General features: G+C 53.9%; 2 protein-coding genes and 2 long non-coding RNA genes across 6 annotated transcripts; 1 reads left to right on the forward strand and 3 right to left on the reverse strand.

Annotated features, from left to right (window-relative positions):
* Positions 1–2,306: 2,306 nt before the first annotated feature.
* On the reverse strand, positions 2,307–11,058 carry LOC125173382 (uncharacterized). Its single transcript, XR_007155010.1, has 3 exons — positions 10,611–11,058; positions 8,178–8,278; positions 2,307–2,612 (listed from the first exon to the last, which is right to left on the reverse strand). It is a non-coding gene; the product is annotated as an uncharacterized LOC125173382 (long non-coding RNA).
* A 24,548-nt stretch (positions 11,059–35,606) lies between these two features.
* LOC125172773 (uncharacterized) lies at positions 35,607–47,197 on the reverse strand. Its single transcript, XR_007154829.1, has 3 exons — positions 47,103–47,197; positions 40,071–40,202; positions 35,607–35,698 (listed from the first exon to the last, which is right to left on the reverse strand). It is a non-coding gene; the product is annotated as an uncharacterized LOC125172773 (long non-coding RNA).
* On the forward strand, positions 45,763–47,102 carry CITED4 (Cbp/p300 interacting transactivator with Glu/Asp rich carboxy-terminal domain 4). The gene has a single exon (XM_047871275.1). It carries the CDS (start codon positions 46,021–46,023, stop codon positions 46,573–46,575), a length of 555 nt encoding a protein of 184 aa, XP_047727231.1. The 5' UTR covers positions 45,763–46,020; the 3' UTR covers positions 46,576–47,102.
* Positions 47,198–66,344: 19,147 nt separating the features above from the next.
* Positions 66,345–119,661, reverse strand: KCNQ4 (potassium voltage-gated channel subfamily Q member 4). Of its 3 annotated transcripts, none has more exons than XM_047872204.1 (14): positions 119,348–119,661; positions 89,607–89,697; positions 88,807–88,933; positions 88,344–88,519; positions 87,597–87,722; positions 87,098–87,208; positions 86,812–86,907; positions 83,844–83,932; positions 82,011–82,172; positions 74,919–75,139; positions 73,941–74,040; positions 71,517–71,648; positions 69,127–69,256; positions 66,345–68,537 (listed from the first exon to the last, which is right to left on the reverse strand). In XM_047872204.1, the coding sequence occupies exons 1-14, from the start codon at positions 119,659–119,661 to the stop codon at positions 68,325–68,327; spliced, it is 2,088 nt and encodes a 695-aa protein (XP_047728160.1). In that variant the 3' UTR covers positions 66,345–68,324. The 3 variants fall into 3 exon arrangements, with proteins under 3 accessions (XP_047728160.1, XP_047728162.1, XP_047728161.1); XM_047872206.1 differs by lacking the exon at positions 119,348–119,661 and adding an exon at positions 114,411–114,496 and having other exon boundaries at positions 86,812–86,877; positions 88,344–88,591; XM_047872205.1 differs by lacking the exon at positions 119,348–119,661 and adding an exon at positions 114,411–114,496 and having other exon boundaries at positions 88,344–88,591.
* Between the last annotated feature and the right edge of the window lie 2,235 nt (positions 119,662–121,896).

Consider the following 121,896-nt stretch of genomic DNA (forward strand, 5'->3'; position numbering starts at 1 on the left):
GCAAGCCATTCACCTGCCTCCGTCTACACAGAAAAGGCTCAGTCCAGCACTTTCCTCTCCCCCTTCCCCCAGTGCTGCTCCAGCCTCTCCCCCCTGTTCACTCATCCTGGAAGTGTGGGGAGTGGGTAGTAAGACACTGAGCTTCGTGGCCTCAAAACACGATCACGAACATCATCGTGCTTCCTTCCCACTGCAGATGGAAAGGGAGGGCTTACTATCATCCCATTTCACAGGGGAGGAAATGAATGCACAGAGAAGGTAACAACATGAGCAAGGACACACAGTGGGCAGGACGCAGAGCCAGGATGTGCCTGGCACCGAGACCTGTGTTTTCACGGGGTCCTGAGCAGCCCGGTCGCCGTCTCCTCTCTCAGGAGCCCCAGTAACTACACCTGCCCCCCTCCACCCCCACCCCGATCCCCACCTGTGATGCGTCTCCCAAACACCAGTGGCAGGATGGGCTGCAGAGCTTGAGATCAAAGACCTCGAGGTCCACCAGACCAGGGTTGGAGCTGCGGTTTGAACTTCAGCATTTATCAACTCTGTGACCTCAGGCAAGCTGCTTTCCCTCTCTGGGATTCAGTTCCTGTATCTGTAAGATGAGAATAATAATCACACCCGCGTGCTGGGGTTGTTAGGAGGGTTGAACGAGGTAGTGTATGTCAGGTGGCCAGCAGGCTCCTCGCATCTTGCACAACCTTGACAAAGTAGCTATTGTTATTATTTACTATTATCACATCTTTTTTTTTAAGTTTATTTATTTGTTTTGAGAGAGAGAAAGAGAGGGAGAGGAAGAGAGAGAAGCCCAAGCAGGCTCTGCGCTGGCAGCTCGATCCCACAAACTTCAAGATCACCACCTGAGCCGAAAACAAGAGTCTGATGCTCAACCGATTGAGCCACCCAGACGCCCTGGCATCTTGAATTTAACCAAAAAAAAAAAAAAAAAAAGGAAAAATTTAAGACTGGTCAGTGCCAGTAAAGAGTACATAGCAAAGGACTTTATGATTTTCCCCGCATCATCAGGCCTGGGAAAAATAGTTGCATTTACGATAACACAACCCTAGCATATGGCAACTTTTCCAAAGTCATGGGCCTGGTTCTCCGGATGACTGAGTGGCCCTGGGGTGAGGGTGTTGGTTAGAGCGAGGCCTTTCCCTGACTTGGGGGAGAGAGAAGTGGTGGCAGGGCCCATCCTTGGATGCCCCTGTCCCAGGTGGTCACCTGTGGGTGTGCTCACTATGCCACGAGTGGCATATCACACAGGCAAGAAATGCACAGAAGGGCAGGGTGCCTGTCCCGGTGGTCCCTGGGAGCAGAGAGTCCCTGTGGAAGAGAAGGTGGGGAAGGAGATCAGGGGCAGGCCTGGAGGGCCCTGAATACCATTACCAAGTTACCTAAGGGGAGGAGCAGCTTGGGGCCGGTGAGAATAGAGTTGGACTTGTGGGGTCAGATACCGTCCCTTCAAACCCTGCCTCCCCCACTCCTTAAATATGAGGTCACAGATCAGTTGCTGACCCTCTCTGAGCCTCATCTTACCTGTCTGTAAAGATTGGGCATGATAGGAACCTCATAGGAAAGGGGAGGTGACAGGGATTGGGTGAGCCACCCGCCACATAGCGGGTGCCGAGTAAATGTTTGAGAACCTGAACTGGATACGTCGAGGCACTTAAGCCCCAAGACCAGAGGGGCATCCTGGGAATCTGGCAGGAGAGATGACCGCACTCCGGCGGAAAAAGGCGAGGCTTCGGAATGCTGGCGAGACCGGCATTGCGTCCCGGAATCCTAGCGCGACAGAGGCAGCTGGAGAGGCTTGGTGAGGGCATTTCAGTGGGACAAAGCCCGGAGTTAGGAACGCACACGACGCACTGGCAGAACAGCAGCTTCCCATGGCGCCCCGAGGAAGATGCAAACTCTTCCCTGCTGCTGGTCATTCCTCGGTGACCCCCACCCGCACACCTTCCGACGCCGCCCCTGCTCAGCCTCAGTCGCTGCCTCCTGGCTACACACACCCTGTCGTCACTCCCCATCCCCTTACCCCGCGTGCTTTTCCCCAGAGCACTTATCCCACTGTTCGATGCTGTGTTATTGTCATTTGCACACCGATTTATTGTCCATCTACCCCCAAGAGACTGTGTGAGCCTTGAGGGAGAGGACTCAGTCTGCCTGTCCCCTGCATCCCCAGCCCCTGGAGCAATGGCAGGGCTCAGTATGGGCTCAGTAAATAGCGTGGAGGTGGGTGGATGAGTGAGCAGTGGAGAGTCCAGGCCGCCAGAAGGAGGGGACCCCCGGGACGCAGTTGGCTAGGTTGGTGCCAGCCTGGGGAGGGCTGTGAAGCCCAGACTGAGAAGTCGGGTTGGCTTTTCAGGGAGAATCAGCAGAGCTTGTGACCAGCCAGGTATTGGGCTGGTCAGGTTTCAGGCCTGGGTGATTGGGAGTGGTAGAGCCACCGACAGAAGTCAGTTCATTTGTTCCTTGAGACTCTGAAGTGTCGCTTCAAGGCCAAGCTCCGGGTTGGGCACAGGGGTAGACAGAGGAACAGCCCATGCTTCCTCCTTTTGACAAGCTTCCCGTTCTGGTGGGGATTCATGGAGCAGCAGGCGTGCGAGCAGGACCTTGAAAGGTGGGGAGAATTTGAACATTGAGAGATCTGGGACTGGACCCCGCCCCCTCAACCCGCCCCCCCCACTCCCCACCTCCCACCACCAAGTAATGCCAGGGTGACAGGAAAGGGTGGAGAGAGCTCGGGAAATGACGGAGAGGATTCGAGAGAAGAGAAGGCAGGACAGGCAGGCCTCCTCCGGGACCTGGGATGGTATTCTGTCCTTTGCTTCCCTCTGGGGTCCCTGCAGGAGGAACCGTGGCAAAGCTGCTTCCTACCTGAATGCCTCTCCTGTGGGCAAAGACACACAGGAGGAGGGGGAAGTGCTCAACAAAGGGGCATTCTTCTAGCCATGATGCAGAATCAATGGAGGCTTGTTCGTCCTGCTGTCTGGGGAGTAGCCAGGCGTGCTGGCGAGGGGACCTGGACAGCAGGGTGGGAGCGCGGAGCACTGAGCTGCGCCCGCCGGGGCCTTGTTCTGGCCCCACAGCAGCCACACCCAAGTCTTCCAGAAGCTTCAAAACAAAAACAAAAACAAAAACAAAACCCTGGGTGTGTTGAGGGGAGTGGAGTGGGTGCTTCCAGAGGACATCCGGGCCCATCTTCCCCTGCAGGGGGTGCCCTTGGACTCTCCCACGGTCATGGGGCGAATTTGCCCAAGGGCCTCGATTATCCAGAGCAGCAGCAACTTGGCTTCATGAAGCAGAAGACAGGAGCCTAAGTCCCAGCTCTGTGATCTCTCCCAGCCTCAGTTTCCTTATCTGAAAGATGGGACTAATAACACCTTCATCGCAGGTAGGAATTACTGGGTGGATCCAAAGAGATCGTGTGTGCAAAGTGCTTTGAAAACTGCATAGTGTCTGCACCGGTAAGGATGCTGGAAGGAGGGTTGTCAGTGGAGGACGCGGCAGAGAGGGTGGAAAACACACACCTTCGGACTCCAAGGTCAACGAAGGCAGCTCCTCCCCAGTCCAAAATTTTCCCCCTTTCCCCCTCCCAGCTGCCACCTCCAGGGAGAGGGGCAGGCCACCTCCCGGAGGCAGCCTGTTTCACTGTCGGGGCACCAAAATCCACCCCTAGAGAGCAGCCTTGTCTCAGACTCGGGGTGTGACACCGGATGGATGAGGCGACAGGAGGAGGGGGAAGGTCTGTGGCACAGGCCAGCAGGGTCCAAGGAAGGCGCTGGGAGGGTGAGCTGAAGGTGGCCAAGGTGACCTCTACTTGCTACAGATGCACCTGCCCAAGTGGCTTCCGCTTCTGCCTTGCCAGAGGATGGGGCCCTTCTGAGGAAACCAAAACGGAGACCGCAGGACGCGAGGCTAGATTCAGCCACGCTGACACGCCTCCCTTTAACTCACGTCTGCTTTTCACCCCAACCTTGAGAAGTAGACAGGGAAAGAGACTATTGTCCTCCTTTTCCAAATGAGGAAACTGAGGCTGGAAAATGAGGTGGCATGCCCAAGAGCATTCGTCCAGCGAACATTTGTTGACACCCGATCAGGTGCCAGTCCTGGGACACAGCGGAACGAGGCCCAGCCCGAGGCTGAAGCCAGGCCACCAGACCAGAGCCGGGAGCCTGCCCCACGGAAGCAGATTATCACTTCATTCTCCAGCCTTGCCTCTATCACCATTGTCTTCTGTCTTCAAATGCTAGAGACTGAGTTCGTGTTTGCTGATCTGGGGGAGGGAAAAATGGCATTTGTGTCGACTAATGTCAAAGGGAATAGAAAAAAACCTCCACGAGAGAGGAAAAGTATTTCTTTACATCCCCCACAACCCAGACCAAGGAGAGTAAATGCTGAGGCTCCTAGAGGGGCTTCTGTTGGGCAGGAGGGGTGATGGGGAGACATGGACCAGGGAGTTGGGTGCAGGCAGGGGTGAGGGGGCAACAGGAGATGGGGAGCCAGCAGCGAAGAAGGAAATACTGGGGTAGGAAGGAGGAGTCTGATCAGCATTTGTGTAAGTTGTGTTCCGGGATGCACAATGTCAGCCCGTGTTCCAAATCTTCAGTAACACTGGCTCTGCCTTTATGGGGTACCTGGATTGGCCTTGGGGGTCTTGGCCAAAAAGCTAGGCCCTCCTTAAGGGTGGCTGCAAGTTGCCAACAGAGGCTGCTCCTATAGGGCTCTCAAAAATGGTTTCCATCTCCAGGTAGTTGAAAAATGATTCAGTACGAAGCCGAACAGAAAGATCTTTTGTCTCGAAACACAATGAATAATGAAAAGTCCTGTTGTGTCGCATGAGTGATCGTCCAATGTGATACTCCTCTTCCATAAGACTGGCTTTTTGGTGGCAGGTTATTTTTCCTCCTGGACCTGTTTTTCCTGGCTTGAGCCTCATCGCTAGAGGTACCTCTCTCTGCAAACTCCAAGGACAGTGCCAGCCCCGGCCCTTCCGACTGCCCGGGCTCCTGCTGGCCACACACAAAGGGGCTTTGTGGACGCCCGCGAATCAAGCACGGATGCGTGATGGGGACAAGAAAAACTTGGTGACCAGGAGAGCTGAGTCTTGCCAATTCCTCATTCCAGCAGACATCGTCCCCCGGAGGGGGGATGTGGCAGAAGGCCATGGTTATACTTCTGTAACTGGGGGAAACCCTCGCAGGGTGTTAAAATTGTTTATCCGAATTGAATTTAAACTGTCTTGAGCATCTGCTGGCCGGATCAGCAGAAAGCCCAGGATCACCTTTTGCGGGTGGTGCCTTCCCTCTCTCCTGCTACTCTGACCACTTTGGGTCATTCGAGAATAGCCAGGGCTTCTAAAATCCAAGAGAAGTGAACGTGCTTGACTCTCACTCCCAAGTGGGGACGAGAGTCTCAAAGTCCAGAGGCAGTCGTGAGATGCCACTGTCACTGTTGCCCTGGTGTGGCACTCTCGCTGTGGTGGCTCTCCTGTCCTTGCTCCAAACAGTGAGAGTCCGTGGGCACCGCCGTCCCTGCACTAGGCAGGGCCTGGTCACGTCCTGGGCTTGCCTGTCAGTGTCCCGGGTCATCCGCTGTCAGGGCCAGCACTTCTGATCTCGGTCCCAGGCCCCAAATGTTCAGGTAATTCCTTGTAAAGGAGATTCCGGAGGCACCTGGGTGGCTCAGCCAGTCAAGCATCCAACTCCTGGTTTCTGCTTCAGGTCCTGACCTCGCAGTTCATGAGTCCGAGCCCCGTGTTGGGCTCTCTGCTGGTGGCACAGAGCCTGCTTGCGATTCTCTCTCTCCTTCTCTCTCTGCCCCTCCCCTGCTCATTCTCTCCCTCCCCTCCTCTCTCTCAAAAGTAAACAAATTTATTTATTTATTTATTTATTTATGCATTCATTCATTCCTTCCTTCATTCATTCAGAGATTCTGAATTGCCCCTAAGCAGGGCCAGAACTTGGAAACTCAAGTTCACTAGTGGGGGTGGGCTAGGGGTGAGTCCTGAACGAAAGGCCTTCCATCGTCCACCCCTTTCTTTGCAGGAAAGACAAGAGGGAGTTTTGGGCATCTTTTATACTACAACAGAAAACAAGTTTTCAGCAGATCACCCCCACTTCTATTTCCATTAAAGAGAAGACCTGTTTTGTTGTTTGGTAGGTTTTTTTGTTTTTGTTTTTGTTTTTGTTTTTGCACATGGTTAGTTGCCTTCAGATTTCTAGGAAGTTTTGTGAGATCTAAGAAAATGGATGACTGGACAGTCGTTCTCTAATAGGCATCCTGAGACAGGGCTTTGGAGGGGGGGAGTGCTGTCCAATGACTGTTTCTGGAAAGTTGCACTCTGCCTGCCAGGTATCTCAGGATATTCTGTTTGTTTCTGGGTAACTGCGTGAATCTCCGTTCCTTTTTATCTGTCTTCCTCTTGCTGTAAAGTTATAAAAATAAGTACCAAAGCCTGCGGATGTCAGAAATATTTTGTAAGAAGCCAAAGGTCTCTGTGCAGTGTATAGAGCAGGAGCTCCCAACCTGAGGGCTATGTAATTCTGGAAGGCTTTTGAGTTATTGCCAGGGATTAATGGACACCCATGCGTGTCCACATCACAGAGGCATCGATGCCAGGCTGCCTGGGTTTGAATCAGTTCCACCAGCGTTCTGTGTGAACTTAAGATGTGTTACTTGAGGGGCGCCTGGGTGGCTCAGTCGGTTAAGCGTCCGACTTCAGCTCAGGTCACGATCTCACGGTCCATGAGTTCGAGCCCCGCGTCAGGCTCTGGGCTGACGGCTCAGAGCCTGGAGCCTGCTTCTGATTCTGTGTCTCCCTCTCTCTCTGCCCCTCCCCCGTTCATGCTCCGTCTCTCTCTGTCTCAAAAATAAATAAACGTTAAAAAAAAATTTTAAATAAGATGTGTTACTTGAATTCTCAGAGTCTGGATTCCCGTCTTCTGTGAAGTAGGGGTGATGCTAAAAGCCCCTAACTCAGTTATTATGAGGATTAAAATAACTAATGCATGTAAAGGGTTGAGCTGCGTGCCTGACATAGTAACTGGTCAATAAATGTTTTTCGTTATTATTAATAGCATCACCGTTTATCAAATTCTTTTCCAGGCACTGGGCTGAACACTTCCCCTCCGTGATCTCAAATCCGCAAAACACCCCTGATTTACAAAAAGTGAGGTTCGGCAACCTGCCCGACGCCAGACTGCCCCAGAACTTGTATCTTATGCTGGTTTTCAAAACTAGCTCTATTTGGCTCGAAAGCCTGCTTCCTCGGAGTTCTGTGCCTGAACCAAACCGCAGACTGATGATTAACACGTCTTGTGTGCACAGGTAACAGTTGCATACTCTTCAAAGTATTTCACCGCCAGCCCAGCACAGGGCTGATTAGCAGAATGGGAGTTGCCTAGCCTGAGCTGGGGATGAAGGATAAAGAGGGCTCCGGTCCTGTGCCAAAGACGAAGGCTTTCGTTGCCGGACAGTGTCAAATCCGCAAAATTGTCCCCAGATCCACTTCCGGAGCCCATGCTCCCACCTTCCCCACAATCAGGCCGTGGTCTCTTTTTCTAGCGAATCCAGCAAAAACTACTCCAGGCATTCTCTTTTCCCATAAAATGTCGCTCCCAGGGGTGAATCTTTGAATTACCCTGCTGGATACTTCTTCCCTTGCAGCGAGGTGATCACAAACTTCGGTCTATACTCGCAAGTGAAATGTCTAGAGAGTGTGGCTTTTTTTTTTTTTTTTTTTAATTTGTGGAGACATGAGGAGAAATTTCCCAAGACTTGAGGAGGGTGGGACTCAGCGCGGGGTGTAGGCAGTCACTATTTACCAACGAGGGCAGAAGTATTTCAATAATCCCAAGCCAATGTGGCCTCAGCGGTGGGTCCCAGCACTGAGTCAGCCCTGAATACAACGTGTGTTAAATCCAGCTAGACCGTGTCGATTCTAATGTGGTTTATACAGTATAAAAACGGATTTCACAAGGGCTTATTGACATTACGAATTTTCACAAACAATGGATACCATGGTATTTTTGTTGTTGTTAAAAGTATTCTTCTCTAGCACGTCACTAACTGCTGCAGGCAAGGTCACTGGTGAATGTGAAAAGAGGGGGGAAAATTTGAAGGAGAAATAAAATATCTGCCTCGCCTCAAAGTGTCTTCTTCAGAACATTAATTACCATAGTGGTTTGAACAGATGTCCACGGATTCTCTGATACTTCTCCCTCCGGGAAGTGGAGCTTAATTTTCTTCCTCCAGGACTGGACTTAGTGACTCACTTCTAAAGTATGGAAAAGAAAAAAAAAACAAAACATCAATTTTACCGCGGAGAAACCTAGCAGACATGACACTAACCAAATGATTAAGGTCAACATCACCAGTAACAAGACACGATGCTATTATATATCCCCAGGTAGCACGCAAGGAGAAGGCCACCTCACTTCTGGGACATTCTCCCGCCCCCCCCCCCACCTAATCCCCAACCCCAGTCTAATCGTGAGAAACATCGAACAAAGCCTCAGGTAGGCATACCTGACCAATGCTCTTCAAAAGCCAATGCCATAAAAACAACAACAACAACAAAAACCAACAACAAGGGAAGACTGAGAAACTGTCACAGATTGAAGGAACCTAAGGACACATTATGACCAAATGCAACGTGGGACCCTAGATGGGATCCTGGAACAGAGAGGGGACATTAGTGGGAAAACAGGTGAAATCCAAATACAATTGGTAGTTAATAGTGTTGTCCAACGTCAGTTTCTTAGTTTCGAAGAACGTGCCATGGGTATGAAACATCACGTCACGTTAAGGGAAGCTGGTGAATTCTCCCTACCGTTCTCGTAACTCTTGGGTAAATCCGACATAATAATGTAAAAAAATAACAAAGAGAATAACAACATCACAAAGCCTTCACGTTCCTCAATTACACAACAAAAGCGTTCACTCTCACCAAGATTGGGAGCTGCAGTTCGCACAACCCTCCGCGGAATGAAAGAAAACCACGCCGCTAACGAAATGCGATGGGCTGTGTAGATGTTTCCAGCCCTCCCGATGGATGCACAGTCCGGAGCAATGGATGTCCTCCTGTGGCTGGCGTTATTCACACTCAGAGCTGTGACCTCAGGGTGGGGCGCCGCATGAACGAGACCAGTGAGGTTTCCCAGTGGGGCGGGGTGAGTATCCCAGCATGAAACAGAGGGAGATTGCGGGCTTTCGCACAGTTAACACACACAAAGTTCTCAGCCCTGTGCCCGACATAAAAGCCCGTCCGTAAACATTGTTTATTATTGTTTTTATTAGGAGCTATAGTAATAATATTACCATTTATCAAATACCTGTTGTTTTGCAAGCACTGTGCCCCAAACTTCCCATGCATTACCTTCAATCCTTACAACATCCCCACTTTATAGGAGGGGAGGTTCAGTTACTTGCCCAGTGCTAGACTGCTCTGGAACTCAGTACTCATTGCTGGTTTGCGTAACCGCCGCCAGGCCTCAGTTTTCTGAAAGGTGAAAGGATAGAGGTGGCCCCAGAAGGGTGGCGCGGCGCAGTGGGGAAAAGCTGAGGCTCTAAAGTCATGGAAACCTTTGTACTTTCCTCGCAGCGTTGTTCAAAAGACAAAATGGGAGGGGCGCCTGGGTGGCGCAGTCGGTGAAGCGTCCGGCTTCAGCCAGGTCACGATCTCGCGGTCCGGGAGTTCGAGCCCCGCGTCGGGCTCTGGGCTGATGGCCCGGAGCCTGGAGCCTGTTTCCGATTCTGTGTCTCCCTCTCTCTCTGCCCCTCCCCCGTTCATGCTCTGTCTCTCTCTGTCCCAAAAATAAATAAACGTTGAGAAAAAAAAAAAAAAAAAACAAAAGACAAAATGGGATGAAGGTGGCCGTGCCCAGCAGGGCACCGAGTACACAGCGTGTACTCAGTTCGTGTTACTGGAGCAGGAAAATATTGGGAATTTTTACATGGAGGGTTTTTTTTCTTCGCCCAAATGTTTCTTGCTGTTTAATGGCCCTCCACTCATTGTCTGAGGGGGCGGTGGAGAACAGCCTTGGAGAAAGAAGTCATTGTTCCCCCCTGAATGTCAGATTGGACTCCTAAAAGGATCCGAAGCAAAATTGCTTTGAAGAGCCGGGCATTCACTTGCAAGAGTCCACATATACCGGGGAGAAAAAAAATTTTTTCCAGAATTGTAAAATCTTCTCTTTCACTAAACGTTCATATGACACTTTAAATGAAACTCGGACGACGGAGAATAAAAGGTTTACTGAAGTGAGAGAGCAGGCAAGTTTCTCGTGTCGGACGAGGAGCTCTTCCTGTCTGGGTTGAGAAGGGATTCGAGTCTGGAGCCTGCCTCTGGAATCTTCTGCCCAGGGAGGGTGAACAGCCAGTGGATGTGGATAGAAGACCCCGGAGCAAAGACGCTTGTGCCTCACTATTGCTGGAGAGGACATCACCTCACAGAGGGCCGGGGGCCCACATGGAAGCCATACTGGTGCAATGGCCGTAAGGCTTATTTAGGAAAAGAACCTCACATTCACTCTGCCCAGGTCCACCCCACTTCCCACCCCTCTCCCAGTGCCAGTTATTAAGCTGTTGGCTCTTAACCCCAAACCCACCTCTCTGTTCTGTCTTGTGACACTTGTTTCTCCAGCTGTTTCCACGGCAGGCTCTGTCCATAGGGGGCGCTAGAGAGCACAAGATGGCCACCGGAAAAGGACTTGAGGCTTCCTGCTGGCCCTTCCTTTGTGGCAACGTCACCTCACAATAGCTCTTCGCCCCGGCAGTGGCAACTGGTTCCAGTTTCCAACTGTTTCTCACATCCCCAGAACCGGCCTCCCTGCCGATGTATCAACACCAGCCACAGGCGTGCCCTCGTCAAGGGTCGGGGTTCCAGTTTCTAGATTGTAATAATCTCAGCTTCTCCCTCTGTCCCCCCATCCCGAGGGATGGTATCTGTTTCCTGCAGTCATACCTCTGATATCTCATTGTTTGCTTTTCCACTTGTCCAATACTGTTGAGCCAATTCCTTACATTAAGATTTCTCTCTTAAAACAGCCAGTGTGACTTCCGTTTTCCTGATGGGACTGACTCATACGAGAGCGTGACTCCCCCAAGGCCTTTGTGGGTCATGGTAAGCGTCAGAAGTTTCCAGTGGGGTGTATCCAAGCACTGGTAAGACACTGATTGTGAGAGACTTGGGGTCAGGATGAGAAGGGCTCCCAGGGCACAGCACTGACAACAGAGGCCATGACTGGAGCGCACTCTGGAGCGACACACGCTCGGGCCCAGCACCAGGCTGGACCAGTCATGCCAGCCGAGAAATGATGGGGAGTGAAGCTGACACCAGCAGGGCCAGCCCGCCCAGGAGCCCAGGCCGAAGGCCCCGGATGTCATCCTGAGGGGTGGCAGTTGGACACCATCAGATTTTGGATCCTGATGTGACTTTTTGCCCAAACAAGAATACATTTTTGAATTCAAATCTTTTGCTTGTGACATCGTTTCAGATTTACAGAAAAGTCACAAGAATAGTGCAAAGACTTCCAAGATACCCTTCACCCCAACTCCCCAGATGTTAACATTTTACCGCATTTGCTTTCCCCTTCTGTGTGTTTTTCTGCAGTGCGTGTATCCTGTTTTTCTGAAATATTTAAAAGCTACAGACACACTACCTCTTTACCCCTAAGTACTTCAGCACGTATTTTTAAAAAAATATTTATTTGTTCTGGGGGAGAGCACAAGCAGAGGAGGGGCAGAGAGAGGGGGGCACAGGATCTGAAGCAGGCTCTGAGCTGACAGGCTGACAGCAGCGAGCCTGATGTGGGGCTCGAACTCATGAACCTGGAGATCATGACCTGAGCCAAAGTCGGACGCTCAACTGGCTGAGCCACCCTGGTGCCTCCTTCAACATGTATTTCTTAAAAACAAGGACATCCTCGGGGCACCTGGGTGGCTCAGTCAGTTAAGCATCCGTCTCTTGATGTGGGCTCAGGTCATGATCTCACAGTTTGTGAGTTCAAACCCGGAGTCGGGCTCTGTGCTGATAGCACTGAACTTCTTGGGATTCTCTCTCTCTCCATCTCTCTCAGCCCCTCCCCTGCTCATACGTGCTCTCTCTCTCATTCAATATAATAAATAAACATTAAAAAAAAAAGGACATCCTCTTATATACTCACAGAACAATTATTAAGATTAGAGAGTCACCACTATACAGCACCCTTATCTAAACTATAGACTTCAGATTTTACTGGTTGTCCTCAAATGTCCTTTATAACAAAAGAAAACGCAGGATCATGCATTTTATTCAGTTGCTGTGCAGAGAATAAACTTTCACTCAGAAATAAAACTGGGGGGGGAGGGAAGCTGTGATCAAGTCAGGTTCAGTTGCAAAAGAAAACAAGTCTTATTTCTGCCCGTCTGAGCCATACGGTGTAAATGCTGACCCTGCGATGAAGAACAGCGTTCACGACAACAGTAATAAGGTTCATGGCCCTTTCGGTCTTTCTGTCTCTGAGTCATTTGTGGTGATTTGGTATCAGTCAGTTGCTCCACAAAAGAAGTTATTGAGACCATGCAGCTTTGCGGGAAATGCAGAAGTTCTGGAGTTAGACCTGGGTGGAAAACGACGTTTGCCACTTGCTAGCGGCTGGCGTGACCCTGGCCCAGCTTGAACCTTTCTGAGTCTCTGCTTCCTCCTAGCCTTTGCCATGGAGAGAGCATTGAGCACAGCAGGACCAGGAGCCCGGTGGATCTCCGCTCACATCTTGGCTCTGGGCTTCCTAGTTGTGGGACCCCGGGCAAGTGTGTTCACCAAGTTGGGTTTGGGGCAGCTCATCTGCAGAGTGGGGAAAACCTGAACAAGGCGTCTTGCTGGGCTGTTGAAAGGAGGCACGGTTCTCGCGTATGGAACGGGCCTGGCTTGTGGCATGTTCTCGATGAAATGTTGATTCCTTCCCATCAGCCCATCTGAGTTTGGACATGTGACTCTTCCTCTCGAGGCCTCAGTTTCCTCATCTGTAAAACAGAGCCAGTGGGACCCATCTCTCACGTTGTGGAGAGCAGGAATTACGAACAGAAGGGGCTCCGTGCTCTGAAAAGCTTGGTGCGCTGTGGCCTTGGCAGAGTAAGCGACTGGCAGTCGGTGACAAAAACAGAAAGTGCTTTGCAATCCTGGGACCTGCCAAGAATGCGGGTGAACCTGTCCTTCCACTGCTGCCCCACGCTCCCACCCTCCCCCTGCCAGCAGCTTCCTCCTGCCTCCCTTGGGTGCGTCTGACGCTGGGCCTGTCCTGAAGCCTTCTTCTAGGAAGCCAGTCAGTCCTGCCTCTGAGAAGGGAGGAAGGATGTCACCTTGTCCTCAGCAAGTTGTTGGGCAGGAGGAGGGAGCTCCAGCAGTGCCCCGCTGCTGGGGAGAGAGGAAGGAATCCGCAGCCTACCCCGGCTTTCCCCAGAGGAGTCCCTCCCGTGGCTTCAGCACGTACCAAGTTCACAGTCAGATCAGGAAGGCAGAGGGGCATGGTGGAAAGGACTCTAGCCTGGAAGGAGGAAAGCCCACCGTAGCATTTATGGGACCAAGAAAGGGCCAGGCAAGGGCGCCTGGGTGGCTCAGTCGGTTAAGTGTCCATCTTCGGCTCAGGTCATGATCTCACGGTTCATGGGTTCAAGCCCCACATCGGGCTGTGCTGACAGCTCAGAGCCTGGAGCCTGCTTCGGATTCTGTGTCTCTGCCCCTCCCACACTCCATCTCTCAATAATAAATAAACATTAAAAAAAAATTTTTTTTTTAAAGGAAGAGCTAGGCCGAGTCCTCTTGGGGCCAGAGGCCGTTAGCAAGAAAGTCTGCCCTGGGGAGGCCAGCCAGGGAGGCAAAGTGCGGGTGTGTCCCAGAATGGGGGGGAGGGGGGGGCATGCAGCTCCGCCCCCTCGTGTCCAGACGGTGGAAACACACACTACGCGCCAGCCTCTGTGCCACACTTCTGTCACCTTATGGAACGTCCAAAGTCCCAGGGAGCTTGGGGGCATCCTCCTTTGACAACAGGAACAATTTGAGATCCAGAGAACTACACTGCTGCCTCTGGTCGGTGTCTGCTCTGGAGTGAAACCTGGATCTGCCGGATTCCAAAGCCCCCGTTCACCAGCTTTGCTCTCCGAAGCTGGGCCAGGGCTTTCCTGACCTTCAAGGGCCAACGCCTCTCTGGGTGCAGCCCTGTAATCTTGCCAAGTCAATCACGTATTCCTGTCCCTGGACTGACACACTCTGGGGATCCCAGATCTGGCGGGGACTGTCCACGTCCCCTAGCACCGACCAAGAGTATCTGTAATTATATGTTATATGTGCCTTCTCTCCCACCCCACCTGACTGTGGGTTCTTCCAGGCACTGAGTCTAATTCCTCTATTTATCTGCCCACATGCCAAGCAAATGCCAGGAACGTAGTAGGAGTTCAGTAGACGTTTATTGGGTGGACAGAAAAATGAGGTGGGGTCAAACTCTCTGTTTATCAGAGGAAGCATCTGAGACCAGTGCAGGAGGGCAGGGACTTGCCCAAGGTCACTTGGGCCTGTCCCATTCCATCCAGGGTGGTTTCCCCTCTATTACTCAGTCCTGGCTCAGGCCCAGGGTTTTGCCAAGAAAGAGAGATGGCATTTAGGGATTCCCAGGGGAAGCCAAAGACCCCCATCTGTTTCCTCAAGACCCTCCCTTCTGTAAGATTAGGGATAAGTCCCCAAAGGCAGCCGGGCAACCAGACCTTAAGACACTCACCTTAAAAGGTAGACTCAGTCGCCACTGAGGCCAGAGTTTGCTGACCTGAACAATGAAAACAGTATAGTAAACAGATTTTGTTCCATATGGTAAGTGAGGCTAGCTTTGTGTCTTGTGGGCCCTGATGAATCTGACTTGAAAACCAAGAACTGGGAAGTAATTTTGAGTCTGTAAGGAAATAAAACCCAAAGATTCCACTGTTGCCCATTATCTATTCATTCATTCATTCATTCATTCATCTGTTCATTCTTTCACTTATTCATCAATGTAGTGTTTCCTAAACTCCATTCATACCATATTACTTTCGTCACTTTGCCTTATCCAATATAACTTTACAAGCTTATTTACTTCCTGTTTTTCTTTATTTGATTATTTTACTTAAGTGAATTTAGCCACAGCTTAGGCAATAGTATAGTTTATTTAAATGCAACTGGGAGGGGCGCCTGGGTGGCTCCGTCAGTTGAGTGTCCAACTCTTGATTTCAGCTCACGTCATGATCTCACGGTCTATGGGACACGATTTGTGTCACGTAGGGCTCTGCGATGACAGTTCAGAGCTGGCTTGAGATTCCTCTCTCCCTCTCTCTCCGCCCCTCCTCCCCCTGTGCTCTCGTGGGCGCACGTGTGCACTCTCTCTCTCTCTCTCTCTCAAAATAAATAAACTTAAACAAACAAACAAACAAACAAACGAGACGACTGTGAGACCAACATCATATCTGTCCACATACTATCTGAAATCGCTTCCCATATCACCCTTGGTTATCTTTGTACTCATTCATTTCTCCTCTCTGTCTGTTTCCCCACTTGAGAGGTGGATGGCATTTGAATGCAAGAGAGTCACACCCAGCAAAGGAAAACACAGAGACTAGATGGAATCAGTGGGAGAAGTAAGCGGTCAAAGGCAACAGGTTTATCTGCCATGTTTCTCAGCCATGACTCAGGAGACAACACAGGAAATCCCTTAGGATCGGTCTGTAAACCACCCTTAAAGAAACTAAGAAAAACAAGTAGGCAAGTCCCAGGAGCTTTAAACAGCCCCCAAAACGCAAACTACACACACTTCACTAGACTCTCCCAGAATCTTCTGTAGTTTCCAGTGGTGCAGGGATCCCTGATAGAGAAAATGTACCGTTGAAGATGCTTGGCACTGAGGAATGACTAGGCAGAAAAATGACCCAGCTGGCCTCCTTCCTCCTGGTCCCCAAAGGGAAGTAGGTTCCCTTTTGGGTACCTGCTCTGCCTGTGTCTATTTGACCCCAACGTGGACAGGGAAGGAGAATGAGGCCCATCTTTGTTCTATGCAGCCAGCCCCTCCTTGTCTAGCTGACTGGCCAGAGGTAGGCACCTGCCTCAGAGAGAACCACTCCAGAGGCCAGGCTGGGTCAGTCAGATTCCCAGATTTTAGAATTAGGATGAGGAGAGCCCAGACAGTTAGGTACAGGTACAGGTCAGGTAAGGTAACATATACTCACTGAGGAGGCTTGCTCAGAACGCTCATTTGAGACAGAGGCCGGAAACCAGTGTTCTGGAAGAAGCATGGGGGCAGAGGAGGGGGGAGGGGTTGCTGGGCACTCCCAGAGAGCCTTCCGTCCGGATGGCTTGCCAGTCCCAGGAGCGAGGTCCTTGTGTGACTTGCCTGCCCTTGAGATCTGTGAGATAGCCCTGACTCCTCATATTGAATTACACTTCGTGCTTAAACTAGCTGGAGTGGGCTTCTGTTTCATGTAACCAAATCAATCACGGATACAGTGAAACCAGTCTTTCAGCCTCCCAATTTAGACTTGGCAAGCCAGGCACTAGCAGTCATGATAGTAATGACCCCCACCCTTACATTTGATTGGTGCGTTATAACTTTAAAAGTCCCTAGCGGGGCGCCTGGGTGGCGCAGTCGGTTGGGCGTCCGACTTCAGCCAGGTCACGATCTCGCAGTCCGTGAGTTCGAGCCCCGAGTCAGGCTCTGGGCTGATGGCTCGGAGCCTGGAGCCTGTTTCTGATTCTGTGTCTCCCTCTCTCTCTGCCCCTCCCCCGTTCATGCTCTGTCTCTCTCTGTCCCAAAAATAAATAAACGTTGAAAAAAAAAAATTTTTAAAGTCCCTAGCGTAGGGGTCACCACTTCTAGCCTGGGAGGACTGGCCCCAGACTACTCATGCAAAAAACTTCTCTCCCAAGAGCACAGTGGGAAATACAGAGCCAGGCAGACCTGGGGGTCCCAATCCTCTGTCCACTTAACCTATATGACCTATTGAACTTCTCTTAGCCTCACTTCCTCATTTCTACAAACTGGAAAGCAGAAGAGTGTAGATCCTGGAGTTACCTCCTCCGGACTCTGCCGCCTCCTGGCTGATGATGACCTTGGGAAAGTGATGTCACTTCTAAAAGCCTCAATGTCTTCAACAATAAAGTGGGGCTAATAAAGTAGTTGTTGTAAGGCTTGAATGAAGTATGCAAATGTCTAGTGTGTGAAGCCTGATCAAACTGTGCCTGAAGCCTCACAATCCCTAGACATTTGAGTAACATTAGCCAATAAATTCCCACAGCATTAAAAACAAATGTTTGGCATAATATCTGGCACATAGTAAAAGTGTTCAGTATATGGTAGCCATAATAATAACTTATTATAATAATAAATTATAGCATGAGGCTGGACACATAATTATTAATCAAAAATCATGTAGTATAAAATACACATTGCTCAGTGCAGAGGGTTTGACTTGACTTGGATTAGTAGGATCACTTTTTAACAGAAAAAGAAGTCTTAACTGATAGCAAGCTTTAAGTGAATCGACAGTAATCACCACCAAGCTAAATGTGATCTTGAGTCATACTAAAAAAATATTGTCTCTAGAAGATGGGAGGTGTTAGATCTGTCTCCCTCAGCCCTGATCAGACAGCACCTAGAAATGGGAAGGGGGTGGGGCTTGGGAAAGCGTCACGTAAGCTCTCACTTTCCAAGGAAAATAAAAGTTCTTTCTTGGCAGGTGTGTCTATTTGAAAAAATACACACACGCGTACACACACACACACACACACACACACACAGATTTCCCCCTTTTTCCCCCTTATCAGTTGTGTCTTTGTTTTAGAGTAAGCTACAGTAATCAAGATAGTGTGGTGTAAATCAAGACAAATACATTAATAGAGCAGAACTTAGAGTCCGGAAATACACATATAAGTACAACTGATTTTCGAGAAAGGTACACAGTATATCCATGGAGAAAAGATAGTCTTTTCTACAAATGGTACAAGAACAAGTACTCACCCATCCTTTAAAACGCACACACACACACACACACACACACTCACACACACACACTCACACACACACACCCCAATCTAATATTTTCATCATATGTAAAAAGTAACTCAGAGTGGATTCATACACCTAAACGTACATAAATGTATGTAAGTATATAAATGTATATAAAACATATAGAAGACACACAGGAGAAAATGTTTGTGGCCCTGGTTTAAGCAAAGATTTCATAGCTACAACACCAAAAGCATACTCCATAAAAGAAAAAAAAAATCAATGAATTGGACTTCATAAACCATAAAAATGTCCGCTCTTTGAAAGACACTGCTAAGAGAATGAAAAAGAAAGTCTACAGCCTGGGAGAAGAATATTTGCAAATGATACAGTCAATAAAGCACTTGTATTCAAAATAGATAAAGAATTCAAAACTTAATAATTAGAAAGCACACAACTCAATTTAAAAATGGGCAAGCTATTTGAGCAGACACTTCACCAAACAAGGTATATGGATACCCAACATTATTATCATTAGGGAAATGCAAACTAAAGCCACAGTGAGATGCCAGGACATGTCAATCACAGTGGTTAAAGCTAAAAAGACTGACCCATAGCAAGTATTGGCAAGGTGAGGAGGGACTAGAACTCTCCTATACTGCTGGAGGGGATATAAAATGGTACAACCACTTTGGAAAAGTTTAGCAGTTTCTTAAAAATGTAAATATGTACCCACCATAAAGGGGGCGCCTGGGTGGCTCAGTTGGTTAAGCATCCAACTCTTGATTTTGGCTTAGGTCATGGTCTCATGGTTTGTGAGTTTGAGTCCCGTGTCAGGCTCTGTGCTGACAGCTCAGAGCCTGCTTGGGATTCTCACTCTCCCTCTTTCTCTGCCCCTCCCTCCATCCCTCCTTCTCTCTCTGTCTCTAAATAAATAAATAAACTTAAATATATATACACATGACCTGGTCATTCCAGTTCTAGGGACCACGTCCATACCATGACTTATACATGAATGTTCTCAACAGCTTTATCTGTAATAGCCAAAAGCTGGAAACCAACTGCCCATCAACAGATGAGTGGATAAACAAACTGTGGTATATCCACACAAAAGATACTATTCAGCAATAAAAAAAGAACCAACTAGTGATAGGCGGAACAACATGGGGAAATCTACGTATAATTACACTGAGTGAAAGAAGCCAGACATAAAGAGTACTTACTCTGTGATCCCATTTATACAAAAGTCTCAAAATCGGAAAATGGATAGATGGTTGCCTGGATACAGGGGAAAAGGCCGCAGGGAGGGATTACAGAAGGGCATGAGGAATCTTTTGGGGGTAATGGTCATTACCTTGATGATGATGATGGTGTCAGAGTATGTACATATATCAAAACTTACCAAATTCCATACTTTGAATACGTGCATTTTATTCAGTGTGGATATAATACCTCGATAAAGCTGTTTGAAACAACAACACAGGGGGGCGCCTGGGTGGCTCAGTCGGTTGTGTGTCCGACATCGGCTCAGGTCATGATCTCATGCTCAGTGAGTTCGAGCCCGGCATTGGGCTCTGTGCTGACAGCTCAGAGCCCAGAGCCTGCTTTAGATTCTGTCTCCCTCTCTCTCTGCCCCTCCCCGGCTCATGCTCTGTTCTCTCCATCTCTCAAAAATGAATAAACGTTAAAAAAAAAATTTTTTTAAAGAAAAAGAAGAAACAGCAACACAGGGGCAGCTGGGTGGCTCAGTTGGTTAAGCGTCCGACTTCAGCTCAGGTCATGATCTCACAGTTCGTGAGTTTGAGCCCCGCAGAGGGCTCTGCATTGACACTGTGGAGCCTGCTTTGGACCCTCTCCCCCCCCCCCCAAAAAAATAAACATTTTTTTAAAAAATAAAAAAACAAAACAACAACACAACACAACAACCAAGGGCCTTCCCTGTGATTCTTCTATCCAAGGCTTTGCCACGGGGTCTGTACAACGTCCTGATACATGCATCTCTTTGAGCACCGTCGTGAGTGCAGAGTCAAAAGATCCAACTGCCTCAGTGGCCTGCTCTGCAGCCGGCACCACCTGGAAACTTCTCTTCCTCTGGGACTTACTCCAAGGGGAAGCCTTGTGGATCACTTGGTCAACGGGTTGGGATAAATTACCCCAATATGGAGCGCCAGGCCTCCACATTCCACAGGCCCACCAAAAACAATGTTCTTTTGAGGTGGTCCCACTTCGGGGGGAGCAAACATGACATGCCCAGACCTCTAGGCCTCCAGGAACATCACGAGGTACCAGTCTGAATTTTTGTGGTCTGGACCTCCTACCAAGGCACACATATATCTTACCAGGGGACTTCGAGTTTCTGCTACTTCCCGCCCACCAGGTCTCATCCGCACAGTGTCATCAAGGAGATGGACCCACCTGGTGGTGGTGGTGGGGACAAGGCCAGGCTCCCTCACACTGACTTGGGGCACCGTGTCTCCAGGGACTATATTTAAACCCAGGGTGAAGATACCCCAAAGATTTGGATTTTTTTCCTCTCCCCCAGGTACACTCACCCTGGTAAATTGTCACAGTTTCTTTGGGGGCGGCGGAGGGGCTGGGGAGAAATAGAATAGGTGTTTGTGATGTTATTGCAGGGTCCAATCTCAAGGGCACCTGGCCTCCCTTGAATTCAAGGAACTCTCCATCTGTGATTGATTTAATTCGAAAAATCGAGCGAGGGGCTCTGGTTCTTATCAAGGCGGCTCAGAATTACATACAGCTTAACAAACAGAATACTCTAGAATCTGCTTAACAGCCGTCACCTACATGACACCTGCCGCGTTCTAAGCCCTTCGCATGCATTGGCTCATTTGGGCCTCACGTACCTCTATGCAGGTGTGCTTAGAATCCTGATGTTTTCCTACGGACGAGGAAAGAGAATGGACTGGAACAGAGAGGCGTGGAATAGACCGCAGCAGAAGCAAATAGCAGCGGAGAACTGGCTGGCGCCCACAGGACAACTCATTGTCCTGCTTCAGAGTCAGCCCAGGTTCAGGCCTTTGCCAGGCCACTGTTAGGTGGAGGGAGGGTAACCTTGACCAGGAGGGGCATGGGCAGGGCGCGGGCATCAGGCCAGTGGTAGAGAAGCTCATCTCACTTGGACCCAGCCCTGGAAACACTCAGTCCCTAAACCTCCTGTTGGCAGGGTGGGGCCCCCAGGAGGACAAAGGTATGTCCCTGAAGGCCACCCAACTGGAGAAAATGGAGGGTGAGGAGAGATAGGTAGTAGTGGAATGAGGGAAGGAGGGACAGAAGCTGAGGGCTGGGGTGGGAGAAGAGGACAGATAATGGGGGAGGAGGAGAGAGGGAGGTCCAGGGGCCAGTCTTTGAGCCTCCTCACTGGCTCTGATCAAGAAAGCTCCAGGGGCGCCTGGGTGGTGCAGTCGGTTGAGCGTCCGACTTCAGCCAGGTCACGATCTCGCGGTCCGTGAGTTCGAGCCCCGCGTCAGGCTCTGGGCTGATGGCTCAGAGCCCGGAGCCTGTTTCCGATTCTGTGTCTCCCTCTCTCTCTGCCCCTCCCCCGTTCATGCTCTGTCTCTCTCTGTCCCAAAAATAAATAAAAAACGTTGAAAAAAAAATTTTTTTTAAATAAAAAAAAAAAAAAAAAGAAAACTCTAGACTGCATCCCCTCCAGCCCAGGGCTTGGGAGCCACTGTCCTCAGCACTTGGTGGATGTTCTCATCCCTCACAGCTGCCCTGTGACGAGCAGGGATTGCTCTCCCATTTTACCATTGAGGAATCTGAGGCTCACGGAAGGAAGGAGACCTGTGTGGGTCCCAGGGCTGGGGAGAGCAGGGGGTTTCCTCTGTTAAAGCCCCGAGCGCCTCCAGCTGCGTTCTCGGGTTCCACCCTCCCACTACACACCCTCTGGAATCCGGAACTGGGATCCTGGCTTCAGAAAGGCTTGCAGTTCCCAGAGGTGAGCGGTCACCAGAATGCCAAGGCCGGGTGCCATTGGAAACCTCCTACCAGAGAAGTTCCCCAACCACGGAGGAATTTCCCCCATCTTAGATTTGCTAAGGTCCTGAGCTCTCACGCAAGAGCTTTGTAAATAAAACCGGGTGAGTTGAACTTGGGTTACACATCCAGAGGAGCCAGCGTTCCAAGAGATCAAGGCAGAAGCCACAAGGCTTCTTTGGACCCGGCCTCTGAGGTCTTGCAGCTGGAAGCCAGGAATCACCCTAAGACACATTTCCTTTCTCTGAACTGAAATTTACTGGGCGCTCACTGTGTGCCAGAGCTCCGTTTGGGGTTCTCCAGGCCCCATCTCTTTACCTCTTCCCAATGGTCCTGTAATGCCCAGAAAGCAATAAAATCCACAGGACCCGGATGTAAAACTCAGAAGCCACTTTCCCTAACCTGGAGCCCTTTTTTTTCTGGGATCGAGGGACTTGGGAAAGGAAATCTGAGAGTCTGTGATGATAGTGGATCATGGAATCACAGCGATGGGAGAGGTCATCATGAAGGAGATATGCCCCACTCTTTCTCATGAGGCAGGTCCTATAGACCCACAGCCCTGCAGCCCCTGGGGACTTTTCTGAGCTACTTGTATCCTCCCTGCCCCCACGGGCCTCTTCCCCCAAAGCTTCTTAGTCGAGATCTGGCCCTGGTATATTAAATATTGGGCAAGCACAGAAAAAATTTTTATAATATACATGTATGTTCTAAAGGTGAGAGAACTGAGGTGACTCCTGCATCCCTCCCCTCCCCCCAGCCACCTTTGTGCCACTCGTGTGTCCTTCCTGCCCTGGCTCCTTCCCTCCTTCAGGACAGAGGAAACCACCCTTCTGAACTGTGTGTCTATCATTCCCTTACTTTAAAATGTATTTTCCAGGGTGCCTGGGTGGCAATCATCTGACTATGGCTCAAGCCGTGATATCATGGTTCGTGAGTTTGAGCCCTGGCTCCGGCACTTTGCTGTCAGCGTGGAGCCCGCTTCAGATTCTCTGCCACTGCTCTGCTTGCTTGCTCTCTCTCTCTCAAAAATAAAATAAACGTTAAAAAAAAATATGGGGCACCTGGGTGGCTCAGTCAGTTAAGCCTCCCACCTTGGCTCAGGTCATGATCTCATGCTTCGTGGGTTTGAGTCCCGCATCAGACTCTGTGCTGACAGCATGGAGCCTGGACCCCACTTCCAGTTCTGTGTCTCCTTCTCTCTGCCCCTCCCCTGCTCACGCTCTCTCTCTCTCAAAAATAAACATTTAAATAATAATAAAATTTATTTTCCCAAATGTGTTCATATCACTAAAAAAAAAAAAAACACTTAGTTTTGCATATTTGTGAACTATACATAGGAATCGCAGTGAATGGATTCTGCTGTGACTTGCTTTATTTGTTCGACACGATCGTCCTGAGGTTCCTGGACGTCAGGAGCTGTCAGTCGTGTGTTCCCACCGCTGTGTACCATCCCACTGTAGAATGGACCATGATCATTTATACATTCTGCTGCTGATGGATATTTGGGGTGTTCCCGCTTTTCGCTGTTATAGACATGCTGCTGTGAACCTTTATGTACATGCCTCCCAATGGCAGGGTTTCTCTAAATATCAAGGAGGGGAATACCTGTGTTATAAGGCAGGTGGTCTTCAGCCTTACTGATGATGCCAAATGTTTTCCAAAGTGGATTCGCTAAACAGCTTGAATCAGACCCTGTCCCCACGCAGCACCCAGGCTGGTGGGGAACACAGATGATCATCAGCTCATTGAGATCCAGAATGCCAAGCGACAGGCTGGCTTTGGGTGGAAAGTGGAGAGAAAACAGCCCTGATCCACCTTCCTGCCCTGAACTTGGAGTTAATGAGTAAACAAACACGCCAGGTGCTTTGCAGAGTCAGCCTCCTTTAATTCAAACGGCAGACCCAGGTATCAAGCAGATATCTTTAGTCTCTTCTTGCAGATAAGGAAAACTGAGGCTCAGAGAGGTTAAGTAACTAGCCCAAGGTCACACATTTTGTTAAACCTCAGAATCTGGATTCTAGGTCATTTCTACCTGATTCCAAAGATGACCATCCTCTCCTGCCCCCCATTATAAACTGTTGTACCTGAGAATTATATTTCTGAACCCCGACTAAGGGAGAAATTTTATCATTTTTACTCTCCCTTCCCAAGTATCTTTAAAAAAAAAAAATCTTCTTTTGACTTGTTACCAGCTTCTACAAAGCCAGCTGTGTAAGCAATCCATCCCATCTTCCAGGAAGCCTTCTCTGATTCCCCCAGTCTCCTGGGCATACCCCAACACAGTAACAGCCCATGGTCGGTAACCCCCTGACCTGTCTGATTCCTCCCTGTAGGGCAAAATCTAGCTCAGAGCCTAGTAGGTGCCTGCAAGTGTTTGAGGAAGGAGGAAGAGAGAAGGAAAAATGAGAGGGAAAGAATTTTTTAAACCCAGAATAACGATAACTACCATTTACTGCATGTTAGCTCCGTGCCGAGCACTGGTCCTGCATGTTCTCCTACTGCGCGGTCCCGTGAAGTGGGGGAGATTTTCGTCTTCAGCTTGCACTTGGAGAGGGTCTCCCGCTCAGGGTTGTGTCACCGGTAAATGACTCCACAGCCTGGGTTCTTAACCACTGTGATGCAGCTGTGGGGCCACAAGCTCTCACAGGAGCAGAAGGATTGATCAATAGAGTTTTGGCAAGACATTCTCAAGTGCGCTCCTCCGGGTCCACTTGAGTTCTTGAGGGTAAAATGCTCGCTCTTTCAGGATTTTTCACCCGCTCTTTTCCTTCTCTTGGGTAACATCGGAGAGGGGAGGTGGAGGCGAGGGCCTGGGTAACTCAGGGTCTGTGGTCCCGGGGTTGCCTCCAGCCTCGTCTCTTCCCTTGGGTGCACTGATGTATGCATCTCACCTGTCCTCCGGAGAGGTCCCCATGCATCCACCGCCTGTGACTGCTCCTGGCCACAGCTGCCACACCCTCTCCTCTGACCCCAGCTCTCTCTGGCCCACAGTCCTCCTGAGCATTTCTACATCCCTATTTCCTGGGATCCCGGAAACCTATGTTGCCTTTCCCCCTCCATACCTCCATCCCGGAAGGGGTGGGCTCCACAAAGGTGTGTGGCTAAGAACATCCCTGACATCAGGGCCATTCAAAGCGTGCTCAACATCACCTGGGAACTTGTTAGAAATGCACATTCTCAGGCCTCACCCAATATGGGAGTTACTGAATCAGAAACTCCGGGGTTGGGAGCAGCCAGTCAGCCGTGTTGGAATAAGCCCATTAGGTGACTTGGTTGTGCACTCAAATTTGAGAATCACTGCCATACCTCGTACCTTCCCTCCTTCCAGGGCTCAGAGTGAAAAGTCCATGGTCCATTTGGCCAGACTCCAGGTCTTGACATGTAAAAGGAAGTTGGAGGTTGGGGGTGGGAGGGTGCGTTCAGAAAAACTCTCTATCCCTCCGGAGTGCACAGGTCTTTAAATCTGAAATTCTGGATTCCGAAACGGTCTGTCTGTTCTACTCGTTCAAAATATCCACTTAGAAAGTCAAGGCCAAGGATTAGCTTCTCGTCGGCTGCCAAATCTGCCTCCCCTAGAAGCAGTAGACGCCTCAGTGTCAAGGGTGACGAAGGACAGGAAAATTGCCGGGAATTAAAAATTCATGGGATAGCTTTGCAAAAATCCTTTTTCGTTACATATACAATGTGTTTTCAATTCCAGACTAATGTAACCTTCATGTCAACCCTGAGAGGTCCTACAATATCAGGTTCCCCTGCTGGTGCAGCAGTCAGTTCGTGGACTCTGGACCCAGTCACCTGAGCCCGTCCGGAGAGCCCTTGTTTTCACCCAGCCCTCCCCTCCCCCGCTCACTGCGGTCACTGCCCATATTCTGGTTCCATCATCCCAGCCCGGCCACTTACTAGTATGTGATCTTGGGCAAAGTACTTAACCTCTTTGTGCCTCAGTTTCCTCATCTGTAAAGTGAAGATTCCGTATTGGAGGTTCAAAACAATTTGGGGCACCTGGGTGGCTAGTTGGTTAAGCATCCAGCTGAGGTCATGATCTCACGGTTTGTGAGTTTGAAGCCCACATCGGCCTCCGTGCTGACAGTTCGGAGCCTGCTTTGGGGTCCTCTCTCTCTGCCCCTCCCCTGCTCATGATCTCTCTCTGTCTCTCTCTCTCTCTCTCTCAAAAAATAAATAAAGTTTAAACAAATACAATTTATTTGGGCACCTATAATATTCTAGGCACTGGGAATGTGGCAATGAAGCAAATAAACAAAAATCCCTGTCCTCGTGAGACTTCTAGTGTGGTGGGGGGCAGAGGGAGAGAAAGACAGTAACCAAAAAAATAGAATATAAAATGTTTCAGATGGTGATATGTGCTATAAACACATAGGGAAGGGGATAGAGAGCCCCTGGGTAGGGAGAGAAAAAGCATTGTTACTTTAAATAGGGTGGCTCAGTCAGTTAAGTGTCTGGCTTTGGCTCAGGTCATGATCTCACAGTCTGTGAGTTTCAGCCCTGCATCGGGCTCAGATCCTGGAGCCTGCTTCAGATTGTGTCTCCCTCTCTCTCTGCCCTTTCCCTGCGTGCGCACGCTCTCTCTCTCTCAAAAATAAATAAACATTAAAAAAAAAAAAAAAAGGAGAAGGAAATACTCAGCTCAGGTCATGATCTCACAGTTTGTGAGTTTGAGCCCAGCATCAGGCTCTGCACTGACAGCATGGAACCTGCTTGGGATTTTCTCTCTCTCCCTCTCTCTTTCCCTCCACCACTTGTGCTCTCTTTCTCTCTCAAAATAAATAAATAGACTTAAAAAAAAAAATAAGGTGGCTAATGTCCCACAATAGGTCCCACTAAGAAGGTCACATTTGAGCAGAAACTTGAAGGAGCAAGCAAGTGTAGGAATTCTGAGGCTGAGGGGCACGTGGAGTGTTGGAGGATGGCAAAGAAGTCAGTGTGGCTAGAGTAGATTAACAGTGGCCTAGTACAGAAGTCTGATAAGAAGCTGGGGAAAGAGGGACTAGATTATGGAGGGATCTAGATGCTGTTGCATCGACCTTGACTTTGATGTTAGGGAGATGGGGTCAGATCTGAGCAGAGAAGGAACCCGATCTGACTTTGTATTTTAAGGTCCCACTGGCTGCTGTGTGAAGAATTGACTGGAGAGGCCAGGGCAAGGGGCGGAGGCAGGGAGGCCAGTCACAAATGGGGCCACTGCAGTAATCCAGGTTAAGAATCGGGGCTCAGCCCAACTGGCTGCAGCAGGGAAGTAATCAGACTGAGGACGTGGGCTGAAGTCAGAACCAACCAGATCCCCGGATGGATTGGATATAAGGACTGAGGGAAAAGGTGGGGACAGGGTAGGCAAGGAAGACTCCTAAGTTTTTATTTAGCCTGAGCAACTTCAAGGATGAAATTGTCATTTTACTAAGATGGGGAAGGCTGAGAGGAGCAGGTTTGGGAAGACGTTTTTCAGACATCTGATGGCGAGGAATCCTAGTTAGAGGTGCAACAGAGAAGCCTGTGTGCTGTTAGGCATATAGGTCCAACAGAGGGGAGGTGCAGGCTAAAGATGGAAACATGGGAGACTTTAGTGTCCAGATGGTATTTCTAGAAGATTCCGAGGCACCTTCTGTGTATGGGTGTTGGGGGAATTAAGTGACTTAAAACCGATAAGCATTTAGAATATCGCCCAGCACACAGTAGGCACTCCGTGCCTCCCTGCTTCCTGCCATGACCACCTTCATGCTGTCCACACTACTGATCAGTGTGATCTTTCTAAAGCCCAGATCTGACATCCCTCCCTGCTCACATCTGCAATGGCTCCCTATTGCCTCTGAGATATAGTTCAACAGCCAAAGGCCCCTCAAAGCTTTTCCTGATCCAGACACTACCACCCTCACCAGCCCCAATTTCTGCCACCACCCCCCACCTCCCACTTTGTCCTCCAGCAATAATAGAGCAACCTTTGTTCCCAGCTTGGTGTCTTTGAACATGCAGCTGCCTCTGCCAGGACTTGCCCAGCAGCAAACTGACTGATTCTCACATCCTCTGTGAAGCCTCCCTCCCCACCCAAGGGGGCTGTCTCCCTTCCTTGTGGCCCTGCCTTCTACCCTCCTTGGTGTTCCTTGGCCTCAAGAAAGACTGGGTTCCTGTCGCACCAAACACTGACCCTGCCGCAGGCAAAGGGCTAGGGGGTGGGGGGCAGGGGCAATTCTCCACAATAGGTTTTATTATGGTTTCTATATTTTAGATCAGCAAATGGAGACCCAGAGACATGAAGTCGCTTGCCCAGGTCACTCAGCTGGGAAGCACCACTATGGCTGGAGTAGACCCCAGGCTTGTCTGATTCAAAGTCCTGGGCTCAAATGCATACGCACACATGGGCACACATACACAGAATTAATCATCTCAAGGCACTTGGAGAGTGAGGGACATTCTCTTGATCTTTCAATTGTTCCCTACTCGGGAAGGGATCCAGGGCTAGGGAGAGAGTTAAGGATTTAGGTTCAGAATAGCTCTTCATTTGCTTATCCATTCATTCATTCTCTCATTCATTCACTCACTCATTCACAATTAATTGTTTCTACTCCCAATTTCTACTTCCGGCAGGCTTGAACCCCATCCTCTAAGAGCTCAGAGTCTATGGAGAGCCTGGCCAGGGTACAAGGTGGCACAGGTGGAGAGTGGAACTCAAAGGGTTTACCATTAATTTTAAAAGGTGAAACCAAGTGGCCCCGAATAAAGGATGTCCCAGCCAGAGGCCACAGCATGTACAAAGGTCCAGAGGCTTTGAAACAAGCCTTGGGAGACCTTAAGCAGACCTTCAAGAAGGAGGGTACCTGGAGGTGGGAGGGTGGGAACAGTGGCAGGGGAGGGGGCCAAGGTCAAGATTAATTTGGGAGTTAGGTGTGGGCCAGGGTTAAGGTTTGGGCTGGGTTTAGGATTACAGAGTAGAGCTTGAAATTGGATTATTTCTTTTTAACGTGCCTTTTCCAGAAGGATTCCACGTGGCTTGTATCAGTGGTAAGAAGCCGGGGTGATGAGTAGGGTGGCCAAAGATCAAAGGATCAGGGATGGGCTTTAGGGTTGGAGTAACACCGAAGTACTCGAAGAAGCCAAACCAACATTTGCTGCGCGTGGGGTTTTCACTTTCCTCCTCTCTGAAGCACAGATGTCCTGGCTGTGGAAGCTCGGGCACAGTCGCTTAGCCCCTCGGGGCCTCTGAGCGCCCACCTGTGAAACTGACGGGCGGATCACGATACCGTGTGAAGCTTTAAGCACCTTCCCGGGGCCGGACCCCAGAAGTTCTCGTCCGCTCGGGACACCACCCGCTTGTGGAGCAGCATCGAAAGGCCTGGCCAACGAGCCCTCAAGGCTAGCTCTCTCCCCCCCCCGCAGAGCCCCGGCAGGAGCCCCTTCCTCCTCTGCTGGGAGAGCAGGTGCGCTGACTCACGGCAGCAGGACCGGGCCGCGCCGCGGGTGGGGGCGCCCCCGGCCCCCTGCCCTCCTCCCCCCCCCCCACCTCCGGCCAGCGCGGCACAGCGGGGTCCGGAGCTGCCGCCCGCGGGGAGCCGCGCAATTACCCTAATTACAGCCCGGCCTCCGCGGCCGAGGCCCGCGCGGCCAAGCCGGCCCGAGAACGCCCCCGGCCCCGGCCGAGCGTGGGAACAGCCCGGCCCTCCGCCCGGGGCGGGGGCGGGGACGGCGGCGTCGCGAGCCCTCCCGCCCGAGAGGCCGCGGCGGCCGATAAGCCCGCCCCGCCGCTCGCCCCGAGGCTAATTTCTGGGCGGCGCTCGCGGCCCCTTTCATCTGCCACCTGCCAGCGCCCCGCGCCCATTAACCCCCACCCCCCACCCCACCCCCCCCCCGGCGGTGAGAGCGCAGGGCCCGCAGCCCCCTTCCCTGCAGGAAGCCGAGGGGGCCGAGAGCGCGGGGAGGTGCCCACGCGCCAACCATTCATTCATTCATTCATCCGCGCGCCCTCTCCCTCCACTCCTCCGTTCGTTTGTTCCCTAAACAAAAATGACAATAATAACAATATGAACTCCACAGGATCGTTCGCAGGGTTAAGGTCGGGGGGCGTGGGGGGGAAGAAAGGCATGGCTCGTCACCAAGTCCCCGCTCTGTGCTGGACCCATCCCAAATACACACGCGCTCGCGTAGTGCCCGCGGCAACCCTGAAGGCGGGTGAACCCCCATTTCACGGACGTGGTGACTGAGGCACAGAGAGGCGATGGGATTTGCGGGGGTCACACACGCAGGCACTGGAGTGTCAGACAGACTTCTGTCCTCCAGAGCCGCTCCCGCGGCGCCACCACACAGGGACCGCGCCGTTTGTGCCTGCAACACCGAACAAGAAACATAGTAACAGCTGACATTTCCTGAGCGCTTACTGTATCTATGCCGGGCCCTGTGCTGAGTGCTTTCTGTGTAGTATCTCATTTAATCCTTTCAACGAAAACCTCAGGAGCCGAGCGTCTGTATTTTATTCCCACTTTACAGATGAGGAAACTGAAGCTGAGGAAATAGGTCGGTCAGTCGCTCAAGGCCACAGAGCTGAGGTGGCTGGAAGGAGGTTTGAGGCCGCCGAGCCCAGCACGGGCATTGAGGCCCTGGAAGGTTGTGCAGCTCAAATGGTAGCCTCCCCTTCCTCCCCCTCCCCTCTTCTCAGCGTTTTTTCCAGCCTCAAGCTTAGGAGGGCATAATTTACCAAATGCCTTTTCTTTGCCCAGCTGCCTCCCACCCCAGTGACCAACTGAAAATACTCAGGGGACAGTTTGAAGGAAATTTGGTGCAGGTGAAAAGGCATGAGATAGAGATGAGCCACCTGAAAGTTGAAACTCTCTGGGCCTCAGTTCCTCATCTGTAAGATGGGGACAGCAGTCACCATTCAGCCTCCTTCCCAGCACTGTTGCTCATTTGTTCATTGATTGTATTCACGCAGAACATTTTTGAGTGCTGTGAACTTGCATTTGGTGCCAGGGCTGGGGTGACCAAGTGTCCCAGTTTGGCCGGGACCAAGGGGTTCCCAGGATGCAGGACTTCTAAGATGGAGGTGGTCTTGGCCAAATCGGGCAGACGGTCACCCTGCCTGTGCTGGGTGCTAGGGATTTGAGCCACGTCAGAGCCTGGCCTGGTCCCTCTGAGAACCGGAGAGGCTCCTGCCCACGGGCAGGGATGCCCCATGTGAACTGTTGGCACTGGAACAGGGCGAGGCACGTTGGTGATGTGCTGTGCTCAGCTCTTTCCCAGTCCCCTGGCTCTAGGCCCAAGCAGATATGCCAGACCATCCTACCCATTGCCTGACTGGGAAACCCAAGGCTGTAAGACTGGCAGGGGCTTTCCCACACCGGCTGCCATGAGTCAGCGCCCAGGGGCAGGAGTGGTCAATCCCACCTCTCCTACCCCCTCACTGTATGACCCTGAGCCAGCCACCTTAGCTCCCATCCTTACCTGGGGGCGGTGGAGGGGGGCTGCCTGGGTGATCCCCAAGTCCAGTAGGGTAGTGAGTGCCTGTTACAGGAGGCCTTTCCAGGAACCCTCCATTTGACCAGGAGCTCCCAGTGAAGCAGTCCTCTCCAAAGGCAGGGGTGCCTGCCAAGAACCTGGTCACTGCTGGGTTCTTGGCAGTAGCCAGGTGAGGACATGCCAGGAAGAACCTAGAAAGATTGGCCTTTGAAGTCAGCCTTAACCCCTCATGGGCCTTCTCTGAGCCTCGCTTTCCTTCCCTGTCGAATGAGGGCAATACTACCTCCAACTACTGGGGTAGCACCTCCCTGCCCCTCTCCTGCTCCCCGTGTCCCCCGTGCCCAGCTGGCTTGACCTCACCCTAATGTCTTCTTTGTCAGCTTGCCTCTTTCCCCTCTGTTCACTGAGTACCCATCAGGTGTTGGTCTTCTTAGGACCTCAGGTAGGGCAGACATGTAAAAAAATGGAATCTTCCTTCTTTCACGGGAAGCCATGGTGGCTACGGAGACCCCAGAGTTGGAGGAGGAGAAAGCCTTCACCTCTGGGAAATTAGGAGTCCTACTCCTTCACATTTCCCCTCGCTCTTTCTCTCTGTCACCTTCTGCCTGGATGCCCTCTCCCTTCATTTCCTGCCCCCTACCCTCCCTCCCCCACCCCCAACACCCACAGTTCCCCTGCTCCTCTCTGTCCAGCAAGGAAGCCTGCCCCGGTTGCCCCAGGCAGAGTTAATTGCTCCCTTCCCCCAGGAATTCTGGCCAGTCTTTTATCTGCAACCAAGCACAGGATCTAGCTCATTGTAGACAGCAATAAAGAGAAGGGAGGAGGATCAGAAGGGAGGGGGTTGGGCCTGAGTCAGGTTTAGGGATTCATCAAAGGAACTCCTGCCCACTCTGTGCCCAGACTGTGATGTTCCTTCCAGAAAGGGAGAAGGTGGCAGAGAAGAGGAGGTCTACTGGGGGAGGGCACATCCTTTCTCCTTCCAGTGTCTTCCTGCCTCACCTGTCCGTCCTGTGTTACACCTTACTGGTGGCATCAGCAGCCCATCTCCACCGGCAGGGGGTTGCTGGGATAGAGCAGTTATCTGAGACTTCGACACAGACATCAGCTTCACTGACAGCAGGGGGGCAGTGGGTCTCCATAAAGGAAAGTTTTTTCCCTGCGTGTGATGGACCAGACCAGACGACCTTGAAGTCCTTCCAAAGACAATCTCACGAGGCAGAAATTCTGCGGCCTTCCTGGTCTTCCTAGAATCCGTGGTGTAAAGCTTCCAGAACCCACGGGGTAAAGCCGCTCTGTCCGATATGGTAGCTGTTAGCCACCTGTGGCTACTGAGCACTGGATATGTGGCTCCTCCAAATTATGCTGTAAATGTAAAACACATGCCAGATTTCAAAGATTTAATATGAAAAGGGGAAATAGCTCATTAATCTTTATATCGATTATATGATGCAGTGATATAATACTGGATATACCGGGTTAAATAAAATATGCTATTAAAATTCATTTCACTGGTTTCCTTTTTATTTATTTTTTTAAGTGACCACTGGAACATGTACAATTTCATGTGTGACTCACGTTCTATTACACAGCACTGGTTAAATTGCTAGTGGTCACCCGGCTAAGCCGAGACTCTCCTCTGGGTACCCATCAGCTCTGGGGGGTGGGGTGGGGTGGGGTCTCTTCCCAGGAGGGAAAAACCAGACCCTGATACCTTAGGAGAAAGTGTTGCTTCCTCCCCGGGAAGGAAGGTGTCCCAAGTCCCCGCTTTCCCCCTTGAGCATCTGGTTTCTGAGCAATTGAAGAGCAGAGCCCGTCCTCCAATGCTCTGCTCCCTCTCCCATAAAGACAGAATTAAGACACGCCTGGGAAATTCCTTTTCAGGCTGGCTTCCAGCCCAGCAAGAGCCAGCCGGCCCACCTAGAGGAAACCCCGCACTACTCCTTGGTGGCTGACCCGATCCTGCCCCCTAAGTCTGAGCCAGGCCCCCAGGGGCACTCCCATCCCATAGTCCCCAGCCAGGACAGCACCAGGCTGGGCATCGAAGGAGCACAGGACTCCCCCACCCCTGGGGAATGTATGCATCAGAGTCTAGAAGGCAGGTCACACCCACAGTAACTGGAGATGATCACACAGCAGTCCCCATCTGCTGGGAAACAGCAGATCTTAAAGGAGATATGGGAAGCTATGGGCCCGGTTTCTCCATGCCCCAACCTACCCCTCTCTCTCTCCACGTTTTAGAAGGAAATAAAGAACAGGGCACAGTCGTCAATAGCGAAACCCTAGCACACCTTCAGACGCTAGTTTGGCCAGCTGCTTGCCGGGTGACCTCAAGCATTAACCTCTGTCTCCTTCTCTGCAGGGTTATTGTAAGAATTCAGCGAGGTGATGCGCGAACACCGCCCACCGCCCGCCGGAGGAAAGGCTCACCAAATGTCAGCTACTGTTACTGTTATTAATGATAACAATCCGTCTTCATTCACATGCTTCTTTTTGTGACGAAAATCAGCCTAGCCAAGGCTGTCACAGGGGGGTTCTCTGAGACTCTGAGAACCAGTCATTGGAATGTAATTAGACTGGAAAGGGGTTTTGCAGGATGTCTGGTCTAGTGGTTCATAAAGACCAGCCACACGTCTCTGTGGCAGTTTGAACTGGCCCCCTCTGGTGAGGGTTGGCTGGTCAGGTGCTTGAACAGCATAGATGGGTGGGGAAGGCGGCAGGGTGGGAGGCCCCAGCTGGGGGGGGGGGGTGGCAAGGAGGACCCGCTCCTCGGGCAGCCCCTTCTTGGGCTCCCCTCCCCCTACACACCAGACAGCAGGTCCAGAAGGGTGGCATAATGTTCAAGAAAACGTGGCTGGAGAACCCAGAAGCTGTTTTTTTTTGTTGTTGTTGTTTTTTTTTTTCTTAACTCCCCACAGTCTGTAAAAGAAATAAAACAGCTGGAAGAGTATGGCTTCCATTTCCTTAAAACAGGATTCTTAACAGTAAGTGGCACATTTTCCAAGTCCCAGAAATTCCAGATCCCCAAATGGACGAGCTCGTATCATACTCACATCAGCATGGAGGACAAAGGGTTGTGCCCTAATTTTTCTACCTTCAATTGGTTTTTAATATATCCTTTTTTTTTGTTATGTTCATGTACCTTTATCAAGTGCTCTTCCTTAAGAGAAAGCAAATGGCTTATTCTGAGCTTATTGCCATTCGGATATTTTGGTGTTAAAATGGCCTTCCTCTCGCGCAGGAGAGAAACGGCTGGTAGTTGGTTTTGGTTTGTTGGGCCAACTCGTTAGGCTATTTTATGTGTCTTAGCTTGGTGGGGGAAAAAAAAAAAGTCCCCTTACATCAGTTCCTAAAATGTGGAAGGGGGTGGTTTACTGATCCAAAGATCTGGGACCCACTGATCGACTCCAGTCACCTACCCCCTGAGGATCTTCCACTCGTCCTGCATGAACTGTACCTTTGGAGATGGGCTGCAGAAATTCTCACAACCCTGGCAAGAGGCTCCTCCAACCTCTGGCAACAAGGCTCTGGTGTTTCTAGGGGCTACCCTCCCATCCTCAGACACCATGACTCTAAAAACTCCTTCAATTGAACTGAAACCTACTCCCTGGTGATGTCTACTCACTGGTCCTAGGCTCGTTTTCAGAACCTTCCACTCTCCCTATCTCTTGACAGCCATTTAGTGATGTGAAAGCATGTGATTAAGGAACCCTAGATGCTTCTCTTCTCTGAGCTAAGTACTCCACTTGCTTCCTAGGAGGGTCTCCACCCTGCCTACCCTGCTATACATGGGATCCCCCAGGAGCTCAATAGGAGAGGCAGAGTAGTGCAGTTGGTTGCTCTGGAGTCAAGACAGTCTTGCTGTGATTCCTGGCTCCACCTCTTTCTGGCTGTATGATCGTGGACAAGTTACTTCAGCTCTCTGTGCCTCAGTTTCCTCACTTCAAAGCAGAGATTGATGTCACAGTTCCAATAGGATTGTTGTGTTATGAGGATAAAGTCAGTAAACACACGTTAATCTCAGAACAGGGCTTGGCACGTCTTGTGCTCAGCATGCATCACCAAGGGTGTGTTTTGTGATCCTATTCTCCCCCCCCCCCCCATCACCAGGTGATTGTCCCAGAGGGTGCTTGACCCAAACTGATCCAAGGAGTCTTTTGCCAGAAAGGATTCAGTTTTTTCTCCAGTAGCTAAAAGTGCAAGGTATAAAACTCAGCCATGTTTTCTACACGATGAAGAAAACCAGCGTGCTGTGAAAGAGAAAAAAAGATGATGTTCAGAAAAAATCCAAGACAAGAGACACAGAGAGGAAGTTCTGGTTCCAGTTGGTCCCAAAGACCTGCTCCATCCCAGCCCTTCCTATAACTTCACTGTTTGTCTCAGTCAGCTTTTGCTGTGTAACAACTACCTCAAAACACAGGGCTTAAAACAGCAACCATTTATCGGCTCCTGGTTCTCTTTTGCTACACTTGGCCGGGCTCAGCTGATACTCTTCTTCTGCTAATGGTATCTCCCAGGCCCATTCATGCACTTGCAGTATGCTGGCAGTTTGACCAGGGCTGGATGGTCCTGGATGGCCCGAAGGTGACCTAGCCCTACTGAATGTCTGCCATATGCCAGGCACCGTGGGAAATACCAGAGTGGAGACAACTAATACTACCGAGCTCCTACTTTGTGTTAGGCCAGTGATGTAAATGTTAGGTATATTATCTCATTTAACCCTCCTGATGACACGATCAGATAGTTATTCTTATCACTCTCATTTTACAGATGGGGAAACTGAGGTTCCGAGAGATGGAATAACTTGTACAAGATTTGAAGACCCAGAGAAGCAGAGCCAAGCAGAATTCAAGTCATGGACTCCTGAGTGTCTGCAGAGCCCACATTTTTGCCCTGCACTAACCTGGCCCTTCCCACACCAAAGAATAAAACGTGGCCCTACCCTCAGGCCGCCTTAAGTATCGCCAAGGGGACTGAGTGGACACAACATCCAACAGTGCAAGATAAAATGCCATTCATTCAGCAAAGGTGCCTCTATGCCTATTTTGTGGTAGGCACTATGTGAGGTATAGGGATACGGAAATGACTCACACAGGATGCAGTAGCAGAAGCGTGGAGAAGGAAATGATTAATCATGCCTGGTTTGGGCTCAGCATTAATTCGTTTATCAGCCTGATTTCTAAAGGGATGGCCGATGCTGGTGAAGAAATGCAGTTCAGGCCAACCCCCCTTCCCCCAGATGTGTGGGGTCTCGGGGTCCCAGTTACACAGACTTTCCTTTCTCATGTTCTCGGTCAGCTCAGGAGTTTCTGAGTCCAAGGATGCAATTTCTGCCAGTCCAGAGTAGGGGTGCTCAGAGACGCTGCATTCACGGGCCCAGAGCCCTGTCCCCCATGGGCAGGCATGAACACTGGGGAGGCAGGGCCAGCAGTGGGATGAGCCTGACCTTGGACCGAGCCAGACCCTGCTGTGAATCTTAGCTGCGTCAGTTTCTGGCTCTGTTCCCATCGGCTGGTGATGCGCCCTTCCTGACACCCTTCTCAACACCTGTAAACTGGGGATAAAACTCCTCATCTTGGTCAACACTCTGTTTTTTTAACTAGCTTAAGCAACTTCAGGTCTGTGTCAGGAGGAGACCAGGGCGCTCCTGGAACTCCAGAGCAGAGGGCCACGTGAGCCTGGCACGATGCCTGCAAAGCCATCAGGAATTCAGACAGGACTCCCTCTCCATCTCCCCTCTTGTCTCTTTTCCCTCCATGCTGGCTTTGTCTCTCTCCCTCTGCAGATGGGCTTTCTCCGCTCACCTGCTACCTGTGGCAAAAGCTGGCTGTCCCCACAGTTTACACATAGGTTTGTGTGTGACCGTCCTAGAGTCACTCCGTCTGGCTTCTGTCTTTCAGGCCCAATTCCAGACTCCTGGGAGAAAGAATCCAGCCCCGCTCGGGCTAAGGTCCACCGCTGTGGTCTCTGGCACAGGGGGCAACGTCCGGGAAATGTGGGATCACAGAGCATTACTGGGGATTCCCATGGGTAAGTGAAGAGAGGATACTTCTCAGAGAAGGAGTGTCGCCATGAGCTAGGCAGATCCCCCTGAGTTATTGTGAGGAGTACATAAGACAATGAATGAACGTCAACCGTTAGCACCTAATAGATGAGAAAGTCTTAGGTCGGATTCCCCTAGAAGCACAGCTCTGGGGAGAGAGGAGCGAGGAAGAGAAAGAGGGGAAGGGATAGAAAGATACAGGCCCAGCCTGGGCCATAGCAAGCTCTGGAGCCCCACAGGCCAATCTCACATGGAGGCTAGGGGCCTAGTCTTTTGTGCCCCTCCCCAGTCTGTCCCCAGGACAGGCAGGGGCTGGGGTGGGGGAAGAGGAGGCTTCCATTTGGCAATTTGCAAGAGAAGGAGGCAGCTATGATGGCAGACATCAGGGCAGCTGGGAGGCGGTGAGACAGATGGGAAAGGGGATTGGGGGGGCACCAACAGCATCCGTTATGGGGAGCCTTATGTAAACATACATGGGCACTAGCTGACTCCTGCCTTTATCTCTCTCTTTTATGTGTTGAAGAGTAATATTTAAAAAAAAATTTTTTAAACATTTATTTATTTTTGAGAGAGGGCGTGCGCATGATTGGGGGAGGGGCAGAGAGAGAGGGAGACACAGAATCCAAAGCAGGCTCCAGGCTCCAAGCCGTCAGCACAGAACCCAATGCGGGGCTCGAACCCACGAACCATGAGATCATGACCTGAGCTGAAGATGGATGCTTAACCGACTGAGACACTCAGGGGCCCCAACTCCCCACCCTTATTAAATATGACTCCACTACACGTGGTTGAGCACCTCCCCCCATCCCTCCCTAATCTCCCTCTTCCTCGGGCTCACAGGGTTTGGTCCTGATGGGGGCACCAAGGGGAGCCTCCTGGCTCCAGTGGCTTCCTATCCCACTTGAAACACATGTAACCCCTTGCCTCAGCTCCACAGTGCCCGCACGACCTGACCCTCGCCTGCCTGTCTGACCACCGACCCTCGGCTCACCACCCTCCAGCCTAAGCGCCTTCATTCAGTTCCTCAAACCCACCAGCTTTTTTCCACCTGAGCCTTTGCATGTGGTGCTCCTTTGCCCAGAACTTCTTTCCTCTGTCCTTGGCAGGGTTGGCTCCTTCTCTCTATCAATTTCAATTTAATGTCACCTGTCCAAGAGGCCAGCAGCCCTGATCCCTCTTTCTGAAATGAGTTCAAATCACCCTGCCTGCTTGTTTCCTTCTTAGCCCTTGACAGTTTGTAATTGTTTGGTTTTTTTCACTTGGTTCTCATGTCTCTTGTCACTCAATTATAAGCTCCACGATGTCAGGAAGTGCCTGGCACACAACAGAGGCTCAAAAAGTATTTGTTGAATGCATGCATGAACGCATGAACGAATGAACGAATGAACGAGTCTGTTGCTATGCCCCAACAGTTTGCCTCAAATTCATCCTGTCCTTCCCATTGGCAGGAGAGAAAGTTCCAGTAAGAGGATCAGCACTCTCCTGCTCAGAAGTCTTCCATGGCCCTTTCCTACCCAAGGAGTCACTGACCATAGCTTGCTTGAGCAGGCCAGTGTAGGATGTGAAATGAAAAGACCCAGGTTCAAGTCCTGCCCTTGCACTTGCTAGCAATCCAACATCACCCAAATGGATTCACCTCTCTCTTTCTTAATTCCTTTCTGTAAAATGGGTGTAATACCACCTGCCCTTTCTCCTTCTTGGGTTGTTGAGAGAAGATGTAGAAAACCCTTCACAATGATTTTCAGTGTTAGGAGCACTGACTTTCAAGGGCCTTCACCGTCCAAGCCTGATCTCCTTCCCAGACACAAATGGCCATTATTCTGGCCCCACCCAGCTACCTGATACTTCCTGAACTTCATCCTGTACATTCATGCCTTGCTGCTTTCATTCAAAAGCTATGCTTTTCTTGAGAAGGTTCATTTCCCTGCCATCTTCATTTGTCCAGATCCTGCCTATCCCGGAAGACTCCCTCCTCCATGACGTCTCCCCCACCCACCCTTCACCCCCACATCCCCAGGGCTCACTGCATCTTTGACGTCTATGTTATGCTGGGGAATGTCTCCCTCCTGCACTCCACCCTCCTTTCCTGGATCCAGGCGGCTAATCCCAACCTCACACCACACTCTGGTACAGACCAGGCCCTGTGTCAGGCAATGGGGCTTCTGAGAGGAGAGAGACCCCATCTCTACCCACAAGAGGACCACCATCCTGTGGGATCTCAGGTACCAAAAAGCACTTGATAACTGATTTGCAGATGAGGGGAGCACAGTGGTGAGGTGCACTTGCACACTAAAGTCAGACACACCTGGCTTTGAACCTCAGGATGCATGGACAGAAACGTAACTACAATGACGTGACTAATTTTTTTTTTTTCTTCAAATAGTAAGAAGGCCAAAGTAGGTCTTCCAGGACTGGCTACAGAGGCTCCATGGCACGGGGGGTCTCAGGCCTCTCCTAGATTCCTTTCTGCTGTCTTTAGCAACATTTTTCTTCTTTGTACCAGATTTTTCATCTATAAAATGGGAATAGTACCTTCCTTATAGGATTGTTGTAATTATTAAGTGAATTAATATACATACAGAGCTTGGAACAGTATCTGGCACACATTAAGCACTCTATAAGTGTTAGCTCTTCTCTTCTTCCTCCTCTTCTTCCTCTGCCCTCATGCTGAAAAAATGGCTGCTGCCCCTCTAGGCCTCACATCCTCATCCCTGGAAGGAAGGAAGGAAAGGCAAAGCACATAAAGTGAGTGATGGCTGAATCCACCTGTGGTGGGTTTTTTTTGTTTGTTTGTTTGTTTTTTGAGATGAAATTCATATCACATAAAACAAACCATTTTAAAGTGAACAAATCAGTGGCATTTAATGGAGTCGCCATGTTGTGTAATCACCAACTATATAATTCCGAAATATTTTTATCACCCCAAAAGGAATCCTTAACTTTTTGGTTTTTGTTTTTTATTTGTGAGAGACAGAGCATGAGTGAGGGAGGGGCTGAGAGAGAGGAAAACACAGAATCAGAAGCAGGCTGGGGGCATGGGAGGGCTCAAACCCACCAACCATGAGATCATGACCTGAGCCCAAGTTGGACGTTTAACTGACTGAGCCACCAGCCCCAAAAGGAGTCATTAAGCAGTTGTTCCCGTTCTCCCTTCCTTCCAGCTCCTGGTAACCCCCAATCCTCATCCGGTCTCTGTGGATTCACCTCTTCTGCATAATTCATCGGTTTGAAAGAGCTTTCCAGGAAGCCCCGCCCAACCTCCTCTGCTCACATCTCATTGGCCAGGAATGTGTCTGAGTGGGGCGGGGCATATTGCCGCCCTCGCACAAAGTCAGCCGTTCTGTCATTCAACATTCTGATACTTATTGAGCACCTACATCCCTATTTTACTAATTCTCACATCCATGAATTCTTTTTCCATTCTATTTTTTTCCAAAATAAGAATTGTCTTTCATTGATAATATCTCATTTTTAGTGAAAAATAAATATATAGTATGTGCCAGGTGCCGTTCTAGGTACCGGAGATAAATCAATAAATGAAACAGACAATGTTCCCCGCCGTGCAGAGCTGACATTCTAGTGGTAGGGAGATAAACAATTAAACATGATAAATATGTGAATTATTTAATGTGTTAAAACATGATAAATGCTTAGGGGAAAAAAAAAAGTAGAGCAAAGTAAGGCCCATGTGGGGGATGGACCAGGGATGGTTGATATATTCATGTATTAATTATCTATTGCTGTGGCACAAAATTACCCCCCAAATTGAGTAGTTTAAGGCAACAAACATTGGGGCGCCTGGGTGGCTCAGTGGGTTAGGCGTCCGACTTCGGCTCAGGTCATGACCTCCCGGTTTGTGAGCTCGAGCCTCGCATCAGGCTCTGTGCTGACAGCTCAGCGCCTGGAACCTGCTTCGGATTCTGTGTGTCCTTCTCTTTCGGCCCCTCCCATGCTCATGCTCTGTCTCTCTCTATCTCTTAATAATAAATAGATGTTTAAAAACGTTTTTAAAAAAATAAAACAGACATTTATTATCTCAGTTTCTGTGGTTCGGGAATCCAAGAATGGCTTGGCTAGCTCATTCCGGCTCAAGGTCTCTCAAGGTCTCTCATCTGGCAAACTAAGATGTCAGGTGGAGCTGTGGACATCTAAAAGCTTGACTTGCACTGGGGGTCCGCTTCTGAGAGAGTTCACACACACGGCTGTTGGCCAAAGGCCTTGGTTCCTCAGGGGCTGTTGACAGAAAGCCTCTCTGTTCCCTGCCAGGTGGGCCTCTCCATAGGGCTGCTGGATGTCAGCTAATGTTCCCATGACGTGTCAGCTAATGTCCCCAGAGCAAGTGATTCAAGAGAGCAAGGAGAAACCCACACTATCTTTTATGATCTAATCTTGGAAACGGCACCATCAATTCTGCTATACTCTTTTTGTTAGAAGTGAGTCACTGCGTCCAGCCCACATTCAAGGAGAGGGAAATTTAAGGAGGTGTACCAAAAAATTCTGGACATCTGGGGGAACCACCACAATTAACCAGGTTTCTCGCTCCCAACGCCAGCTCCCCCCACACACACACCTTGTGACCTCGGCCAACCTCCTGAGTGGTTTTCTGGGCCTCAGTTTCCTTCTTTGTCAAGAAGGACAATAATGTCCGCTCTGCCTCATCACTCAACAAATATTTAAGTCTTTTCTAAGTACTGCTCTGGGGCCTCAGAAGTACTGTGCAGAACAAGCGAATCAAGGGCTCTCAGGGAGCTGACCTGCTTGCGGGGAGGCATTCTTTGGCATAAAGCCAAGTGGTAGGAGGCACTGAGCGGCAAAGCAGAACAGGGTGAGGGGATAGAGAGGGACAGAGGGTGACCTGGGAAGGTCTCTATGAGGGGCCGATCTTTATTTTTATTTTAAAATCTTTAAAAATGTTTATTTTGAGGGCAGAGGGGCAGAGAGAGGGAGAGAGAGGATCCCAAGCAGGCTCCGTGCTGACGTGGGGCTCCATCTCACGAACCACGAGATCATGACCTTAGCTGAAATCAAGAGTCGGTCCCTTAACAGACCGAGTGAGCCACCCAGGCACATGAGGGGCTGACTCTTAGATGGAGATCCAAAAACAGCAAAGGAGTGACTCATGTGGGTGTCTCGGGGAAGAGAATTCCAGGCAGCAGGATTAGCAGGAGCCCCGAGAAATGAAGGTGCCTGGGCAGTCCGAGGCAGAGCGAGGAAGCAGTTCACGGAAATGCCGGGAACAAATGAGATCCACCGAGAGCAGTGCTTCTCAGGCCAAGTTAGATCATGTTACTCATCTGCAAAGTCCTTATGAGACCTAACAAAGCCCTTACAAGCCCCATGTCATCTTCCTCCCTCCTCCCTCTGACCTCCTCCAACCCCAAGCTCCCTCTGCTGCAGCCACACGCCCTCCTGACTGTCACTCACTCCTACCGTGAGGCTTTACCCTAACATAGGGGCTCAGAACCACCCACAGGGCTTATGAAAATGCCGCTGTCTGCCGCTGTCTGAGCCCCAGCCCAGTTTCTGATTCAGAAACTGATTCTGGTCTGGGACAGGTCCTGGGTGGCAGTAATGCCTCTGTCCCTGGCACATTGCATTTGTCCCCTCTGTTGGTATGGCTCTTGTCCCAGATCCCACAAGTCTTTGCCCAAATGTCACAGTGAGACCTACCATCACCGTCCTGTTCAATACTACAAGCTGCCCCTGTACCCCAATCTCTTCTCAACTCTATTTTTCTTTCTTTTTCCCACTTTTTTCCCCCACTTTCTAACATCTGGATGATTATTTTCCTTATTTACACTTTCCTACATGTCCCCAAGTAACCAAACTCCACGAACCCCTGATGACCTCATGGATGCCCCCAGAGATCTGCTGGCCTGAACATTCATACACAACAGTTTGTGGCCATGATGTCTGGACCTTTCGTTAGATGCTCAAAGAATTACTTGAGGGGCACCAGGGTGGCTCAGTCGGTTAAGCATCCGACATAGGCTCAGGTCATGATCTCGCGGTTCGTGAGTTCGAGCCCCGCTTGAGGCTCTATGCTGACAGCTCACAGCCTGGAGCCTGCTTCGGATTCTGTGTCTCCCTCTCTCTCTACCCCTGTCCTGCGCACGCTGTCTCTCTCTCAAAAATAAATCCAAAAAATAAAAAGAATTACTTGATCCCCAAAGCTTCAATACCACTAGGCGATCAATGTCTGGCACAGAGTGGGTGCCCAATAAATATTTGTTGACCACATTAAAGGGCTTTTTAACATTATTCACACACACACTTTATTTATTTGCTTTTTTTTTGAGAAAACTGTTTAGTGGCACAATGGCTCCCAAATGTTAGCATCCTTGGATCAGCTAGGCCAGAATGACAGGATCGCTCTTTGAAAACACAAATTCTTGTGACTCAAAAATACCCTCACAGAGTCTGAGTCAGGAGGTTTAGGTGGGGGCAGAGGTTTAGTATTTTTCAAAAGCCCTCCCACCTTCCCCCACTTGATACACATGTCCAGGTGAGTCCCAGGTGCAGCCAGCCTTAGGAATTTCTATGCGAAGCATTAATTGGAGAGTTTCAGGAGAATCCACTCCACTGTGCACCTTTTATACTTGGCATAAAACGTGATCACACCCATCGTCACTAGTGACCTTGCCACAAGCTCTCAGGGTGACCAGGCAGGGATTAGAATCTCCCTTTCACTGAGCAGAAAACCGAGGCCCTGGGAATCAAGGGACAACCCCCTCATAACCCCCAGCTGTCACAGTGCTTCCCAGTGGTGGGGATATGACTAAAACTTGGGCTTCTGAGGTTCTCCCCTCTGCATCAGCTGGATAAACCCAAGTTCCAGGAAGTCCCAAGGACACTACCAGGGAAGAAGAGCCAAAGAAGGGAGGGGCAGAGTGGCAAAGAAGTGAGGGGCAAGGTTCAGGTGGCTCTCTCCTGGCCACCTGGAGAGACTCCAGCTGCTTTAAGGACACAGGCATTCACATGCTAGCTCTGGTTGTGCAGGACCCCAGGACGCCCACTTCTCTGTGTGCCTCAGTCTCCTTATCTGCAAAATGGAGCTGCTCATCCATGCCCTGCCCCCATTAAGATGATTGTCGGGGGGCGCCTGGGTGGCTCAGTCAGTAAAGCGTCCAACTCTTGATATCAGCTCAGTCGTGATCTCACAAACTGTCATGATCAAGCCCTGCGTTGGAGTCTGCACTCACAGTGTGGAGTCTGCTTGAGATTCTCACTCTCCTGTCTCTCTGCCCCTCCTGCTTCCTCTCTCTCTCTCAAAATAAATTAAAAAAAAAAAAAAAAAAGATGCTTGTGGAATGCAAAGCACTCTAAACATCCCAGTTGTTACCAGTCAGGGGAAGGTGCAAGATCCCCGACTCTGAAGATCTCTAGGGACAGAACTAAATCCAGCCTTTCATTCATTTGAGATACATTTTTGAGCACCTACTATGTGCCAGGCACTATACATGCCCTGCTTTATTTAACCCTCACGACAACTCAGTAGGGTCAGTGCTGCCATTGCTCCCATTTTGCAGATGAAGAAACTGAAGCTCAGGTGAATGAGTTTCAATTCATTTGATCATTTGTTCTTTCACCCAACATTTACTAAAAGCCTGTTCTGAGCCAGGCTCTGGGCCAAATGCTGAGGATACAAGTCCTTCAGGGGACGTGCCTATAAATTACTTTAATAACAAACAACCCAGTACATGCTTCCACCGACAAGTAAGTGGGAGCCCGTGAGGGAGCCTCTGGCTCCCCTGGGGTCATGGGGACAAGCAGTTAACTTTCCGGGGGACCCTGCACCGCTAAAGTGCATGTGTCCTGTGTAGAGATGGCAATCACAAAGCCATGTCTCGATTCTGTTAAGACTTTGGTGTGTATTCCCAGAAAATCCTTTCCACCGCTGAGCTTCGGTTTCCATCTGGAAAATTAAGAAGTTGAGCTTGTGATCCTACAGCTCTGGGGACCCAAACCTCTGGCCCTTCCCAACCCACCTTCCGGTCAATTCGAGCTTGGCCCCAACCAGTCCCAGGCTGAGCAGGAGAGTCGGCCCAAACCCCTTGAAAAGTGCAAAACACCCCTCCCCAGGACAGCTCTCTAACCCTGAAGGCACAGCCTCGGGCCCAAAGGGCGGAGCTCCGGGAGAGGCGGGGCTGAAACCTGGAGGAGGGGGACAGGCCGGCCCAGGAGCGTCCCATTCAGCCAATGAGCGCCTGGGGGCGGGGAAGCTCCGCCTCTGGTATAAGAAGATACTGACTCTGGGGGCGCGGCGCGGAGGTCTCAGAGCCCGAACCCGTGGGTGTGCGGTGTTCTAGCTGCCGAGAGCTGAGACCACGGGGCGCGCGGGACCTCTGAGTTCGGTGCGCCCTGGGCTGGACAGTAGCACGGGTCGAGTGCCGTTTTCCTTGGCCTGGCTGGGCTGCGGTGAAGGCACGGGACGCGGATCCCTCGCCGCGGAGGAAGAGCTGGCCGGGACCGAGGGACGCCCGCGCTGACCATCCGACCCCCGCCCCTGCAGGCATCCGGCCCGCCGTCATGGCCGACCACCTGATGCTCGCCGAGGGCTACCGCCTGGTGCAGAGGCCGCCGCCCGGCGCGCCCTCCCACGGCCCCCACGCGCTCCGGACGCTGCAGCCGTACGCGGGCCCGGGCCTGGACAGCGGCTTGCGGCCGCGGGGGACTCCGCTGGGCCCGCCGCCGCCGCCCCCACCCGGGGCCCTGGCGTACGGGCCCTTCGGGCCGCCGCCTGCCTTCCAGCCCTTTCCGGCCGTGCCACCGCCGGCCGCCGGCAGCGCGCACTTGCAGCCGGTGGCGACGCTGTACCCGGGCCGCGCGACCGCGCCCCCCGGCGTCCCGGGAGGGCCCCAGTGCCTGCAGCCGGCGCCCGGTGCCCCGGCCCCACCGCCGCCCGCGCACGCCCTGGGCTGCATGGACGCCGAACTCATCGACGAGGAAGCGCTGACGTCGCTGGAGCTGGAGCTCGGGCTGCACCGCGTGCGCGAGCTGCCGGAGCTCTTCCTGGGCCAGAGCGAGTTTGACTGCTTCTCGGACTTGGGGTCGGCGCCACCCGCCGGCTCGGTGAGCTGCTGAATGCGGTCGGGCGCCTGCCTGGCGCGCCCGAGAGGAGAAGGGGATCTGACTGCCCGCCGGAGTCCGCACCCTGCGCCTGGGCCCCGCGCGCACCCTCCGTGAGGGTGGAGGCAGCGGGTTAGCGCACAGAGCCTGACGCCGGGCTGGGACGCCTGGCCTCACTCCCGGCCCTGCCTCCTGCAGGATGACAGTTTAGCTCCCCCTCTCTGTCCCGGAGCCTCGGCGGTAAAGTGAAGGGGACCGGACCCCCTTTCGGACTCCCGGTTCTTGGATCCTCTGTCCTCTCGGATTCTCCTCTACCCCACCCCCCAATCTGAGCCATTCCAGGCTGCTTGCCTGATGCCCCTTCTCTCCTTGTGCAACCTACTGCGGTCACTGGGTCCCTGGAGCCGCCAACCCACCGGGCCTCCACCCTGCTGCCTGGGCCCCCGCCTTGGGGAGGAGAAGATTGTACAGCCCTGATCCCTGCACAGTGGGGCAATGCCCCCCCTGGCCTCCAAAACCAAAATAAAACTGGGTCACTTTACCGTCTTGCGTTTTCGTTTCTTTATCACTTCAACAACCCTGCACTATATTTGGGTTCTAGAGTCCTGAGGCTGTTGGGGACTCTGGGTGGGATGGAGGCCACAGCCCCCGGCAGTGCCCAGGAGAGGAAATTGACAGTTTCTTTCAAAAATATCTGTGAGTTGTGCAACTGTTACATCATAATCTGGAAGGCAGAGGCTGCCTGGCGGTGGAGTAACCCACAGGCACTTAGGTTGGACTTCTCAGCTCAGAGAAAGGGTGGGAGAGCTTGGTGGTGCTGCCCTCACCTGTTTGTTCAGGCTGCACAGAGGCCAGAGGGAAGCTGGGTGGGACCTGACAATTCAGACAGTTCTCGCTTTGAATCCTGGCTCTCTTCCTTGGCCAAGACACCATCCATTCAAGAGGAAGGAGTGGTTTCAGCTGCTTGGAGGTGTGTCAGTTCAGGCTTCAGGGAGGCAGCGACATTTGATGTGAACAGAGCCTTGAAGGATGATCTTTAGGAGCTGGAGAAGGTGGCGTGTAAGTGAAGAGCCTGTTCAAAGGCAGGAAGCATACAAGTACAGGGCACGCACTAGGGCATGGGGTCTCTAGAAGGGACAACAAAGGTCTTTCCAGCCACTTTGTGAAGCAGGCACAGTCCCCACTCTACAGAGGAGAGATGTGAGAGCTTTCCCAGGCCCGGCAGGGTTGTTCCTCAGTCCTGATCACCATTGTGAGCTCCTGGCCACCCTCTGCTATTGGCTCTCTGGAAAGATCCCTAGGTGTTTCGTGGGGGTGGGTGAAAGGCCAGGACAGAAGCTCTGAAGGCAAGGAGGAGGTCAGAGATGCTGAGGACCAGCTAGGACAGGGCAGTGGGGCTGGAGAAGAGAGAATGAATTCCAGAGACTCTGGAGAGGAACACTGGTTGGGCTTCGCTCTGAGGAACTTGTTTGTTAACATGACTCTTCTCTCTAGCTGTGAGTTCACTCAGGGTATACCGTGTCACCATAGGCTCTGGAGCCACCAGAAGGCATGGAGTGGACGACAGGAAGTCTTAGGCAAGTGAATAAAGGTCTCCCCTAAGATAATGGGGCTTTCTGGGACAGGATGGGAAGGACAGATAGGCTTCTGGAAAGGGACTGCCCTGAGCTCTGGGCTCAGAATGGCCTATGTTTGCCCCAGCTCTGCGCAAGACCTAGAGATAAAAACAAAAACAAACAGGAGGCTGGGGGCACCTGGGTGGCTCAATCGTTAAGCATCTGACTTTGGCCCAGGTCATGATCTCACCATTCTTGAGTTCAAGTTCCACATCAGGTGAGTTCGAGCCCCACTTCGGGTAAACATGAGCCCCTCTTTGGGTAAGCCCCGTTTCTCTCTCACTCTCTTTGGCATGCACGCACTCTCTCTGCCCCTCGTTCACTTGCGCGCTCTCCCTCTCTTAAAAACAAAATCAGGAGGCTGGATTGGGATGGGAGGCTCTGGCACTCTCCTGGACACTATCATGATTCCCTTCTCTATGAGCCTCAGTTTTCCCGCTAGTAAAATGGGGCTAATATACTGGCCCTGCTATTTCATAAGGCAATAAGCCTCACAAGAAATGAGGAGCAAATTCAGGGATGGGTTAACAAGCAGCTGGTAAAACACCCAAGTGCTCTCCATATGGAAGGGATTACAATGCAAACCCAACCCCTGCCTCTTTGTAGAGGTAAGGCAGGGTGGAGGGAGGTGTAGAAGGAGTCCAGCTGCTGAGCTATTTCCAGCCCCCCCATCCTTCCCAGCGGGGCTGCTGACAAATTGGACAACAAACAGGTGGACGGAATAGAAGGTAAGGCTGGGGCAGTCCATCACCTGGATCTCCAAATCCCTGCTACCCTTTGGAGGATTCTTTGGAGGATGGAGTGTCCTTGCCAGCACATAGAGGCTTGTGTTCTGACGGCCTCGGGATCCAGTTCCGGAAGCGACTCTTACTAGCTGCCTAACCTCAATAAGTCACCTTGCCTTCTGAGTCTTTGGTGGTGGTCACCACCTCCCTGTGGATCCAGTGCATACCTTTCACCTCTTCTCTGGGGTTACTTCCTAAAGCGACCCACCTGTTGCCCTTGGGCTTGTGGATTTTACTCTTATACCCGGCCTGGGTCTTTGGGGTTGGGAGTCAGGCTCCCTCAAGGTTGGGAACTGAGTTGTGGCCCAGACGAGACATTTTCCCATCTTTTTTTTTTTTTTTTTTTCCTTTCTTTTCAGACGAAAAGTTTCCCTGGGGCTGAAGCCCATTATTGTGACTCATCTTTTCAACGATGATTGGATTTCATCACAAAGTAGTTTTATTTTTTTTTTTCAAGGCTTCTCTTGAACTCATCTATAAAATGGAAACGCTAATAGTTCCTCCTCGCAGGGCTGCAGTGGAAATGAATTAAATCAATTCACATAAGGTGTTTAGAACAGTGTAGTGTGTAGTTTAGTATCCCCGAACCTGGGCTTTTCGGGGGTACCCTTATACTAGTCTTTCGAAAGGCTGTGTTTTAACCAGCTAGTGAGGGGTTTACTCCAGCAGGACCACTGGTGCAGGTTGGGGCCCCCATGAAGCAGAGTCTGATGTGGTTTAGCTTGCAAGGAGTTTATTAGGGAGAGCCCTAAAGGTCAGCAGCTGTGGAAGGGAAGGGCCGGAGCAGATGTGAGCAGAGAAAGCTACAGAGCAGACCCAACCAGAGCCTTGGCCAGCCCCATGGGGAGCTCCGGTGGCAGCTGACCTTGGGCAAGGCAGCTCTTTGCTGCTGAGCAGTCCCTCTGGGAGCTGGCAGGGGACGGCTGTCTGCAGGGCCAGCGGCCCCAGCAGCCAGGACAACTCATGGAAGGGGGTCTGGGCAGCACGTCACAGAGTCCACCACAAGCACAGGTGGGGACACGGTGAGGCCAATGTCGTAAGAGCTATGACAGCAAGAGCCTCCTTAAATTTGTGCTCTGGGTGTCTCGTTTGCCTCTCCTTCATCCCAGGCCTGATTAGTACCTGCCCTGTGAGAGGGAAGAAAAAAAAAAAAAAACCTTTGCACAGAATAGCAACCTTACAGGGTTGATGTGATGAGACCGCATTAATACCTGGGACATGGCAGAAATAATTGAGAGCCGCTGTCACCATCCTCATCATCGCTGTGCCAGCTCAGCTAAGTGTTCAACAGTCATTGACGAATAAATTAAATGAACAGTCTGATCCCAGTGTTTCCCAGGCAGCTTAGGCCGTTCGGTTCAGCTGATTGCAAAGTAATCCTCTTGAATTCCTAATCCGTCCTTCCCTCACTCGTAACGCCACCCCGCTGCTGGCCGTGCTGGGTCAGGATCACTGAGTCCCAATTTGTTGACTGCCTCCTGTGTGCAGGCACGATGGACCTAACGGCACCCAGTAGGTGCTCTTTCTTTTCCAGCCTCTCCTTTAACCTCCACTCAACCCTGCGAATAACACCGCTAGGTACCTTTACCCCCATTTCAGAAGTCAGGGGATTGGGGCTCAGAGTGATCCCAGAATTGCTCAGAATGAGCTCAGGATTGTTCTTCAGGTCACATCCCGCTAAGTGCTGGCGTGGGCATGCCCACTTTGGTACTCCAGGGCCCTCCCCCTCCCCCAGGCTGGGGCTGGCCAAGGACCTGAGCCTGAGCGGAACAAGAGCAGCGTCCCAGACCTGGTCCTGCCACTTTGTGGCCGTGGGATACGGGAGTCACTGAGCCTCTTTGGGCCTCAGTTTCTGTAAAGTGGGGAGCGTAGTCCCTTTGGTGTGCGTGCAGGGATTCGGTTAAGACTAGGTTTCTGTGAGCACATTGCAAATGGTGCAGCGCTGCTTGGTTGGGGTGAGTTGGGGGTGAACAGCCACGCATTCGACCCCAGGCGGCTGATCTGGAGAGGGATCCGTGCACCCTGGCACTTGAGATGTGGGCCAGCCCGGAGCGCACAACATAGAGTCACATGGGGGGGGGGGGTTCCAGGCAGGTTTTGCCAAGCAGCGCAGGGTCTGGGAAGTCCTGGGAGCTGATGGTGATAAACGGGTAGGGGTGGGTCAACCCGAGGAGGACACCCAGGTAAAAAGCCCAACGTCCAACGTGTGCCAGGGCAGACAGAGGAAATGAAGCTACTCTGAATTCAGTGTTTCTCATGGGCCAGTTGGAGATCCCACAGGGTTCTTGTGAGGATGAACAAAGGTGATGTCAAGTCTCTGCCCCTGTGAGCTGCTCGGATGTCAGGGAGCGTCTCCACAGGGATGGGGAGACAGCCTCATCCCAACCAGCTTCCAGGCCCCCTCCACCCTCCACTGCAGGCTCCTCGGGCTCCTGATGCCTCTACCCCTCGCCTGTGCTGTTTTCTTGGCCTGAAAGGCCCTCTCTGGCGCCTCCACCTTCACCACGTATCAGGGTTGATGAGGAGTCTTTCCCCCAGGCTGGGCAGCTGAGGACGGAACCTGATTCATCGCTGTCCTGGCTTCCACCCCACGTGTGGCTCCAAGTGGGTGTTAGAAAGTGCTGGAAGGGCTGCTTCCTGGGCCTGGGCTGGGAGCCGAGACCAGAAGAGGGTCCAGGCCAGAGCCTGAGCTGGAGTTGGCAGCATTACTGACAGCCCAACCATGAATCTGTGACCTGAGGCGCATTATTTGAGTGCTCTAAACTCAGGGCACCCGGGTGGCTCAGTCGGTTAAGTGTCCAACTCTTGATTTTGGCTTAGGTCATGATCTCACGTGAGTTTGTGAGTTCAGACCTGGCATCGGGCTCTGTGGTGATGCTGTGGAGCCTGTTTGAGATTCTCTCCCCCCCCCCACCCCCACCCTCCCTCTCTCAAAAAATAAACAGACTTAAAAAAGAAGCGAGTACTCTAAACTCAGTACCTGGAGGACCACATTCCACATTCCCCACCCCTCCTGCCTCACAGGTGCTAGAACGCAGGGAGGCTAGACTGAGGGAGGCGGGAAATGCAATGCTTCCCCCGCATGTGTGGCCGCAGGCTTGATGTGCATGTCCCCCCCTCCCACAGCAGCTCCCAGAGGCGGCTGTCGTTACCGGCCTCATCCCAGCCTATTGGCCTCCTTCCAGGCAGCTGAGGCTCAGAGAGGTCAAGCAACCTACTCAACAATACACAGGACTCTAGGGAAGAGGCTGTTCTCATCAGCAGGATGAGGGCTGTTGAACATCAATCAGCATCAAGTCCAGATCTCCCCCAGGGAACGGGTGTGGCAGGGACGGGACAGAGAGTCGCCTACAGCTCATCAGGGGGTGCGCTCCAGGAGGACTTGCACCTTTGCCGCTTCCTCGTGAAAAGTTCCTGCGGTGGGCGGTGCCATAAAGTCGGCACTTCCGGTCAATTGGCACATCCTGGCAGCAAGCCCCCCGCCCTGGCACCCAGCCCCTGCTCTGGTCTGGCAGAGAACATGAGTCAAGTATTGTTTGCTCTTAAAACAAACACACTGTGTTCAGTCAAAAGTAATATACACTTGAGGCAAAATCATTTCAAACAATTTCGAAGGTATAAAGTGAAAATTCCAAGACCCTCCGGGTTTTTCCACACGCGTACATGCGGTGTGTACATTATGTTACCTGTGTTATACACACGTACACAATACGCATCTCTTTTTTACATGCCTAGGGTTATACGGTTGTATAAGATTGGGTTTCTTTCTTTCGCTTAATGTAGTCTAGGAATCTTCCCTTGTCAGTAAACACGGCTCTCCCTCACTCTTTTTAATGACCGCATCGTGCATAATCTGCTTAAACCGGTCTCTTGTCGATGGAAATTGAACTTGCTTCCTGAATTTCGCTGTTAGTAAACAATGCTACCAGGAGCATCCTTGTGTATTTACCTTTGCACCCTCGTGGAAACATCTCTGTATAATGCACTCCTAGAAGGGGACTTACTGGGTCAGAAGATATGAGCAAATAAAACCGTGAGAGCCACTGCCAAATGGTTCTCGAACTAGCTGTTCCCATTCACCTTCCTGCCAGCGCTGTGACAGAGCGCCCGCTGGCTCAGACCCTGGGCCACACGGGACGTTAGCAATGTCTTTAATTGTTACCTCCCTAAATTTCTTTTTTTTTTTTTTTAATTTTTTTGTAACGTTTATTTATTTTTGAGACAGAGAGAGACAGAGCATGAACGGGGGAGGGTCACAGAGAGAGGGAGACACAGAATCTGAAACAGGCTCCAAGCTCTGAGCTGTCAGCACAGAGCCGGACACGGGGCTCGAACCCATGGACCATGAGATCATGACCTGAGCCGAAGTCGGACGCTTAACCGACCGAGCCACCCAGGCGCCCCCTAAATTTCTTTTTTAAAAAAGGTTGTTTCATTTCTGTTTCTTTGATTATCAAGAAAGATGTTGTTTATTTGTGTTTCTTGTCCTAAGAATTTCTTGTGCATACTCTTGCCCGTGTTCCTACCGGGCCGTTTGTCTTTTTGTCATCGCGGTATAAGAGTTCATTATATATTACAAATAGTAAACCTTTGTCTCTGGTAAATGTTGCAAATATTCTCTCCCCCATCTGTGGCCGGTCGTCTGACTTTGTTTATGGTATCTTTTGCCTTTGGGGGCATTTAACGTTCGTGTCATTCGTGTCAAAAAAAAATCTCTCCATTCCCCCCCCCCCCCCCCAATAGCTTCTGGGTTTAAATTCAGGACAGGAATGCTCTGGCCCTCCTCGGAGACAGCAGGAGACACCGGCCCCGTTGTGCTTCTGCCCCGAGTTCTGTATGCAGAGAGCAAGGTCAACAGTCTGGCCACAGGGGCTGAGAAACAAGCCCAGGTCTTGGTGTAATACGGACCCGGATTAAAATTCTGGCCTCCAGCTACATATACGACATTGGGCAAAGTCACCTTACCACTCTGAGCCTCTGGTTTGGTTTTTCTTTCTAGTCTAAAATATGTATCGATACACACACACCCAACTGGTCAGATCAAATGAGCAAGGCTGACATGTGTGTGTGTGTGTGTGTGTGTGTGACCAGCACAGTGCCTGGCCCACGGTAAGTTCCCAATAAGTGATGGTGTTTCCAACATTAGTACAGTAGGTGCTGAGTAAGAAGCAGCAGGTGGTTAACAGTGTCCAGACAGGAGGCCAGAGTGGGGATGGTGACTTCAAACAATGTCCCACGTAAACGGTGGAAGGATGGGCCTCTTCAGCCTGCAGAGGGAGACCCAGAGGCATTTGTCGTTGACGCCTTCTAGAATCCAGTCATCCCTCCTCCCCCCCCCAAAAAAAAGGTTTCCTCAAATTCTGTTTGGGCAATCACCTCTCCTTCATGTAGTTTGGATAAGTTTGCCTGTTCCTCTCTAGGTGATTCAAAATAAGATAATACTAAATGGCAAAATGGGTATAGAAATCCCAAAAAGTTCTTCGGTTTTCCATAACTAGTCTAAATGGCAATGTTTTTTTAATGTTTATTTATTTATGTTCGAGAGGGAGAAAGAGAGAGAGAGGGAGAGATCGTGGGTGGGGGAGGGGCAGAGAGAGAGGGAGACGGAGTCCTAAGCAGGCTCCACACTGTCAGTGCAGAGCCTGACGCGGGGCTCAAACCCGGGAACCGCGAGATCGTGACCGGAGTAGAAATCAAGAGTTGGACGCTTAACTGACTGAGCCACCCAGGTGCCCTCAAATCACAATGTTTTCTCTCTTCCTCTTCTTCCTCCTTCTCCTCCCCTTCTTCTTCATATCAAACCCTTTCAAGTTTCCAGCTGGTGCCCTAAACACGTGAGCTGTCTGCTTACGCATTATTATTCCAAGATACATAGAGGCAGGGAAACTGAGGCACATGGAGGGGAAGTGACATGCCTACTACCACACAGCTAGTAATTTATTGAATTTAATGTACTTAGCCTAGTACATATAATGAGAGATATTTAAGTGTCAACCCAGCTGCTGTACAAAGGGAACCAGAAAAGGTTTCAAGTGGCTTCAAGAGTAGAAAATATTTCTGTCTAGTTTTACTCAGTCACTCCAACCCAGATTGCTTCCTTCTTGCCCTGCTATCGATGACCCCAACCTCATGAGCCAGGTAGGCTGCTCGAAATCCACTTTGGCTTTTTTGTTTTGAGGGGTTGGGGTTGTTGTTTTTTTTTTTTTAATGTTTTATCTATTTTTGAGAGAGAGAGACAGAGACCGAGAGGGGGAGGGGCAGAGAGAGAGGGAGACACAGAATCGGAAGCAGGCTCCAGGCTCTGAGCTGTCAGCACAGAACCCGACACGGGGCTCGAACTCATGAACTGTGAGATCATGATCTGAGCCGAAGGCAGACGGTGCTTAACCGACTGAGCCACCCAAGGGCTACTGGGATTGGGTTTTTGTTGTTGTTTTGTCTTGTTTGTCTTTGTGGAGTGGAAGCTGGGTCAGCTCTCAGGAAGAGGACAGCAAAGAGGTAAAGTACAATGTTTTAAGGCCCAGATACGTACATTACTTCCGCCCAGATTCTCTTGACAAGAATTTGTTCACATGACCCCATTTAGCTGCAAAAAAGACAAGAGAATGTGCTTTCAATCAGTACAGAAAATGGGAGGGGTGGATTTGGGTGGACAACCAGCTGTCTCTACCACAGCAGGTGGTAGTAATAAGTGGCTCAATGGAGATTAGAACTCAAGTCTCCCGTGCCCCAGAATACTTGGTGGGGGCGGGGAAGGTGTCAGAGGTGTCTCTATATAAAGAGAATGGCTGGTTGGGGCGCCTGGGTGGCTCAGTCAGTTAAGCGTCCTGCTCTTTATCTCCACTCAGGTCATGATCTCATGGTTCGTGGGATCGAGCCCTGCATTGAGCCTACTTGGGATACTCTCTCTCCCTCTCTCTCTCTGCCCCTCCACCACTCACACTTACTACTCTTCTCTCTCTCTCTCTCTCTCTCTCTCTCCCCCGAAATAAATGAACAGAGGTTGCTGGAACTGGGAAGAGTTGATGTCCACACTGTGAATGTGCACCCTGGGTAATTCACTTCCTTTCTCCGAGTTCCAGTTTTCCTACATGTAAACTAGGGGTGATAATGGTACTTGCCAAAGTTTATAACACATGCTAGGTGCTCACATGGTGGGATGGATGGAGTAGACTGGGACATGAGCACATGAAAGAAGAAAATGCCAGGGGAGGTAACAGTGTGTCCTCTGACCAAGTGGCATGAATGAATAAGGCTTGACTGGGAAGGACAACATGCCAGTGTGTCAGCGTGTAGGGCGGCGGTCAGAGGAGCGAGTGATCTACTCGAGTAGATCAAGGGTCAGAGAAGGGATGGCCCTTGAGTGGCAGGCTGGGGAGCTTGAACTTGATCCTGTAAGTAATGGGGGTAGGGGCATGCGGTCTTTGTGCAGGATGGAAAAAGAGCTAGGTTTGTGTTTTGCAAGGATCACTCTGACTGCTCTGAGTAGCACGAATTCAAGAGGGGCCCAGTGGAGAACTGGAGACGCTGATCCAGGTACAGACGAGCACCCCAGGACACGTGGTGGCAAGGTGGGTTATGTGGCAGAGACCGTAAACACAGAAGGAATAAGATTTAAGAGAGATTTGCTCTGAAAAAGCCTGGCACACGACGTCTGGGGTAGATGGACCCTCTTGCTGAATGAACTGTAGATTTAGGATTATTTAGGATTAGGTGTGTGGCTTTAAGCGGCAGCTTGAACAGAAGAAACCAGGGAGGTGGTCCAGGATTGGTGTGGTTATCACAGCGTCACAGGATCTAGGCTTCTCCACCTTATTGCTTTGTCACTCATGGGTTAGACCTCGTGGTCCCAAAAGGCTGCTCGGGCCGCTCTATCAACATTCCAGCCAGAAAAAAGGAGGAAAGAGAAGGAGAAGGGCACTTTCTGGAAGTTGCCCGCACGGAACCACAAAAAAGAGTCAGAAATGTTGCCTTTATTCTTGGTGGCCAGAATTGGGGGGGGGGGGGGTTCTACTACTACAGAGGAAGTGGGAATGAATATTGGGGGTGACCGCAGTCTTAGTAATGGGCTACTAAAGTAGAGGCTATAGGAAAGAGAGGAGCCAAAACGATTCCCAGGAGTGTGGCTTAGAGGATGAGATGGGCTCTTGCCCAAGGTGGGAGCCAGAAGAGCAGGTTGGATAGCAGAGAGTAGGATAAGACCAGAAGGAACCCACCGGGACATCCAGGGTTCATGGCCAACTGGAGGAAGTCTGGATACATGGGCCAAGGGCTCAGTAGTGAGCTCTGGGCTGAGAATAAGCATGTTTTGGAGTTATTAGCGTATCAGCGATCGCCATAGGAATGGTCATGCCGAGTAATAAGAGAAAGTGGCCAAGGACATAACCTTGGGGAACACAGACATTAAAGAGAAGGGAGGGACGTGGGGCGCCCGGGTGGCTCAGTCAGTTGAACCTCCGACTTCGGCTCAGGTCATGGCCTCGCCCACAGTTCGTGAGTTCAAGCCCTGGGTCAGGCTCTGTGCTGACAGCTCAGAGCCTGGAGACTGCTTTGGATTCTGTGCGTCTCTCTCTATCTCTCTCTCTGACCCTCCTCTGCTCTCTCTCTCTGGAAACTAAATAAACATTAAGAAAAGAGAGAGAGAAGGGAGCAACAGACTGAGAAGCAGCCGGGGAGGTCGGAGAAGAACCAGAGGAGATGTCATGAAAGCCACCGAAGAAGATGTGGTCAGCAGCGTCTAATGCTGTTGAAATATCAGACAAATGAGGGCTGAAAACAGGCTGTTGAGTTTGGCAATCAGGAAGAGAAAACCAACTTTACCAAAGCAGTTTCAGGGGAATAGCGGGGCATTAGTCAGCGGTTCAGCAGAAGGTAAGAAAGAGGAAGGGTAAAGGATCAGCAAAGGTAAGTGGCTTGGTCAGGTCATGTTTGGGACCTCAGCGTATTTATGGGTCAAGTGACCCATGCCTGGGGCTTCTTGGTTGGGTTTTTCCCAGGGTTTGACCCAGATAGTGCAGACTGGAGATGGAATGCAATGCCCCATTTTGCTCAAGAGGTGGCAGCACCACACCAAGCGACACAGCCAGGATCGCCACATTGCACATGAATGTATTTTCAGGGAAATGAAGCCTATTTCCCAGAACAGCAAAGCTTTGGGGGGTTTTGCCATTTTGGATGAGAGCCTTGAGCAAAGAAAACTTCACGGAACTTTGGGTCAAACCCTGTCATTTACTGGCTGTGTGGCCTTGAGTAAGTCCTGCTTCCTAGTTGACAAACTGGGGATGATAACACTCCCAAACTTGTATTAGGGATCATTGGGAATCTTAAATGAGTGTGGTTATGTCTGATGGTCTTATAGACAGATTCAGGGCAGGGATGGACAGTGGGCACAGGCTCAGAAGCAGAGGGAGGGGGCCCCGGCCAGACGTGGCCAGGGGGATGCCTGTGGTCATACAAGGACTGGATGGAGCAGTGGTTTGGGAGTCAGGAAAGCTGGGCTCAGATTTTGCAGAGGAGGGAACTGAGGCTCACAGAGTGGGAAAATGACTTTTCCAGGTCCGTGCCCCTCACACAGGCAAAGGCATCAATACCAATATTTGAAAAAGAATTTTATTTTTAAAATAGTTTTTAAAGCATTGAAATTGTATCACGGGAAAATCAAAACTCTGTGGAATTTCTTTGCCACTGTGGTGTGGTTTCACGTTTTCTGCACTTAGGGCTTTGGAAGGCATGCCTCTCCTCTGGTCCCTGTTTAACCAAAACATTCTGAGAGAGCCCCTACATCTACTCTTTCCCCAGGTCAAGGATGTGAGAGGAGGAAGACCACCCAAGGGAAAAACTGGGGGTCAAGAAACTTGGGCTCAGCTCTCTAGACTCCTCCCTGGATTATTGGGCCTCAGTTTCCCCATCTGCAAAATATGGCGGTTGGACCGGCCAGCCCTGGGAGCCTTGGAAGCCCTGACTTTTTCTGAAGGCTCTTGTTTCTCCTTGAGCTTCCTGATACCCTTCCTAAAATTGCCTCCCCTCAATGCTGTCACTTTCCTATTTCCAGTTTCTTGTCTTCACAGCGCTTAACACTCTCTGGAATTATCTTGTTCAGCTTTTGTTGTTTAATTTCTTTCTTTTCTTTTTTAAAGTAGGCTCCATGCCAAATGTGGGGCTTGAACTTGCAACCCTGAGATCAAGTGTCACATGCCATACCGACTGAGCCAGCCAGGTGCCCCGTCTAGCTTATTTTCTGTCGAGACAGTAATCTGCTGTCTGCTCCATGTGATCAGGGACTTTGTGAGTTTGGGAGAGCCACTATGACCTTGGCACCTTAAAGAGTGCTTGGCACATGGTTGAGATGAACAAACAGTTGTGAAACAAATGAATGAAGGGCAGAGAACAGAGCCCCTTACTCTCTGAGGCAAGTCCTACAGTCCCCATTTCTCAACAGGTGACGTGCTCAGCTCTGCCACACCTCTCTCTCTTCAGACATGTTGGTCCTAACTAATGGGCCTTCATGGTAGGGCATCCTGCCCCCAAAGTCCAGCCTCCTTCTTGGCTCCAGGCTGGAGCTACAACACCAAGTCAAGGTCTTTACTGACGCCTTGTGGCCATGGAGACATATAACAGGGACTGGGAGTCTTCCCAGGTAGGGGACGGTCAATCCCAGGTGGCCCTGCTTCCCCCCCCTGCAAACCAGCATTTATCTATCACCTGTGTTCCCCGGCTGATGTGAGGGATAGTTATGACTACAGATCAGAAGCAGATGTGCTTCTTGCCTTCCAGGAGCTGAAGTGACACCTGGGGAAAGAGCGGAAGGGTATGGGTCATTAGGTCCAGGAGAGGAGCCAAGGGAGAGTCTAGTGGGAGGGAAGGCAAGAGGTAACGGCTGAACCCACCCAGGCGAGCAGGCAGGGTAGCTTGGGTCTTGGGCCTCAGGATTCTCCTCCCAGGGTATCTGTTTTCCAGCAATCTTCCCTCTTTCTTCCAAGAAGTCCTCCTTGTCTCCCACCCACTTTAGAGTCTATGTGGGAAATTAGAAGAGAACGAGAAGAAGAAGGAGGAGGAGGAGGAGGAGGAGGAGAAAGGGGGGAGGGGAGGAGAGGAGGAAGTGTTTGATGCCCACAGAAGTAAATGGTACAAAAATAAAGGCGTGTAAGGAGAGTTTAAAGAATGTTCTGTTTCGGGCAGCTCTTTCTGCCCAAGGGTCCTGGCCCTGTGCTCTCATAAAATCACCTTTTTTGCACACACACAAATAAAGAATGTTCTGCTTCTTAAAAAATATCCATATTTATGTTTAAATTTACATCCAAGTTGGTTAGCATATAGTGAAATAATGATTTTAGGAGTAGATTCCAGTGATTCATCCCCTGTGTATAATACCCAGTGTTCACCCACACAAGTGTCTTCCTTAATGCCCCTTCCCCATTTAGCCCATCCCCCTACCCACAGCTCCTCCGGCAAACCTGTTTGTTCTCTGTATTTAAGACTCTCTTATGTTTTGTCCCCCTCCTTGTTTTATCTTATTTTTGTTTCCCTTCTCTTATGTTCATCTGTTTTGTATCTTAAATTCCTCATATGAGCGAAGTCATATGATATTTGTCTTTCTCTAATTTTGCTTAGCATAATACCCTCTAGTTCCATCCACGTAGTTGCAAATGGCAAGATTTCAAGGAATGTTCTGCTTTGTGATGTGCATTGGTAGACCTTTGACCTCACTGCTTCCTGTAAAATCCACCTCACTAGCTGTATTAGTCAGGTCTTACTGTGATAATGTTGTGAAACAAACAAATCCAAAATCTCAGTGGCCTAGAAAATCAAATATGATTCCATACTCCTGAGTCTGTATGTCAAGCATGGTATTCAGCTGATATTGGCTGGATCAGGCTGGACTCCTGACTTTGAATCTGGTTCAGGTCTGCTCATGCTCATTCTGGACCCAGGATGAAGGAACAATAGTCTCTCGTGGTGGAGGAAGAATGCACCAAGAGGTTTGACAGAATTCATTCTGCCTCTTATGGCCTTACCTTAGAATAAACATGCTGTCCTTCCCCACACCCCCCTCCCCCCACTGACATTCCAATGGCCAAAGTAAATCCCATGGCCAAGCCCAACGTCTTTGGAGTGGTGGAGTGGAAGCTGAGGTGCTCAGATACCTTTAGGGCCTGTGCACCCATTCTCCAGCTGCTGGCCCACAACCATCACTCACTGGGAATTGCCCCTGGCCATAGGAAACTGCCTTACCCAAAGTCACGCCCTCCCCCGGGGGCAGCTCACGGCAGGTGATTGACTGAAGCAGGGAAACCAAGACCTGCCTCCTTTCCTCAATTTGGCAAAACCCTGAAGGGCTGCCTGAGTTCCAGAGCTCCTGAAGGTCAGCAGATGCCTCAGTTGAAATTGCATTTGCAGATCAAATTCTCCCTCTGCCCAGTCCTGACATCCCAACAGAAGAATCTGCTGAGAGCACTCCCCAGTGAACCTCTGCCCACCACTCTGTCTCAGAATCTGAAGGAAAGCCATTGTAAGACAGGTGGGGAAGCTTACGCCACCCAAAGGTAGCCATGGCAACAAGGAAAGGAGAAAGACTTTTCAGACGAATAATACTGTCTACTACAACTGTTAAAGAAAGCCTCCTGGAGACAGATCCGATTTATTTTTGCTTGCAACAAAATGCTGGGCACATGCTCAGTGTGTATGCATCGATTTTATCTTTTATACTGGGGTTCCAAATAGGCTATGCTGTAACAAAGGTTCTGGAGCTAAAAAAAAAAAAAAAAAAAAAAAAGATTCTGGGGCTTAAAAAAAAAAAAAAAGGCACTCAGTCTGTAGCATTTGTTATGGCAGCAAACTAAGACACCAGTATAGCAGCTTTCACAATCTTGTTGCACGCAAGAGGTGGGTGTGGAAGGGGAAAATGTGTCCGTCAACTTCTCAGAGGGAAAACAAAGAAGTTGTTGCGGCAACTGGAACTGTTCAAAGTACATCGCATAAGCTCTCTAAAGTGGGAAAGATGCAGCATGGGGTTTTTTGACCTGCAAGAGTGTAAAAATTGCAAGAGTCAGAGCACCCCATATGAGCTGAGCCCCTGCGGCACGGCAGTCCCAAGCTGCTAGGTAAGGCTTCTGAGCCACAGCCTTTAAGAGGCCCGAGCTTCCACGTTTGCCCTCTGGTCATGTAACGAAGCCCAGTCGAATCTACCGGAAGATGATAAGCCACATGGAGCAAAGACAAGCCATCCATCCTGTCGGACCAACCACGGTGCTGACAGCCGGTCAGTGAGGTCATCTTAGACCATCCCGCCCCAGTCAAGAAGCCAGGTGATGGCAACCACATTAGTGATCCCAGGTGAGACCAGCAGAGCTGCTCAGCTGAGCCCCCCCTCAAATTGCTGACCCACAGAATCAAGAGTAAAATGGTTGTTGTTTTAAGCTATTAAGGTGTAAGGTGAGTTGTTACATAGCAATACATAAAGACACACCAAGCTAAAATCGTATCTGCTCTCGAGGCCATATTTGATGACTGTTTGGGGACTCCCATAGCCACCTGCAAACACTCCTTGCTGAGCCAGACAAACTCGGAAGATAAAGAGCGGCGTGTGCACCGGGTAACTGTGCATCTGTTTCCCCCAGGGGTTGGATGACCTCAGGCCCAGACCTGGGTCTCCCGCAGCGGTTCATCTTGTGTATTGTGCTGAGCCAGGACCTGACATACAGCAGGTGCTCCATAGACATTTACTCAATTAGTGAAATGCCATGGGACTTGTCTAGGTTAACAACATCTCCTGCTCGGATTACTGCAGCAGTCTCCGAACTGGGAACAGCCAGACTTGCTCCCTCAAATCCCTCTTCCAACCTAGGAAGAAAACTTTGTAAAATGGAAATCTGGCCCGGTTTCATCCCTGGTCAACATCTTTAGTTGGCTCCCAAATCCCCTCACAGTTAAGTCCCATCTCTTTGGAATAAATGACTTATGGAATCCTGAAGACCTTGATCTCTAATTCCTAAGCCCCATCTTGTACCATTCTCTCCTTCGCTCCCTGGGCCCAGCCACAGGGATTTCTTTCTATTCCTTTGTGCCATATGCTCTCTGGTGCCTCTGGACCTTTATGCATGCTAGACACTCTAGCCGGAACATTCACCACCACCCAGTTCCTAAAACTGGCTGAATCCTACTCATCCTTCAGTCTATTCGGTACTGCATCAACACCGGTTTGGGGTGATGGCTAATGGTTTGGCTGCACGGTCAGGGACTTAGGAAGCACAGAATTGGAGGATTGGTGACAAGGAGGACTTGGGATGAGGTATTTAGATGGACTTTCAGCAATGGGCACAGAGTGTAAAGATATTTCTATCCCAAGTGAAATCTCACCAAAGAGCATCCACGGCAGACAAGGCTCTTGATAATCAGATGGCTAAGATGGCACATCCCATGGACACCAGTTGGCCTCTTCCTGCAACTCCTCCAGGACTCGTTCAACATGCTCTCGCACCACGTGGTCATGGTGGCAAGAAGGGAGACTATTTACAGGTTCAACAATATGGACTCACACACCCCCCTCCCAAAGCTCACCTGCTTAATGCCACTACTGTCTGTCCAATCTACCATCAGGAGAGACAGATGTTGAATACCCAACATGCCACAATTCTGCAGGGGTTCATCTAACCACCTGGTGCCAGGTTGATTCCCTGGGCCCTTCCCATCATGGAGAGGACAGTGACTTAGCCTCATTAACGCAGCTCCAATATACAGTTCCAGGCATCAGTGAGCGGTAGTGAGAATAGCTTCTCCCACTATGACACCAAATAACTTACAGTATTAGTTTCTTGTAGTTGCCATAACAAGTCACTACAAATTGGGCGACTTGAAACAACAGAATTTATTCTCTCACAGTTCTGGAGGCCAAAAATTCACCACCAGCCTCACAGGGCCCAAACCAAAGTGTCAACCAGAGCTGTCCTCCCTCTAGAACTCTAGGAGAGAATCGTTCCTGGACTTTTCCTGCTTCTGGCTGCTGTAGGCATACCTTTGCTCTGGCCGCACTACTCCACTCTCTGCTTCTGTCTCTAATTGCCTCCTCCTTTCCTGTGTAAGATTTCCCTCTGCCTTTCTCTCTTAAAAGGACATTTATAATTGGATTCAGGGCCCACCGGATAATCCAGGATTATCTCCCCCGAGGCAAGATCATTAACTTAATCACATCTGCAAAGATTCCTTTTCCTTACAAGGTAACATTTACAGATTCCAGAGATTAGGATCTGTTATCTTTGGGTGGCGATTATTCAGCCTACTGCACCCACTCACAAAACTTTTGCTTCTTGTCCCTGCAGTGTTGGGCTCCACCAGTCTGGAGGTCTTAGTTCTCAAAGGAAGGGAAGAAACCGTCTTCATTGCATTGGATTTGGAAACTTCTAACTGGTCATTTTGGATTTCTCATGCCACTACACCAGCAGACAAAGAAAGAGTTACTGTGCTGCCTGCCTAACTGGTCCTCGTCACCAAAGGGAAATTGGGATATTGCTACCCAATAAGAATGAGAACTACGTCTAGAACCCAGGGATCCTTCAGGGCCCCTCTTGGTACTTCCACGGACAATAGTAAAAGTTAGCAAAGAGCTTTGGCACCCCAAACTGCGCAGGCCCATGGAAGATCCAGACCATTCGGGAATGATTATTTGGGTCTCTCCATCACACAAAGAACCCCAACTAGCTGATGTCCTGGCTAAGGGCAATTACATATAAGAGAATTGCAAATATATACACACTCACACACATATTTACCCAATTAGCCATATATATATATATACACACACACACACACACTCAATTAATAAACAAATATCTATCAACTATGGCACTGTGACCAGTGACCCAAAGGAGGTCCCTCACAGGCATGCATATCTTCTTCTGTGTCTGGTGTGTGCATTGTATATTAAGTACTTAATTTTTTCCTCCCTCCTTCTTCTCCCCTATTATTTTATATAAAGACTGTAAGTGGTTGCTAACTTTACAGTTCACTGTTTAGTTGTAGGTGGGCTTGTGACTTAATTAGAGGAGAAATTAACATCATCCAAATATGGATTCAATGACTAACTCCTGGAGATGGAGACATCTATCGGACGGTGGGACTTTGTGCTTTTCCTATTTGGGGGAAGAGGGTTATTATCCTCATTTGCAAGGTAGTTTCATCTTATTAGGTGGAAGCTACTGTTGTTATATATGGATGTTCAAGTACGTGTGGATTGATGCGTATGGGGACCAAGTGCCCAAAAGGGTGGATTGTGCCAGTTACGAAGCTATTGTCTTAGAGTTCCAAACACAGCCTTCTATACTCAGCTCTGTGATCCTGGGGCTGGGACTCTGCAAACCACAGTACCTTTGTGAGCTGGCCTTGACAATAAGAGGCATTAGGGAAAGATTGGAAGGCAGGAGGAGTGGAGACTTCTTTCTTCCTTTGCTTAATAACCTTAACAGCGATAGCCTAACAGTTGGTGCCAGCCCTTAGCTGTTTTTCCGCACTCCCAGGAAAGCTTCACTGTATCCCCTAAAAGGTGCTGGCACTAGCCAGACAACACCCTCCCTTCAGATTTCTGAGCCCTAGCAAGACAGGACTCCCCCAGTCAAGCCTGTGGGTTCTGAGAACCCCAACCTCTCCCCTCCATTCCTGCAGCCTTAGGAGAGGTAGCTGCTTCCTGCAGGAATTTCCTCTCAGTTACCTTAGTATTCTTTCTGTTCTTTCAAGCCCACCTATATCAATGTAATCTGTTCCCTATTGAAAATTCTCTTTGTTACAACCTAGCGTAGGGGCGCCTGGGCGGCTCAGTCGGATGAGCATCCAACTTTGGCTCCGGTCAGGATCTGGAGGTTTGTGAGTTTGAGCCTCGCATCGGGCTCTGTGCTGACAGCTCTCTCTCTGTCCCTCCCCCTGCTTGTGATCTGGCTCTGTCTCTCTCAAAATAAATAAACATTAAAAAAAAAAAAAAAGTGTAGTTTCTGTTTTCCTAATTGGACCCTGACTGACACAAATGATTAGGAAGCTGGTACTCACTTTTCACTGGGGCCCTAAGCCAAGAGGAAGTAAATTTGTAAGCGCCAGGGGTCATCATGAGAGGTCAGCCTGCCTGGGAGGGAGGCTGAGACAGAAGACAGATCCCTGACACGTTAAAGCGCCTAGATCTAGCTGTGCCTACAACTATTCTGTCCTTTGGACAGTTTAGTTATCTGGGCCAATAAGTTTCATTTTCTTTTTTTTTTTTTTCTTAAGGTATAACGGGTTAGATTTTTGTTGTTTACAAGCAAAAGGGTGCTGACTAATTCAAATTTCTTCATCCCCACCCCCAGACGAGGTGCCCCACCCCACAGCCACTGAACAGCCAAAAGCAACCACCTCCTACTGAAAATTTTAATGAAACCAATAAGTTAATAAGTTAACAAAGTGAGGTACTTGCATATCCGAGAACTGGGTTGGTGGGGGAACCTTGATCGTGGAAGGAGAGAAGGCTTCATCCCAAGTCTCCTTTGGTCAGAGGGTAATCCCGTTCTCCTGCCCCTCTCCACAGCTCTGTCTCTGAGGGGATGGAGGGTAGCTGTCTGGGGACAGTGCAGGTGAGGTGAGCCAGGACGGGCTCCATCCAGGACATGATGGTCACATGCAGAGGGTATGTTGGGGCAGAGGCTGGGCACCATGGGGCTGAGAAGACCCAGCCCCAGCCCTGGCGCTGGTGCATGCAGGTCCCCAGTTGTGAGATGCAGGCAGCTGGGCCTGAGCCCCTGTTCCCTGGCACCCCACAGAGGGTCACCATTGGTCCACTACCCATCACCCTCCTGCTACCTGCATTGGCTTCACAAAAGAGGGACAGGAGGATAGGGAGTACCAAAGAGGTGCTGGGGGCCTGGAGTGGAGGGGGGGGGTACTTATGCCAGTATGGGGGGGCTGCCAACTGAAGTGGAGAGCTGGGTGTGGAACGAGGGGAAACAGTGCGTGTGAGTGCCAGGTACGCAGCTGGTGCCCGACAAATACTTGCTAAATGCATCATTATTGTCCCAGAGAGCGAGAGAGACTAGGAAGCCTAGGTGGAAGCAGGCCTGGTACCCACGCTGGGGAAGGGCCTGGGGTCTTTCTAGTGCTGTCCAGGCCCCCGAGGTCAAGGCCTGAGTTGTGCTGTACGGACACCAAGGAGGGCCCTTGGGAGCAGCAGAAGCAGCAGATAGGGCTCCTGGACCGGTGAGAAGTAGATCTTGAGAAAGGGGAGCTGGTAAAACTCTGGGGTGAGGCCTGGAGAGGCCTGGGGCCACTTCAGAGCTCCCTCCCCTACCCAGATGGAGTGGCAGGCTCCCTCTTGGTGGACATCACCCTGCAAGGCCTGCCCACTGGCATCAGTGGCAGAGGCCCAAGAGAGGCTGAGGGGCGGTGTGCTCGTGTCTGTCTCCAAGCGTGTGTGGTTGTGTGCATCACTGTGAGTGTGAGAGACTCTCTGCATGTCTGGGGAAACTGTGTGTGACCATGGGAGCACTGTGCATGAGAGATGTGGGGGCAAATACAGAAACTTGTGCTGTCAAAGGTGTCTGGAGGGCCAAGGAGGGAAGTGGACATCCAGCAGGAAGAAGGAGCCTCTGGGCGAGGGTCCCTGCAAAATGGAAGAAAGGCCCAAGCACTGCCCTTGGGGAGGAAAGGGAGAAACAAACAGGCCCCATGCGGGGTGAGGAGGGGGTGATAAGCCAAAGAACAGGGATGAGGGTCATGGCCAAGCAGCCTGAGACCAGCTACTGCTGGAGGCCCATCTCCCAAGGAGGGAGGGGCAGAGGGACCCCATGGGGGTCCCCAAAGTTGCATATTTAACATAGTTTGCATATATGGTGCCCAACTGCCTCGTGGCAGGGTCCTTTGTTAGTCGGTACCTATGGGCACCTTGGGCCCACCCCCAAGTGGGGCGGGGACTTGGCGGGAGGGTTTCCCTGCTCTGTCCGAAGGGCGGGCCAGAGACCTCACCTTGCATAGCTGGAAGCTGGGTCAGGGCCCAGGACCCCAGCGCCCCACTCTCACTCCCGGGACAGTGCCCCTGCCAGGCGGGCTGTGTCGGGCCTTGATGGAACGGGCAGGGCACTGGGGGAGGGGGGGGGGGGGGTGCGGAGGAGGCCGCGGGGCAGCTGCGGCGGCTGCCCTCGGTGCGGCCTGGCATCTCACGCTCCTGAGGTGGGGTGGGTCGCTGGCACCCCCACGGCGGGTATCTCGCCCACTCAGGCAGCTCAATACTGCGTGTGGCCTCTCTCCCCACAAGGGAGCAAGTTCAAGTAAGAGAGGAGTCCGGAGGCCTCAGAGGGCGGGTCCGAGCCCCAGGCCCAGGGGCTGGCCGTGTGCTGCCCCGCCCCTGAGAAGCCCCTCAGTCCATGTTGGTGCTGACCGAGCGGGAGATGCTGAGCGTCTGTGCGGAGACGGAGATGTCCTCGTGGTCCACAGGGCTATGGTAGTCGGAGGTGATGTCGGGGTCGAAGAGCGGCACTTGCACGGTGCCCAGGCTGGCCGAGGTGCCAGAGCGCAGGCAGCGCGAGTAGAAGCCCAACAGCAGGTCCAGCTTGTGCTCGATGGACTGCACCTGGGGGCGGGGCGCGGTTGGAGGCGGGGCTGGGGCTGGGGCGGGGTTTGGGGCGGAGCGCGGGGCCAGGACGCGGGGCTTGGCCGGGAAGGGGCGCTTCTGGGAGACGCGGCTCCTCCCGCGGGAGGTGAGACAGGAAAGGCGGAGCTTGGCCGGCGGGCGGGACGAAGGAGGGAAGCGGGGGAGGGGGGGGCGGTATTCCCGGAGGGAAACTTAGTTGTGATTGGTTGGAATAGTCCGGGAGCTAGAGACAGACAACTGAGGCGGGGTTACATGGAAACAGGTGAAATTTAGACGGGTTTATCTGAGACGTTAGCGACTTGAAGGCGCGGCTTGGCAGGAGAGGGTGGGTTTATCGGGGTCGTCAGGTAGGAGTGGGCGGACTTCCTAGGAGGCGCGGCTTCTCTGTGGGGCGGGGATCGTGGGGCCCGGGACGCGTCTGCCCTGCCTGCTTGGGGCCTCCCCGGAGGGTGTTCAGGATTGCGGCTGAGAAGTGCACCCTCCCCTTGTGCTGGACCTCGCGGCCTTCCGGAGCTTCTTGGTCAACGACCAGCTCCGCCATACGAGCGAAACTCCATCCCATACTCACCTGCTTCTCCACCTTGACCACGCGTCCCATCATACTGATCTCATCCACTGCCTCCGTGTCACAGGGCCCCTTGTCTCCCTTCTCTCGGGCCTTCCGGTCCCCCGGCCCCCGGCCCACAATCTGGTCCACCCTGTGGAAGAAGGTAACCTTCTGGGCGTCGAAGCACCTAGTCACACGCGCCCCACCCCCACCCCCCGCCCCCGTCCCTCACTCGAGAACCCTAGATTGCCTGCTGAACGGGGAGACACAGCCCGCAATAGGGAGAAGGGACCATTTTGCCCCTGACAAATGGAGACAGCTGGATGGAGGGCCCTGGGCCCCTGCTTTGAGTGTTTTCAGACTAGCCGAGCAAAGGCACCACACACGAACACATGACAAGTAAATCCACTGCCTGGTGGGAGGACAGGTAAAAGAGAGAGAGACACAAGCGGGGATGTGGGTTATAAGGTGGACAAGCCTGGAGCTGGTCCCACCTGATTTTTCTGCTCTCCTTTACAAGCATGACTCTTGAAAATGTTATCTCTGTCCGCTTCTCCAACTGCTCTCCTCCCTTTCTCTCTTATACCTACTCCGGTCACGCTTTCATTCCCCCCATCTCACCAAAACTGCTGTTGTCAAAATCCAAATGACCTCCATGTTGCTAAATTCCATGATCAGTTCTGAGGCCTCATTAAACTTGACCTTTTAGCAGCCTCCGGACACATCTGATCACCCTTCCTCCTCCACTTCATTTGGGGTGGAAACCACCACCTTCTCCCGGTTCTCCTTCCTCACCGACTTCTCCTTCTCACTTTTCTTTGCTGGTTCCTCCTCCTTTCCCGCCACAAAACATTGTAGGCCCCAAGGCTCACTCCTGGGACCTCTTTTCTCTATTCACTCGAAGCGACGTCTTCAGTTCCAGATTTGCAATTCCTCTGTACATTGTTGGTACCAAAGCTGTATCTCCAGCCCACACCTCTCCCTGGAAGTCCACACTCCTCTGTCTGGCTGCCAGAGCAATACTCCACTTAGATGTCCGATGGGCATCATAACCCAACACTCCCCAACTCTCCCGAGCGAGACGTGCCACAGTCATTGCCTCCTCCATGTCGACAAACAGCAACTTTTTCCCGTTGCTCAAGCCAAAACCCTTGGCTTCAGGCCTTGACTCTTTTTTTCTCCTATACCCCATCAGAAAACGCTGTCACCTCTACCTTCAAAATATATCTGGAGTCGGCATATTTCTCCCCACCTCCATTGCTGCCACCCTGGTCCAAGTCCCCATCATCTCTGGACATCTGGACATCTGAAGTAGCCTCCTTACTGATCGCCCTGCTTCCACCCTAGCCCCCTCGTAGGTCATTCTCAGCACAGCACTTAGGGTGCTCCTTTTAAAATGTAACTCAGATCTTGTCAGTCCTTTGCTCAGAGCTCTCCAAGGCTTACATCTCCCCCTGGATGAATGCAAGCGTGTTTGCAGTGGCCTACAGGGCTTTAAACAGTCCAAATGCCATTCGCCTTCTAATCTTGCCTACTTCTCTCGGGCTAGAGAACAGACACACTGGGCTCCTTCCTGTTCCTGAAACAATACCCCAGACACCTGCCCAAGTCTTTGCTCTTGCTATTACCTCTGAAAACTCTTTATTTAAACAGCCACAGGGCTGGTTGCCCCTCCTCCAGTTTTTTTTTTTTTTCAAATGTCAGCTTCTTGCCTATTTAAAATCACAATCCCCAACACCCTAACCCTTAGTTTTCTCCTGAGCCTTTATCATCATCTGACATTGTCTAGTTTCACTTATTTTATCATCTGCTCTCCTTCCACTAGAATCAAAGCTCCACGGGGGCTGGGAATTTTGCTTTCCACCAGAGCCTCACTATCTGGCAAGTAACAAAAGCCCAACGATTATTTAAGGAAACAAGTGAATGAATGGGCAGTGATAATTCAGGCCACAAGAGGAGAAGGGAAAGGTGTAGGTGATTAGGGTCCTGGTGCAAGAATTCTTCCTATACGCTAGGTGGAGAGAAGAGGTGCCAGTGGGTCCCAGAGGCCAGAGGTGGGTCCCACTGAGGACAATCTGCCTATCCCCTTGGGAGATGGGAGATCACTGATTATTTTCATCCTATTCTTTTAGGACCAGGAAACAGTCATCTAAAGACGTCCCCCGAGGAGTGCAGGTCAGTAGGGTTCGCACAGAGGACCTGCGCCTGGGTCCTTCAGGCTTGGAACAGGTGCAGGGTGGAGCCTCGGTGGCGAGCTGCAAGCCAGAGGCCTTGCCCAGGCCAAAAACTCCAGCTCCCTCCGCGGTCCCTAGGGGGCGCTCGGGGCTCTGTTCGGGCGCGAGCGGAGGGGCTCCCACGAGCAGTCCTTGGGTGGGGGGCTGGGGCCACGGCCTCACTGCCGGAGCACCCACCGAGCCTGCAGGCTCTTGATCCGGCCCAGCATGTCCAGGTGCCCGGCAGAGTACTGCTCGATGACGTCCTTCACGTCATACGGTCGCAGCGTCTCCTTGAATTTCCTTTTGGCCACCAGGAATTTCAGGATCCTGTCGGGAGAGGGGGGTCTCAGCGGGAGGGGATTCCTTCCCAGCCCCTTTTCCATCCCTTTGCTAACCATTTGTCTACCATGAGGGCATCTTCTGCTTGGGTCACCGCAAACAGCTTCTGCTGGGTCAGGCTCCCAGCCTCCTTCCCTACCCACCACGTTCCACCCTCAGCCCTCATAGGTTGGTTGGTTGGTTGGTTGGTTTTTAATGTGCCTGTATCTGCCTGGGAGGTCAGGGACTGGGCCTGGTTTCTCTCTGCTAGCTTGGACACAGGGCAGGCATCTGTGAACACTGATGATCAAGACCACTTGGGGGAAGACATTTTTGCTTTCACTCCACACATGCTTGTTAGTGCCACTGTGCTGGACCCTGGGTACCCAAGGGGCATCAGATCCAACCCCAGGTCTCAGGAGCCCTGCTCTGGGGTGGGAGACAGGACACACAATTATGGGGAGACAAGGGCTGTGTCGAGGAATGGAGAGACCTCTCATAGTCTGGGACCAGGAGAAGGGGGACCTCAGCTGGGGAGGTCAGAGGACAAGTCTTGAGAGTGATACTTTCCATCCCCAAGGCAAGAGGAGGATGAAGGGAGGCTTTCTGGACACAGAGAGACATGGAGGCATATGAGCAAGATTCCATTCAAAGTAGCTGGAACAGAATGTGAAGATAAGGGGTCAGTTCCACCCCCCCCCCACCCCCTGGGGAGGTAGGGTGGCACAGAAGACAGGGAAAGAGATTGGCCTTGCAAAGGAGGCTGGTGGGTAGGAGGAAGAGGTACTCCGAAGAGCCCTGAATCCCTGGCAGAGATCAGGCAATGAGCAATTGGGGTGCTGAGGAAGGGGCCCTGTGGTTTCCTCTATGTTAGCATGATGGTTCTGCCAGCCTATGCGGAGAATGCCCTGGAGGGGCAGAGTCTTGGGCAGGAAGACTAGACCTAGGGGCTGGGCTTAAGCCAGGAGCTGGCAGTTTTAGAGCAATTCAGGACAAAAAGGGACATCAAGGCTTCTGAGTCTGAGTGCAGAATGATGCCCATGGCTTAGGCAACAGGATGGATGGTGGTGCCCCTGCCTGAAATGGGGACACGGGAGGAGGAGCAGGTTTGGGGTATGCTGGGTGTGAGTTGCTCTGTGGGGTGGCCAAGGAGAGCTGACCCAGGCTATGTGGCAGCTCAGGCGATGTGTTCCAGAAGCCTCACTTGGAGGGGGAGAGACAGCATGTATGAAAAGGGGGTGGGGAGAGGCCTCAGACTCTCTGGGGAGTAGAGGGGGATCCAGCTGACTCTGATTTTACAAAGAACACAAAGGAAAGAGCCTGTGGGTGGATGCATCAGACAGAGAAGAGAGGAGGTGAGTCTGGAAGGCCTGGGGGTGAAGGAGGTCTCTGGAGCTAGAGCTGCAGGCCGGAGACAGAGTCTAGGCCAGGACTCCACGCCAAGAAGCTTGGGGGCTAGATGATGGCTGAGCCATGGCTAAAGGGCTCGGGGGACTCTGGCCCACTCTTGTCAAGGCAGGGAGACAGCCGATAGAGTCAGCAGGGCAGGGGCATTCAAACTCGTTTAACCAAGACCCACCATAAGAAATACATTTTACATCAGAAACCAGGATACACACACACACACACACACACACACACACACACACACACACACACACAACCTCAATGTAGGTTTCATAAACATTATTTATCCTTCCTACAGGGGATGCACTCTGCTATTTTCTATTCTTTTTTTTCTTTAAATGCTGACCGTGACCCACTAAGTTGATTTCACTAAGTTGATTTCAAACTGTTGGGACCTGTGGTTTGAAAAAGCACTGCTCTAGAGGAAGCCCTGGGGGAGACCGACAAGCTGAGGTCAAAACACCCAAGGAGAGAGAGAGGAACTTTGAGACACAGAAGCAAAAGGAAGATGGAGTGAGACACAGAGATGGGGGGAAAGAGCACACAGGACAGACGCAGGGAGAGTAGGTAGCTGGTACACAGCTAGCGGGGAGAGAAAGGGGTGAGGAGAGGGACCGTGGTGGGCAGCCGAGCCTACCGCCCTACCCAGCCGGCCCTCCAGATGTGAAGGGGATGAGCAAACCCTGCTGGGAGCCATATGCCCCTCCCACCCCACCCACACTCCAGGGCCCCCGCCAGCCAGCACCGCCAAGGGTGCCAGGCGGGCAGCAGCTGGTGTGCCCGGGAGCTAGGCCAGGCCTGGCCATGAGGGCAGGCCCCAGACGGGGAGCCACAATGGGTGGCAGACGGATTGGGGGGCCGGGGGGGGTGGGGCACCTCGGGCCTCAGTCTCACCTGACAGAGCGGATGACCGTCTTCACGGCAGGCATGACATCGTCCACTGTGAGCTCACACTGGTAGCTCTTCTCCTCTGCCACTTCCTCCGAGGGGCCCTCTGCAAAGTCAGGGGGCCCGAGTGGTAGCAGCAGAAGGGGGCCACTCCCAACCCCGACCACCACTTGCCGAGCCACCCTTAGAGATACCGATAAAGAGAGGCTCAGTAAGGGTGCAGAACCTTCCTGGGGGCACGAGGCAGACCAGGCTCCTGCCTCCCTAGCTGCCTTACCCAGGGTGGAAAACCCTGGTTTACTGCGTGCCCCTCTGCCCTGCGACCAGTCAGAGTAAGAATCTGCCCAGTGGCCAGGTGAGCGGAAGCTGCTTTAGGGCACTTCTGGTTTGGCCTGAGGCAAATTACACACAGCCCCGGAGGAAGGCCTATGGTCCCACCAGGACAGTTAGCCCCGGAGACAAGGGGGAAGGGCCCTGGAAAGCAAGTCATTCTCTCCCCAGGGAAGAGAAATGCTTCTTCCCAGGCCAGTACGCTGCATGGAGAGGGGATACTATCCTTGTTCCATGGGGGGGCAGGAGTGGGGGAAGGCCAGGCAGCTTCTTGGGCAGGGAAGAAGAGGCCCTGGGCACTAGCCATGCCCAGATTCCCATAGGTCAGCACCCTCTCCCCAAAGACTGGTTTGTGGGATTCTGTAACTTTCCAATAAGTGGCAAAGGCCAGGATTCAAACCCAGGCAGCCGGGCTCCAAAGCCTGTACTCTTAACCACTACCAAGTGCCACCCTCTGAATTCTCATCTGATTCCAGAGGCCAGCAAAGCAGGTGTCACGACACCCATTTCACAGACCAGAAGACCAGAGCCCAAAGATGGTCCATCAGCTATAGAGCTGGGACTAGAACCGTCTTTCTGCCCCCAGCCCGGACTGTGTCCCCACCCTGCCCCCCATGCAGGTAGGTCCCGGGTCCCAGACCCCCAGGGGCTCACCCTCAGCAGAGGTGCGGGGTTTGAGTCTCAGGGAGGCCCGGAAGCGGGTGCGGTCATTGAAGCTCCAGCTCTTCTGTACCTTGGTGGGGCTGGTGGCCTCACCCACCTGCTCGCTGCTCGGGGAGGTGGGCATCGGTGGAGGCGCCAGGTGCTGCTTGGAGGGGCCCGTCCGTCGCTGGGAGCTGCCCATGCGGATGCGGTCCTTGATGGCCATCCGGCTGCTGGCAGGGCAGGTCGGGTGGGGGAGAGAGCCGAGTTAGCTGGAGCTGGGGGCGGGTGTGCGTGGGGACACCGCTGACTTAGGACTTGGGCGTGGCTACTGGCTTTTGATTCTCCACCAAGTGGAGACTCTGGGGATGGAACAAGGGTGTGGTGAGGGGGACCCTGACTCCTACAAGAAGCTGCTGCAGGGTCAGTCTGAGTCGATCCCCTCCCTACCCCCATCTCCCACCCCTCATTGCACGGACAGATAAGGGGTGCACAGGAGACAGATGTCAGGACAGAAGGAGTGAGAGACCCAAGAAAGGAGTCAGAGACAGACAGGAGGATGGGAGAGCTGGGTCTGGCTCAGGTGGGTGGGTGGAGGTGGAGATGGCCACCCTCTGGGCACAGACAGGCTGCTGAGGGGTGGAGAGGCTCACCTGGCCATGCACACTGAGAAAGGCCTCTGGGTCCTCACTGTACACAGAGGCAGGCCGCGTGGAGTCGAGGGTGTGTGTTTGTGCACGTGTGCGTGTCTGTGTGCGTGCGTGTGCGCACATGTGACGGTGTGGGTACCCAGGTACCAGGGTGTGGACACGTGTCCACATTTTCTTCCTTTCCTGCCAGAGCTCTCTGATCCCACACCGGTCAGGTCAGGGCTTTAGGACCTAGTGCAGCTTTGCAGGACCACGCAGATTTTGGCGTAAATAGTGCCCCTATTACGGGGCGCGGTGTGCCGGCTACAGAGGGTCCAGCTACTGGGCCCTCATATCTGCCCCAGACGTGCCTGGTGCCCAGCCTCCCGGTGAAGGCCTGTAACCTGGTTCTGTGGTCTCCACTGCCTGAGCTCTGCCCACCTGGACTGATGTCCTCCCTCCCAGACCCACACCCCCCACTGCCTAATGAACCCCCATTTCAACAACACCCACACGTGTCTGTGTGCACGGGAATGCACCTGTGCATGTCTGTGTGTGTGCTCAGACTTCCCTTCCCACACCCCAGCTCCCCACCACATCCCCCCAGATCTTGGAGGAAGACAGATGCGGGGAGGCCTCAGGTTGTCCAGGACGTGCCCAGGTTAACCAGTACCTGGTACAGAAACTCTGTGTCCAAGAGTTTCAAGGACCATGTTATCACTGTCTGAATAGGACCTAGGCAAACGTCCCCCATCCCATGCCCTGGGGTGTCACCACTGCCTCCCTGCTGTGGGGACCTTCCCAGGTTGGGGGCCCTTCCACCCCAAACGTCTGGGGCCCTGGCTCAGGAGAGCACCAGCCAGTCTTGGAGGAGGCCTAAGGTGGGGCAAGGGTTGGGGGAGGAAACTGTGTCGCCTACTGTCAGGGGCTTTCGGGTCAAGAGTTAAGCAGAGGACGGATTCTGGTTTCAGGGCTGGGTGGGAGCTAGGGTCCCCCATGCCTGGGGCATGGGGTCCAGGGTACAGAGCCAAGGTGCTGCGGTGAGGAAGACGTCGAAACCAGGGGCACCTTCGGGAAGGCAGCCAGGATGTAGGGCCATCCTTAGGAGTAGGGGCCTCTGCCCAGAAGGGAGAGGTTACATAGGTCATGGATTAGGGCCCTGAGGATATCAGAAGGGAAGGACGAGGCAGCCCCACAATCCAGCATGCTGTTTGCTGGCCCAGGATCCCCTCAATGCACCCAAAGGTTCCAACCAAAGTTTGAGGTTGGCTCTCCCAAACTTTCCTCTGCAGAGCCATTCCTCGGGGCTCTCCTCATGCTGGCAAGCACCCCCCACCCACCCGGCCCGTGCAGCCCCTTCCTTTGTCCCCCACTCCTCCAAGGGGGAGAGCAAGAGGGGGGTGGAGAAGGCCCTGCCACTTAGCCAAGGGCCTGGAACCCCGGATCTCTGCGCCCGGCACATCACTCCAATGACGTTCTGGGAGAAGGGGGTGACCTCCCTGTCACGAGAAGTGTGCAAGCAAGACTGAGCTTGCTCTCAGCGGGACTTAGGGAGGAACGGGTCTGGAGGCTTGCACTAGAGGCCTTGAAAGGTCCCTTTCCAGCTCTGATGCTGTGATGGTTGAAGGAGCTTCCAGCCTGGTTTGTGGGGTTCTGTAACTTTCCAGCCAGAGGCCCTGGGCCCCTCTGCAACAGAAGGAGGCACTGTTTTCCCAGGGGAGGCTCTAGATTCCAGCTCCTTGGGCAGGGCCCAGGAAATGGCTCACGTCAGCCTCTCTGGAGCCTAAATGCCCAAACAAAATGGAAAGAAACCTGGCACACGGTGGACATCAGAAGTGCTCCTTCCCTTCCCAAGCTCCTCAGAACACTCAAGGTCCTGTCTGAATGCCTTGGCCCTCCCAGCTCTCTCGGCCTCTTTGTGTGCTGGGCTCCACGTTTACCATCCTGAGTTTACAGACTGGAAAGGAGGTAAACCCGCCTGCCCAAAGTCACAGAGCCCTTGTGGATGCAGCAAGGACCAGGACCCAGTTTTTCCTGACTTGAGAGACTGTGTTCTTTTTCTGGGACTAGCAATTAGGAGAGTGTCTAGGGCAGTGGTTCTCTGAGAGCACCTTCACTCCCTAGGGGACGTTTGGTACTATCTGGAGACATTTTTGGTTGGCCCACTGGAGGCTGCTGCCAGCATCTAGCAGGTTGAGGCCGGGGAGGCCGCTAAACTATGCTACATAATGCACGTGACAGCCGCCCCCCCCCCCCCCCCCCCCCAGTGAAGAATGATCCGAACCAAACTTCCACGGTGCCGAGGTTGAGAAACTGGCCTAAGGGGTCGGTTGGTGCCTGGAACCCAGATGGGGTAGGCTTGACTGAGGCTATCCTGGGTGGGAGGTGGGGGCAAGCTCTGGGCACAAGCTGCCCTTGACTGCCTTGCTGGACCCACCCCTATGCTCGCTTCCACATGGAATGACTCTAAGGATTCTGATACCGAAGGCCAAGCTTGCACGGGGAAGAGGCAGCCTACCCCTCTGGTGCTGCATAAAGCCCCACTTCTCAGGACTATAGAGGCAGCCTCAATGTTGGCCCCTCTTCTCTGGCCCTACCCTTCCTGGCCATCATGCCCACATAGCTGAAGTCACCTTGCAAAGGGGCAGATCTAACCCAGCAACGTCTTGGCTTAACCCTTCAGGGGTATCCCCATTTCCTTCAGCTACGGTTTCCAAGCTTTTTTTTTTTTTTTTAAATAAGATCTTAACTGCTCATCATACCACATTTAACAAGGCCAGCCATTCATACAGCACTTCCTATGAGCCAGGCCCAGTTCGAGTGGAAGCAGATGCTATTACCGTCTACGTTTTACTTCGGAAGAAATTGAGGCCCCCAGGGCTTATGGTCACGGTCCCCTAGCTAGTGAGTGGTGGCCGGGTTCAGATCCAGAGCCCTATCCCTAAGAAGCACTGCGTCTTGGATGAGCAGCCAGGAGCTCTGTCACCCATCTACTCCTGGGCCCCTCAACCCCACAAAGCTCCAGAGGCACTTTGGGGAAACCCGAGACTCAGTGAGCCCAGGCTGCCAGGCAGGGCCTACAGGATGATGCTCATGCAGGGCTCTGGGGTTCTTCGGGATCCGGCTCTGCCCCCAACTCACTCCTGACACACTCCCCCCCCCCCCACCACTCTCAAATCTGGCCACACTGGGCTGCCTGCTCCCTTCCCACGGCTGTGCTCTCTCACCTCCTTGCTTTGGTGCACGCTGCTTCCTTGGCCTGGGATGCCCTCCCTCACGTCCACTCCTTTTGGGGCCTCCTCTGGGAGGTGAAGTGCCTGACCTTGGCTCCGTAGCCCCTCTGCTTCCTCTTTTTGTTGCATTCATCACACTGAATAGCAATTGCTCTTTGCAACGCTCCAGGCACCATTTTATTCATCACTGTGTCCCTAGTGCAGGGCCTAGCACAGGGCAGGTACCAAGGAAAGTACTGGTGATGCAGCTTTAAGAGTCGGGCTCTAGAGTTAGCAGAAGAGGTGCCAATCCCAGCTCCTTCAGGCATCTTCTAGGTCCCTAGGTGGGCAGTGGGAAGCCAGGAAGCTAAACCCAAAGCCCGGCAAAAGTCAGAGTGGGAAGGACCCTCAGAGAGCCTCTAGTTCAATCTGCCCATTCCACAGATGGGAAACTGAGGTCCAGAGAAGGGAAGCAATTTGACCAAGATCACACGGGGGTCAGCGGCAGAGCCAGAACTCATCCCAAGGCTCCTACCGATGTCCCTCCTGGCAGAGTCCCTCCAGAGTCTGCCCCCCAGACCTGGCAGAGGCATCCCCAGGAAGGTAAGAGGCTCATCAGGGACCCAAGGCAGACGGCAGGCGGCAGGCACATGCACCTTGTCCTTGGCCTATCCTGTCCCCCTCTCCAGCCCCCGAACTGGCTGGGGCAAGGAGGAGTGGGGACAGGAGGAGCAGGCGAGGGGGTACCTCGGTCTCCAGCTGGCGTGGATCCGAAAGAAACTCCGTTTATTACTAAACATCTGGCTGGAAGTTGAGAACAAGACACAAACAGGTTAGTGGGGAGGGGGCAGGTGGGCAGAGCATGGGGGGGCTGCCAGGATGGGGCTGGCTTCCTGTGGCTGGTGGGAGAGAAGAACCCCCACCCAAATCATCCTCCAGCCCGCATCCCCAGGATGCAGAGATTCTCAAGATCTGCACACGGATCTCCTGGGGAGCGTGTTAAATAGGCAGAATTCTGTGCCTCTTCTCCAGAGATTCTCCTTCTGTGGGCTTGGGGAGACATCCGGGCATCCGCATTTTGAACAAACACCCCACAGGTGCTGATTCAGGAAGTCAGTGGACCATGCCTTGAGAAATATCATCTTAGCGCCTCATCAAGAAACCTCAAAGAGAGGAGGTGCTGACCCTGGCAATACCATCCCCCAGGAAGTTCTGTTCCTTGTAGTCTTGGAACGTGCTCAGCCTGGGTCCATCCACAAGTAGCACTAAGGGGATGACCAATGAGGAGGAGTATATAAGTGTATGTGGGTGTGTGTGTGTGGGGGGGGGGGGGGTCCTGTCTGGAGTACCCACCCCATAGGTCCAGAAAGCCAAGAGTGAGGATATGCCCACTTGGCCTGAGCCTGATGACTGATGTCCTAGAAGTCACAGCTCAAACCCCTGGGGTCTCTGGGAAGAAGGGACACTCCACCACCATCACCGTGAGCCCCAGCCACACAGATACTCCAGGGCAGACAGACACAAGGCTGGGAGTTAGTGATGGCCAAGCCCCTAGCAGTCATCTGGTCCTAGGCTTTGGGGGACCCAGAGTCCTGGAGCAGCGGTGGGAGGGAGGGGTGTTCCGCTCCAGGTTAGTTTCAATTTTCAGTACCTTTCTATCCAGGCAAGGTGACACCAGAGCAAACCGGACGCTCCAGAGAGCACTGGTTCAGGCCCTGGGCAGGGCTGCTCAAATACCAAAACTCTTGAGTCTTACCTATAAGCGGTGGTTGGGTGAGGTTGGGGAGGACAGCGAAAGGCCTTCAGGCAGGGACAAGAGAATCCGGCTAGGACCACACCAGGGACTCTCTTCCAGGGAGCTCCCAGCCTGGCCTGCCCAGTCATGCTGCCCCTCCCTCTACCCCCTGACCTGGAGGGACCCTCATTCTCCCTGCTTCCTGTTCGGTCCCTGGCCAGAAATGCCCTCACCGAGAAGAGGGAAGAAATGTCATTCCCAGCATCCTTTGCACCAACACTCCCTCCTCCCTGTTCCCCAGGCCTTTTAAGCCCAGAAACCCAGAGAACCCAGAGCCCCCGATCATCCTAAACATTGCTGATGTTCCGCCTAGGACCCAGAGGCCCAGAGTCCCTCAGTGACTGTCTCAAGGACACACAGCATCAGGCGGCAGAGACAAACTTTCACCACGCCACCTTCTGATCACTGAATGGCTGGTCTCTTCTCCCCTCCCTTGTTCTGGGTCCTGGCCTCAGAATCACAACTGAGGCTCAACGCCCAGATGTCTACCTGGCTGATCAGGGATGATGTGTGAAGATGAAACAAAAGAAAGAGATGGGTAGGGGTCAGGGGAGGAATGAGGGGGGATTGAATCCTTGACCTCAAAGCTACACTTCTATGGGAGCGGCCACTTTCCCATACTGTGAGTTAGTGAGCTTCCCTTATCCAAAAATGCCTGAAACCCCACTATTTTGAACATTTATGTGGGGGTGAGCATCGTTCTTTCTTTGTTCTTCTTTCAGGATGCAAAAGCTCCAGGAGAGACAGGTCAAGGGGAAAGAGACAGTTACGAGCAGCAAAATGTCCCTCAATAAGGAAGAAAGGCATTATAGGAGCATCCCAAGAGGACCCTCTGGGATTAGCCAAGCTGCGGACAAGGGTTGCACAAGACAAGAGCATTAGTCATTGGTTGCGTTTACGTAGGTCCTAGAGCGGTTCTTAGGCACAGAGCTCTCTCTCCAGCTGGCTCCTCACTCCCGAGAGGCAAGTTCAGGGGCAAGCCCCTTCTAGAGGAACATGCTGGGGGAGGGGGTTCCCTGCCCTCATGCCCCAGAATGGTGCCCACGATTACCTGAGCCGTAAGCACCTGTGGCCAGCGGCCTCCTCCTCTCTCCAGCTGCCCAGGAGGGATGGGGGTGCAGGGATGGAAGAGTGAGGGGGACGCGGAAACAGAGAAAGAAAGAGGACAATGGAATGAATGGAGGAGGTGTTGGGAAAGGACAGTGCGGATAGCTCCCCCACTCAGACCCTTAGAGCCCCAGGTGACAAACAGGTGAGTCCAGCCTGGCCTCTGCAGGGAGGCTTTCCGTCTGTACCTGTCAGGCCATCCGACGACAACTGCCCAGGCCTCATGACAGAGCCGGGGAGTCCCCAGAACAGGCCCAGACACCCACATGGTGGCTGCAGGCAGGTCTGAGAGAGGATGAGACAACGAATGGAAGAGGAGGAGGAGAAGCAAGAGGAGGTGGCGGCCCCGGGGGGCCCCTACCTTTCCCCAGGGCAGAAGGAGGCGCTGCCCGGCCGGTGGCAGGTGGCAACGGGCGGGTAACGGGAGGGTGCTCCATCGGGTACCGGCGCCCGCCGCACCTCCAGGGGCCGTAGGCCCCCATTGCGGGCCCGTTGCACGTGCTCAAACAAGAGGGCCAGCTCTCTGCAGGAGAGGGCGCCATCAGCGGCAGGCAGGGCCGTGGCACCACCCGCTCACCTGGTGGGCACCGAGCTCCAGAGCTCAGATCCTGCCAGGCTCTGCCTCTAGAGGTGCTCACCAAACACCCCAAGCCAGAACAGGCAGGGTCGCAGGTGGGAGAGACGAGCCTTCCTCCCTCCTTTTCTGCACCCAGTTCTTGGGAAATCCTCAGGGCTGCTGGGTACGGTTTTGCAGGCGGGGCACAACTTGAGGGCACCCTCAGAAGGTGGCAAGTGGGAGCTCAAATCCAGCCTCCTCTCTGCTCATCAAGCAGAGTGCCCAGACATGAAGCTGTGCCTCCCTGGAGGCCAGCAGCAGCCCTGAAATCCTCACCCTCCAGATCCGACGGGATCTGAGGGGGAAACTGAGGCGCAGGAGAGAGACTTGATTGGGTAGCTATCCCGGCTTCCCACTCCTGCAGCATCCACTCCTGCCACTGGGTTCTTGGAGACCAGATTGGGGCTCAGCTTCTTCCTAAGCCTCCAGGGCATTTCCTGGTTCCATAACCCAAGGAGGATATCTCCCCTCTGCCTTCCCATTGTATGGATGGGGAAACTGAGCTCTAAGGAGCAGCAGGCCCATGGACCTAGAATCTCCATACCAAAGCTCTGTTCCTCTTACTGGAGGGCCCAACACTATCCCCAAATCTTCCCTCCGCCTCACATACACCATACTTCTAACAAACCAGCCCCTGCCCCACTCCCCAAGTCTACCCCTGGAAAGGGAGGCTCCTTCTACGACCCCTGTCTCTGAGGTAGGAGCTTGCGTCTGTCAAGTGGAGCCCCCCTTCCCAGCCCCTTCTCTCCTGTTCCTCCCCTAGGAAGCCCCTGGAGGCAGGGGGGGAGCAGGGAGGGGGAGCCAGGTGTAGGGGTGAGTGGAATCACGCAAGAGCTGCTCTTGGAGAACTAATCAGGAAAAAGACCTGCCCGCAGAAGCGCTGAGCACAGCAGCCTAGCCCAGCCTCGTGCTAGATGCCCGCTTGCCCGCGGGACTGAGCCACACTCTGTGGTCTCCATTCCTGCCCAAGGGCCTGGCCGGGCACCTGGCCACACAAACCTCGGAGATGGCTATTAATAATCCTCTTCGTGGAGCCACCCCCGGGGGCAGTCCTACCCTGGCCTGGGCCAGTGGGACGAACCCACTTCCGGGTGCTAGGGCCAGTAAAAATAGGGTCACGTTCACACACACGGGTGCTGGGGTGTGTCCGTGAACCCAACTCTGGCACACGCGTTCTTGCCCCTCCCACACTTGCTCTACCCGGCTGGTAAGGAATAACCCTACCCTCAGCTCGAAGGGGAGATGAGCTGGCTGCCCACCGCCCTGAACGGCAGCCCTGTGGGTCAGCCTACGGACGGCCAGCTCTCCAGAAACCGGGGTGCAGCCCCATGGGGCAGGGCTCCACCCCATGCCCAGTGTCCACCGCCTTCCTGGGGCAGAACAGGGCGGGAGAGAGGACACTCCGGGCTCTGCGTTACATAGGATTTGCAGAGCCAGCCTGATAACGCCTCCGGGAGCCATCACCCCTTCCCCACCCTCCAGGGCTGAGTCCCAGCCACTTGTCCCCAAGGGGTGTTACCACCAGCCCATGCCCACCCATTCCGCCCCCCCCCCCCCCCACCGGAAGGCAGGGCCTACCTGAAGGATGGGAGGATACTGTCATAGTAGTACCAGGTGGCCGTCAGGTAGGCCCGGCTCGTGTCGGTGGAGTACAGGCGCCACGCAGCCTGGTCGTATGAGGGAGAGGAAGGGGGAGGGGGAGGGGGACAAAGCATCAGGTAAGCCTCTGAGCCCCTCAGAAGGAACCCAGTCCTTGGGTCGGCCGAAGGGCACTCAGAGCCAGAGGTCAGCTTCAATTCCATAGCCATCAGCAGGACCAGACAGACTCCCGCAAGGTAGGGAGCAGGTGGGCATCAGAGCCAGGGGTCTAAGGGAACAGCTGGGGTTTTGTAAGGCAGACATGGGTTTCCAGTCCCAGCTTCGCCCCTTACTAGCATGGACAAATTAAGGGAAGCTGTAGAGCCCCTGTCTCCTCATCTGTAAACCAGATGTAATACTACCTACCTAACAGGGTATCATGAGGATTAAAAGGGCAAATGTGTATTAAATGCCAAGTGCAGTGCCTGGCACATGGAAGACACTTAACAACCGGGTTCCCCTGTTGAACGCTCCTGGTACCTCCTCCCACCACAGCTAGTAAATCTCCATTCATTGTGCATTTGATTAATGTCTTCCTCTCCCCCTAGACTCTGAGCCGTGTCTTGGTCACTGCTGTATCCTTTAGCACATAGTAGGTGCTCTGCAAACGTCAGGGGAATAAATACTGATCGCGTGAATTATAATTACTACTAATAAGTCCACCCCATCTTTCGCAGCTGCCTGTCCCTGCCCACGGGGTTGAAGAGGGAAGGAAAGAGCATCAGAGCATCACCTACCAACCCCTCAGCATCCACAGATTTGCAGGATTTCCTCTGCAGCAGGAGGGAGGAGGGCTGGACAAGAGGAAGGACTGTCCCTCTCCCTCCAGGTAATGAGAAGAGCCAAGGAGAGACTGTGAGTGGGGTGATTAGGGAGGGCAGGGAGGCATGGACAGAGCACAACTGAGCCCTGGATGCCCCCCCCCCCCCACCACTTCGGGTGCCTCTTGTCCTTAAGGGACTGCCCACTGCTGACCTCACTGGCCAGGCACCCTCCTAGGACAGGAATATTTTTACTTCCTGCTTGCCTAGGCCCCTGGCTTGAGCTGGGGAGCAGCTGCCAGAGCTGTCTCATTAATTATGGGCACCACAATACCAGCTGTCTCTTGGCCTGGACAGTGCCAGCCGCCTGCCCCTACAATGCCCCTTGGAAGGCCAGCTCCCGGGGGACAACGGCCATTGTGCCCCAAGGGATGCCGAGAAGGAAAGGCTGGGCTGGTGGCTGGAGATAGCAGGGATGGGGACGGGCTCCCACCCTGGGGAGGAGAGATAAGTGGGGGTGAGTCAGACTTGGATTAGGGAGTGCGAGGGTGGCATGCTGGGAGCAGGCCAAGCTGGGATGTGCCAGTATTCCCTGAACTACTTCCCGCAGGGGCTTCTCTTGCACACACCCTGACTCGAGAGAAGCCAGGGCTGAGTCACAGACTCATATAAAATTGGAGCCCTTGCCTCAGCCCATGCCCTATCAGAATGCCTCAGCACAGTGGGGGAAACTGAGACCACACGCTCCTTGGTTTTCTTCCCACCCCTCTGGCTGTTCCTCCTCTGTCTCCTTGACTGGCTCAACTCTGCGGGCCCTGTCACTAACTGCTGGGGTTCCTAAGCATTCTGGACCATCTTGTCTCCTCCGTCGTCTTTCCTCTCCCTGCGGGGTGAACTCATCCGTGCCCTGGGCTTCATTACTACCCAGGTGCAACGGCTCCAAGCCTTCTCTGCCCAGCACACCCCTCTCCTCTCAGCCGCAGACCCGCATATGCAGCTGCCTCGTCAACATCACTGCTCAGGGGCTGAGGCCCCCCAGACTCCACGTGCTCCAGCCAAGCTCACATTCCTCGTGTCTCAGATCTGGTCCCCCCTCCAGGGAGGAAGGCGATCGATCATCCAGTTGGGCAAGCCAAAAACCTGGAAGTCACCCCCCCACACATGTCCCTCACTCTCTTCCTCACTCCTGATGCTGCTAATTTCACCTCCTAACTATGCAGAATCGGCCCACTTCTCCCCATCTCGTCTGTTGCTATGCCAGTCAGGTCACCCGGCGCCCTGCCTTGCCCACACTGTGGCCAGAGCCTCTTATCATCTCACACACACACCTGGGTCACCCTCCAATCCATTCACCTATTTTCAAAACATATATCTGATCATGTCACCCACTCCCGCTTTATACCTGTCAGCGGTTCCTCCCTGCTCTTAAGAAAATGGGAAAATGGGAAACTCCTCCCCGTGGCCTTCGGGTCTGGCCCTCACCCACTTCCCCAAACCCTTCCTCCTTGAGCTTTCTGTTCCAGCCTCCCTAGCTTCCTTCCAGTTCACCAAACACACCATGTTCCCCTCCACCACAGGGCCTTTGCACATGCTATTCCCTTACCCTGAATGCTCCCCCCTTTACCTCTACACCTAGTTGACTCCTACCGGTCCTCCATCTCTCAACTCGAGTGTCAATTTCCCAAGGTCATCATCCCTGAGTTCCCCTTCAAGGTCAGATCAGGCCAGGACCCTGTTAAACACTCTTCAGAGAACGATTTCTTTCTTTCAAAGTGTTTATCTCAGTTTATAGCTACACCATTCATTTGTGTGAGTGCTTGTGGAATGAGCTTACTGATGACTGCACCTTTGGGTGGCAGGACAAGAGGCCCTAGGCCCCATTCCAGTGCAGGCCATGTAGAGTTGGGGCTGGAGCTGGACAGTGGGGCAGCTCTGGTGAGTCCTGAACTGAGCCCAGGGAGCAAGAGAAGTTTCTAGCAGTCCCAGTTAGCATCCCAGCTCTGCCTCTGACTTGGCACGTGACCCCAGAAGAGTCACATCTGCTCTCTGAGCCTCAACGTGGAGCCACAATTGCGAAACTGGGACGCATGGGTCAACACACAGAGTTGATACACCAGTTCATTTCATGCTTCCTTGGCGTCTTGTACCTGGATGAGGTTAGCTGCAGGCATCCTCCTCTTCTCGAAGTGCTTCTGCCGGTGCTGCTCCTGCACCTTCAGGGCAAAGCCAGAGCCAAGGATGCCCTAGGGGAATAGGCGTGGTTGTGGGGGGGGATGTGGGGGGGGGACAGCAAAAGGCAGAGAAGGTCTCCATCACTGCCCATCTGAGATGTCCCTTTCCCATCCATGCAAATGGGGGCTAGGGGCTTGGCAGGCTCTGCCCCCAGGACCTCTCTCCCCCGGGATGGGAGATCCTAAATGGATGGCGACTCACGGCAGGCAAGGCAAAGAAGGAGATGCCTAGTAAGGCGAAGCCGGCAGCCAGGACCCTGCCCAGCCACGTGTGCGGTGTCTTGTCACCATAGCCAATGGTTGTCAGTGTGATCTGGGGACACAAACAGTTTACCCTCAGGGCTGGTCTCGGGAGCCACCCACAAGAGCTTGTTGGGACACAGGCAGGTGGGAGCCTGATCATGAGGGCAGTGCCCTGTGGTCACTCACAGGGGCTGGTTAGGGGCATAGATGGATCCCTCCCCATCACTCCACCATGCCGGTCAGGGGTAAGGTCACAAGGGCTTGGTGTGGGGAACTACATGGAGCACAAGCAGATTTACTGGGGCAGGATGGGGGCTAACACAGGGGCTGGTCACAGGGGGTCCCAGCCTTAGCAGAGAGGACAGAGACAGGCCCGCTCAGCCTTGAGTCAGGGTCACAATGGTCACGCAGGGGAGGGTCCCAGGGAGAAGGGCAGCCCTGCACAGACCCTCACGCACCGTCCCCCACCAGAGCGAGTCGGCGTAGGAGGAGAAGTCAGAGTTGGCGTCCTTCTCGGCCAGATAGACCAGGAAGGAGGCAAAGATGAGCACCAGGAATCCGATGTACCAGGCGGTGATCAGCTCCTGCGGTGACAGCAAAGATGAAAACGTCAGGAGGGCCGAGCCAGAGGGGTATAAGGAAGCGCCTAATACTGTGCGTACCCGGGAGAGGGGGGCAGGTGGGAGGTTCCCAGAATGACCCCGAGAGGTGTTCTGGAGGGGGGATAAAGGCGCCCCACCGCTTCCAGTTGCCTGGGGGTGGCGGCCCGTCTTTCTTTCCCAGCTCCTCCTTCCGGGGAGACCCTGCCCCGCCTTCCCGACCTCAGGGTACGCCCCCGGCCCCGCCCTTGACCCCCCCCCCCCAGGTTCCAGGTTCAGACTTCAGTCCCCAGGCCCACCGCCCCTCAACACCCCACACACCCCAACATCCAGTCCCCCCCACCCGCCCCAGCTCCCCACTTTGCTGTGCACACAGACTCACCTAACCCAGAAGCTTCGGACTGAGCCCCTCAACCCCTTACCCCTCAAGCCCCTCCTCCTGGCCTGCACCTGCCCTCCCCCTGCAGACTGGCCCTTGCCGGGCCTCAGAGATCGGCCCCTGTGGCCTGGCCCCCGCCGGGCCCACAGTCTCCCCATCCCTGGGGCTGGACTCGGGCCCTGCCCCACCCCCCACCTCCGGCCCCGGGAGACGTCCCGCCGGCGCACCTTGCTGTGCGCGTAGACCACGGAGCCCAGCAGCTTCCAGGTGCCGCCGCGGCGGTCCATGCGCACCATGCGGAGGATCTGCAGGAAGCGCATGCTGCGCAGCGCAGACGTGGCGAAGATGTTGCCCTGCGTGCCCGCGGCGATGACGGCCACCGAGGCCACGAACACGATGAAGTCTGCAGGGGCGGGACAGGCGAGCTCACCAAGCCACCGTGCATCAGGACCCGCGGTAGGGATCCTGGGGCTGTCTGCGGGGGAGAGCGGGGGAGGGGAGGGGGGGGCGATCCTGGGGTTGGGGTGGGGGAGGGAGGGGGGAGGACCGTGGTGGGAGGCGTGGAGGGAAGGGTCGGGAGGGTCGTGGAATCTCTGTCAGCAGCGAGGGTCTGGGTCAGGGGTGGCATCAGGGCGTCAACCCTGAGGCTTGGGGTCAGGGGTCAGGCGCGGGCAGGGCAGGCCTTATTACCGATGACACAGAAGGGTTTTCTGGCAAAGCGGAAGCGGCCCTGCCATCCTCGGTAGCGGCAGCAGCATCCCGCGGACCAAACGCGGATGATGTACTCCAGGCCAAACACCACGATCATCACGAATTCCTGTGGGACCAGGGGCCTGAGTTCTCGTCTCCACCCTCCAGGAGCGAGGGCCCAGGTCACACAGCACCGGCCCAGCCCGGAGTCCTTGGGTTAGGGGTACCAGGATTTCCTCAGACCACCTCTCCTGGACGTTCTTACACCTGGCTGGACCCGAGGAGAATTCCAGAAGGCACGTGGCGCCTTCCACAGACTGAAAGCCCCAGTCTGTCTTCCATTTCCTGTCCACCAGCTGTCTGGCTTTTTCTGAGCTTCACTCTGCCCTCCCCCTCCCAGCTATCCCAGACTCAGTAACCCTGACTGGGTGACCTAAGGGGTGGCTATCTGTCAGCTGTCCACTTCCAAGGTGCTTCTGTTTAGAGAGAGAGAGAAAAAAAAAAAAAAAAAAAAAATCACACCAGGGGTTGAGTTAGCAGTTTTGGTCCTGAGAAGGAGTAGGGCTTTTTCAACCTCTTCTCTGAGCCCAACATCAGCCCTGGCTTAGCGGCAGGAGGTCCCTCAACACTTGCTCTAAAGCAGAAGATGAAGTCCAGAGAGGGGCAGCCATCAACTCCGGGAACACAGCATAGCAAGCCACTCTCTGAGCCACAGTAGAAGAAGCCTCTCTGTCCCTCTACCCTGAACCCCAAGGTGCTACCTTACACGGCCTCGCTCAGACCCGGACTCTGGCACTCACCAAGATGAGGAGACACTCGTTGGCAAGTTCCTGGTGCTCCTGAATTGTGGACAGCACGGACAGCACCAGGCAGCTGAAGACCAGCAAAAATCTGCAATAGCAGCATGGAGAGGGTTAGAATGCTGCACGGACAGGACAGCCGAGGAGCCTCTGGCAGGGGGCTGCGGGGTCGCAGGAGGATTTGGGAAGAATTATCCGGAAGGCAGAATCGGAATCAGGGTTCCCTGGAGTTGTGGTTCTGTGCTGGACAAAAAAAGGGAGAAGCCCCAAGGTCTGGGCTACTGAGCTCACAGACCCGTTACAGGCCTCTCAGTTCCCTTCAATGCGGGCGGCAGCCTGGGGAGGTGGTCATTCCTCTGGGGGGCGGCAGGTCTGTCTGGGCTGGTGGTGGAAACACACCAGCTCAAACTCCCACAGTCAGGAAGCGCCTCCAGGCTCAGCCATTCACAAGTGGTGCCCTCGGTCTTAAGACTGTCTTAAGAGAAGTATCTCAGAGGTCAGCTGGGGGGCCAGGCACGGTCGGCGGCTGAGGGAGGGGTCTCTGCTCCCTCTGAACTCCAAGGTTGGCAGGAACATCGCTCCATTTGCAGAATGGGGACAATTGCCTCTGCCTTCGTGGGCTCTTAGGGAATTAATAATAATGAGACAACTATGAAAGGAAAGGGGACTAGGGAGGACAGGGAAGGAGGGAAGGATTCAGAGTGGGGTAGGGAGGGGAATCAGGCCTCATGGAGCCATGCCATGGAGGCCTGGAACTCCCCTGAGGGCTGTGGGAAGCCCAGAGAGAGACGTTTAGAAAAGAGAAGAACTTTATAGGCCAGCTCAGCCAACACTTCCCACAACCCCAACCACACACATGAGGAAACTGAGGCTCAGACAGGGAAAGGGATTCACCCAAGGTCACTCACTATGTCCAGGACAGAGTTGAGATTAGAGCCAGGGTCCCCCACTTCCCAGTGGACGGGAAGAGGGGGAAAGGGCATGAGGAGGGAGGCTGGAGGCCTCAGTATGTGAATACGTGCAGAGGCAGCACAAGGAATCTGGACTCCCAGAAGCACTGCTCTTTGGGAGGGGGATGTGCCAGACACACATGTGCTCTGGAAGAGACTCCGGGGGAATGGGCTCCTCTGGAAACACATCCCTTATGAACTGACCCACAGCGTTCCCCAAATGTTCCCAGCGTCTCCCCGCCTGGGACGGCTGGCAGGGCATCCTGCCTGAAACACCCCAGCGTCGGAGCCTGCTGAGTCTCTGCTCACCCTCGGCTCTGGGAAGCCTCGGGGATGCCCTCCGCCTCACTGTTCCCTCTTCAGATCGCCCCTTCCCAGTGCTTGCCTGCGTGTATGTGGCCCACGTCACTTTCCATATGGCTTCATTTGTGTTTCACGGTGCCAGGGGCATGGGCTCAGGGTCAGAGAGACCTGGGTTCAAATCCTGGTCCGGCGTATACAGTCCCCTACCTTCCCTGAGCCAGTCTCCACATCTGTACAGTGGAAGCTGATGGGGAGGTAGACCCGTGAAGGGCATGGCTCTACCTCCCTGGACAGGGGTTCCCAGGCTGCTTGGAGGGCAGGCTTAGGGGCTGCATCCCAGCACATGCCCTTGGGTAGAGGAGGCAGGTGGCAGATGTCAGCAAAGGGTTTTGAATGAATGAGTGAGAAGGAGGCTTCCTTGGCCAGTTCCAGGCAAGAGCTGAGTCAGCGAAGACAGAAGGCACAGGGAGAGGAGCGGGGAGAGCACCCACTCCTCATGTTCAATAATTAACCACAGAAAACCACATCCCCCAGGGAGGGGGGAGGGCCGCTGACCCAGGGCTCGGGGGCAGAGGGCCTGCCCCCCCAACGCCCTGCTGAGGTCATCTCATTCAACCCCCTCCCCTGGGAAGGGCTGCAGCCAAATCTTGATGGGCCTTCACCCCAGCCCTGGACAGAAATCCTTCCGTCCCAGTGTTCAGTTGATGTCAGATCCGCGGGTGAGAGGGCCACACTAGGGGCTTCCTGCTGAGGCTTTCAGGAATTTATTTTTCCCAACACTGTTCTTTCTATGTCTATAAAATGGACACATCACAATAGGCTAAATGAAAGAAGCAGATCATAAAACCTGATCCCAGTTTTTACTTTTTTTTAATGTTTATTTATTTATGTTGAGAGAGAGAGTGTGAGCAGGGAAGGGGCAGAGAGAGAAGGAGAGAGAGAATCCCAAGCAGGCTCCATGCTGTCAGCACAGAGCTGGATGCGGGGCTTGAGCTCATGAACTGTGAGATCATGACCTGAGCCAGAATCAAGAGCCAGACGTCCAACTGACAGAACCACCCAGGTGCCCCCCAAATACCTATATTTTGAAAATGGGGGGGGGGAGTTTTTAAAAGAGGGTGGCTCCTGGGTGGCTCAGTCATTTAAGCTTCCGACTTCAGCTCAGGCCATCATCTCACGCTGCAGTGTGTGGGTTCGAGCCCTGCGTCTGGCCCTGTGCTGACAGTTCAGAGCCTGGAGCTGTTTCGGATTCTTTGTCTCCCTCTCTCTCCGCCCCTCCCCTGCTCACACTCTGTCTCTGTCTCTGTCTCTCTCTCTCAAAAATAAATAATAAACATTTAAAAAATATTTTTTACATCGGGGGGGGGGAATCCCTGCTTGGGTTCTCTCTCTCTGCCCCTCCCCCAGCACACGCACTCTTTCTCTCTCAAAATAAATAAATAAACATTAAAAAATAAAATGTAGATATTTTTAATATTCATACCAAGAGTCAGAAGGGCTTATCTCTGGGTGGCAAGATTAAGAGTGATTTGGCTTTTGTTTTGAATTTTTGCTCCTCTGCATTTCCTCGTATTTTGTTAGAATAAACAGGGGTGATAACAAACTAATGGGAATTTTAAAATGCATTTCCTTAAAAGTACAGAGAAAGAGCCACCTTCAATCCTGCCCCCACCTCTTTACCATAATCGCTTCTGCCGTTTGGCAGGTGACAGGGCGTGGCAGCCTCTCCCCGGGAGTCCAGCTCACATGTCCAGCTGTCTGCTCAGCATCTCTTCTCAGATGTCTGGTGGCCTCTCAAACCAAACATGTTCAAAACCAAACTCCATTTGCCCTCAAATCTTGTTTCCCTCGGGTTTCCCCATCCCAGTAAATGGCATCACCTGCCGCCCAGGGGCTCGGGCCAAGTATCTAAGAGTGGCCTTTGATTTTCCCTTTCCCTCACCCTCCACATCCTGCCCTTTAGCAATTTCTATTGGCTCTACCTTCAGAATAAATCCCTGCACAGTCCACAGCTCACCATCCTGACCAAGCCGCCACCACCTCGTCTCTGATTGGCCTCCCTGCCTCCACTCTGGCCCAGCCGTGACCCACTCTCTCCAAAAAAGCTGGCGTGATCTTCCTACAATGCAAAGTTGGACGCCATCACTCTCCTCCAACTCTCCCCTGACTTCCAAATTCCCATCACATTTGAGAGCGAACGTTAAACTCCTCAGCATGTGCAGCAAGGCCCCGTGAGCTCTGGCCCCCACCCCACCTCTCAGACTTCATCTCCTCCCCTCCCCCGCCTCCATCACGTTGACCCCGACCTCCATGTCATTCCTGGAACACCAGACCCATTGCCACCTCCAGGCTTTGCACTTGCTTTGTTGCTTCCTCTGCCTATTTATTGCTCCTTTACTCATCCAGGTCTCCGTTCAAACATCACTTCCTCCGAGAGGCCTTCCCTAACCACCCCCTCTCCAGAATAATAGCCCCATCCCCACTCTCTCCTTGCTCTGCTTTATTTATTTTTTTCATAGACTGAGTAAATGAATAGCAGAAATTCACATGAAACAAACATTAAAGCACCATGTCACCAAAGCCCCCAATTTGTACCCACTGAGAAGGCTCCCAAAGCTCTAAGCACATCCATCCCTGACCTGTTGGACTCCCCCAGCGCCCTTCCTGAGAAGGGAAGAGAAGGCAGGCCTCTGACCTTGACCAGCTCCATGTGGTAAACTGTTTAAAAAGCCCCTGAACTTCACTTCCCCTGCCTTCATACACTGGTTGAGAGTTTCTCCACCCCAGACGCTCAATACAGTGGAACAGATACATTAAATCTGATAAAGAACATCTTGTGTCCCAGGCACCTGAATAATTATCCCCATCTTCCAGATGAAGAAATGGGGCTCAGGAAGGAGGGATAGACTTGTTCCAAATCAGTGAATCAGTGTGATCCCTCAAGCTACCTTGGTCCTCCTGAGGGGTCCTCACACAGACACCCACTCTTGGGACAGCAGAAGGGAGATCAGTGTCTGGAGCTTAGGCAGAGAGGAGACAGAGAGAAGGAGCTGTAAGCCAGGGTCTGGTTGTGAATGCCAGAACCACCATGTGGCTTCATTCATGCAACAAATAAGGACTAAGGATTGCCTCTGGCCCCCTGTGGGGCTCCAATTTCTCTCTCTCTAGAATTATAGGTAGTATGCAGGAGCTGGCTGGCTTGGGCCATCTATAATTGCCCCAACAGAGAGGTCAGACTGCCGCTTTCTGGAACATTTTTGCCCACCATGTCTGGCTGCAGTTTGGGGCCCGTGTCCTCCCTTGCCCGGCCCAGGAGGCAGTGCGGGGACAGGTGGGTGCTGCCTGGCTGATTCTCCCTGGCTGGGCTTATCCTGAGACTCATCACAACCCTTCCACACCTCCACCCCCATGCTGTGACTATCCCGCTCATTCAGGAAGGCAGTGAGGAGATTAGGGACTGAATAGGTAGCTGGTTTGCTTAGATCTGTGGTTCTCGAACTACAGCTGGTGTCAGAATCACCCAGAGGACTTGTTAAGGTACTGACTTCTGGGCTTCACTCCTAGAATGTCAGTATGAGGCGGGACGACCGGAGAATTTGCATGTCTACAAAGTTCCCTGGTGATGCTAATGCTGTTCCTCCGGGAACCATACTTTGAGAATCACTGGCTCAGCTGATAGGTGTGCCTGTGGCTGACTCAATTATTAGCCAACTCACGGCTTTTTAAACAACTGCAATTATTGCCTTCCCCGCCTCACTCTCCCCCCACCACCTTCTTGAAATCACTGCCCAGAAACAGCCACGGGGCAGAGGTAGCAAGGAAAGCCCTACTGGGGAGGTGGGTCTCATGCCAACATCGGCTTCGCCCCCAATTCACCGTGTGACCCCCAAACACTGGGCCAAGCCCCCTCCATGCTTATTTTTAATTACTTCTCACAACAACCCTGTGAGAGCAGTGTCAAAGTTACCCAAGGCTTATCGGTGAGAAAGCACAGGCTCGGAAAGATACTCTATGATGGCTGCCCAACTCTGTGAGTATACTAAAAAACACCGAATTATAAGGGGGGATTTTATGGTATGTGAATTATAGCTCAATAAAGCAGTTATTTAAAAGGAGAAAAAGAAAGGCATACTAGATTGTCCAAAAGTCATAAGGCCAGGACCTAAACCCAAGTCCACCTGGACCCCCAAGCCATACTACCTCTCTGGGCCTCAGTTTCCCCATCTGTAACATGAAGTGGGGGGTGTTAGCCTTAAGACTCTCCAGCAGAGGGGTAGAAGGGAGAGAGGGTCAGCCATGAGCTCAGTTCCAGATTCTCTGGGGATGTCCCCGGAGAGACAGATGCTTGGAGGCTGAAGAGGTGGGGATAGGAGTTGGGGGTTTGGTTTTTAACCCGCAGAGAAGGGGTTATCTCCTAACCTCTGAGCCACGTCCACTTAAGAAATGTTCTTTGCCATCCATACTCAGCCAGGTTGATTGCAAAGCCAGAAATGAATAACCCAGACCTCCTCCCCCCCCACTCCAAGAAATTAACAACTATTGCAAAGCAGTGATAGGATGGACAAGGGGATAACAGTTTGCCAAGGGGGTTGCGGGGGGGAGTCCTAAGACAGCTTCCATAGAGCCAATGTGGAGGGATCAGTGAAGACACGGAGAGGGTGATGGCCAGTGCCTCCAGGAGGGCAAGCAGGATATGTGCAGGCGCCTGAGACGTGGGGGCCTACAGACAGCCTCCAGTGGCCAGCAGTTCTGGATGACGCGGGGCTGAAGTGAAGGGGCAGTGGAAAAACCAGAGGTCCAGATCCTGTGGGTGCTGCGAGGGGCACCCTAAGGCATTACGAATGTTATCCTCAAGGCAAGGGGGAGCCATTGGAGAGTTTCGAGGGAGGAATGACGTGGTATGCTACGTGCTCCAGGACTACCACTCAGGGGTAGTGTGGAGCATGGACCGGAGGCAGGGAGACCGAAGGGGAAAAGCAGGTAGAAAGTTCCACAGTAACTCAGATGAGAGATGAAGGGGACAGCACCAAAGAGAAGGGGATGGATGGAGGTTTCAGGGAGGAGGATTTGGTGATTATTTGGAAATGGGGACAAAGGAGGGAGAATGACTCTCATACTTCTGGTGCGGGCACCTGGTGGGTGAAGGTGCCATGAGTGAGCAGACACGAGAGACCCCGCTGGAGGGGCAGCTGGGGGCGATGAGCTCCACTTGGGACACGTGGAGACTGACAGGGCTGCGGCGCACCGGGCAAACGGTCACGGGCATGAAGAGAGACCGAAGCCGGAAGTGCCGACGTGGGGCACATCGGGGGTAGAGGCCACGGGAGTGGCCGAGAGAGTTCGGGGAGCACGCGGCACATTTGGAGAAAGACCCAATGGGACCCCAGAGGCGCAGAGGGAGGGGACACACTCCACTCAGACTCAGAAGGAGCTGCCGGCGAGATGGGAGGGAAACCAGGAGGAAGGAGCAGCAAGGCTGCCGAGCAAGAGGGTTTCAAGGAGGGAGCGAAAGCCAGCATCAAATGCTGCCAAGAGGTCAGGCAAGATAAAGCCTGAAAAACGTCCGCTGGATTTGGTGACAAGCCGGTCCCTGGGCACCTTGGCAAGGGCAGCGGAGACCAAGGGGAGGCCTGGCACAGGCCCAGGTGGGATGAGAAAGGGAGAGGGGCAGCGATAAAGAGGAAACAGAGGGCGTACGGCTGGCTAAAGAAGCCTGGCTGGCTAAAGAAGCCTGACGGCACAGAGTAGAGGCAGACAGGAGCCGGAGAAGGACGCAGAGCGGGAGAAGATGAAGATGGGGGAGAGAGAGGGAGTGATCGATGGAATGAAGTCCCCAGGACAGCAGGGAGGCCCGGATCCCGGCCAGGCAGGGCTGGTGCTGAGCAGAAGGGACCCCCCACCCCCCACCCCCCACCCCCCGGCCCCGCCCCCAGCCAGCTTGGGACAGGCGGCAAGGAGGAGGGGCTCGGTGGAACCTGAGGTTGGGGGGCCAAGGAAGCCAGAGAGCTCCCTGGGGGCTTTGACTTCACTTCCTCTGTGACAGAGGAGTCAGGCCTCCTTCCTGGGGGAGGTGGGGAGCATTTGAACAGCTGGTGTGGAGGGAACTGGCCAGGCCCCGGAGAGGGGTCCCCGTGGGAACATAGGACCATTATTCCCTGCTGTACGAATGGGAGAAAAGAGCCAGAACATCACAGGTGCTCCACACATGCATTTTGGGTTTGGTTTGTTCTGGGAGTTTTTGTTGTTGTTGTTGAATTTTTACCCCTTGAAGTAATCTCTATGCCCAATGAGGGACTCAAACTCGTGTCCCCAAGAGCACAAGTCACATGCCCAACGGTTGAGCCTGCCAGGTGCCCCCTCTGGTTTTGTTTTCAAGGCTTGGTGCTCCTTGAGGGAGGAAGCAGCCAAGTGGGAGGAGGGGATGCCCCAGCCTCCAGTCAGGCTAGAGTAAATGCAGAACCAGGCCGTGCCCCTTCCTTCGTCCTGGGCCTCCTTCCTTCTCTCCAGTGTCCCTCCTCCCAGACACCTCTACCAGGGTCTGTTGCCTGCTTGGCCACCAGCTGGCTCCCTCATTTCTACATGTGGCCTTGGGAGTATGTGACCCCTTCCTCACCTCCCAGACCAGGACCCCAAAGGCGAGCTTCTGTCTTCCCCCTGGGGACAGCTAGGGCCAGTCTGTCCCCATTCAGCCAAGGTTCCTGGAGGACAGAGGCCATAACCCCACCACCTTCCAGCCGGAAAGGGCTTCTTAAACCCCAAACCAGATTGATAGTGAAGGAGGGACCTCAGCCCGACCTGACAGGCTCCCCCTGACACGGGGGTGCAGTGTGGTCTGGAGGGCCCTGGGCTCCTCTGGGGAGAGCAGGCTCTTACTTTCTCTTGCAGGGGGATAGAGGGGAGGGGCAGTCAGCCAGGCCTCAGAGCGAGGCTCTTTCCAAGAATCCTCAGGGGCTGGGACGAGAAGTTTCCCCTGATCCAGCGATTCTAAATATGGCAAAGGGAGCAAAAGCACGTGACCCAGGGCCCCACACCAGGGCTGCGGCTGTGGCCGCTGCTTCTCTGGGCCAGAGGCCTATGCTGGGGGCTCAGGCTTAGGGATGAGGTCTCAGTGGAGCCTCAGTTTCCCTGTCCATAACATGAAGGTGGGGGACATTCAGTGAAGGGTGCCACCCCCTCCAGCCTTAGCATTTTCCAGAGTGGGGTGGAGGGGAGAGGGCTGAGCCCTCAGCTCAGTTCCAGATTCTTTGAGGGTGTCCCTGGAGGGACGGCGGCCGCCAGCACATAGTACAAAATATGAAAAAAATGCCCCTCTTGGAGAAGCAATTAGAAAAAGGCGTTCCCCTTTAGCCTGAAAAATTGTAAAAAGTTGACCCCTCCGGATGGACCCACCAGAAACAGGCATCCCCTGCTCCGGGCTGACCCAGCCCTAAGCAGAGCCTGGACTTCAGTGCCACTGACGTCTTCTCAGCCAGGCCCCTTGGCAATGCACAGGATGTACAAGGACATGGGCAGCCCCAGGGGCGGCTCTGACAGCCACCACAGGCCTGGAGGGGCCACATGGCTCCGTGCCGCTCTCCTCGCCACCACGGATTCGTCTAGAGCTGGAGACGGACCCAAGAAAGGTCCCCCTGTAGGCAGGGCCCAGCCAGTCAGGTTATCTTTCTCAGGAATGGAACTAAGAGCCACAGAGCAAAGTTGGTAGGGATGCAGAGGAAGAAATGGATGTGAGGCCGCTGTTCCCGAACCTCATCTCCCCTTCTCTATTTGGTGAAGCCCAGGAGTGCGCCTCCCTCCGTGATGCCACGAGATTCTTCCCGAGCCTGGCAGGAGTGTCCTCCGCCTTCACATGCCAGGTTTTCCTGAGCTAGTGTGAATGGTCTCGGTCCCAGTAGGATGTGGAAGGCAGTGTCTTCTGGACAAGGTGTTTCATGAGTCATAGCCTCGTCCTCTCCCACCTGGTCTGGCTCCAAACCCTCCCACTCGCTCTGGCTGCTTCCCTCTGCCCATGCCAGCCAGACTACCTGGTGCACCAGGTAAGTAGGCTGAGCAACATGTCAAGGGTGGGAACAAGGAGGGAGCAGGGGCCATCCATCTGTTTAGGGCTGGCCAGGCAGCATGGACTCCTCAAATAAACAGGGAGCGTGGGCTCCCCGGCAGGAGGCCAGCAAAAAAAAAAAAAAAAACGAAAGCGAAGTAGGGTGGGGCACAGGCAGCCTGGATTCTGAACACTTAAACAAGATAGCCAATGGAAGGCTTCCCCGGTTCCACCTGAGAAAGCTCCATGTGGCTTTGGGTGACTCAGTTTTACATTCTGGGCTTGGCATAAGATTCCACTTGAACGAAGAGCTTTGCTGCTTTTTTAAAAAGTGTGAAATCCACCAACTTACAGGCTCAGGCCCAAGCTCCTAAGCAAGGAAGGCCCTCACCAGCCCCCACCTCACTCTCCACCACGCAGAGCCCAAGCTGGCACTTGACGCTCCATTGTCAGAGCTCTACCCTGCAAAAGCAAGCAACTTTTCCCTTCCCGATCTTCCTTCCCTCACATCTGCCCCTCCTCCAGCCCGGCTGGGTCGGGTGGGAGCCCACCTCAGGCTCCCTTAATCCCCCACCCCCATCTCTATGCCCACCTCGGTCGGTCGGTCGTGGCAATGACTTCAACTCGAGAAAGGCTGTTTGAGGCACTGCCTCCTCCCACAGACCAGGAGCTAGTTGAGGTCTTGTCCTTTTCCCCTTGAATGCCCCGGGCCCAACTCAGAACGGGGCTCCCTGAGAGAGAGCACAACCTAGGTGCTGGACCCCAGGCACCACCCACCCTCCAGGGTGCCCGCGCCGCCCTGCTGGCCACTCCTGGCTGCACATCTCGACCCTTCCTGCAGCAGGTGGGGTGAGTGGCCCTGAGCACACAGGCCAGGGCCCTGGAGCACTCAGGCCAGGGCCCTGGAGCACTCACTCACTGCCTGATTGCTGATTTGGTATTTACTGAGGGCTCCCCATGAGCCGGACGACAAAGACAGGCACCGTCCCTGCCTGCGTGGGGCGTGCGGTTTCCTGGGGGAGACGGATAATAAGCAAGTAAAGGTTGAAAATGTGAGATGATGATGGAGAGAAATTAGGTGGGGAAAGGGGAGAAGGAGCAAGGGTATGGGAGTTGGGGACTATTTTATAGAGGCTGGTTGGGAAAACAGCATTGAGAAGGTGACTTTTCAGCAGAGAGCTCAAGGAAATGAGGGAGGGAGCCACGCAGGTATCTGGGCAAATCGGGTTCCGAGGAGAGGGAAAAAGCAAGAGCAAAAACCTGAGCCAGAGGTTGCCTGGTATATTCCAGAACACCACGAAAGGAGTGCCCCCAGAGCGGAGTGAGGAAGAGGGAGAGTGGTGGGCAGAGGAGGTGGGATGCAGATCATCTACCGGCTCCTGTGAGGATTTTGGCTTTTACTCCAAGTGAGATGGGGAGTTCTGAGCAGGGAGTAACACGATCCGACTGGCGACTGGCGTTTGCAACAGCACAGGCTGTTGAGTAGAGAACAGACATTGGTGCAGAGAGGGGATGGGGTGGGGGACGGTTGTGTGATTCAAGCAAAAGATGACGGTGACTTGTGCTAGGGGAATGGAGGTGGCAGGGGGTGAGCAGATGCTGACTCTTTTAGCGCTGAAAGATCCCCTAGAGTGAATCAATCCTCTCATTTAAACAGGGGAAACTGAGTCCCAGAGAGGGGCCTGATCTACCTGGGATCATACAGTAGACCGGCGGCATGGCTGGGTCTGGCACCCAGATTTCTTGATTCCTAAGGTAATGTCCTTCTGAGTTCTCCTCTTCCTGTAGCAGGACCCAGGCACCTGCCCCTCCCCCTCCCCCCCCCCCCCCCCATCTCAAAAATTCCCTCATCCAGGCATCAGGCTCAGGCCTTGCCCCTGCCCTTCCTGCCGTATGTGACAGGGTGGCACTGGGTTCAAGGATTGCCCTGGCCTCCGGCTACTTGAGCCCAGTAGGGGTAAGGGTCACCTCTAAGGAGCCTTCTGTCCTCTGAATCAGCAGAACTTTCGCAAAGGGGGGAGGAGAGAGGAAGAGAAGAATCCAAACCAGGGGAAAGAGCTTAGTCCCCAACACTTGGTTGTCAGCACTCCCGGAGAAGAGAGGGCACCAAGAGCTGACAGGGTGGAACAGGAGATTCAGGGAGGGCCGGGCCCCCTGGGGAGTACAGGCCCCAAGGCTGAGCCCTGCCTGGGAGGGCTCTAGGCCCAAGCCAGTGAGCATCCCACCCAGTGGGAGGTTTAGGGGGCGTGATGGGGAGGGGTGTTTCAATGCCTTTGCTATCAGCAAGCAAAGCAGTATGCAAACTCATGGGCCACACCTGGGGCAGTTGGTTACAGCTGCCCTGAAAGCCTTGCTCCCCATAGGAACCCCAAATCCAGGCCCAGCTGGACTGAATCCAGCAAGACTGACTCCAGTGGGCCCTGACAGCTGGGAAAGGCTTGCTGTATGACCTTGGTCCAGGAGCACAACTTCTCTGGGCCTGTTCCGCAGCCAAGGCGGAAGGATGGTTTAGGAGGGTCTTAGGCTGGAAACCAGAAGCACATCTGCGGACGTCCTTTCAGGTTCCTCTGCTTTTAACAGGAAAGGCTGCCCAGCCCCTAGTTCCGGCTGGTTCAGAGTCCTCTAAAAGCCAGGAGCCTGCTTGATGGCTCTGAGCTATTTGTCAGGGTTGGGGCTGCAGAAAGGGAGGCACAAGGGCATGGACAGAGCTAGGAACCTGGGTCAGTGTGCTCTCTATCCTGATTCTGCCACCACTAAGCTAAGGAGTTGGGGCAGCTGTCTCTGGGTCTGGCTTTACTCCTGAGGAAGGGTCTCTGAGAGCCCTATTTTTCGCTGATCCATCTGGGACCGGTGATTTCAGCTTCTCAATTGGGAAGTGAGGCCCTAGCAGCTCCAGAAAGAAGCTGCCTGTCCTGAGCAACTTCTGGAGTCTGAGGAGAGGATCTTTTACATTTCATTTGCATGGTGCTCATTTGCATAGAAAGGCTACCTCCAAAACTCCCCCTATAATTGAATAATAATAGCAAGGAGGAGTCAGGGTAGACCAAAGCAAAACTTTCAATGGCTCATTAACCACAGAAAGGGTGTTGGAGGTCAGGGAAGGGACATATTGCATCTCTGGTCCTGATTCACCCTCTTCTAGCGGAGGAAGACAGAACCCTACAAGTATCAGAGCCCAAGGAACAGGGCTTGAATTCCGCTCAGATCCTGACCTCTGCCAGGCTCAAGAATTCAGACTTGTGTGTGTGACCTTGAGCAAGTGAGCCGTCCCTCTCTGGGACTCAGTTTCTTCGTCTATCGAATGGGGCCAGGGACGCCCGATCTGAGTCTGGAGTCGGGGGGTGGAACCAGCGCTGAGGGGTTGCGGAAAGGCTTGGGTTCACTTAGGGACACAGAGGAGGCTGACTCCGGGCGGGACTCCTCGGGAGAGGGTGGGGCTCCTGGGAGGAGAGCTCCTGGGGGACTCCTCCCCCCTGACGGTGCTCTACCCCCTTCCGCTACAGGGGCCCCTTCCTCTGCTGCGGACGCGCAGCAGTTCCGTGCTCCGGGGTCCGCAGAGCCCGCCCCGCCTCTTCGGCACGGGGAGGGCTTATTACAAGGGGAGGGGCAAAGGATGGGGGCGGGACACTGTGGTGGGCGGGGCTCCGAGTCGTCCCCGGGAGGGGCGGAGCTTCGCAGACACCCGGCACCACGCGCAGGAGGGGCGGGGGCGGGGGCGGCGCTGCGGCTCCAGTTACCTCCCTGCGGCCTCCCCCGCCCCGCCGGCTTCTTTTTCCGTTTCCAAATTAACAATTGAAAACGCGGCGGCCTGAAAGGCGAGCAGCGGGCCAAGCGGAAAGTGTGAAGGTGCCGCCGCGTCCCCGAGGACGGGGGCGGAGAGGGGGGCGCGACACCCTTACTGCCTGGGGCTTGCCCACCTAGTACCGGGTGCGGGCACTGAGCGCCCCAGGGCACAGAGGTGCCAAGGCCCCTAAGTCGGGTCCTGGCCTGATCCAGTCCCTCGTACTGTCCTGGCCTAGCGTCGCGGGACCCAGCGCCCAGGCTCCGGGTGGTGCCAGCCCTCGAGGGCGCTGGCGGAGGTGGGGGGGGGGGGGCACTAGGGCTGGGTTACTACTTTCAAGGCTGAGTGCCCAGGAGGGCAGGTGCCAGGCAGCACCCTCACAGCACCGTCCTTAAGGGCTCCAAGAGTCAGCTAGGTTTGCATGTGACCTCAAGCAAGTCATTTCACCTTGCTGAGACTCAGTTTCCTCATCTGAAAAATGGGGAGGGAAGATTCAGAGCTGGTGGTGAGGAACAAGTGAAATGAGAAGATGCCTGAGGCTGGTCCACAGTGAATACAACAGAGAGCAGCCATTATTATCTTGGGTTGATAATGATGATGATATTGAGTCCTTGGCATCCTTTCACCTCTGCTGTCCACCAGTGGGGAATACTGGAATTGACTGGTCTTTTCCTCCCCTCATTTCCTCGGGGCTTCCCCAAAGCCACACTTAACAGATAAAGAAACTGAGGCCAGGAAGGTCCTTGTAAGGGGCTCCAAGTCATTTGTGAGTGAAAAGAACTAGGGCCTGAGCCCAGAACCTGACCTCCAGGCCTGAACTCATCTTATGGAGATGAGCAGTCCCTGTGTCCAGGGCCCTGGGCATTAGACCTCCCTCGCCAGTGTCCTGAGACACGGATGCTGATACTAGGGCAGCTGAAACAAATGAGGGGGTAACGGAGACAGTCCCCTCTCCCAGGCATGCAGGGGCATGGGCCAAGCGAGCCAGAGGGTGGACACCCAGGAAAGCTACAGTTTCTGGCCCCCAAGTCCCCCATAATGTAAGCTCCGTGAACACAGTGACTTTATCCTGCTCACTACTATCTCTCCCACACCTAGCACAGGGTCTGGTGCATTGTGGGTCATCAATAAATATCTGTTGAGTGAATAAGCGAAGGAATGATGAGCAGGTGCCTTCTTATACAGCTGTGGCCTCCCACTCACCACTGGTGTGAACTGGTCTTCCTTAGGGAGGTGGGTCTGGGGTTAAGTGCCTCTCTCCCCAGTGTGGAGACACAGGGCCATAGAACGGGAGAGAAGGAGACAGAAGGAAGAGGGCGCAGAAGAAGAGATTCCAGAAGGCAGAATGGAGGTCAACTCTTTCTGCACAGCCTTCCGCTTCCTACTCCTGTCCATGGAGGGACGAGCCCCATTCCTCCTCCCTCCAGCCACCTCTTCACTGACTACCATGATTCATCCCCACCCCCACTAGTCCATTACCTCTGTCAGTCTGAGTGCTCCTCCCCCATTTACAATCCTACCATGGCTCCTTACTATTTACCACCTAAAATCCAAGCTCCTCAGCCCAGAGCTTGAGGCTGGAAACACACAAGTGTCAGACACACTCCACCCCTGTACATTTCTGCCTTGGTGACTTTTGCGTTCTCTCCTCTCCTGGGGATGTTCCCCCTTCCTCCCCAAGAATCCCTGATCTGCTTCAGGGAGAAGTGCTTCCCCCAGCCCCTTTGGATTCCTGGCCCTCTCTGGGTACCCTAGGATTCCCTCCTGCTGAGGCTGTTCTTGCCTCCGTCCAGCCCCCACCTCCCCAACCACCGCCTGATTAGAATCCAGCCACCAAGGGCAAGGCCCTTGCTGGCTGAGTAGATGCTCAGACAGTATTTGGCAGGAATCAGGAAGACCACCAGGTCACCAGGACCTTGAGCATCAGTGAGTCAGGGCTTTCCACTGTCCTGGGAAGCCTGAGGACTCTGGGTACAGGCATTTGGGGATGGCGGCAGATGTGGGTGGGTGGAGTGAGGGCAAATACAAGCCCATCCTGAACACTGGCAGGGTTGGAGAAGAAGTACAAATGGGACACAACGACTATTAGTCTAAATATTTAAAAGTTTAAATCAAGCTAGCCAGCTGTTAGATAAACTGTGTTTTACCCTTCCTGACGTGTATACCTTCATAACGATCTGGAAGGCCAGGTTTGAATTGAAAATCTTGGACTCTTTATAGTTCCATGCTGGAATCTGGCAGGGAGGGGCTGCTACCCCATAGTGTGCCCTCTTCTCTTCCCACACTGGGCTCATCCCTCAACAGGGGGGCCTGGGGGCCACTCCTGCGGGCGCCCCAGCCCACTCTTCCAGGGTCCATCTACACTGGCTGCAAACAGCTGCTTTTGGTCCTAGGAGAGCTCACACCACTCCGGCCCTTGGGATGATGAACCAGGAAAGAGGCCTGTACATGCCCTGGCACAGACACAGGGATTTAGGGGTCGGGGGACTTCAGGGTTACCTGGAATGTGTTCTAGAATAAGCATGGCTGTGTATAGGCACTGGGTTGCTGGTATGCAGAGCCAGACGGGCTGAGTGGGTAGGATTCTGGGCCCCTACCTTTGAATCCACCCAGGGTGGCAATGCTTTGATATGGTTTTTTTTTTTTTTCTTTTAATGTTTTTTCTTATTTTTGAAGGAGAGAGAGAGCATGAGCAAGGGAAGGGCAGAGAGGGAGACGCAGAATTCGAAGCAGGCTCTAGGCTCCGAGCTGTCAGCACAGAGCCCGATGCAGGGCTTGAACTCATGAACTGGGAGATCATGACCTGAGCCAAAGTCAGACCCTTAACCGACTGAGCCACCCAGGTGCCCGCTTTGATATGTTTTATCTATTGCCCTCCTGTGTCACATTTCATCTAAGGAACCAGATCTACTGCTTAAAACAGTCTGCAAAGCACTAATCTAGCCCCTTCCCTCCTACTGAGCACAGATGCTGAGGCTATGGGGTGTCAGTGACCACAGTCACACAGCACTTTAGAGTAAATCCAGGGTTCCTGCCTCCTGCCCAGACCTTGACTTCCTTGAGCACATTTATGATCTGTAAGACCCAGTGCCTTCAGTACAAGCTGTTGGGAGGTGATGAGTGCCCAGCCCCTGGTGGGGTTCAAGCAGCCTGCAGCGGTAGCCTCCTGCCTTGGTAGGGGTCTGGCTCCTCAACTCAGGTTGCTTAGCTCAGGAGTAGATTGAGAGGCCGGACCAGGCCTGAGAAGGAGAGGGAGTCCTGGTATAAATAACCGTAGGGGGGGCCGGGATGTTTGGGCCAGTCTCCTGGGCTACGGCTATGTTTACTGCCCGGGGAGGGGGGGGGGGGGGGGTGTGTGCATAGCCCATACATTTGCCTCCCTGACTTATAGCCAAATTTCTCCAGGAAGGGGTGGCCCAGGATTAGCCCCAAACACCCCAGCTCTGCACCCCATCAGGTCCTGCCCGTAACTCTGCCCAGTGTGAGCCCTAACCCCCTCAATATCGCCCCACTGTTCAGCCCCAAGTGCTACACAACACGGCATCTCCGTTAGCCCCAAATGCCCCCAGCATTTGCCCCCATAAGTCTCAACTCTGCTCAAATCGTGGGAGGGTGAAGAGCATGAGTATGGCAGAGGAAGGCCCCAAGCAGAGGAGCTGGGTATGTGCCAGGGATCTGAGCTGGGGCCACTGGGCAGGGGGGCAGAGACAAACCTCTCCCACGGCCCTGGCCAAGACAGAGGAGGGCTGCAGCCCCCGGCTTAGGAGAGTGCAAATCCCTCTCCCCAGCCCAGTGCCCATCCCATGCCTGTCATGTGCAGAGCATTAGATGGCCAGACCCCAGTGTGAGAGGGGCGGGCAGGCGCCCCGTTGGTCACGCCACAGCCAGCTCCTCTCCCTAACCAGCCAAGAGAAAAAACCCTCAGTGCAGAAAGGCAAGTGGGTCTCCTTCCCCATGGGACAGCAGCTGCAGTCTGCCCAAGCATGGAGGCCCAGGGGTTGATGTGAGCTGAGTTCCAGCCTTCAGGCCAGGCCAGCTTACCATACACACACACACACACACACACACACACACACACACACTCTGCCCAGCTGACTGTTGGGTCTTGCTTGGGACACTAAACTGATACGCACTGAGAGCAGAGGCTCCAAACTGGGGCCATGTCCATCAGGGGTCTTAGGTGCCTGGACACCTGGGCTCCAGCCCCATATCAGCTACTTCCAGCTGAATAACCTTGGGCAAGTCACTTCTCCTTTCTGAGCCTCAGTGTAAAATAGTGTAACAATATCTCCTCCAGGGTTGTTGGGAGAACTCAGTGGGATTCCACTGAGCAAACATTAATTAAGCCCCACAATGGGCCAGGCATGGCTTTAAGTGCTTTGTGGACCATCCGGTGGAGAGGGGGTGTAGCCTTTTTGTGTTTGTAGCATTTTTGTTTTTGTTTTGTTTTGTTTTAAAGTTCATTTATTTATTTTGAGAGAGAAAGGCAGCGTGCATGAGCAGGGAAATGGCAGAGAGAGAAGGAGAGAGAGAATCCCAAGCAGGCTCCTCGCTGACAGCGTGGAACCCGACTTGGGGCTCGATCCCACAAACCGTGAGATCATGACCTGAGCTGACACCAAGAGTCAGATGCTTAACTGACTGAGCCGCCCAGGCGCCCCAAGGTAGCATTTTGGACCCAGAGGCCTCCAAGGCTCAGGGATGTGAAGAGGCCTGCCGAAGACCACCCCAGAAGGCACCGGGTCCCCGGTCAGCTCTGCAGAAAAGTTTTCACTGCAGAAAGTTTTTCACTGTTATTTATAGGTGTTGGGGACAACTGAGACTTTTGAGCTAGGCTGGGCTGCAATCTGAGCTCTGCCACTGACCTAAGTTCAGCCCATGCCCTGTTCTGGGCCTCAGTTTCCCCATCAGTAGAATGAGGGGATGGGGTGAGACCGGTGATTTCCACACTCTATTGAGCTGCAAGAAAGGGAGGGGACAAAGAGGTGGGGCAGGCTGGGCCACCCGAGCTCCGTCCTTCTCCAGGACACCGCACCACTAGCTGGGCCAAACCCCTGGGTGTTCTCGCGAGCCTGTTCTAAGGCCACTGTTCTAGGGACCCGCGTAGATCCTAAGTCTTATCCCCAGACATCCTTGCAGACAGCCTCCGGGCCTGCACCCATCCCCTCTGCTTCCAAAGGCTCCCTGAGCTCAGCCACACACACCTTCCCCCAGGCCAGGCTTTGCATAAGCAGCTGAACTTTCCCTACAGGCAAAGTCCTAGGGCTTCAGGCCAGGTCTGGTCAGGCCTCGGCAGAGTTAGTGGGCAGCTCCAGAGGAGCCACTCAGGGGGCTGGGCCAAGGGGAGGGGAGGGCAGAGGGAAAAAGAGGCCAAGTGGATGGCATCCCCATGGCTCCCTGCCAGAATTTCCCCCCTTACCATCCTCCTTGGAGATCCACAAAGGTGTTTCTAAAATACCAATCTGCCCAGAGTACTCCTGTCTTCACTTCCTTCCTTCTCCTCCAGGAAGTCACTGCTCCTCAGCCTGACACCCTCAGCTCGTGTCCCAGCCTCTTCTCTGCACACCTCCTGCTCCCTCCAGGCTCCCACTCTCCTGACCTCTTGGAGGTCTTTGCAAATGCCATGGTCAGCCTCACCTCTGGGCTTTGCCCATGCTAGTCCCTCTGCCCAGAATGCTGTTCCATGCTCCTTTTGGCTTGGTTAACTACTACTCCTACTCATGTTGTAGGGCTCGACTTAAACCTCTTCCCCCGGGAGGCCTTCCTAGCCATGCCCAATTTAGGGCTGGGTTTGGCCCCTTTGTGCTGGGCTCCTACAGGACTCTGCACTCCCCGGACAACCATCAGCTTCTGCCACATCTCCCCGGGGACCAAGGGAGGGTCTGATTCACTACTCTGTCCCCAGCACCTGGGAGAGTGACAGGCCCCAAGCGATTGCCAGTGAAGGCTTCCCAAATGGGAGAGCAAGTTCCCAGCGCAGAACTGGGGTGGAGGACAAGACCATGAACTTTGAGGCTCAGCTGGTTCTCATACTGGCTGCAGGACCATGAGGGCCAGTCAGGCATAATATGATGGGTAAGCCTTTGCTATTATTATCTCTCTTATTATTGAGAGCCATAGTAGGAGAGGGAGGCTGAGGCTCAGAGAGGAAGGTGACCGCTGGAGGCCACCCAGCAGGAAGGTGGCCTTCCCATCCCAACCCACATCCCCATGTACACTGTGAGCGCCACCGCGCCCCCCCCATCCCGCCCCCTCACACACACTGACTGCGGCCCTGAAGACCTGCTCACCCCAGAGTCCTTGCACGCTCAGGCTTAAAGTCCCGCCCTCCCGGGTGCTTAACCCTTTACGCTTCAGTGTCCTCTTCTGTGCAGTGGGGTAATGATAGTACCTACCCCCAGGGCTCTTGGAAGGATTAAATGAAGTGATATTTGGAAAACATTTGGCACAATACCTGAGATATCTCTTTTTTCTTTCTTTTCTTTTTTAAAGTTTGTTTTTATTTATTTTGAGAGAGATGGACATCGCTTCTCAGCCTTTTGGCTAAGATCAAGAGAGAAAGAGAGAGAGAGAGAGAGAGAGAGAGAGAGAGAGAGAGAGAACACTTGCGCCCGAGCTAGCAGGGGAGGGGCAGAGAGAGAGGGAGAGAGACAGAATCCCAAGCAGGCTCCGCACTATCAGCACCGAGGCTGACGCGGGGCTCGAACTCACGGACCGTGAGATCGTGACCTGAGCCAAAGTCGGAAGCTCAACCGACTGAGCCACCCAGGCGCCCTTTACTTATTTATTTTGAGAGAGAGAGTGAGCACGAGCAGGGGGAGAGGCAGAGAGAGGGGGAGAGAGAGAATTCCAAGCAGGCTCTGTGCTGTCAGCTCAGAGTCTGAGTCGCGGCTCGATCACACAACTGTGAGATCATGACCTGAGCTGAAATCAAAAGTCGGAAGCTTAACTGACTGAGCCACCAGGCGCCCCTCCCCAGTGCTCCCTTCACTGACAGGTGAACCCTGACTGTGGTTGACCCTGTCCCCACCCACCCCCAGCCCAATCTTGGCTAGAGCCTGAGCTGGTCCTCACTGCCCTCTGGGTGCACAGGCCCAGAAGGAATGGATAGTGGAGACTGACCATCCCCCTAATCCTTCCATCCCACCCAGACTCTTCCGGCCTTCGAGCTCAGGAGGGAGGCGGCTGGGTGGCGCCCAGACTCAAGGATTTCACGCACGGGTAAAATTTCCCAAAAACACTTGGGGACTGGTTGTCAACTTTTTATTTTGCCAAGTAAGGACATTTGAAAAAAGTTCCCAGCCCCATCATTTCATAAAAGAAAGGACATAATCTCAGACTAAAACTCCTTTAAGTGGAATAAATTTAGCTTTATGAAAAAGTCACCACATTGTCCTTATTTCCTTCAATTTTGCCTTAGGCCACTGAGAACCGCATGGGTCTGCTGACGTATCTGAGCGACATCCGGAGCTTGGGCCGGGGGCCACAGGGACGTGGGTTCGAATCCTGGCTCCCCCGTGGACAAGCTGTGTGATCTGGGGCAAGTTATTTCTCCTCTCTGAGCCTTAGTTTCCTATCTGCAAAATGGGAACAATAGTGTTTGCAAAGCACTAGCTCCTGGGAAGAAATCAGGCTTCCAGCCGGTGGCACCTCCCTGTCCTGCCACTGCCTATGGCTGTCCCCCACTGCCCACAGGGCAAAGTCTACCTCCATAGCCTGATGATCCAGGCTCCACCCTCAGGGCCGCGGACACAACAACAGACTCTGCAGATCCTGGGGCAGAAAGGGTAGAGGAAGAGCATTCCACCCCAGAGCCTTTGCTCTCGCTGTTGCCTCCACGTGGAATGCACTCAGGATAAAAATCGCTAAAGCTTCCAGTTCAGTGCCTGCGCACAGAGGACCTGGGGTCCTTATTCCAACCTCTCTCTAGTTGGCAAAACTGTTCTCATCCTTACAACCGCCTCAATGCCACCTTTATTCCCTTGGCTCAGCAAACATATACAAATTACCAACCACACGCCAAGGCCTGTGCTCAACCCCCACCGGCCAGACCTCACAATCCTGGTGCAGAAGCGTCCAGAAGAACACACAGGGCTGGTTGAGCGAAGCCAGCGGAGCGGAGCTCTGGGGAAGGGCCCCCTGTTGAGCCTGGGGTGGGGGTGTGCGGGGAGTGACTCCGAGAAGAGGTGGTCCTCAAGCTGAGAGGCGAACAGGAGTTCTTGAGATGACGGATGGGCGAGGGGAGGGAGTTTCAGGGCGAGGGGAAAGCAGAGAGAGCATTAAACAGCATGTGCTGGAGACACAAGTTGCTTCTTACGTGGGTCACTAAGGATGTTTGAGGAAGGGGTTCCTGCCTTGGGCAGTGAGGGTACAAGCGTCACCGTCAGGGGAGACTGGGGAAGGGTAGGCTGGAGGGAGAGGCTGAGTTTGAGGTGCCCACCAGAAGAGAAGGCAAGGCGTCCACAGGAAGCTCAGGGCTGGAACTGCGGAGGGGCAGGCTGTCATCACAGAGGTGACTCCCAGTGACACAGGAGGGCATGAGCCCGCCCCCCCCCCCTCCACAAAAACTCTGTACAGGGAGGAGGACACAGGGCAGAGCCCCGAGGAACCCCAACATTCTACAGGCAGAAGGAGAAGAGCCAGAGAGTCAAGGGAAGGGTGGGCTCCGCAAGGGAAGGCCCAACAGGCTTCGACCCTCAGGGGCGACGTGGCAGCGTCCCAGGGAACCACGTTGTGGGTGTGAATCCTCCCTCCACTACTTAGCAGCTATGTTGCCTTTAGGCCTTCATTCCCCCGTCTGTAAAATAGGGCTAATTTATTTTTTACAGAAAGGGGAATGAAGGGCAGAGGGGAGAGGGCCGACAAGCTTGGGCGGCCTTCACTGCATCCCCAGGCTGTACCTCCCTCCCTCTGCCGGCCCGGCCCGGGTCACACTTCTGTCCCTCCTCTGTCTCTCCCGCCAGAGTTCCAGCGATCCCCAGAAGTCGGGAAATTAGACGAGTGAGTGAAATCAGGGGTGGAATGCAGAGGGAGGCATTCCTCGGTCCTGGACGATTACAGTACAGCACCCATCCACTGAGGAGGCCCGCGTGTGCTGTGTCCTCGGGCAGTCGGGTCTCTCCTCCTGGCCTCAGTTTCCCCATGTGTGAAAAGAAGCTAGCCGCAGGACAAAATGAGAAGCGGTGAGGGGAGAAAGGCCTATTTGTGCCCCAGGGAAGGACATCCCGCAGGGGTCTGGGTCCCCATTGGGCCCAGGGACCCGTCTCTCCGGAAGAGGGTGGCAGCCAGGCCAAGGAGGGCAGGAGCAGAGGCGCCCGGGATTGTGCTGACAAAGCTGTTCCTTCTCCCCTCCTTTGCTCCCTGCCCCCTCCCCTCCCAGGGGACAGCCTAGCCCAGCAAAAAATAAACCCAAAGACGGTGACCTGGACGGGCCTGAGGCTCCCAGGGAGGAGTGGCAGGGAAGGAAGGGTGGCAGAGAGGTAGCTTGTGACCACCTCCCCCTCCCACCAAAGCCAAAAGATACCGGATTGGACCCCTCTCCCCCCAGCCCCCAGAGCTGGGCTCCAGGGAGCCGTCTCTGTTTTCCATTCTCACACTGTTAGGGAGGGGTACCGCTTGCTTGCCGAGGATAATTAGCAGAGTAGATCTTGTCCAGCCACGCTAGACATGGGTCCCCAAGCTTTAGAAAGAGCACCCCAGGGAATACGCTCTGCCTCCTGGTTGTTGGGCAGTCCTTCCTGCTGTCTGACCTGCATCCCTTATGCTTCAGTGGGAACCCTGCTCCACTGATCTCCAGCAAGCTTTCCTCCCTCTCCCACCTGCCTGGCCTAGATGTCTGAGGAGTCAGGAGAAAGTACCCCCCAGATTTCCCTGCAGGGACTGGGGAGGGCCCCTAGGCCAGAGACCCCACTCCACCCACTCTTCCCCAAATCTCCAAGAAGTAAGAAAGAGGGAAGGAACTGCTGAGCTCCAGCTCTCTTTGCCTCCCTCCCTCAGGCGCTGCCCACAGATTCCCAGCCCAATTAGTCTGCTGCCTGGGGCTGCCCCTCCCATTCCCTCCTCACCCCCCACCAGGTGCCAACCCCCAGGGCACGAAGATCCTGCCCTAGGGAGAGAGTTGCCCAGAAAGCCTGGAGTCCTAGGGGCACTTCATGGGGGCCCCAGTGGTCTGACCAGCACCCTCTCCCCAGCCCCTTAGAGCCCCAGCTGGGTGCTCCAGCCTCCTGGGTGCCCTTCTTGGTGCTCCCAGTCCTCTGAGGGGCCCAGGGAGAAGGTGCTGGAGACTGCCCAGGTCCTCGCCTGGCAACACTCAGAGTCTATACGGTGGCTCTTCCGGCCCTCCAGAATCACTCTGCGCCTGATAGCCCTGAATGGTCCACTTTCCAGTTCAGCCCCATTTTACAGGGGAGGAGAGTGAGGCTTGGGGATTGGGGTGGCGTGGGGGTGGGTACCTTCCCAGCAGGTGTTGAGATCTCTGAATCACCTTTGGGATTCCCTGTCCCCATTCCCCAGGATGATACACTCAGGAGAGAGTGGGGTATCGCCCTCCTCTCCCAGCAGCCCCCCCACTGTCCCCCTGAGCACCATGGCTGTTCTTCCATCTCCCTGGGGCCAGGCTCGCTGCAGGGTTTGCTAACGAGGCCCACACCTCGGCCTGCCTGGCCAGACGGTGACCCTGTCGCATACACGCTCCTCCCCCCGCACCACACAGACATGCTCACACTTACCCCCCAGACCTCTCCGCCAGTCCCTGGGAGAGGAAGCAGGAAAGGCCAGTGGCCAGACAGTCTCAGCAGACTTCCCCCTGGGCCCCAGTCCTAGGTCTGTCTCCCTGTGCCCACCCCCTCCCCCCCGCCCCCAGGCCTGGTGGAGAGCGTCCTAAGGATCCAAGTTGGAGTCCTGGCACCACCCTTCACTAGTTACGTGACCTGGTACAAGGTAGCATATAGGTGGGTGGCACCCTCTCACCGGCCTCACTTTGCTCAGATGTGAACGCGGTTACATGGGGGACCACAAGGAAGGGGCTCAGGCTGGGGCCCTCAGGACCCCCGCGGAGAGCTCACACTCTGCCCCCTACTGGGCCAGCACCCGGTCGGACCCTCCCCAGGCAGAACAGTGAAAATGACAACAACACAATACGCCGGTGCCCTTGCCGGTGGCTGCGGCCCATGCAGGGCACAGAGCAGGTGCTTTAACCCACTTGGCCTTGACTATCCCAGAGGCTGGAATGGTCATTCCCAGCTTTCAGATGATAAAAATTGAAGCTCAGAGAGGTGAAGTAACTTGCCCAAGGGCACATAACCGCTAAGGGTAGAACCAGAAGCGCACCCAAATCTGTCCGGCTCAGATCCCATGCTCTTAACCCTCGGTGGGGCAGCCACTGGAGACAGGACACGTCGCCCCTTTCTCCACCCCAGCCCCACGACTCCCACACTGGGGGTGTTAGAGAGGGGCTGCCCCCAGAGTTCCCCGCTGGGCCCCTTGGCCCATAGGAGGGTCAGTCCTGCGCAACGGCCCCCGTGCGTGTGGTGCGGGGAGGAAGGGTGATGAGCCGCTCCGAGTCGGGGAAGCTCCCTGCGTGGCCTCCTTTGGAGCAGGGGCAAGGCCTTGGCCACAGACTCTGCAGAGCTTTCCTCTCTCCTGCTCCCCAGGCGGTTCGAGCTCCCTTGACTGGCTCAGAGAAACTTCAATTAATCACCCACTCAAAGTGCTGCCATCAGCCCAAGAATAATCACCTCTTGAAACACTCCTGGCTCCAACGTTCAAGAATCTAGGCTTCCACGGCAATACGGACTGAAGTTAGTCATTCAGCACGGCTTCCTCAACGGCAGGAACGAATGTACTACGGGGTTGGGGTGGGGTAGCAGCGAGGAATCTAACCTGCTCCGGTGACCCCCAAAGGAGAGTTCGGGCAGGAGGGTGCAAAGGGACCTAAGGGGGAGGGTGGGGAATAGAAGGGATAGAAAGCTGGCAGGATGGTCTCTCCATTCGCCCCCTCCTCACAAAGACCAGACAAAAGAATTAAGAACTTAAAAACAGCGGCACAAAAAAATTGGGGTCACGCTCCAAGGCTGTCCCCAGCGTCAGGCTAAGTTCTTGGAGCATCAGCCCAGGGGGGGTGAGGAACACTGTCATCTCAAGTCCTGACCTGGGAGGCAGAAGGCCTGGGCTCCTGGCACAGTCATCCCACCGATCTGCCCCTTTCCGTGCCTTGGTGTACCCAGCAGCACACTGCAGGCCTGGGCAGAAGGGCCTCAGAGGGCCCTTCGGGGGAAGCAAAGGCCAGCAAAATTCTAGGAGGCCACCCACGCTGCTCCCACGCGGGCCTGAGGCCGCCCTCCCAGACAAACGCACAAATACACACAGACCTGTAAGGGCAGCCCCGCAGGTATGGACAGGCGGGGGGGGGGCAGAAAACTCGGGAGTGGGGTCAACTCTGCTCTGTCCTACGGGTCTGGGCTGGGGCCGCAGGCCCAGGTGTGTGTCTGCGAAGCGAGTGCAGAGTGGACACAGCTATGCATTAGGTTTCCTTTCACTGGATGCCTGCTGCAGGTGCGTGTGTGACATCCACGGCCGTGTGTGTCCAAGTTGTAGTGAGCGTGTGAATGAGGCAGGCCGCTGAGCGTGCCACGGGGACGTGTGTGCAAAGCCGTGAACAGCAGAAGTATGACTGCCTTGGGTGAGGCTGGGCAGTTTCCACCCAATCCCACAAACCCTTGTCACTGCCCACCCCCTGCTGCCTGTGTGCTGGGTGCTGGGGCCAGAGAAACCACTGATGCAGGACTACCGCGCCTGAGGCTGGGCCTGGGGCTGGGCTGCTGGCCTAAGCCGAGTCGCAGGAGAAAGACAGCTCTGAGTCCCACCTAGCTCTGAGCAGGCTCCTCAGTGACCTCTCTTGAGCCTCAGTCTCCCCATCTGTCAAAGGAGGAGGAGAACAGTACCCTCCTCAAGGACATGGTCTACGGAGAGCACTTAGCACGGTGCCCGGCCACATAACCGATGCTCCACGCGTGATGAGAAACTTCAGTTCAAATTCCAAGGGCCAACCCAGGCGGCTGCAGGGAGCAGGGGGTGGTCCTGGACAGGAAGTCAGGAGTCTTTGCGTCTGGTTCTGCATTTGCTTCTCATTCACTGTTTGACTCGGGAGCCTTAGTTTTCTCATAAGCAAAATGGGCTGTCAAAATGTGAGGACCCACCTAGTGGGGATGCCTGAGGGCTCTGGGCCCCCTCTGCTGGACTTATTTCCAACCCAGGCGGTGATCTTTCTCAGATGGTCAGGGTGGGAGCTTGGAGGACTCCCGGATTAGGAGTCTAGGGCCCCAGGAGCGGCGGCCACCTCCTTCCCTCCCCATTCCCACAGCTTCTGACCCCAGGGACAAGGCTGAGGAGGATGTTTACAGAGTGTAAGCCTTCACATAGAGAAAGTGCTGGGCAGCTGGGGGCTGGAAGCAGCCAGCCTCACAGTGGCGCGGGGAAGATGGGAAGTGATGGGGCCTTGCCCTGTATCAGCCCCTCCCAGCGCTCTGGCTTCAAAAGGGAGGCTGGGGTGGCCTTTGAGAGAATGCAGCAAGGAGGTGAGCATCCTTCCCGAAGGCTCAAGAAGCAGGATGGGCAGTGATGTGGTGTTTCTCAAAATTCAGAGAGCAGGGTCTATAAAGGGTTGAGGGCTTAAGTCAAAGGCTGGGGATGCAGAGGAGGGACTGGCTGAGAGGACTGGGAGCCTAAAGAGAGGTGAGAGAGCTCAGAGATGGGCCCACAATCCCTCAGGCTGGACTTCAGTAAGGAGAAGACCGGAGTCAGCGGTTCCCACTTCCCAGAGGCCACAGCTGCACTGGCAGGAGAGGAAAAATCGGGGCTTGTCTTCTGGGTAATCTCCCACACCTCGGTGCCAGAAAAGGTGCGGGGCCCAGGAGGACCTCGCTGGCAGGTGTGAGGGCAGTGTCGCCTGGGGTGAACAGACCCAGCTCACCCCAATTCCCTCCTTCTGAGCCCTCCTCTTCCAGGCTTTTCTGCCAGGGCCCTCCTACTTGGGCCTGAGCCTCTGGGAAGGGGGTGCTTGCTAACTGTGCACATTGGAACCCCTACGCTTGAGCTGCCTCTGAGCGCCATTGTGGAGTGGGGAAGGGATTTGACCAACAGTGCAGCGGGAGAGCTAGAAGTCCAACAGCAGGAAGCACTTCCTGGCAAGAACAGCCAAGACCCTACAGTGAGTCACTGAGAAACCCCACACCTGGAGCGCCTCGAGAATGGGAGAGGCCTCCTGTGTGGGCCCCGTCCGCCAGCCCCAATAATAACATCCATCTTTTACACTCAGACCCTTCCAGCTCACCAAGCTCTTTCCCACCTATTACCTTATCCAAGAGGGAGGTCCACAAGGCTGGGGTTTCTAACCACTTTGATGGCCAGACATCTAAAAGCTCAGAGAGGCCCAGCCATCAACCCAAGATCACACAGCCCACAAGAGGTGGGGCTCCCAACCCCTCACTTCCTTTGATCTCTAAGTCAGATGACCAGTTCCCTGAGAACTCCTAAATGTCTGGATGTTTTCACACCGCATTTCCTTCCTCAGAGCTCCTGAGATGCCTCGTCCCTGGGCTCCCGGGCACAAGTGGTCAGAACAAGCGTGCCCCTGGCCAGGGCATTCCTGGCATCCGGAAAGGGCAGGATGTGGGGCAAAGGTGCCAGCGGATTTAGCTCCTGGAGAGGAAGGAGAGGCCCTTCCAGAGGAGGCGAAGACAGTGGCTAGCCAGGTGACATGAGGCTAGTCCTTCACCTCCAGTGACCCCCATGGAGACCGAGAGGCCAGGCCTCGGGACTAAAGACCCCCACCCCAGAGGGCAACTGGCTTCCCCAGGCCCAGCCATGCCTTGGACAAGTCATCTCCCAAGAGGAGCCCACGGAAGGCACAGCGCTCTCTGCATCTCAGCCTCCTTGGGCACCCCAGGCTGCAATGCAAGCAGTACAACCACCCTTAATTAGCAGTCCCCCTGCTCCTCTCACCTGACTCCACTGTCCCTTGTACTGTCGTCACTCCAGCAGTCCTCTCTGCCGCGAAAAATATTCAGCTTGGACCCTCCCAATGGGCACGGGCGGGGGGGGGGGGGGGGCGTTGAACTACTCCTAACAGCTGACCATGACCCTAAACCTGACCTTATGTCCTGACAAACTCCACTCTGCCCCGGGGCCTAGCCCAGCGGGGGTCTCTGCACAAAGTCAAGGCTACACCCCCACCCCCATCCCCACCCCTGCCCCCAAGCATACTGGCTGAGAGAGTTCTTTTCCTCCACCTTCCCTGTGGCAGGGGGGGGGGGGGGGGCTCTTTTGCTAGCATTTTCCTCCCCTGCACCTCTGAAATTCTGTGGGCCCAGTCAGGATGGGGCAGAGGCAGGCAGGAAGAAAAAGACAAGTAGAAGAGTGAGGCAGGTGGACAGGCAGATGGACAGGTGGACAGGCAGGCACACAGAGGGACGGAAACAGACAAGCAGAGGGACGGCTGGACAGTCAGGGGGAGAGATGAATAGACGGGCCAACCACACACAGGTGGAAATTCCGGCACAGGGCCAGCCAGACAAGGCAGAAAGACCGTCTGACAGTCAGGTGGGTAGGCAAGGGGACCACCCAGGAGACCCCAAGACCAGAGAGCCCTCTCTGAGAGCAGCAATAAGGAATTAATATCGGTACATTTTCCAGGGACCGGAGGTCTTTCTCGGGCACCTCCGGGCGTCCCAGCGCCAGGCCCGGCCCTTCAACTGATATCTGTGGGGCCTCTCATGTTCCCGGCTGGGCCAGGCCGTCCCCCAAGACTGAGCTCTAAGCTGCCAAAATTCACTCTTTACATCCAAGAGGGGTCAGTGTTTTTGAAAGTTGTAGGAGCTCGGCAAGGGGGAGGAGGGGGCCCGCAGCGTCAGTGTTTCCAAACCTACCCCTCTCCTCTTTCTTTTTCCCCAGGGTGCCCAGCGCCAGGCCTGGTGCAGCAGCCAGCGAGCTGGGCAAGCTAGCAGGGCCGCCCGCTGCTGCCACTGGGGAGTTGACGGTGGAGGGGAGGCTGGGTGAAGACAGACATACAGCACACACGAGTGTCAGGGCTCAGGTGGTTCACGGGGACCCCCAAACACCTACAATGGGGGGCCAGCCCCAGAATGGAGTGGAGGCCATTCCTGGACAGGGTCATCTCCAAGGGGAGCCCGGGGGGAAGCCCACTCTGCCAACAAAGTTGGGGAGATGGTGACAGAAAGTGTGTGGGGGCCAATGAGTCCCTTTTGTGTCTGGGGCACAAGGAGACAGGCAGGGAAGAGGAAAGGGGACCCTGCTGTAGTGGCTCCGGAATGCAGAGAGGATGGGGGACCAGAAGCTGGATGTGGGGAGTACCTGGGACAGAGGAGCAGGGGTTGGAGATCAGGGTGAAAATAAAGAGTTGCGGTGGGGAGGTCAGAAGCGAGGTCAAGCGGGGATCAGGACCTGGGGATCAGGGTTAAGGTCAGACCGGGGGATCAGAAATCGGGCTCAGGCTTGGGGGTAGAGAGGAGGGTCGGTCGTGGGAACTTGGGGTGGGGGGGTGCGGGGGGCGGAGTCATGGCGGCCGACCATCCCCGGGGAGCCCCGGGCTCGGGCAGCGGCCGCGCGGGGGTCGACACACGGGGGCGCGGCAAGGGGCGCAGGGTCGCAAACTCACATGAAGACGTGGTAGACGAAGGCCCAGCCGCGGGGTCGCTCCAGCACGTTGTAGACCCAGTTCTGCAGGCGGCGGTAGCGCTTGTGCGCGGCCGAGGAGCGCTGGCCGCAGGCGGAGCCCGAGCCCGAGCCCGGCCCAGGGAGGGGCGCGCCCGGCGGCAGGGGGCTGCCCAGAAGGCCGAGGCGGCGCGGGGAGCCGCCCCCGCCCGCCTCGCCCCGCTCGCTCTGCACCGCGGTGAGCGCCACCAGCTCGGCTCGGGGGGCGTCCCCGGGCGGGGGGGCCAGGCCGAGGCGGCGCGGGGGGGCCTCGGCCATGGGCGGCGCCGGGCAGAGGGGGGGCCGGGGCCCGGCTAAGGTCCGGGGCGGGCGCGCGCGGGGCGCTCAGCGGCGCATGGCTCGGACCCGGGCCCGGCGGGGCAGCCCGGGGCCGGCGCGGGGCGGCGGGGGCTAGGGGCCGGGCCGGGGAGGCGCGGGGGCCGGGGGCGGGCGCGCGGAGCCTGGGGGCCGCCGGAGCCCGCACTGACCGCCCGCTTCCCCGGCGACTGGGGCGGCTCTTTCCGACTCCAACTCTCTTATTACGCGCTCCATGCCGCTCGCCTTTCCACCTGCCTCAGGCGCGCCGCTCACATGTCATCCTCCCCCGCCCCGCCCCTCCCCCGCCACCCCCGCCCGCCCCGCGGCCGCCTTCCCAAATCGGGAGGGAGCGAGCGGGCGGGCGCGGCGAGGCGGAGGGGGGGCGCGCGGAGCGAGCGGCGGGGCCGGGCGCGCCGGCCGCGCGGGCCGCCGAGTCGGTGCCGGGACCCGACCGCGTGGCGGCGGCCCCCGGGGGGCTGTGGCCGCGTGCAAGTGGCGTGCACGAGGGGCTGCCGGGCCCCGAAGGCCGGGCTGGGGTGGGACGCCCGGTGTGTGGCTGCGGAAAGTGGGGCGTGGAGTGTGGAGTTGCGGCCGCGGCCGTGGACGGGGCTCGGCGTCCCGTGGAGTTCGGGTGCGAGTGGATGCAGAAGTGCGTGCTCCGTGTGTGCAGAGCGGGCGGCTGCGGGTGCGCGCGGTGATGGGATGGAGTGCGTGCAGGTGTGGGGCGTGGGCACGATGGGGAGGGGTGTGAAGAGGAGTGTGCACCGTCCAGGCCCCGCTGGGTGTGGCGGTGGAAGCGATGAGGTGTGCCCCGTCGGGTCGTGCCCTTAGTCCGCTGGGCGGCGTGTGTAGAATGTGCCGGTGCCGCGGGTGGCTCGGCGAGCAGCTCCTACCTGAAAGGCCTGCTGTCCCAGCGCTGCCGAGCTGGGTCACAGTGTGTTGCACAGTGGACCCCGGGTGTGTCCGTTCTTCCTCCCACCCCCAGCCCCACGCCCACGTCTGCGCTTCCCTTCTTCGTGTGGGGGAAAGAGCCTCCTGGCTGGCCACCCTGCCCTACGAAGAGTCTCCTCCGATGGAGGGGCCTGCTCCCAGCCAACCCAGCCTGAACCGCTACCTGGCCTCCCTCCCAGGTCAAGGCACGTGGGTGATGGGAGGTGAGCTCTGAACTAGCGCTGCGGGCCGGACAACTTTCTCCCCAGAGGCCCACAGAATCCCACCCCCAAACGGGAGACTCTTTTCCCACGAACTCCCTCTCCAGCTGGAAAGTTCTTGGTGCCTGACCTCCTCTAGCAGTAGGGGGCAGCCCTTTCGTTCCCTTTAGCCCTCTGGGCCCTGCGCGGAGTGGTAATTTGGGTTTCCCGATCCTCCTTCCCTCTTCCCCTGACGGAAGCCTGGGCCCCACCAGCCGCGTCCCTCCTCCGGCCCTGCCCCAGGGTGAAGGCTTCCGCAGCAAACTCTTCTCGTTCCTCCGGGAGGATCTCGGGGGACCCAGCGGAGCGGGAGGGGCGGGGCAGGGGGCGGGAAGGCGAGCTCGATTCTCAGCTGTCAGCAAAGGCAGCATTGATCTGCTGAGCGCCTGTGGGGGAGGGAGAGAGGCAGATCTGCAGGCGGCGGGGAGGGGGCTGCCGGGACCTGGGGGGTCCCCGAGCCCAGCTTGGCAGCTGGCCCACACCCGTGCCCGGCTAGTGACCCTTTTCCCTCTGCATAACACGGGATGCCTTCTGGGGTCTGACCTGAATCTTTCCTGCTGCTCCTTGAAGCTGCAGGTGTGCCCAGGGCCAGAGCCTGGTGCCTCTGGGCAGGTTATGCCCCGACCTCGCTGGTAGCTGGTGAAGGTTTCTGGACCCTAGGGCCCAGCTACAGATGCACCGCATCCTTCCTGTCTCCCTGTGGGATGAAGCTAGCACCCCCTAGAGAAGCGGCACCGCTCTCCAGTACTCTATGGGACTGTCTGGGCTTCCACAATCAGGGAGGGGTCCTGTAGGGTAGGACTAAGTAGATCTGAGGACTTGAATGGTAGGTGGAAAGAAAAGCAGTTGTTAAAGGATCTGGGTTGTTCCAGAGATCTTTTAGAGGCCGTTCTGTGGCAGAAACGCCACTTGAACCCAGGTTGCCCTTACCAATACCCAGAATATCTGAACCTGGGTCTGTTCTTGGAAATCTGATCTTTAAGCTTAGCGTCACCTCTGGACCCCA

This window comes from Prionailurus viverrinus, chromosome C1, assembly GCF_022837055.1.
Source record: "Prionailurus viverrinus isolate Anna chromosome C1, UM_Priviv_1.0, whole genome shotgun sequence".
Taxonomy (NCBI): Eukaryota; Metazoa; Chordata; class Mammalia; order Carnivora; family Felidae; genus Prionailurus; species Prionailurus viverrinus.

What these genes read in the sequence shown, in the direction of transcription:
- KCNQ4 (XM_047872204.1), bottom strand. Translation starts at nt 119,661, where the DNA reads ATGGCCGAGGCCCCCCCGCGCCGCCTCGGCCTGGCCCCCCCGCCCGGG. An exon ending in AGTATCCTCCCATCCTTCAG is followed by an intron (nt 82,173 to 83,843) that starts GTAGGCCCTGCC and finishes CCTCTCCTGCAG; the next exon opens with AGAGCTGGCCCTCTTGTTTG. An exon ending in TCCTTCTGCCCTGGGGAAAG is followed by an intron (nt 75,140 to 82,010) that starts GTAGGGGCCCCC and finishes CTGCCCTGCCAG; the next exon opens with CAGCCGGATGGCCATCAAGG.
- CITED4 (XM_047871275.1), top strand. Translation starts at nt 46,021, where the DNA reads ATGGCCGACCACCTGATGCTCGCCGAGGGCTACCGCCTGGTGCAGAGG.